The sequence below is a fragment of the Loxodonta africana genome, chromosome 18 (genome assembly GCF_030014295.1).
Source record: "Loxodonta africana isolate mLoxAfr1 chromosome 18, mLoxAfr1.hap2, whole genome shotgun sequence".
NCBI classification, from domain to species: domain Eukaryota; kingdom Metazoa; phylum Chordata; class Mammalia; order Proboscidea; family Elephantidae; genus Loxodonta; species Loxodonta africana.
In genome coordinates, this window is record NC_087359.1 from 39,158,498 (window position 1) to 39,280,393 (window position 121,896).

Genomic DNA, 121,896 nt, shown 5'->3' on the forward strand with positions numbered 1-121,896 from the left:
TAATAAGTTCTAAAATCAGGTAGTGTGAGGCCTCCCACTTTGTTCTTCTTCAATAATGCTTTACTTATCTGGTGCCTCTTTCCCTTCCATATGAATGCCTTTTCTGCATCCATTGTTAAGATCATGTGGTTCTTGTCTTTTGTTTTATTTATATGGTGGATTACACTGATTGTTTTTCCAATGTTAAACCATTCCTGCATACCTGGTATGAATCTCACTTGGTCATGGTGAATTATTTTCTTGATACATTGTTGAATTCTATTGGCGAGAATTTTGTTGAGGAATTTTACATCTAAGTTCATGACGGATATAAGTCTTTAATTTTTTTTGGTGCCTTTATCTGGTTTTGGGATCAGGGAAATGCTGGCTTCATAGAATGAGTATGGGAGTATTCCATCTTTTTCTATGCTCTGAAATACCTTTAGTAGTACTAGTGTTAACTCTTCTCTGAAAGTTTGGCAGAATGCTCCAATGAAGCCGTCAGAGCCAGGGATTTTCTTTTTTTGGAGTTTTTAAATTACCTTTCAATCTCTTCTTTTGTTCTGAGTTTATTTAGTTTTTCTACCTCCGTTTGTGTTAGTTTAGGTAGGTAGTGTGTTTCAAGAAATTTGTTCATTTCTTCTTGGTTTTCAAATTTGTTAGAGTACAATTTTTCATGGTAATTTGATATGATTCTTTTAATTTCAGTTGGTTCTCTTATGATATTGCCATCTCATTTCTTATTCAAGTCACTTGCTTCATCTCCTACCCTTCTTTTGTTGGTCTGGCCAATGGTTTATCAATTTTGTTAGTCTTTTCAAAGAGCCAGTTTTTGGTCTTGTTAACTCTTTCAATTGTTTTTGTTTTCTATTTCATTTAATTCTGCTCTAATTTTTATTATTTGCTTTCTTCTAGTGCCTGAGGGTTTCTTTTGTTGCTCTCTATTTATTCAAGTTGTAGGGATAATTCTTTGATTTTGGCCCTTTCTTCTTTTTGGACAGGTGCATTTATTGCTATAAATTGACCTCTGAGGACTGCTTTAGCTGTGTCCTAAAGATTCTGATAGGAAGTGTTTCTATTCTCATTTGATTCTATGAATTTCTTTATTCTGTCCTTAATTTCTTCTGCAACCCAGTTGTTTTTGAATAAGGTGTTGCTCAGTTTTCATATGTTTGATTTCTTTTCTCTGCTTTTTCTGTTATTGACATCTACTTTTATGACTTAATGGTCAGAGAAGACACTTTGTAATATTTCAATATTTTGGATTCTGTTAAGGCTTGATTTATGACCTCATATGTGGTTTATTCTAGAGAATGTTCCATGTGTGTTGGAAAAGAAAGCATACTTGTCTGCTGTTGGGTGGAGTGTTCTGTATATGTCTATGAGGTCAAGTTGATTGACTGTGGCATTTAGATCTTCTGTGTCTTTATTGAGCTTCTTTCGGGATGTTCTGTCCTTCACGAAAAGTGGTGTGTTGAAGCCTCCTACTATTATTGTGGAGCTATATATCTCACTTTTCAACGCTGCTGGAGTTTGTTTTATGTATCTTGAAGCCCTGTGATTGGGTGCATAAATATTTAATATGGTAATTTCCTCCTGGTATACTGTCCCTTTAATTATTATATCATGTCCTTCCTTATCCTTTGTGGTGGATTTGATTTTAGAGTCTATATTGTCAGAAATTAGTATTGCACTTCTGCTCTTTTTTGATTGTTGTTTGCTTGATATATTTTTTTCCATCCTTTGTGTTTTAGTTTGTGTCTTTAGTCTAAGGTGTGTCTCTTGTAGGCAGCATATAGACAGATTGTGTTTTTTAATCCATTTTGCTACTCTCTGTCTCTTTATTGGTGCATTTAGTCCATTTACATTCAGCATAATTATGGATAGGTATGAGTTTAATGCTGTCATTTTGATGTCTTTTTTTGTGTTTTGTTGACAATTTCTTTTTTCCACTTAATTTTTTGTGCTGAGTAGTTTTCCTTTATAAATTGTCTTTTCCTCTTTTTCATTGTTATTGACTTTGTTTTTGCTGAGTTTTTATGATTACATTCTTTAAGTTGTGCAACCATTCTCAATATCCTTTTCCAAATTATTCCACCACCATTCACATAAACTCAATGCTCCCTAAGGAAAGACTTCTCCTTTTCCCCTCTTTCCCACCCCTGGTAGCCACTAGTAATCTTTGATTTCTAGGTATTTGCTGATATATATCATATAAGTGAAATCATACAGTACTGTCCTTTTATGACTGGTTTATTTCATTCAGCATAATGTTTTCAAGGTTCATCCATGTTGTGGCATGTGTCAGGACTTCATTTCTCTTTACAGTTGAGTAATATTCCATTGTGTGTGTATATATATATATATATATATATATATATATCACATTTCGTTTATCCATTCATCTGTTGATGGACATTTTGGTAGTTCCCACCTTTTGGCTATTGTGAAAAATGGTGCAATGAACATTGGTGTACAAGTTTCTATTTGTTATCCTGCTTTCACTTCTGAGTATACACCTAGGATTGGGATTGCTAGGTCTTATTGTTGAAGTCATTTATCTGGATAAAGGTGTCACTAAGAGACAGTGTAAGAAATTTTACAACCTACACCTGCGTGCTGCCTTGATTTCTCTTTCCAGAGACAAGGGACTCCAGCTTTTTCATTGGTCCTTTCCAAACAATTCCTTCCTACAAGTTCCTCTTTTTTTCCTAAATTTCACTTATTTTTGGATATTGTTGAGAATATACATAGCAAAGCATACACCAATTCAACAGTTTCCACATGTACAATTTAGTGACATTGATTATACTCTTTGAGTTGTGTAACCATTACTCACTCTTCTTTTCTGAGTTGTTCCTCCCCCATTAACATAAATTCACTGCCCCGTAAAGTTCCTATCTAATCTTTTGAGTTGCTGTCGTCAATTCAATCACATACAGAAAGTTGTTAAAAGAGCATAATTTATACTAGTTAACCTAAACTGTAGTTCAGTTCTAAGATGATTTCTGGGCATATGCTCCATATGATTTTGAAGGCAGTGACCTTTCGGAAGGAGATCACTAGGCCTGTCTTCTGAGCCACCTCTGGGTAGGTTTGAACCACAACCTTTCAGCTAGTAGTCGAGCACTTAATAATTTGAGCCACACAGGGACCCTCATACACATATAAAAAAAAAAAAAAATTTTTTTTTTTTTTTTATAGTCAGTCTAAAATCAGCCCACTTGTTCCCCATTCTTATCCTCTTACCCAGCCATGGGCACTCACCTGTCCCAAGCACCCCTTTGTGCCCAGCTTGGGTTGCACACTCCTGCTGTGCCTTCACATGCCTGAGCAGCTTGGGAAAAGTGCCTGATTGCCCGACCCTCCTCACGGGCACGGAGACCCTCAGGCAAACAGAGGGACACACAAATGTGTGTCCCCAGACTTTGGGAGCTCCCCTCGGTTGTAAGCACCTCTGTGCTGGCCCTTTGGGGCCTGGCCCACCACGTCCCTCCTCCACACATCCAGTCCCAGATGTTCTCACGCCCTGACGCTCCCAGACACAGCCCAGACAGCTGCACAGCTGGTGGGCCGGCCTGGGGGACAGCAGGCCTGCCAATAGCTCTGGGAAGGAGGGCAAAGAGGGGACACCTCAGACAAGCAGAGACAACTCCCCAAGCCAAAGCATATACAAGTCAGACACTGGCTGGGGGTGGGCTTAACCCCTTCTCTCCCAGCTCATCCCAAGGAGCCGCCTGTGAATTCATCACTGCCATTCCCCGCCTCCAGCCAGATGTCCTCACACCTCAACCATCCCAGCAGACCCACAGGCTGGAAAAGGAGAGGTCTTCCTTGCTCTTTAGGAAATAGGTTCATTCATTCATTCATTTGTTTCTTCCAGAGACAAGTAAGACACTAGTCCCATAGACGCCAGGCTCTGGAAGCTCTTTGCTGTCTCATCTTGCTCCTGCTCTCTGACTTGGTCACTGCTGTCACTACCAGGTTGCTGGCCCTCTGATCTCCAGTTCCCATCAGTCTCCAGGCAGAGAAGCAGGAAGAGGGTTCAGGAATATCAGGAGCAGGAGAAATGGCCAAGGCAGAGTCTGAAAGAAGCTCCAGTGCCTCCAAGTCCCAAGGGCATTGCCTCTGTTCTGGAGGTAGCATAGTACAGTGGGGGAAGCCTGGGCTCCTGTCATGGGTCCCCTACCCACGAAACATGTGGCCCTGAACAAGTTACTGAGGTCTCTGCTTCCTGTCTGTAAAATGGTCATGAGCATAGGAGCTACCTCCTGGGGTCGCTGTTGCTGTTAGGTGCTGTCGACTCATAGAGACCCCACGTGACAGAGTAGAACTGCCCCATAGGGTTTCTTAGGCTATAATCTTTACAGGAGCAGATCTCCAGGTCTTTCTCTCACACAGCTGCTGGGTAGCTTCAAACTCCCAACATTTCAGTTAATAGCCAAGCGTTTGACCATTGTGCACCAGGGCTCCTACCTCCTGGGATACTCAGGATCAAAGAAGATAATACATGCAAAGCCCCTAGAACACAGTAAGGCTCAGTGAGTGCTGCTAGCTATTATTATGACAACAGTATGAAGCAATGGTCTCCGTGTGGCACAAATGGTTTGTGCTCAGCTCATAAACAAAAGGTTGGCAGTTTGAACCCACTCTGTGGCACAGTGGAAGAAAGACCTAGTGATCTGCTTCCATAAAGATTATGGCCAAAAAAGCCCCACGGAGCAGTTCTACTCTGTAACACGTGGAGTCGCCAGGAGGCAGACCCAATGCGACAGCCCAAAACAACAAGGATAGTATATGCTGAGCACGTTCTGCATGGTAGAGGCTGAATCAGGGCCTTCTTTCTTTCTTTCTTTAATCCAAGCCTTCTTGAATTTACATGAGGCAGACACTGGGGGCAGGCAGACATCAGACACATAAACCAGCAAACAGTACCATCCCAGATTATGACAAGCGATAGGCAGGAAATCAAAAGAGGGGTGAGCAGGGGCCTTGGCAGATGAGAAGGAGACGGCCACGGGGAAAGGAGGACTGGGGAAGCGCTGGGTGTGTTTGGGGAGCAGCCGTTTGCTGTGTCTCTGGGTAAGTATCCTGGTATGTGCTGGGAGGTGGGGATTAGAAGGTGAGTGGGCCCCAGGCCCTGCCCCAAGACCTCAATGTCCTGACACAGGCTGAAGAAGGCCCGGGATCACAGAGCACGGAGGAGGGGTCCTTCATCCCCTGGCAGGCCAACAGAGAAGGGAGGCTTCTGGCTGCTGGAGGGATAGGTTGAGGCTGGGATTAGGTGGGGAGTCCTGAGGGGCCAGGTGTGAAATGTTCTGAATGCCAGGCAAGGAGCTGGGATTTTCTCCTGGGGCAGTGGGAGCCGTGGAAGGGTTGAGGCCTGCATAGACACAGGTTTTGGAAGGACCACTCCGGTGCTGTGACAAGAAGAGATGAGAAGGGCTGGCCTGTGGGAGGCAGGCAGCCCGGGCCTATGTTAGGAAATGTCTTAGTTATCTGGTGCTGCTGTAACAGACATACCACAAGTGGGTGGCTTTAATGAACAGAAATGTATTTTCTCACAGTTTAGGGGGCTGGAAGTCTGAATTCAGGGTGCCAGCTCTAGGGGAAGGCTTTCCCACTCTGTCCCTCTGCGGGAAGATCCTTGCCTCTTTTCAGCTTCTATTCCTAGAGTCCCTGGTGATCATGTGGTATGCATCTTACCCTCCGTTTGTGCTTGCTTGCTTAATCTGCTCTTTCATATCTCAGCAGTTGATTTAAGACCCCCCTTACACTAATACTGACTCATTAATGTAACAGAGAAGGCCCATTCGTTCCCAAACAGGACTATAACCACAGGTACAGAAGTTAGGACTTACAGCACATATTTGGGGAGCTACAATTCAATCCACGACAGGAGGAAAATCAGTAAGTGCTGGTGACTGACGACGTGTAGCAGGGAGAAGATTGGACTCTCGCTGAGCAGGACACGATGGCCCTGTCCTCACTGTTCGACCCTGTACATTTCCCATGAGCAGATACCTGCTATGGCCAGGCTTTGTGCCAGGTTCGAGAGACAGACAAGAACAAGAGGCCCCAGCCTGGTGGGGAAAACAGGCAGTACACAAATCACAGCTGGAGTGGTGGGCTGTCTCCCCCCATCACACTGGAGATGCCTAAGGTCAGAACAATGTCTTCTCCATGAGGCTGGAGGCTCCCTGAGAAAGGTCTGGCTCTTGCTGGTGCTGGAGCTGGGGTACAGCACCAGGCACCTGCCTGCTCCTCATGCCTCCTGCACACCCCAAGGGTCAGGAACAGAGGGGAGCAGGTCCCGTCATCCCGAGACACTCACCAGCCGCCGCCATTTCCTGAACCGAGCCTGCTGCCTCCGCTTTATCTCAGACGAGCCTCTGGGGGTGTGGACAGGCAAGGGGGGCTACCTCCCACAGAGGGTCCCCACTAGGGCTCGGCCTCTGCTGCTCCTTCTCTGGTGTCCCCCAGCCCCAGCCTTAGCTGTCTACTCTCCCTGCAGCCTTAAGCTCACTCAGGGTGACTGCCAAGTGGGGCTGGAGGAGCAATGGCAGAGGCCAGAGGTCCATACTCACCCCCAGGAAGGGTCTGAGGGCAGGAACAGGATTGGAAGAGGACCCAGGAGGGGTTGCTGCACAAAGGGTTTAGAAACAAGCAAAGGCTGGAGACAGGATCCCCCAATCTCTTCCCTCAAGGGCCTTTGATAAGCTCCTTCCGTACTATTAGCCTTAGTTTACCCATGAGGCCTGGGGTGGTCATTGCAGTCCCTTCTTGCCCTCAGTTTTTTTTTTTTTTTTTAATTCCTGGCAGAGACAATTGTTGTTGTCAGTTTCCACTGAGTCGACTCTGACTCATGGTGACCTTACATATTACAGAACAAAATATCGCCCAGTTCTGCACCATCCTCACAATTGTTGGTGTGTTTGAGCCCATTGTTGCAGCCATTGTGCCAATGCACCTCATGGGGGGTTCCCTCATTTTTGCTGACTGTCTACTGTACCAAACATAATGTCTTTTACTGGTGATTGGTTTTTCCTGAAGATGTGTCTAAAGGAAGCAGTACAAAGTCTCGCTACCCTCGCTTCTAAGTATCAATGTATCTTGGAAAATGGAAAGGTCAGAAGTTACCTCATCTGAGAGCCCCATGAAGCCAAATGAGAGGAAATGCCACAGTGTGAGAGACCTGAGGCTGACACCCAGAGGGACTTCCTGGAGGAAGGAGTATGAGTCTATGCGCAAGCCCTTCGTCCTGCTTTCCAAGGCTCCGTCCAGCTTTGAGAGCCCCTGGCTGGTCAGCAGGTGGCTCTGGGACCATGGCAGCAACAGGGGTACCCCCTGCCCTTGCAGCCAGCATGGCAGGGTTTTGTCCTGGGCCACTCTGGCCCTCCAGCCAGGCCTCTGGATGCTCAGGCTGGGTTTTCTTTAGTGGCGTGTGTGGGATTTGACATTTGACTTCATCATGGGCAGAACTGTTTATGTGTCCTCTCACTCCAAGTCATTAGGATCGTGCTGGATTCTAAGGGGGGTTCCTGGCCTGCTTGGTGGGGTACACAAGCCCCTGCTTTCAGGAAGTGCTTGTCTGAGGGTGGAGACAGTCACAGCCCTGAGACAGCGATAATCTGATGGGGGTATGCAGCTCCTGCCTTCAGGGGCCCGTCTGAGGGAGGAGTCCCAGCCACTACCTCTGGACAGAGATCTGTCAGAGACATGGAGATATGACCCAGGAGCCAGGCAAATACCAAACCCCCAATTCCAGAGATAGCTGGGCTCCAAGTGCATGTGGACCTGAATCTGGATCAGGGGCTATGGGGGGCAGAGATGGCAGCAACGCCCAGTGGTAAGTGCAGTGGGTTGGGCAAGTGGGGGCAGCTCGTGGGGATAAGGAACTGCACCCCACTGGCCACTCCCCACCCCAGCCTGTAGACCGGTTCATCAGTGTACGAGGCAAGGCTGTGTGCACATCTGTGGGCAGATGTTCAGGGGCCTGTGCTCAGGCTATGGGCTCTGCCCAGGTGCGTGCCTGGATGCCGGTGAGCACGCAGGTGCTATGTGGAGGGTCTCCCAGGGCGTGAGGCGTGGCGCGCATACTGCGCGTGCGGCGCGTGTGGACCACATGCACGAGTCAGGATGCGTGCTCCTGGGCAGAGGGACAAGTGCTAGCTGGGATGGGGCCTGGGCACAGTGCCCCCTGATGAAGCCGTGCTGGCTGAGCTACACACCCTCCCTGGGCCTCTAGTCCCTTCCTACGGGGGCGGGGGGGGGGTCAAGGGCCGTGTGAGACTTTTCCAGCTCCTTGGTCTACGAGTGCCAGGGAAAGGTCCAGGGGCCTGAGCACAGCCCACCTCCAGGCCTCCGTCTGCCCTTGATCCCTCCTCTCCCAGGGGCCCTCCCAGCCGTCCAACAACTGGGCCTTCCCGGGGCATACAGGACAGACCAGCTGTCACTGTGACATCCATTCTCCTCAGTGGGGTCTGGACACTCCCACCCAGCTCCCCACTCCTCCCACCTTCCCCACTCACTGCTGCCACAGTTGGGAACCAGACCTGGTGGCAGCTGGAAGGCTTTCGTGGGGTTTTGGACCTTAATCTAGGAGCTAGGAGGGGCCAAGGGGACAAAGTACCTCCAGAGCCCCACTTTCCACCACCCCTGCCCCCAAGGCTCTGAGAGGAGTCCAGGGGCCCCAGGCCAGGCCAGGAAGGAGAGGCCTGCTCATTTGCACATCACTTACATCTGATTTGCATGTGTCTCCTTGTTGGCCATTTCTAAGCAACCCTGGGATTCTGATCTTACACTACCCTGAGCCTTTCTCACATCTTTTCTAGGGGCTTCTCTCCATCCCCCTTGACCCAGGTGCCTCCTAAGGGACGGTCACACACTCATATACACATATAGTCCTGTCCCTGCATACACCTGCATTTACAGGCCTGCCCTTGTGCCTATGCACGAGAGAAGACCGATCTCCACACACCTGCAAAAATGCACAGTGTTGGGTACCTGCACCTGTGCACACACACCCAAACTCCCATGAGGATACACACTGATGCACACCTTTGCACACTCACACATGCAGATGCCCAGGTGCCCAAGGTTATGTGTCTCCACACACACACTCAAAATTCACACACATTTGCTAAATGTTTTCGAGGTTCCTCCATGTTGTAGCATGTCTCAGAACTTCGTCTCTCTTTGCTAACTAATATTCTGTTGTATGTATATACCACATTTTGTTTATCCATTCACCTGTTGAAGGACGTTTGAATTTTTGCTGCCTTTTGGCTCTTGTGAATAAAGGGGAAATGAACATTGGTGTACAAGTATCTGTTTGAGTCCCTGCTTTCAAGTCTTTGCGGTGTGTACCTAGGAGTGGAATTATTGATTCATATGGTCTATGATTCAGTTCTTACAAGATCCTTGTGAGGGAGATATTGTTATTCCACTTTACAGGAGAGGAAATTGAGGCTCAGAGTGTTTAGGGACTCCCTTGCCAAGGTCATACAGTGAACAAGTATCAGAGCCTGGATTTGAACCTGGATCGGTCAGAGTCTTAACCACTATACCCTCCGATGTCCTGTCCTGTCCTGTCCTAAGTCAGGATATGACTGAAACTGAAACCAAAACCCATTGCCATCCAGTCATTCCAACTCATGGCGACCCTAAAGGACAGAGTGGAACTGCCCCACAGGGTTTCCAAAGAGCAGCTGGTAGATTCAAACTGCCAACCTTTTGGTTAGCAACTGTAGCTCTTAACCACTGTGTCATCAGGGCTGGCTAACCTGATTAAACGTCTGGCCCAGGACTGCCTGATCCAGCATATTTGGACGTGCTTGCTCCCAAATTTCCATTGTTCACTGTGTTCCTACAGTGCATAGACCTGTGCCCCACCCAGCCCCGGCGACTGATGACAACCTGGGCACCCTGAGAAGGAGCTGCCCATTGGCCCATCCCCACAGCTGACAGAGGTTCACTGGTACCTCTGAGAACAGGATTCCACATGCAGAGAGAATGACTAGGTGAGGGTCTGGAGTAGGGGGGTCGGGGGTGAGGCTGCTGGTCATTTAGCACTGCCCACATGCACACCAGCTCCTCAGCAAGAGCACACGCTGGAGAGACAGCCTCCGCTCCGCACATCATCCAGTGAGGACCAGCACTCCTCCCGGGAAGTCTGCCCTGGAATGTGTTTCCTGCAGCCCCCACTGGCCAGACATCACTCACACCGCCCACCCACCACAGACCATGGGCCACCAGCCTAGTAGGGGGCCTTCTGTCCTTCTGGGGAGAGCCCTGCAGGCAGCGGCCGGTCAGGGAGGCAGAGGCAGTAAGCCAGAGAGTGATTCTCCCACATCCTGCAGCAAGCCTGGGCCCGCTCAGCTTCTGAAGTCAGTGTTAGCCCCCTTTCCCTGCCCTGCTGGGCCTTTGGCCAACAGACAGCCAGAATCCCCGGATGTTCTCCCAGGGGTCTGGCCCCACCTGTGTGCCCAGTCAGCTGTAGGGAGGGTGGCCCGGATGGCAAGAGTCCCAGGAGGGACAAACTGGGTGTCTGAGAGGCGGCAGAGCTTCCTCTGATCCTGGGACAAAACACACCCCCAAGAGCCTGTCAGGCCTGGGATGGCAGAACCAATGAGGCATGAAATGGGGAAGGAGGAACTTTCTTGGGATGAGATGAAGGGAGACATGGGGAGGAGAGGCCTGCAGATCAGGCTAATGCTGCTCACAGATGGCCCCAGCTGGGGCCCAGCCAGCCCTGGGTTTGGGGGAGGGGCGAGGAGGGAGAGGCAGGCAGAGATTTGGGGCTGGGTGCTATGAAGGAGGCTGTAGTTCCATAGGGGAGGGGCAGCTATTCGGGGATATTCTAACCCTTGGGTCTACTGCCCAAGGGCAGAGGGAGGAGAGCTGGGACAGCCACCAGGAGGCTGGCAACTCTCTGTCTCTGTCTCTGTCTCTGTCTCTCCGCCCCCTTCCAATTTCCAGATTTCTGCTGCTCTCACCTGACCCCCAGGACCTGGGGCTCCTACCCCAGCTGTTCTCCACTCCAGGGAGGAAGGGGGAGTAGCACTGGCCAGTAGAGGAAAGCGAGCTTTTTTTGGAAGACATTTGCCTTGGGCGGGGGCCCCAGTGGGACAGCCAGGGTGACGGCTGACGGCTCTCCGGCTTCTTCAACATCAGCTTTCCCCATCTCTCAAAACGGCACGTTGCTTTACTGCAATGAGAGAGATTCAAATTAAACACTAGGAACTAACACCAGGCCTGAAGACCCCGTGCTGGGAGAAGAGCAGCCTCCCTGCCCAGAGACAGGGGCCTGGAAGGAATGACTTCTTGAGCCCCTTCAGGCTCCAGATTCAGACTGACCTCTTCATCCCAGGATCAGAGAACCGGACACTAGAGTCCTGTGGACACTCTGTGTGACCAAGTCTGTGGCGAGAGCGAGCCCATAGGCCGGGAGGCAGTGGGACGCCTGGGGCACACGCAGGCCCTTAACTGCAGCGAAGGCTCAAGAACGCGCTCAGCCGGGTCAAGTGCAGCGCCGCAGCGCCCTCTGTTGGCCAGAAACGGAGGAGTCCTGTTTAGAGCTTCTCTGTGTCTGGGGTTTGGGGGCTAGGGTGAGCCTCCTGCGGGTCTCTGGCCCAACCCGAGTTCCCAGGGGTCCAGGAATCAGGGCCCATCGAGGCAGTCATTCGAGCTGGGAGAACCTTGTAAAGTTCTGTGTCAACCCCTCTTTTATTGATGAAAAGATCAAGCTCAAACAGGCGATGACCAGCCCAAGTCTCATAGAGTCCTCTGAGGCCCCACCCAGACCCTTTCTACAGCAAATGCCACAGAGGCCAGGGAAGGGGGCTGTGCAGGGACTGGACAGTGTTGTTGTTGTGTCCCATTGAGTCGACTCATTGCAACCCTACAGAACAGAGTAGAACTGCCCCACAGGGTTTCCTAGGCTATAATGGAGCCCTGGTTGCCTAATGGTTAAGTGCTATAGCTGTTAACCAAAAAAGCTGGCAGTTCGAATCCACCAGTCGCTCCTTGGAGACCCTTTGGAGCAGTTCTACTCTGTCCTATAGGGTTGCTACAGTCGGAATCAACTCAACAGCAATGGGTTTAATGGGAATCTCTACAGAAGAGGGTTGCCAGGTCTTTTTCTTCTGCGGAGCTGCTGGTAGATTCAAACTGTCGACCATTTGGTTAGCAGCCAAGCACTCAGCCAGGGCTTCTTGACTGCACTATGGGGCCATTCAAGTCCTAGTGGTGGTGCCAAGGGGTAGCCCAGGGCTTCCTAGCCACCCCCACCATCCATGCTCCCCACCAGCTGCTCCAAATAACCCACATGGATCAGACTGCACAAATACAGCTTCCAGCAGGTCTCTCGCCCCCATCTCCACCCCCCACTCCTTCTACCCAGACTGTGGGCCCACTACCCCACCCATAAACCTCCCAGTCTCCCCATCAGCCCCTCCCTCTCCCACCATACCCTCCAGTCCTCCTCACCCACCCCAATCCTTCCTTGAGCCTCAGGAGAAAACCTGTGCCTCCCCCCCTCCACCCCCAAACACACCAAGCAATTTCCCACATGAAGTGTTCTGCTTCTTTCTTATTTTTTTTCCCCAGGAAATGAAAGCTTTAATTTATTTCTTCTCAGTTTTTGGAAACGTTATTGAATTTTCTTTTTAATTACAAACCATAGGACTACATGTTCTTTGAAACAGGTTAAACAAACCAGACGTATCTAAAGAAAAAGGTGATAATCTTCTCTCTCCCACGCTCGGAAGTCACTAATGTGGTTGAAGGAGTGTTGCCCTTCCTTACGTTTCTCTAAGAGTGTTCACTCAACAAGCAAGGAGTATTGAGACCCTCTACTCATCGGGCTCTGTGCTAAGCCTAGGCTATAAGGGCAAACAAGTCAATGGTCATGGTATCAACTGCCCTCATAGGGCTTGTATTCTAGTGGCGGGGGGGGGCAAAAATGGAAATCAAACCAGTTGCCGTCAAGTCCATTCTGACTCATGGTGACCCCATGTGTTCAGAGTAGAACTGAGCTCCACAGGGTTTTCAATGGCTGGTTTATCGGAAGTAGATCGCCAGGGTGCCTCCTGTTAGGCTCAAACCTCCAACCTTTCAGTTAGCAGCTGAGCTCATTAACCATTTGCACGCCCAGGGACTCACGGGAAGTGGGCAATAGAAAGTAAATAAGAACAGCTCCAATAGTGATGAATTTTCTGGGGGATAAAAGGGTGGGGTGATGGGTGGGCAATGACCGTGGCCTAGGGGTGGTGACAGGGCTGTTTTAGATGTGATTTCGAGAGAAGGGCTCTCTGAAAAACCAGAACCAAACCTGTTTCACTTTGGAGAAGTTCTACGCTGTCTTATAGGGTCACTATGAGTCAGAATCAACTCGGCAGCAATGGGTTTAGGTTTTTTTGTTTGTTTGTTTTAATCTTTACGGAAGCAGACAGGGCTCTCTGAGGGCAGGACATTGGATTTGAGCCCTGGCTTAGTTATCTAGTGCTGCTATAACAGAAATACTACAAGTGGATGGCTTTAACAAACAAATTTATTCTCTCACAGTCTAGGGGGCTAGAAGTCCGAATTCAGGGTGCCAGCTCCAGGGGAAGCCTTTCTCTGTCTGTCAGCTCTGGGGTAAGGTCCTTGTCATCAATCTTCCCCCGGTCAAGGAGTGCAGGAACCCCAGGTCCAAAGGCCGTGCTTTGCTCCCGGTGCTTACTTCTTGGTGGTTTGAGGTCTCCATGTCTCTCTGCTTGCTTCTCTCTTTTACATCTCAAAGAGATTGATTTAAAACACAACCTGATCTTGTAGATTAAGTCCTGTCTCATTAACATAACTGCCTCTAATTCTACCTTATTAACATCATAGAGGTAGGATTTATAACACGGAGGAAAATCAATTCGGGTGACAAAATGGTAGACGATCACACAATACTGGGAATCACAGCCTAAGCCAAGTTGACACACATTTTTGGGGGACACAATTTAACCCATAACAAGCCCCAACAGAGAACACTGCAGGCCAAAATAAGTAGTTTTGAATGTTATTCTAAGAGCCCTGGGAAGCCTCTGAGGGCCTTGGACAGCGAAGGGACCTGATCCGATCTGTGTGGCACAAGGACCCCTCAGTGTCCACTGAGTGGAGAACAGATTGAGGGTGGGTCAGCACGGCGGCCAGGAGACGGTTGTAGAGATAGAGGCTCCTTCTTTTAAATAGAAATGGGCTGAGGCTTTGCTCTGCAGCTCGCTCTTTTCCTTCTGGGACTGACTTACGGATTCACCAGTCAGAACATGCAGCTCCACTCCGAAGGGGCAGCCTCTCACAGCCAGAGCAGCCAGAGCCCGGTGCTGCTGCAGCCCTGGTTGTGAATCAACCTTTTAATTTTTCCAATCTGAAGGGTAAAAAACATATCTCAACAATTTGAACAACAAAACAAAGTAGTATTGAATCATAACCCAAAGCTGTAAAATAACTATCCATAAGTCCACACTGCTATAGATAAATGATTTAATAAATGAGGGCAGAGACAAATCTCCCATGTAGATAAATTCCAGATAAATTATGTAGCTAAAGCTATTGCCATTGAGTTGATTCCAACTCATGGTGACCCTGTATGTTACGGAGTACAACTGTTTAAAAAGGTTTTCTTGATCGTAATCTTTGTGGAAGCAGATTGCCAGGCCTTTCTTCCATGATGCCGCTGGGAGGGTTCAAACCACCAACCTTGAGGCTAGTAGTCAAGCACAAACTGTTGGCACCACCTAAATCAAGGGGCGCATAACTCCCCACTCCTCAAGTGTGGGCTGCCCGTTATTTAGTGACTTCCTTCCAGAGAGTACATTATGAAAAAGGGGGAAGGGGAGTGCCTTTACAGCCCAGTGATCAAGGTAAACATCAACAGTCATAAGTCGTATTGATAGCATATGCCTTTGATATGTTATGTTGTTAGGTGCCGTCATTTCCAACTCATAGCAACCCTATGTACAACAGAACAAAACACTGCCTAGTCCTGCGCCATTCTCACAATTGTTGCTATGTTTGAGCCCACTGTTGCAGCCACTGTGTCAATCCGTCTCGCTGAGGATCTTCCTCTTTTTCACTGACCCTCTACTTTACCAAGCATGATGTCCTTCTCCAGGGACTGGTCCCTCCTGATAACATGTCCAAAGTACATAAGACAAAGTTTTGTCATTCTCCTTTCTAAGGAGCATTCTGGCTGCACTTTTTCCAAGACAGATTTGTTTGTTCTTCTGCCAGTCCATGGTATGTTCATTATTCTTCACCAACATCATAATTCAAAGGCATCAATTCTTCTTGGGTATTCCGTATTCATTGTCCAGCTTTCACATGCATATGAGGTGATTGAAAGTACCATGGTTTGGGTCAGTGACAACTTTGGTTTGGCCTTTGATATAAAAAAAAAAAAATCAAACCCATTGCCATCGAGTTGATTTGGACTCATAGCAACCCTATAGAACAGAGTAGAACTGCCCCATAGAGTTTCCAAGGAGTGCCTGGTGGATTCGAACTGCCTGACCACTATGCCACCAGCATTTCCTGGCCTTTGATATAATATGATGAAAATGGCACTTCCATGATTCCTATAGAGGGGCATCCTACGATATATTTGACCGGAGTACTCAAAGCTGTCAAGGTCATCAAAAACAAGGGAGGTCTGAGAAACTGTCACAGCCAAGAGATACTTAAGGAGATATAACGGTAAATGTGGGTCCTGACCTATAAGACATAAGATGAAATTCCTGAAGAGAGTGCTTCTTAGCTCAAGTAGATAAAAAAAAAAATGGGCAGCTCCTGTCTAGAGGTGACATGTGAAGGTAGAAAGTGATAGGAGCTGATTGGATGACGGGAAATCCGGGGGGGGCGGGGGGGGACGAGGAGGAGTGTTCTGTCACATTATAGGGAGAGCAACTGGGGTCACACAACAATGTGTGTATAAAATTTTGTATGAGAAACTAACCTGAGCTGTAAACTTTCACCTAAAGCACAGTAAAATAAATAAATACATAAATAACGTGGATCCTGAGCAATGATGGGGTTCTGAAACCGGCAGTGGGGATGGAAGAGATCATGTGACCGGACATGGGGCCGAGAGGTCAGAGGCAAAGCTGGCATCGATTCTAATGAGGTGGACTGCGGGGCTCTTCGTGGGGTGGGGAGTACAGGGCAGTCACAGGTTCGTGAGGCAGGATGTGATGAGTTTAACGTTGGACACTCTGAATTTGCGGAGCCCAGGGAACCCCACATCTGGCAGCGGCTGGCTTCAGGTCTGGCATTCAGGAATGAGTAGGTGGTGTACTTAGGCCAGGTCAGGCTGAGTATGGATGAAGTGGGTGTGGCAGCCACACTCCCATGGTGGCCCAAGTCTGAGGTGTCCTTCCTGCTGTCACTCTAAGTCTTCTGCTGGTCCTTGGCTGCAGCTGGCCCCTCCAGGAGCTGACCCAGGCTGGGGCCCCTCTCAGGTTGTGGCTACTCCCAGGCTTGTCTCATTTCACCATGTACCATCCTACGCTGCCCCATGAAATTTGGGGAGCCAGGGCACCAAAACGGAACAATGACGATGCCAAATGGGGCATGGTGTGGAGGGAGAAGACTAGGGAATTTTTCCCTTTGAACTCTCTGGTAGCTCCCCAGCTACCACTCCTAGCTGCCCCTTCCTCAATACCTCTCTTCCTCCCCTTCCCCGGAGTCTCCTACATCTCTGATTTGATTTGGAATGGGAAAATCCTAGATTCCATCTCCCCAGTAGAAACCAGGTCAAGCCTGCTTTGGTAAAACCGTTCTGCCTCCTGGATCCCCCTGACGGTGTCTGCCGCTCCCCCGACTATCGCCCCCACCTGCCACCCAGACCGAGAAAGGCTTCGCCATAGGGGCTTCTTGAAAGGAAATGCGCTGGAGAGTGGTGGTCGCGGTTGTCCTTCCCTCCGCCGCCAGGCGTCACCACCGGCCTGGAAATGGAAGGCGCGGCCAGCTCTGTACGCGGGGACAGTCGGGCTGACCTGGCCAGGGGCAGAAGCGTCTAGGCGGACCTGGGGGGCGGGGAGAGGTGAGGGGGACGCTCCGAGATGAAAGGCTCGGTTTCCTGAGGCGGCTGCCACTTGGCGCTCTGGCCCAAGGTGCATCAGGGATTCAGAGACACACACGAGAATTCGGGCGTGGCTTGGCGTGACTGGGACCCACGAAGCAAACCCGAGGGCCAGGGTGCTGGAGAGGGGGCAGAATTTGGTTGCCCTTCCTCTGCGCCCACCCTGCGCCTCTTCGGTGAAAAGAAGGAACTTCCCAGAACAGACATTATATGGACCCATTTCATAAAAAACCGAGGCAGGCACTTTAAAATCTGTTGTTGACTGACTAAATGAACGCGAAACCTCAGAATAGCCAGCATTTATTGAGCACTTACTAGGCGCCAGGCGCTGTTCTCAACAACCTTAGATGGGGGTTCTATTATTATCCTCACCAGGAAACTGAGGCACAGAGAGGTGCAGTAACTCGCTCAAGATACAGTGGCAAATACGGGATTGGGACTCGGGTGATCTGGCTCCAGAGCTCAAGCGCGTAGCAATGCCCCTGAGTAGCAAGCGCCATTAATTTTTTTTTTAAGGAGTCTTTATTTTTTATTATTATTATTATTTTTATTTTATTAATCGCCTGCATGCGTCGGACACTGCTGGGCGGAAAATTTCTGAGCACCAGTAGGTGGGTGGGGAGAGCCCGCTGCGGGCGAGGTTCAGCCTTTCCTTCCCTTCCCCGCGGGTGCAAAGTTCCCACAGGAGGCGCCCGAAGTGCCCACCAGGGGGCGCGCTGACCCCACGCGTCTCCAACGAGCCACGCCCGCGCGGTCTTTCTCGAGCCCCCCCTGCAGGACCTGGTGCTAACTGCAGCAGTCTGGGTCCAGTCGACAGGTGGCTGAGAGGGCAATCTTTCCCACTTGGTGCCACGTACTGGCTCCCTGCCAGGTGTCTTGCAGCCTAGGGGCCCACCTCGGGCTTCGTTTTCTCACCCTTGCTTTTCACCGCCAGAGATGTTGAAGTGCAGCAGGAAGGAGCATGGCTACATTCCTTTTATTAGTGCTTCCCTGTTTACAAAACACTTTCTGCTAGCTAAATTCAGACAGAAGATCAGGGTGTCCTGTGCACCCAGTGCACAGCCAAGTCCTCACCCTGAGGTGCGAAAGGTGGTCCCCTTTTGCAGACAGGTGAATTCAGGCCCAAATTAGATGAGAGGCTTGCTCAAGATCATCCAGGCAGTAGACCTCAGAGCCGGAGCCCAACCCTGCTCCACGGGACCCCACGTTCCAAGCCCTTTCCATTCTACCAGGCATATTTGGGAGCCCTCACAGCCAGGAGAAGGTCCCTTCTGGCTGGTGAGATTCTTTGAGAGGCAGGGGGATGGACAAAATGACTTCTCAAGGCCTGAGGCTGTGTGGTTCTGGGATGTTAGTGGGCAGCTGCCCTCAGGGCCAGGTGTTTCCCACCAGCTTCCTGGCTCCCTTGGCCCTCTCCGCGACATCCTCCCTCTTTCCTCGCTTATTCCTACATGGCTTGCCCTGAGTGCTCTGCTTTGCACCCTCCCTGGTGCTCTGCCCTTGGCAAGCTCCTCAGACTCACCTCTGATGACTCTCGAGGCTCCTCCCCTCCCAGTCCTGTCCCTCCAGCCTGACCTCCCCTCTGCACACAGCTGTTTACTGCTCCTGAGCACCCTCTGCCTGTGCAGAATAGGTATTGCAGCTTCTCCCGCAAACCTGCTCTTCATCCTGTGTTCCCCAGGCCAGGAAGCTGGGGGTCATCTTTAACTCCTCAACCCCCATGTCCTAGACTCTGGATCCTCTCCGTTCCACCCCTCAAACGTCTTGGGAGGCCATCCCCTCATCACCATCCCCACTGCCTCTGCTGTAACTCAGGCCACCATCACCTCCCAGGCTTCAGTCTCATCCACCCCACAAATCCACCCTCCACACTGCCGCCACAGTCGTTTCTCTAAAGTGCACATCTGACTCCTGCTTAAAACACAGTCAAAAAACCTAAAAAGAAAACAAAATTTAATCACAGGATAAAACCCAAAACACTTAGCCAGGCCCACAAAGCCCTGCTAGATCTAGCCCTTGCCTACCTCTTGTGTCATTCTCCCTATGCGTTCACTACACTCTGCTCCTTTGGCTCCTGCAATCCACTAAGCTCTTCCTGGTCTCAGGGTCTTCGCATGTGCTGTTCCCTTTGCCTGGAAGGCTGTTCCCTCAGCTCTAAGGCTGGTCAATCCCTCCCCGTGCTTCAGATCTCAGCTGAAATGTCACATCCTCATTCAGGTTGTCCCTGACCCCTGCCAGGTAATTAGGACCCCTTGGTCCCTCTCTCACTTCAGACTTGCTGTTCTTCTCCTTTACCCCACTTACCAACCTCTCAGAGCTCCTGTTGTCCTGAGCTTATTTATCTAATCTTTGTCTCTCCCACAGCTCAAATTCTCCATGAGAATAAGGACTGCAGTCTCTCCTGTTCGAAACTGTACCCCCACCCCCAGCCCAGGATCCGACATGAAAGTAGACACTTGATAACTATTTGTGGAACAAATGAGTCTTTCATCTCGTCCTCATCAGAACCCCATTCCTGGGCTTTCTTTCATCTCTGGCCTTTGCATGAGTTGCTTCCTCTGCCTGGAAGGTTCTTTTCTCCCCTCCCACCTGGGCTGATCCACACATCATTTAAGACTAAGCTTTTCTAAGATTTGTCCTTGACCCCATCATTTGAATTAGAGTTTTCCTCTGGGCTCCCCTAGTACCCCATACACCATACCACTTTAAAATTGCAAATTACCAGGTAAACAGGACAGATTATGAACAATACTGATCTATTTTCCCCTCTCCCCCAATCCTCTCAGCTCCAGCCAGCTCAAGGGCATCTACTCTGCCTTTCAAACCGCCAGGAACCCCAGTTCCCATTCATTCAATAAGCACTGATCGGGTGTCCACTGTGTTGTTCTCTTTCCTGCAGCCCTGGGGGAGTGGGTAGGGGGAGAAAGACAGGATTCTTCCAAGGCTGAGACGGAAGCAGATGAAAGCATCAGAGGTACGAAGCAAATGCCCTGCCACCCACGCCCATGGTGCACATGGGTACCGAGGAGGCTGGGGCTGAGGGGTGGGACAGGTCCATTAGGTTCTGCTCCCTTCACTGAGCACCTACTGGGTACAGGGCACTGTAGCGAGGACTGAGGGATGCAGACAGGCGAGCCTGAATGCCAGACAGATGTGCCCTGACAGTTACCTCCAGCACAGATGTACCAGGCTTGGTGCATGACCAGGTTTACTGTGTCTGTGGTCAGTTTTACCACCCTGGAGCAGTGGGAGGGACCAAGGCTGGGTAAAGTTGCCAGAGGCTTCTCAGCCAAATCCAGGGGTTGCTTTTCTGTCTACCTTGCCAGGCTTTTCTGATCCTTTGCCCTGGTGACCATTCCCTCCTTCCTGCCTCTCCCCAGGGTTTGTCAAGATGCCACCTCCATCAGAATCACCTAGGGTGGGGACAGAGGCTTAGCAGAAATACGTATGCCTGGGCTCCCATCTAGAAACTAAAGCTGTCTAGGTGGAAACCTAGAATCTGCATATTATACAATAACCCCCACCCTCCTTGGCACATTCAAGTTTGAGAATCCCACTGCTTCCAGAATCAGCCCCACCCATCCTTCTTGCCCCTGGCTGACAGTTCCTCCTCAGGATCCTTGGGGTCTGCTCTTCCTCTGCCCACCCCTTAAATGCCAGGGTGCCCAGAGCTCCTCCATCCACGCTCCTTGCTCCTCTTGCACCCTCCAAGCCTACAGAACCCTAGGCCAGACTTCCTTCTGCCCTTGGATGACCAACAGCACCCAGACCTGACATGGCCAAAGCAGCCCCCCCGCCCCCTCCCCATACCCCATTCTTCTTGCCCCCTCCCCCCGCCTGTGATGCCTGCTCAGCAATCATGCAGTCTGTTGACTGAGCCAGAAACCCGGGGGTCAGGTTTGACTCCCTTTTCTCTCTTCCTCCTTCACATCAGTCACAAATCCTGATCATTTTGCTTCCTAAAGATGTCTTCAGTCCCCCTCTCTTTCTCTCTCCCCAGACCACCATGTCTATCCCCGAACTGGTCCCCTCTCTCTCTTCTTTCTTCAAAAAACAAAAACAAAAAACTCATTGCATTGAGTTGACTCCGACTCATGGCGACCCCATGTGTTACAGAGTAGAACTGCTTCATAAGGTTTTCTTGGCTGTAATCTTTACAGAAGCACATCTCCAGGCCTTTCTTCCATAGCACCACTGGGTGGGTTCAAACTGCCAACCTTCAGGTTAGTAGCTGAGAGCAAGCCGTTTGTGCCACTTAGAAGCTTTTCCTCCCTCTTGTTGTTGTCATTGTTAGGTGCCATCAAGTCAGTTCCAACTCTTAGCGACCCTATAGTCTCTCTATAGCTAATGAATTCTCAAAAATCTTTTAAAAAATACAAATCTGACTCTAATTACCAACCCCTTAAAAGTCTTCAAAGGCTTTTCATGAACAAAGACCCCAACCCTTTGAACCTCCCTTTCCTGGTCCCAGCCTTGAGTTCCAGTCTCCCCTCTGTGCTTCCACTTGTAGCCTTCAGACCTTCAATCATTCAGTTCCCCTGCAAAGAGTAGCCTTTGACTGTCTCTTCCTCACAACCTGATCTCACTTCCTCCAGACCTCACCTCCTCCAGGAAGCCCTCCCTGAGCCCTCCGCACCCTGTCCCCCTTCCTTGGTGCATTGGTAATGCCTTGAACAAGCATCTGTTAGTCTGCTCACCACGCTGTTATAATTATCGATTTTTCTGTCTCTGCTCTGCACTGGCTGGTGAGGTCCTTGAGGGCAGGGATGGTGTCCCATTCATCTCTGTATCCCAGCCCCTGGCCTGGTGCCTGGCACTGGAGACACACTTGGCCAGTGGTTGATGGATGAATGCATAAGGGGTACTTGAAGGAAGTGAAGGCTAGGAATGACCAAGAGGGGAGTGAGGGCAAGCCTGGCAGGAGGAGCTGCCAGAGCAAGTGTGTGGGAAGTGGAAACGAGAGAGCTTCCGTTTACTGCACTCCTACGACTGTCCGCCAGCTATTGTGCCTGCACTTTGTTTGCACAGTTTGTCTCATTTCGTTCTTGCAACAACAGCTCAGGAAACTGGCATCGGAGAGCTGCAGCCACCTGCCCAAGGTCTAGGCCTGGAGTGGAAACCAGGGCTGTCTGCCTGAAAGTCTGTGCTCTTTCTGCTGGGCCACACTTCTCTCCAGGGGGCAGGACCTCCTGGAGATGGACAAGGAGTAGGCCCCACTCCGCCTCTGCCTCGCTGTGCACCGGAACCAGCTGCCCACACACAGGCCGACAGCTTCTCCCTCCCAGGCGAATAGGGGCTGCAAGGCCAGACAAGGATTTACCTGTTCCACCCTTCCCCTGGCTTTGAGGGTCCTTGACTAGGTATGCATGCCCCCCTCCCCAACCAGGTAAGGGCTGCTGAATCCTGGTACAGCCCAGGGTGCCTAGGGAACGCAGGGGGCTCTGTGATGCTCTCTGTCTTCTGCAGGATCTGTCTCCCTTACTGCACTTGGCCCAGGCTGATATTAAGATTCATCTGCATTCCCCTCGCACCCGCCTGGCAGATGGTGGGGGAGGAGGCTGGGTGCGTGCTGGGGGCTGCTGCCAGGGACCAAGCTAGGCCTTGGAGGGCCACAGCGAAGCAACCACCCACTGTACCCCACAGGCCCAGTCCAGGCTGGGGGCCACTCCAAATGATGGGGTACTTCTCATCCTCATAGTCTCCAAGGGGTGCTAGGGCCTGATCTTTGATTTTTCCAAAGACTAAAAGAACCCTGGGACTGTAGGGAGACCTGAGATAAGGAGTGCAGGTGATGGGGAACGGGCCTACCTTTGGTAATCTCAGATCAGGATCTTGTTCTTCCTCTTTGTCCTGGAGGTTTGCAAGGACCCCAACGGGGAAGGAGCCCCATCTCGCAGCCTGGCCAACTGCTGGGCCACAGGGAGGGGTAAGGTGTGAAGAATGGAGAGGCAGCCTCCAGGAAGGCCATGCCCACCCCTCTCCAGTTTCTCTGGAAGCTTACTCCAGGTCCCAGCCTCAAAATCCTGCCTGGCCCCTAGCAGCCTTTTCAACCAGGGCCCCAGAGAAGAGAGGAGAGGCTGAAGAAACCCAAAAGCTTCTTGTCACGAAGATTGGACTGAGAGGGCCAGGGGATTACCCCAGCCCCTCGAGTAAGGGAGAAAAGACGGGAACTGACATTATAGCAAAAGGAGTGCAGGTTAGACAGTTATAAGAACTTCCCTCAGCACTGAAGCAAGTCTTGCAGGGAGAAAGTGGCCTTTAGGCTGTGCAGATAAGCTACCTTGACAATAAGGAGGGCTCTTTTTTTTTTTTTTTTCCTGTTATTAGAATGGGTTTGGAAAAAATGACCTTTCCAAATTCCAGGCCTCCCGGGCGAGGGGGAAGGCAGCACATTCCCGATGCCCGCTCCAACGGAATACGCGCCCTGCAAGAGGGGTGGAAAAGATAGGGTCTCTATTCCCTGGCCATCATTCTCTCTCTTTGGCCCCAAGAGAGTTACTCCGACCCCGCAACTTGCCCCTTTGTGGCTGGTTAGAGAGAGTCCCAGGTCCCCAGGCTACGGGCCGGCAGGGGAGGAGTTAACTCCGGAGGTAACCGGCTGGGCTCACTGTACCTGCCGCCGCAGCCGCCGCCGCCGCCGCTGGTGGGAGGGACGACGAAGCTGGAGCCGCCCGGGCGCCAGGAGCGCTCCAGTCTGGCGGGGCGCTGCACCGGGAGCGGGCGGCCAGGGCTCAGCTCGGCTCGGTTAGGGGCGTCCGCCAGGGGGCGCGCCGCGACGGGGCGGGAGGGGCCGTCTGGCTTGGGGAATTAAACCGGGGACGGGTGCGCGCGCGGGTCCCCAGCACATCTGGGCGAGAGCGGCGCAGCTGGAACCGAGGGGGGCGCCAAGCCCATATCTGGAGCAGCGGAGCCACCGCGCAGCTGGGGCCCTTCGAGGCGCTCGGGGCGCACATCTGGGACCTCGGGGGCGGCGCCGCGCGCAGCTGGACTAGGGCAGGGGGGCGGTGGCTATACAGCTGGACCGAAGGGGGCGGGGTCGGTCCTGGGCGATTGGCAACGGGGAGGGCCGCCAGCCCCGGGGGCCCGGAGCATGGGACCGCGTGCCTGAAGGAGCAAGGGTGAAGAGGGGGCCTGGGACCCCGAAAGGAAAAGAGGCGAGAAAAGGCACGAGAGCAGAGAAGGAAGATGCAACTGACTCGCTGCTGCTTCGTGTTCCTAGTACAGGGCAGCCTCTATCTGGTGAGTGGGCTGCGGGGGCCTGGGCGCTGGGGCGCGGGCCCGGAGGGTAGGGGGAGAGCAAGGCAAGCTTCGGTGCCCAGAAACTTTCTCCCTCCCTACACCATCCTAGGGCTGGGGAGAGAGACTGGAGGCTGGGGGAGAGGGCGGGTACGAGGCCAGAGACTGGACTGGAAGGGTTAATAGGGGCGGGGAGAGGGTGCTCGGCTGGCCCACCCACTCCGTTGCTGGTGGCGAGAGGTGCGACCAGCACTAGGGAAAAGGCTGGGAGCGGGTCGCCAAGGGTTAGCCGACCCCTGCCCCGCGCCTGGGACGCGCGGAAGGGGGGTGGTTTGTGGAGCCCGTGAACAGCCAGGTCAGGGGGGCGTGGACCTTTCGACTGCCCTCGTGGACCCAGAGGACCCCGGCTCTGGGTCCCCCAACGCGCTGAGGGGGCGCCGCGTCCCTCGCTCCTGCCTTCCCTCCCGTTCCCTCCCTCCCCGCCTGTTGTTTTCCTCTCTTCTCCCGGCTGCGCGCAGCCAGAGCCCCACAGGACCCGGGCAGGCGTCTCCCGCCCCAGGCGCTCGCGGCCGCTGAGCGGAGCGCCCAGAGCCCGCTCCCCGAGCGCTGGCTCACCACTTCCCAGGGCCAGCACGCCGGGGCATCCCACCCCCGACCCCAGCCCAGGGCTTAACTCCCCTCTGGTCGAGCGCCCCCCCCACCACCACACACGCACAATCCTGTCATGGATAAGCTCCGGGCCCTGCATCTGAATCTGCACCTTCTCTCTGAACAATATTCTCCTTTGCCTTCACCCCAGCTCGCTGTGTTCACTAACCTTCCCTTCTCACATCCTCACCGACGGCCCTTTTTTATTCTCCAGCGAAGCTGCTGGGCCCCAGGAACAAGTGCACACAGTTCTGGAGCCCTGAGCCCAGCCCCATGAGCCTCCCCTTCTGGCTGTCCCTCTACTCCACCCTATCCCTGGGGCCTGGCAGGCAGGGCCAGTCTTGAGTGAGACGGGCATAGCCATGGCACGAGCCAGAACAGGGGGCATGAGGACCCAAAGCTCTTTTGGAACCCTCCAGACCCCAGACCATCAGACATTGTCCCACGCTCATCCCAGGGTGACCAGCAGATCCAGATGCTGCCCAGCTATGAGCTGGTGCCCCTGGTGCTGGTAATGCAGACACATAGAGTGATGACTTTCTTTCAAAATCAAGCAAACACATGGTGAATGCCTCAGGAAAACTTGTCAACTCCCTGAGGCCCTCCAAAGCCATGGGTGTTTCAGCTGGGTCAGGCCGGACTGAGGCCTTTCCTACAGTTCTTCCAGGAAGCTTCCAGAGGCCCTAGCTGACTCAGCAGAGGCAGGAGGAGCCTCACAAGGTGTTTTGCAGGAGATTCCGTGTGGGGATGGGGGTTGGTTAAAACCCCTTTAAAAGAACACATCTGGCTTGGAATGTGCAGTGTAACGGGAGGGCTGACTTGGTCCTTCTGTGACCTTAGCCTTGTAGTGATGTAACCTCAGAGAACTGGTGTCCTCACCTGCAAAATGGGAATAATAAGAACTCCTACCTGATAATGCAAGTGAAGTCTTGGCATGTCATCATCAATGTTCCCCAGAGAGCTATTTGGCTTCTCACACCCTCCGCCATCTTGGGTGTGGAACCACTCCAGGTCTCCCCCCAGTCCTCCTGCCAGAACCTAAACTGCATTTGTACTTGAGAAAGAATCTCACTGGGTTCACTTGGTCCATTATCTGTGGATTCTCTTTGCATCTGAGTATAAAAACTAACCTAGGGTAGGGTGGTATCTCCACCACCAAGCTAGGAAGTCCCTAAAGGTGGTAACTGTACCTCTCCTGTCAAACCCAGGGCCCTCACAGGATGGGCATGGAGCTTCCCTATCTGACTCAGGGCTTCTTGAAAGTAGAGACTCTGCCTCCCCGATCAGCCTGGGAATTTCACAGAGGCACGGACTCTACCCCTTTTACTAGATTGGGGCTCTCTCAGCTCAGGGATGATGCTTCTATCATCGGGTGAGGGTTCTCCCAAGATCAGAAGCTGGGCCTCCCTGGGGACTCCCTGGCGTTAGAAACCAGGTGCCTGTGGTGCAGCCATCCACTGGAGAGAATTCTCAACCATCCTTATGGACTTTGAACAGAGGCAGGACTGTGGGGAGAGGAATTGGAAATAACCTCATCAGAACATGAGATGGGACCATGAAACGAGCCAGAGTACATGCTTGATCCCCAACATAAGTGGGCAACGTGCAGGGGCTCCTCAGTGCCAAGTCAGAGTGGAAGGGTTAGGGACAGCAATGATGCTGGTGAAGAGGAGCATGGGGTGAATGCCTGGATCCTCTGGGGACAGAGCTCTCACTCTCCTCCCAACTCTTTCCATAGGTCATCTGTGGCCAGGATGATGGTCCGCCTGGCTCGGAGGACCCTGAGCACAATGACCATGAGAGCCAGCCTCGGCCCCGGGTTCCTCGAAAGCGGGGCCACATCTCACCTAAGTCTCGCCTTGTGGCCAATTCCACCCTCCTAGGCCTGCTGGCTCCACCTGGGGAGACATGGGGGGTCCTTGGGCAGCCCCCCAATCGCCCAGTCCATAGCCCCCAACCCTCCGCCAAGGTGAAGAAGATCTTTGGCTGGGGGGACTTCTACTCTAACATCAAGACAGTAGCCCTGAACCTGCTTGTCACAGGGAAGATCGTGGACCATGGCAACGGGACTTTCAGCGTCTACTTTCGACACAATGCTACGGGCCAGGGCAACATCTCCATCAGCCTCGTACCCCCCAGCAAGGCTGTGGAGTTCCACCAGGAGCAGCAGATCTTCATCGAAGCCAAAGCCTCCAAGATCTTCAATTGCCGAATGGAGTGGGAGAAGGTGGAACGGGGCCGCCGGACCTCGCTCTGCACCCACGACCCAGCCAAGACCTGCTCCCGAGACCACTCCCAAAGCTCAGCCACCTGGAGCTGCTCCCAGCCCTTCAAAGTCGTCTGCGTCTACATTGCCTTCTACAGCACGGACTACCGGCTGGTGCAGAAGGTGTGCCCAGATTACAACTACCATAGTGATACCCCCTACTATCCTTCTGGGTGACGCTGGGCAGGCCACAGAGGCCAGGCCAGGGCTGGAAGGCAGGCCTGCCCAGGCAGGGAGCCATCTGTGTCGACACTGGGCAGGGAGGGGGGTGGAGAAGAGGAGATGCCAAGTGGGGCCAGGGCCATATCTCAAGTGGAGGGGAAGGGGTCCCATATGCCGGTCCCAACCTGAGGTTCTGGAGCGCCTAGAGCACAGGAGCAGCCTTCTGGGGCTTTCCACGCTGACAGACAGGAAGATGCTAGTTCCAGGAGGCCTCTGGGACAAGACCATTGTAGCCCCCAGCTAGTCATGGAGAAGAGCCTAAGACCTTGGCTCCCTCCCTAACACTCTGAGAAAGGACAGTAACAAGAAGTGGGGGCACTTCTTCAGTGTGGAACCCAAGGGGACAACTAATAATGGCTGAGAACAGGATTCCTGAGAGTCAGGGATAGGGAGGGGGCAGGAAGAATTCTTCAGCCCAGTCCAGTGGGCAGTGCTAAGCCCCTTGTCTTGAACTAGCACAGCATGAGGCTGACATGGTGGCCCTTGGGGTCTTTGATGTCTCAACAAATAAATAGACCATCTGCCTCTGGCTATGCCACCCCTCTCCAAAATTCCCTCTTCTGCCAGTGCTCCCCACTCACATCCAGCCTCTTGCTGAAGGGACACCAGTCCTTGGGCTGAGATAGAGGGCAATCGTGGTCCTCCCAGCACCAGAGGCCACAAGTGGAAGCCCACGGGGGTGCCATGTGTCCCTTCCCAACCCCACCCCCTGCTGGCTCCTCTGGGAGTTTCCTTGTCCCAGTGAGTGGTCCCTCAACAGTCAACCTTGCCCATCAGACTGGGCTGCAGCCTCCTCACTCCCTGTGGGGCCTTTAGCAGCTTGGGTGAGCTGGACTGTGGGAAGGTACTGAATCTGCTTTGTAGTGTCTGTCTGTGGGTGGGGGGAGGGGAGGGGAAATCTTGTGACATTGCCTTGGTTGTTGACTTCTGTTTGCAGAATCTTGTTCCTGGATCAGGGAATAAAGCTTTCCCGGGATGTTAGAGTCTGAGTTGTCCAGGGGAAAGGGCCCACCTATGCATTCCTGGTGCAGGCAGCATTTCTCAGACACAGCAGGACAGCTCCTGAAGACCAGAGTCACAGGGCCCCAACAGCTGTCAGAGCTGTGCTCACTGAGGGTTTCAGGCTCCCTCTCCAGTCCCCTTCCCAGGCTGTCAGATCCAGCTCTGGAAAAGCCAAGTGAATACAGTTTGGTACTGGTAGGGGGTAGGGTGGCATCTGCAAGGACAGCTCTGGGAAGAAGAGCTGGCAGGAGGAATGGGTCAATTAAGGTGTTCCTTGTTGCCCTCCATGAATTGCCATCCCTGTAGGCCTTGCAGTGGGCAGTGGCTAGAGATGGGGGGCAGGCACTGTCCTAGATCTGTCATTATTTTGCTATGTGACCTGGGGCCAATCCATTCTCTCTGGGTCTCTCTTGGTTTCTTCCTCTATAAAATGAAGTGCCTACTCCTGAAAACCCATTGCCACAGAGCCAATTCCAACCCATAGTGACCCTATAGGACAGAGTAGAATAGCCCCCATAGAGTTTCTAAGGCTGTAACCTTTACTCTTTCTCCTACAGAGTGGCTGGTGATTTGAAGCGCCAACCTTTCGGTTAGCAGCTGAGTATTTAACCACTGTGCTACCAGGACTCCTCTTTGCCTAGTCCTGAAACCAACCCATTGTTGGCAAGTCGATTCCAACTCAGCTGCCCTGCAGTCCTAGTCCAGTGGCTCTCAACTGTGGGTGTACATCAGAATCACCTAGAGGCTGTGTTATAACAAGGGTTACGGGCCCCACCCAAGACTCTCTGATTCAGTAGGTCTGGGGATGGGCCTAAGAATTCGCTTTTCTAATGAGTATCAGAAAGATGCTGATGCTGCTGGCCCAGGGGCCACTCTCAGATGACCTCTCCATTCCATTCTGGCTCTGACTCACTAGGAGAGGAGACCCTGTCCATGCTCTCTCCCAGTTGTAATTTCCATCTGCTCTTCCCTGGGGCGCCTCCTGGGCAAGGAAGCTTTCTGAGAATCAGGGTATTAGGGTTTTCATCTGACAACATGCTAGTGAAAGAACAGGTCAGGTTAGGGTGGGGACACAAGGGGGCTTGGGAGCAGCCAGCTTCTCCCCCAACTGAGAGGAGAGGGGCCTCGGGATGGATGACTCCTGTCGGTGGCACCTGGCCCAGGCATTAGCTGGGCCCTTTGGGGCTCAGCAAGAGGGAAGGCTGAAGCCCCACCATCAAGATCAAAATCCGCTCGCTGAAGGTTGTTCTAGGTCTGCTCCCTTGGGAGGGCAGTGCCCAGGTCTCCTGGATCCCTGTTGGCTGGGTAGCCACGTCGAGGAATGTCCTAGCATTATGGTAAGGTGCTCTTGCCAGCCCCAGCCCATCAGCACTCAGTGCAGACCTGTTCCCCCTCACACACTATAGAGCAGAGATGGGCCTTAGGTGCCACCTTGCTGAAGCCCCACATTGTATGAAGCGCCCGGAGAAAGGCAGGCAGCTTGAGCTCACCTCCTATTCCAGCTGCTCTCCACTGCATGTTGCTTCCTGGAGCTGTCTCTCCTGAGCAGACATTTGGGACACGCATCACCCTCCATGCCACTCTCTCCCTGCCCATCCCGGGAATGACTCAGTGCTTCAAACTCAGAGAGGTCCGGAGTCTTAGACCCTGCCATGGCTATCAGGGCTTCTAGAATCTGCATCTTCTTCCTACCTGTGGATACCCACTGAAGCTCAGCACCTCCCACAGCCCTGTGGGCACTGGAGGGAGAGAAGGAGCAGTAAGTAGGACTAGTGGCCCTGGCCCCCTGCCCCGTGTGTCCTGGCTGAACTGTCAGGACGACCTGGGGGGACACTCTGACCCACCCGCGTCTGCTCTTGTCCTCCCATGGAGAGCCAGATGCTGCCAACAGCTGGAAGGCCAGGCCTGCCTGGCAGAGAGTTCTGTCTGCGCAGGGGGTGGGTCCATTTTAATAACTTCATTTCACCCACACACACACTCTGCAGCTCAGCCCTTCTTTTCTGCCTTCCTTAGTAACTCTTCTCGGCTAGGATCTGGCAAACGGATTTCTTCCCAAAGCTTGGTTCTTCAGGATAGTGCTCTAGTCCCTACTGTTCTTGCCACTACCACCTATTTCCTGTGCCTCTTGGTCCTTACAACTGCTTCTGGCTAGGAGGGCGCCAACCCCTGCTGCCCTTGTTAAATGATTTCTATGGCATTCCTTGGGGGTCCTCAGTCACCATACAATGCTTTTTGTCCTCTGACCTTTCACTCTTGTTATTCAGGCACTCACAGGGGAGATTTCTCTGGATGGAGCCTGTCTCCTCCCACAGAGAGAAGGCCTAGGTCCTCGCCTCACCCCAACCCTGCAGCCTTCCTGGCCACTGCCCTTTAGGGCAATCTGGAGTCTCCTCAGACTGTTTATTCACCAGGTTCTGGTCCCGTGGTCCTGCCCCTTTAGCCACTCAACTTAGCTGGGGAGCTGCCCATCAGGTCTGTGCCTCCCTCATCAGACTGGGGACCTCTTAAACTGGAATTCATGCCTCCCTTATTAGCCTGGGGAGCCCCTGAGGCCAGGGTCTGTGCCTCTGTCATTAGATTGGCATACCCCTGAGGGCAAGAGCTATAATATGGAGGAAGAGGAATGCTTGTTCTTTTCTAAGAGTCAGAACACCTGGAGGCTGCCTCTGCCCTTCAGCTTTGCACAAAGGCGCTGCCTTGGCCCCAGTGTTCCTTCTCTAATGCGGTGACTCTTCCTAGCAGTCTGTGCTGCTAATAAGAGGGAATAAATGGTAGGCCAACTGGCAGCAATGCTGAGTCTTCTTATTGAAGCTCAAGGCAAAAGTGAATGGTGTCTGGGTTTTCTCCCCGCCCCCTCCCATCTTCCCTTCCCAGGATGAGCAAGCGGGAACTGAGTCACCCCTTCCCCCTTCTTGGCAGGATGCTGGTGACCTTGCATGAGGCCCATTGCTCAGAGCTATATGAGGTAGGTGGGTGGGTGGGGAGGGAAGCCAGGGAAACGTGTTTATGGAGTTGGATGCAGCTGAAGGTCACCGGGTGCCCAGCGGCCTGGGTCATTGAGTGGGCATGTGTTGGGGTGTGTGGAGGATACTCAGAACCAGTTCCTCTGTGTTGGAAAGTAATCCAATGTCATGACTGGGAGTGGGAGAGAGAAATGTTACTTCCACAGATTTTGAGTCCTGTGGTACTGCCAAGAGAACCAGGGGCTGGGGTGACGGGCAGAAAGAGGCACCACCAGCCCCACCAGGAAGAGGCAAGTTGGGGTGGGGGTGGCACCTGCCAACTGTGCCAAAGCCCTGGAGTGACAGCTGCCACCACTGATAAGGCATAAATGCCAGAGGGGACCTGGTACTCACAGTTGGGTGGGTTCTGATTCCACAGGGGACCCGGTTGCCTATTGGGCTGCCAAGCTCCAAGGCTGGTCTGATAATAATATAAGCGAAGGACACCTAGTTTAAGGGCTTTCAGGTGGTCTCAAGAAACAAGCTGGCACCTCCTGAACCACAGAGGCTGCCAATGCAGGCAACGTGGGTGTGGCAGGAAGCTATACCTGGGCCCCAATCCTGGGTCTGTCACTTATTAGCTGGGTGGCCTTGAACAAATTACATAACCTCCCAGAGCCTCCATATATGCAAAACTAGGAATCTACATACCTGGGAGCATCACTGAGAAAATTAAATGAGTTGTTCAATAAGTGTTACTCTCTCTTCTCTTTGTTTTTGGAGATGAGTTTATGTTCATTTTGACCTTGCTCCTGGTGTGGATAGGTGAAAAGACCCCAGGCTGGGGATACAAATCCTGGGTTTCTGTCCTGGTTCTGCCTCATGATACCCAAAGATGTGGTGAAACCCATGTGAAATTGTGCACTACAGGTTAGTAAGTAAACACAAGTAAACCCGGGAATTCCTTGCTTCCTGGTTAATCCACCCCTGGATTGCTGGAGCTCTAGCTGCCGTCTTAGACCAGGCGGATAAGACCTACACCATAGAGGTGGCAGAGTGGTGAGCTGGAAAAGTCTTGGTTCCTGAAAATTTTATGGGATAGAAAGTCTACCTTCAGACTTTCATGTGAGAGAAAATCCAATTTATATCTTATTTAAGCCGCTATGCTTTAGGTCTCCATTTCTCACAGTTACATGTAATTCTGATTCAGTGAGTGTATTTGAGCGCTTCTCTTCTGTGGACCTTAGTTTCCTCATCTGTAGCACTAAGACAATGCTTGCCACACATCAGAGGGGTTTTACAGACTCACAGGCAAGAACAAACTGGGGAGAGCTCTGGACCTCCTCCCTTCTCCAGCATCGAGGCACACAGCCTCCATTTTTAGGTGGAACAAGTTGCTACTGCATTGCAGGGAGCCCTCGAGGGGCTCTAACCCATCTGAAAGGCCTCCAGTCCCCAAATTCAGCCCCCACATGTCTGAGTCCCTATCTACATTCTGATACTGGTGACACACAATCCTTGTTAAGGGCCTGACTGCTCCCAGACAGATGGGATCCTAATTTAATTAAAACGCTTTAATTACCTGCAACAACACAGCTTTGGAAGTCCAAGGCAGAAGGGGGCCTGTGATGGAAGGAGGGTGTTGACAGGGCAGAGTGGTGGACGCCCCTTCATCACTCAGCAAGCCCAGGGTTGTGAGAAGCTTCTCCCACCCTGGCGAGCACCAGGTGCATTGGATGGCCAGGGCAGCCCATGCTCCTAGCTTGGCCTACGGAGTACCACCTAGTGGCAGAGTGTGGTAAACCAGGCCCCTGAGCTCAGTACCAGGCTCTCTAGCTGAAGCTGTCAGTGTTGGTTTCCTGCTTACACCAAGACCAGCCTGTTCAAGGTCAGGTCTGAGCCCTCCTGAGATCTTGGCCCTACCCAGGACACTCACGGTAGGAGCAGGCATGGCTCTGATTTCTCCCTGGCTGGCCTGGCTTAAGAAATGGGGTTCCTCTGCATCTGCCCGAGGAAAGCTGTCCCCTGTGAGCAGGGTCGTTCCTCAAAGTGTCACCCACCTGGGAATGGGAGGCAAAAAAGGGTGACTTAGGTAGGCTGCAGAGGGCCATGTGGTTTCTTGGGGACTTGTAAGGAAGGACATCCACGGTGCTACCTCTCAACTCGCTCCGCCCTGTGAAGGCAGAAGGAAGGATCCCAGGCCAGGCCAGAGTCTGCCAAGCCCCTGCAAGGGCAGACTCAGCAACCAGACTCTGTAAGCTGGGCTATTTTTAAGCCTCATGGACATCGTGCACTAATACCCCTTCTGTTCTCCGTTAGTACTTATTCATTAAACAAATATTGTTTAACAAGGCCTCAGAAAGTTCCAGCTGGTCTCCACTCTGCAGAGAGATCCAGGGGAAGAGGTTTCGGTTTATGTCTGGGCCACAGGATTAAAAGAAAAGTTCCACTGGAGCCAGTGTGATGTCAGTGGCTGGAATTGAAACAAGAAACCCCAAGAGGAAGGAGAAACCCAAGGGAGGAGAGTTGGAGCCACGAGGCCCAACACAGAATTCCGAAGATTCTCCTTCCGAAGCTAAAGCCAAGGACACTGTGCCTTTTACTTGACTGAATAAATTTCCCCAATACTGGTCCTTTTTGCTCCCACCTTTCTCATTCCCCTCCTTCCTTTTCCAGAATTCTGCCCCAGCTCCCACATTCCATCTTGCTTCCTGTTACCCCTGAAAACCACAGCTCGCTGTAAAGGGCCTGCTCTTGTCTGACTTGGGCTAAGTCTGGCATGCTGTGTCCATGCCAACTTGGGGACTCTCAGAGCAGGAAATGTGGGGGTCTCCTTCTAGACTAACGAGATTGCAAACAGGTGTCTCTCCGCTCAGACTTAAGATTGCTTGAGGGCAGGGGTTATGTGCCTCCCCTCCCCCTGTCCGGTTAGCCTGGAGTCTTCCCAAAGGCAGGACTGTAGCTCCTCTGAGGCATAATGAAGGCTACCTGAACCCAGGTGTCCTGGCACATGAAACTCCCCAGGGGAGGTCAGCCCTGATTTTCCTCATTGGACAGTGCACTGAGGCATGATCACAACCTTTATTTTGCCAGCTTGGGAGAGGAAGTGACAACAGGAAGACAAGCTGCTACACCATTGCACTCCAACATTCCCAGGTACTCCTGGCTAGAAGAGAGTAGGGCAGGGAGGGTGAAGGCAGGAGATGATGATGGAAGCATGCCAGTGTCAGTTCACCCTTTTTCCCACCTGTCCCTGATATTGTATGTTGTCTTCTCTAGAAAGGTCCGGGGCCCAAGTTAATTCCTGGGGTACAGAGAGGTGCAGGACCTTGCCCTGAGTCACTTAGAGTTGTAGGAAAAGTCAAAGTTTCTCTTTGCCTTGTACCAGCTTCTCTTGCCTAAGGTCTCCTTCATGGCTTGGACAGTACCCCATCTGGGAAAGAAAAGCCTGCTCAGTCCTAGGGAGCCACGTCGGGGTCACAGCAAGGCCATGCCCCAGCTGTTAGAGAAGACTTGAATCTGAGTCTTTCTTGTCATGTGATCTTGGTCCAGTGACCTCACCTCTCTGAGCCTTGATGGTATTTCTTCCCCCACCTGCTCACATTGTTACTGTGAAGATCGAACTGGCTCTGTGCTGTAGGCACCATGCCACGTCAGTGTAGGGTTATTGCCGTCTAGATCCTGTTTGGCCCTCCCACTCCCCACTGGGGTGCATGGGCACTCCAGAGTTGTGGGCTCCAGGACCTCACTGGAAGAGGAAGGGGGCTGGTTTCTCTTTTCCTTTACCAGGCAGCCATGTGGTGCAGCAGTTGAGAGCATGAGCTCTGGAGACAGGTTGCCTGGATTCAAATCCTTGCTCTGTCACTTCCTAATTATATGACCTTGGGCAAGTTTCTCCATCTGTAAAATGGGGATGATCTTTACTTCCCAGAGGGTTGTTGTGAGGCTTAAGTTGGAGCATGTAAAGCACTTGGAACAATGTTTGGCACAGTCAGTGCTCAAGTTAGCTGCTATGAAGGAAGTTCCACAGTATCACCCTTCCTGATCCTGGTTAAGCCTGGGTGGGAGGTAGGGAGAAGAAGGGTCATTGGCTCCATCATTCTTTGCTACAGGGAGAATGTGCAGGAAAAACCCCTAGAGGGAAGTCACAAGTCTGTCCTGGTCCATAGATGAGGCACTTATAAAAAAGATGCTACTTTGGTCTTCCTTGATTCTGGTCGAGAAGCAAGGTCCCTGGATGGCACAAACAGTTTGTGCTCAACTACTAACCTATAGGTTGGTGGTTTGAACCCACCTAGTAGCTCTGTGGAAGAAAGGCCTGGCAATCTGCTTCCATAAATATCACAGCCAAGAAAATCCTATGGAGCTGTTCTACTCTAACACAAGGGGTCGCCATGAGTTGGCATCAGCTCGATGGCAAGGGTTTGGCTTTTGGTTTTGGTTAAGAAATGGGGCACCCGGTTGCATTCCCACTGCCCCTTGGGCCCACAGTCCCACTTCTATAGGCCCTCTAGAAGCTCCTTCCAGTGCACAGAGGGGTTTCATCTGTGCCTTTCCCTCTGGGACATCTATATGTAGGCATAAAGCAGGCTCGGAGAAAGCAGTGGCCAAAGGGTCTTTATTTTAGAAGCACACAGAGTTTAATATTCAGAGAGCAGTCAGCCACATGTGCTCCCCAGGCTGAGACAGGGGCGTCCTCCTGCCTCACCTAGCCCACAATCCTGCTGCCACTGCCCAACCCCCACCATGCATTGATCTCAAACCCAGCTCCCTGCTCTCCTCACCCGAATTCATCACCTCCACCCAATGATCACAGCTTCTCATTAGCTTGCATGGCCCCAGGACCCCTTGTGAACTCAATGAGACATGCCCGTCTTGGGTTGTAATCCTGAGTGTGAGGGCCATGTCTGTTTTGTCACATGGCAAGCACCCTGAGGACCGGGCCTTGAGTGACTATTTCTTCTACACTTTAAGAGGGGCCAAGAGCCTGGGGTGCACACAGGGCTGGTCAGGAAGTCCTGAATTAACTCTGAACTCAATTTCTATCGTGGGAGTCTTTCACAGAAATGGGAGAAAGGAAAGGAGAAGAGACACAGGTAAAGAGGCAGCTAAGCCCTTCCAGGCTGCGTTTGCGGTAGAAGAGAATGGTCCTGGTTTCGGTCAGGGTGGGTAAGGGTGTACAAGATTGTGGAGAGGTATAAATGCCCCATTTACCAGTCTTGGCAGCTCCCAGGCCTGGGGTGGGGGTGGGGGGGCCACTGCCGCTCAGTCAGGCTCTGCCATCTGCCACATCTCAGCGGAGATCAGAACTGGAGGGCTCGTTGTAGGCAGGTTTGTTTTTTTTTTAATGCAGCAGGATCAGGCTCAAGATGTCACTCTAGTGAGTGGGGCTGGAGATAGGGAAGGAAATCTCTAGGAAAACAGGGGAGAAATAAATGGAACTTCTATGCTCCAGAAGGAGGGAAGAAGAGAGGCGGAAAAGGAGAGGAAAAAAAGAAGCAAAAGATAGTGGAGCTACAGCTGCTAACCAAAAGGTTAGCAGTTCGAATCCACCAGCCGCTCCTTGGAAACCCTACGGGGCAGTTCTACTCTGCCCTATATGGTTGCTATGAGTCAGAATTGACTTGATGGCAATGGGTTTGGTTTGGTTTTTGGTATCCATCTTTCCCTGGCTCCTCGTTAGACAACAGCAGCCCAAAAAACAGGGCTCCTGGGCCCCAAACTACTTACTTCCCCTCCCCAAGCCCTATTCCCACATCTGCAAACTGAGGCACTTCTACCCTGCTCCTTACATTCCACTCTGGGATGCCTAATGTCACGTGCTCCTACCTTTTGGGGATTCTGATGACGACTACCCTGATGACTATAAATGGAGACTGAAAGCTATTTCCAGGTGACCAATTCCACGCAGGCTGGGTCTTTCCTGGGATCTCTGTGGGTTCTCGCTTTTCCATACATTACAACAGGTGAGAGCTCGTGGAAACTCAGACCCTCGCAGGATTCCAGGTAGCTGGTCCACTGAGATGCTTTTGCAAGATTTAATCCTGCTTCAGAAGATCCCCACACCCCCAAAGGTACTCATCTTAGTGTCTCGCTACAGGTGCATATTCCATTCCAACGAATCCTAAAAGGAAATGAACTCAAAGGCCACATATGGCTGAGGTTAGAAACAATAATTACATAGCAATAACATTAGCAGCAGTTCGCCCTTCTGGAAATTTTCACTAAATGCCAGGCACCATGTTAAGTACTGTACATGTATTTTCTCATAATCCTATGAGATACATCCATAGATGAGAAAACTGAGGCTTACACAGATGGGTACTTTGGCCAGGATCATGAGTGATGGAGGAAGATCAGAGCCAGGCTCTTTGAACACCAACCTGGCTGGACCCTCAGTGCCGCCTGCACACTTAGCAACTGCTCCCCAACTAGTTCGGATCACGCATCCAGGCCCCCGGCCTTTCCCTGGAGTTCTCAGCCATTGACTGGATTTCCTACTTAACACTGTAAAACATACAAGTCACCACATGTAAACTTTGCTCAATTTCCCACCTCCAGACAAACACACCCATTGTTTCTGCAGGACTTTCCTCATACCCAGATAGAGGAGCTGTCCCTCCTCTTCCTATCGAAGGCCCACTCTGCACCAGCTCCGGGTCTCCCCTCTGTCTTGCCTCTCCCTAGCAGTCTCAGAACCTCAGGGTATGATAGAGATCATCCCCTTTACTAGCTCTTGGATCTTTCATCTATTCCTTTCTACTGGATCTTTCCCATTAGCTTTAAATAGGCTCATGTCTTTTTCATCCTACGTTGCTGTCAGCTGCCTTCAAGCTAACCCATGCACAACGTAACAAAACACTTTCCAGTCCTGCACCATCCCCATGATCATTTGTGATCCATAGGATTTTCACTGGCTGGCTTTCAGAAGTAGATTGCCAGACCATTCTTCCTATTGCCAGACCATTCTTCCTAGTCCGTATTAGTCTAGAAGCTCCGCTGAAACCTGTTTAGCATCATAGCAACACATAAGCCTCCACTGGCAAACGGATGATGGTTGTGCTTGAGGTAGGTGTATTAGCCAGAAATCACTGGGTCTCCCGCATGAGGGGTGAGAATTCCACCACTGAACCACCACTGCCCACCCCCCACCACGGAGCACAGTTCTTCGGACACACATGGGGTCACCAAGAGTCTGAGCTGACTAGCCAGCAACTGGTTCTTTTATTCTATAGAAAAAAATAAAACACTTCCCCCTACTCAATTTCCTTCTCCCATTACTACCGCCTTAATGCCGTCCTCCTTACAGCCTCAAAATCTTGCCTGTACTTCCAGCCTCCATTTCCTCACCTCCCACCCACTCCTTACCTTACCCCAATGGGTCCCTCCCCTGAAATGGCCCTGGCTAAGGTCACTAATGGCTTCCATGGGAATTTATTCTTGTCTTATTCAACAACATTGGATGCTTTTAACTACAGACAGTCCTCAGGTTACATACAACTCGTAGTTACGAACCAACTCCGGTAAAGCCTGTTATATTAAAGATTTGAGGTACATACAATTGTTCAAAGTGGCGCTACTTTGCAACATTATTATTACTGTATGATTATGTTAAAGATGTTTTAGTGTATTTAGAAGTGTTTTTTATGGATAGAAAGGTACAGTATATACTATACACTAAGACAAACATTTGACTGTCATTAGATACAAACCATTCCTGTTTCAATTTACATACAAATTCAATTTGAAGGCAGATTTAGGAATGGAAACCACTTTCGTAATGTGGGGACTGTCTGTATTCCCTCCTCAAAACATTTTTACTTTGGTTCTCTTGACTTCATTTTTAATTCCTATATATCTCTGGCTACTGCTCCTTTGTGGCTTAGCTTCTTTTACTGGTCATTTATGAGTTCCTTGAGGTTTAATCCTGGGCCCCCTTCTCTCTTCACTCTATACTCTTCCTTGGTGATCTAGCACATTCCAGAACTTCAACTCCACCTATAAACCAGTATCTCCCAGAACAAGCTCTCCAGTCCAGACCTCTCCTTTAAGTGCTAGGCTCATAAATTCAACATCCCCCCGATAACTCAATTTGTAATTCTCAAGGCATCTCATAAGCAATAGGCCCAAAATGAATTTAATTTCCCTCAAACTTATCTTCACAATGATCTCTATTTTGGTGAATCCATCTTAGTTACACAAGTTAGAAACCCCCTCTTCCTTACTCTATCCAATCCATCATTAAATTCTGCCAAATTTGCCTCCCAAACCTCTCAAACGTATCTGCTCTTCTCCAGCTCTGCCACCTCCCTAGTTCAAGTTCCATCATCTCTTGCCTTCTTCCACTCCCAACCCCAATGTGTTAATCTGCTTTATACTCTAGCCAAAGATCTTATTAAAATGTAAATCTTGTCATCCCCTCCTACTTAAAACCCTCCATGGTTTTCCCATAGCTCTGAGTACCTAAATCCTAAATGTGAACTACAGGGCCCTGCCAGATTAGGCTTCAAACTTGCTCTCACACGTCTGCACTCACATCCTCTCACGTTCCAGACCTCCAGCCTTGTCTGGGCTCTAAGAACACACCAAGGGCTCCTGCCTCAGAGCTTTATGTATGCAACTCCCTCTGTGTAGAATGTGCTTCCTTGACTTTCCCAAGTTGACAACTTCCATCTTTCAGCTCTCACTTCAAAAGCTGTTTTCTTAGGAAAGCCTTTCTGGATCCCCCAGACAAGATCAAGACCCCACTTGCAAGCTGTCATGGCATCCTATGTATTTCTTTCACAGTACTTACCATGGTTTGACATTATGCATTTGTGGGATATTAAGGATGTTCTTGTCCCATTAGACTCTAAGCTCCATGAGGGCAAGGAGCAGTCAGTTTTATTCACCATGGAGTCCTCAGTAGCTAGCACAGTCCCCAGCATACTGCATATCGAATGTATAAACGCTTATTGGTAAAGAAAACAGGCAGGACTGTAAAAACTCTTTCTTAGAAGGCTAAACCAAGGCTGAGGTTCTTAAACTTTGGTGGGAGTAGAAAACGCTGGGGATTACCCACTGGCATGCTAACCACTCTCAAAATACCCTTCCTCTTTTTCTTTTTTTAAACTTTTGTTCAGAAGTGATGGGCCAGGGACGACGCACTATGGGTGCCATAATCCCCGGAATGGCTGCAGATAATGTCGGGTGATGTGCTTATTTTTTATTAGTGTTTCAATAAAGTGTGCGTTCAATAAAGTGTGCAGTACTGGTGAGAGATATAAATAAAAATGTGCTAATTCACCCACAGACACGAAACTGTCCAAGACTTACTGGTTCACGTTATCAATGTCATATAGAGATCTAAATACACAGTTTTTAATTGTGCCATTAAGCTACCTAAGTACATTTTAAAGTACTGTGGGGTAACAGGAAATAACGAGGCACACAGATGTTGGAAGACGAATTTGAAACCATACCCGGGGTGCACTAGCGCAGGCTCACGCTGCCTCTCTAGAGTTGAATGTTAAATTTTTAGGAATTTTCAGAGATGGTTGTTAAACACAGCCATTATTAAAAATTAAATTGTATAAACCTATAATTAAAAACAAAGGTAATAAATTCTCAAAATTTATCTCTTTCTACTTATTTTACTACATCTTACAATTATCTAAACTCTTGAGGTTACTTACCTCTATTGTATCTGTATGGTGGAAATACGATATAATGAGCTACTGCACATCTCTTCCTAATTCCATGCTCGGTGATGCCAACTTGGTAGCTCGAAATTAGCCACGGTGGGAGTATTTATACCATGGAAATTGGAAAATGCTACAAATCAGGGCTTACTTTTTTGGGAATGAAATGCTATACCTTTGGCAGCATACCACTGAACCAAATCACCAGCCCATGAAAACATTTTAAGGTCCTGTGGTACGTGTGAAGCAAACTTGTACTTAGAAGATAGACAGGTTGAAGACATATAGAAATATGCATCTGTCTCTAGAAAATCATTCTCAAAATTGTGTAAGGGTTGAAGGTGACCATTTTCTTTATCAACTTAAGGCCATGATTATTCTACAAACTCAACTGCAATGACAAATGTCAGTTACTAAACTGTGCGTAATTTTATGGCACAACTGTACACCATTACTTCTAGACAAAAACTAATGTGTCGACTCAATTGAGACGTTAAGTTCTTAAGAGTGGGAGAGGTTCCCTCTCTCTCTTCCTGCCAATTTCTGGAAAGAGTAATTAATACTCCACTTATATGTGCTTACCTACTCATCAGCCTGGCTTCTGCCTCCACCATTTCACCAAAATAGTGCTAAGGTAACTACTGAACTCCTGGTATTCAATAGCTTCTTTTCAGACCTCAGTTCCATGAGCTCTCTGCTTTGTTTCTGTGGGCCACTCCCCTGCCTCCTCCACTGAACTAACCTCCCCCACCCCCCGCAAAAAAAATAAACCCATTGCCATTGAGTTGATTCCAACCCATAGAGATTCTATAGGACAGGGTATAACTGCCTCATAGAGTTTCCAAGGAGCACCTGGTGGATTCGGACTGCCAACCTTTTGGTTAACAGCTGTAGCACTTAACCAATATGCCACCAGGGTTTCCAAACTGAACTAATAGAGCAGAAATATTACCCTCCACCCCAACCCCAGACTAGCACTATGTCTGGCACCTACTACTCAGTAATTGTTTGCTGAATCAGTGGCCTGAGTTTTCATCTCTGTGACCTTGAGCGTGTCATTTAACTTCCCTAGATGTCTGTTTCCTCAGACCTGAAAAGAAGGTGAACTATGTAGGGGGCCCTTCATTTGCCTTCAGTTTGTCAAGAGCTCATCTTTCATGGTCTTGAGAGGGCTAAAGCTCTTCCCATTTCAACTGAGCATTACAAGCTGATGTGTCCACTCTACTATCAGACCAACTCCTGGATTTTCACTTTTTCTTTCGTTTGTGGGCCTACGCTCCAAAGCTATTCCTTTGCCTTCTGCTGTTTCTCGGCTCGAGGCCAGGTGGAATGACCTTTAGGAAGTTACATCATCACCTTCCCAAACTACGATGGGGATGAATGGGAGCTAGTATTCAGAACTCTTCCAAGATCTGTAAACCGCAGGTACCGGCTGCTACATTCCTGTACTCCAGTTACGCATATTTTATCTTCGTAATGTTTTTCCCTAGAGTTGATCCCCTTCAACTCCTCAATCATTTCTGTTGCTTGTACTGAATTCCCTCAAGTCTAAAATTCTTCTTTCCTAGAGCTGCAGAAATCCAAACCAAACAGTATTCCAGATGCTACTTTCCACTCCAGCATTACAGGATTTACAGACGGGGAGCCATCATCTTGCTAATGGCTTAGCAGCCTCAAGATCCCATCAGTCAACAACACTCACGTTTCCGCTCTCATCTGGAGGTCAAAGCTTTTGGTTCTCCCAGTTCGTTATCCCAAATACTGATTATCCTACATTTGCTTTCTTGCTCACTGTCTACCTACTGGGTCAAAGGGCCCAACACAGTACAGTCACCTCTGAAATTAAAAGGAGAAAACCCATCTACCTTGCACATATGTGTACATAAAGAGCATTCCAACAGTACTCACCTGAATGTTAGATTAGTCAGCAAGCCGTTGGAAATGAATCTAAATGAGGTAGGGCAGAGTTCAGTGAAAAGTCACGAGATAAAGAAACACACATGCGGCCTGAGCTGATTAAAAAGATAATTAGTTGTGGAAAATAACGCTGGGCTCCAGCCAAGAATTTGTCTTTGACAGAGAAACCAAAGGATCCAATACTGTCATGTTGGGGGGATTGAGTTGCTGTTCTTTTATAGGAGTTGAAGAGCCAGAACAAAGCAACAGTCAGTTTCAAAATGCAGCTCAACTCCCCCTCTGTTTGTTGTTCTGCTCATAAACATACAGGCTGTTTCCTTTCATCTGCACAGGCTCACACAATATGGAGAACCCACGATGGGTTTAAACCAGATTTATAAATGAATGTGCAGCGCCGTGGTCAAGTCAGAGATCTTTTGGCGTAAGAAAGGATCTTGATTATGCTTGGCTGGAATTTAAAAAAAAAAAAAAAGAGGAAGCTTTTCAAGACCTAAAAAGCCAGCAGCCTAACCAGTGATGAGGAAAAAAGGGACATCTCTTACCCAAATTGTTAAATCTCTTAAATGGGTCTGAGATGCCTAATAATGCAGAGAGTCTGAATCGCCATATGGGGAATGGGAAAAAAAGTCCCTGGATGGCTAGGTACAGGGGGCTGACCCAGGGAAGGAAGGGTGGCAGGCAATGATGCCAGGTACACGATTTGGACCTGAAACTGCAACTCCAAAGGTTCTGTGAAACTATTTGCCTGAAATATTGTTTTGATAACTAAGCCATATCCTTGTGGAATTGAAATCTCCAACTGTTCCACTGGCACGGACATCTCTGCAGTGACAGCACATGCCCCAGACTGTGGAGTTAACTTGAATTAAATTTCAGATGTGGGGGAGCTACGGGAGGGGGTGGTGGCAGTGGGAGGTTTATGAACAGTATGTTGGGGCTCTGATGTTGTCATAACCAGATGGCTTCAACTGTATCATTTAAAACAAAACAAACACGTCCAGAAATAATGTAATAATGACAGGAGAAGCATCGAGCGGCTTCACCTGTACCTGAAATCCAAACAGCTTTGTACCCACAGTGAAACCTTTGTTGGAAATTCCATAAAACTGGACAATCCCAGAGGAGACCTTTACCCTGCCGGAAGCTAGAGGCCAGGACTACCGCCTTCCTGAGGGCACAGTCCCTGAACCCACTAGCTCCCAATCCACAGCTTTCTGCGAATGAAGAGGAGGCCAATTTCAAGTCTGGCTTGTCCTCCTGGAACCTCTGAAGAATAGGCCAGGAGAGGCACCTTTCCAGAGCTTTGTCTTTGCTATTCTCGCAGGAAGGAAGCTCTACCTCAGATTTATTACTTAAACATTTCAGCTATGGAATTTCCTTCATGAATTATATAATCTTCAGAACACATTAGAAGATCTGTTGCTCACTGTGTGATCTTAGCCCTGTCACTTGACTTCTCTGGGTTTCAACTTTTATCATCTATAAAACAGGAAGATGCTATCTATCACCTGTCCTACCAAACTTATCAAGTTGTTGGCAGGTCCAAACAAGATACCGTATATGCAGCTTTGCTGAAAACTCTCAACTGCTGAGCAAAAGCAGTTATCTGAAGGAAAATCTGGGTAGACTTTGTGTACCCCTAGTCCCTGGATCTGTGTGCTGCTCTGGAAAGCTAAGATTGAGGAGGCACACGACGGGAGCCAGAACACGGAGAACTGGGTACTTCTTCACAAAGGTGACACTTAGGAGGAAACTGGGCAGTACAATACAGTGGTTTCTAGTAAGCAAATCCTGTCTTTGATCTTCCTGATAATAGATCATATCTACTCCATTCTAGGAGTGGCAAGACAGACGAAAATTAGGAAATTTGCAAAGACTAAAGTCAGAATCGAATTCACGGCAGTGGGTTTTTTTAAAGTCCATTGAAGGGAAATGGAAGGTGACATAGTTTTGAGCTCCATCTAAGGTCAGATGACACACCACCTTGGCAGATGGCTAATGTACTTTCCAGCATATCCCACTGCCCTGTCCTGCCTAACACTGCTATGAGAGGCAGAGAAGCAGCCCCTGAGCATTCTTGTGAGCTCACGAGAACTCAGACATTAACTTCTCTGGGGACACATTGAGTTAGTAATGGAACCAGTCAGAAATAATAATTTCCCTTTATTTAATCTCCACATTCATGTCCCCTTATCTTTTTATATTTAATTAGGCAATGGGAGATTGGGGGTTGGCTCCTAAAGCACACAGTGCAGAAAAGCCCACTTCCATCACTGCCTTGGCGGAGTAGAGACCCGATGCCTAGTGAGAGAGACTCAAGGAGGAGGACAAGAGACCAGAGCTCACAAAGGAAACTGGAGGTTACGGCGACTAAATAGATCTCTATTGTTTTGCCATTTCAAACAAAATCTCTCTTAAGCTGAAGGATCAAACTACTCTTCAAAACCCCTTCAGCAAGGAACTCAGACCAAAGGGACAAGCCAGGTAAATGAAACAAAAGACCAGAGATACCACACAGTACAAAATAGTAATTATTTATATTTTCAAAAAGAAAAAAAAAAATTAACATTTGGAAGTTCTCCCCTGTAGGAAGAGGGGTTCATTAGAAGGAATAGGACTGGCTCCTATGCAGGCGGCAAGTCAGGTACAAACAGCTGAGCAATCTGGGCTGGGATTTTTTTCACATGGCATTAATAAACAATAAAATTTCCTTTTCTTTTGTCTTCTTTTTGTTGCTTATTTTGTTTTTGTTTTTTTTAGAAAAAAGGGTGGGGGGAAGGAGGAGAAATAAAAGCAGAGAAAAATGCCAAAAAACATTTTCCACAATATCTAAAAACAGAGAACCATAGTTCGTGTCAAGACAGTATGAATTCTGGATGAATTATTTTTTCCAGTTTTCAAGACCAATAAAGACTTTTGCAAAAGCCATCACATCAGAATACTCATCTTCCTGATCAAATAACCTCCTTCCCCCTTTGCCTTCACTTGTCATTTTTCATAAAAGGAAAAAAGGATGTGTTCTGCTCTTGCAAACAATAAGTGCTAACAACAAGAGAGCTCTTCTGAAGAGTTGTATGGTGGTGAGCAGTTTTCACAAATATCCAAGTTTTAGCACAGCTGGAAGGACTAAAATTTGTTTCTCTCAACATAAATACTACTGGAATCTTCCACAAACTGATTTTTGAGAAATTCTCCAAAAATCCTTTCTTCTTTCCTTTTCTGTTCCCTTCTCTTAAAACTAAATGTCCTTTTTTTTTTTTTTTTCCTTTTTGCTCCAGGCACCTGACGATTTGCTCTGCTCAGTCAGATGCAGACAGGTTTCTCCGAAGTACCACCGCTGGGATGTCCTCGGGGCCAGCGCCTACACTGAATCCTACAGGATCAAACTTGGCCAGGCCAAAGGGAACACAGTGACGCAGCAACAGGGTTTTTCATTAGGTTGAACAGCCCTGAGTCCCGGGCCCTTCCCACCCCCCACTTCCCCAAGTTATTTAGTGCTGTTTTAAAAGTCTGGTGCCACGATGCAGTCTTTTCCCCCCACAACAGAGTAAAAGCTCTACAGATTGCGCTGTCTACCTGGTGGTCAGTGGCAGCAACAGTGGCTGCTGCTTCTGGAAAATAAACGGAGTCTTACAACGGGCAGCATCTTAGGATTGCTTCAGGCGTTTGCGTGGGGGTCCCAGAAAAGGGCACTGTGCTGAAGCCAGAGAGCGGTATGCCTCGGCCACCAAGTGGGGATGTGACACCACCATTGACTTCCACCCGGAGGTCTCCAAGACATCCGAAGCATGACTAGGAGAAATGCAGAGAGAAGGGTACAAAAGAGAGTGAGCAAATGACGCATCGAACAGCTACCTAGACAGCCTAATGTCCCAGTGTTTGGTATAAAGGGTGTCAATACAAGGAACACTCAGACAGAACCCTTAATATGCGTGAGAACTGGCTTGTTAGACAGTGTACAGACTGGTGACCGGGCTGTGGCTGCTGTAACTCTGAAAACCAGGGCTTTGAGGTGCTATACTCTCAAGTACAAAAGGTGGAATGTTCCTCAGGCTCATCTCTACATTGTTAATGTTCTTTATATTCACTGGTGATGCCAATAAAAAGAGCGAGCAAGGGCTCCCTCAGTCAGACACCTCTGAGCTTCCATTTGGCATTGCCATTTCCGAGTCTGTAAGCACAGAGCAGATCATAGCCTGGGCCTATCTAATGAGTAAAAAAGAAGGGATAATCACTACGCTGCACTGAATGGCTAACATCTAGTAAGTGTCCGGCACATAGTAAGCACTCTAGAGCACTAACAATTCCTGGCCTCTTCCCTCCCTCTTCTGCTTCAATTGGTAACTCCTTACATAAACAGACTTAAGAGAGATTATTCCTTGTCTTCTGATTTTCTGTGTTGAATGTTGTTCAATCATCTACCTGGCAATATCTCAGATCTGTCTTCCTCCAGAACTGCTGTTCTGAGGACTTTACAAGGCCTGCTTCTCTCCCCGGGGTTTTTCCACCTTTCGAACAGTATGTTTCCCATCAGGTGAAGGTGTAGAACATGCCCCGCTGAGAAAATGGGTTGTTTTCACACTCCATGGCCCATTCAAGTTATTTCAGAAAGGAATGTGGCTAAGTTGTCACTTAGGATAAGGGAACAGGTCTATGGAATAAACATTTCTTTTTCAACATAGTATTTAATAACCTCGTCTACTGATTATCTCTTCTCTTTGCCCCATTCCATAATCTACTGTTAGATACATTTTACTAACTCACAAAAACAGGTTTCTGTTTCCCCAGAGACCTCTATGTCTTTTACTAAGCTAGTGAGTGTGAAGTAAAGATGCTATCATTTGGGGCACGCAGCTTTTTTAGGCCAGCAAGTTATCATTTTAATCAACTCAGATCACTACAAGGAAGTAAAATGCTTCACTCACCAACAGAACTGACCTATGAAGGCAAAAACATTTTCCATACTGTCCAGCTGAAGGAAAAGGTGAAAACTCTACACTTACTACCAAAAGGTTAATGAAGCTACTCGCCTGTTTTGCTCACTAACTCAAAGTCTTTCTCATTGCTCTAGCTATTGTAACTATCCTGAAAGAAAAACTTTGAAGATGCCAACTCACTAGTTGATGAAATCCACTGCCTGAGTTTTCAACTGATCTGCGCTATGGAGGTCAGCCAGGATGAGAATTTCTGCCGCATTCTCCACGGAGAGGTTACTGCAGAGGGCATCCTCACACATGACCTTTAAACGCTCCAGGGCATACTGTAAAACATAAGCACCGCCATTGTCAGAGCAGCAGTAGCTCTGGGTTTACCGCTGCTCCAGTTGTTTTCAGTGTATATATTTACCAGGATATAACCAATACCTGAGCAGAAATGCACAGGCCATGAAAAGGCTACTACTGCAACTGTAAAACATAACCACGTATCTGAAGTCTAGGTGTTTAAGTTTAGAATGAAGACAGCTAAAATAACTTGGGTACCTGCTCTTCAAGTTCTAAAGTCTACCTACTATATAGAAAAATGGCAATTATGGAGTAGATTCGTATCCTTAAGTTTATCCTATCCCCTGACTATGATTAAAGTGTTTATTAAAACCATCACCACCTACCCTTACAATGAGGCATTACTCTGCGTCCAGTCAACAGAAAGATTACACTTTAAACCTCTGCTATCCTTTCATTTAGGGCCAGACAAGGGTGATGCACAGTTCTTATTTCAACCCTTTCTACTTAAGCATTGTCACTAGCCCAGCAGGATAGTCTAACTGGTCCATCAGGCTGTGAAAAAGAGCCCTGTGGTGACTTTCACCAGCATCTCTGCCATTAGCTGCTCCTGAATGAGGTCGACCAAAGGCCTCCTTTTAAATAGAAGTGGATAAATGGAGTCCTATTTTCCTGGGGTTGAGGTTAAGATTCTCAGGGTACAAGGACAAAACAGCAGAGACCCCAATCCAGCTTCAGTTTAAAAACTTCCTTATTTTCTAAGCAAAGAGTCTAAGTGTTCTGGAAAGGAAAGGTCTGGGTTAATGCTGGGCACACTTGATCTAGTTGACTGGTTTCGATGCAACTGTACTACTTGCTCTCTAATGTGAGAAAATAAATTTCCTAAAGAATTTCAGGGACAAGAAGGAGGAAGGAGATGAAAGGAAGCACAAAATAAAATGTCATTAATCCATTCACAGGAGAATGGTTTGCTTTGAGGGTATCCACAGTCTTCTCCTAAGTTCCATCTTGAGGGTCTCAGAACTCAGTGACAAAATACCTCCTCCAGGCTAAACCATGGCAATCAAACCAGGACAATTTTATTTTTATGAATTCTGGGTGAGGAGGCCTATCTGTTGGCACCCTGATCTCCTGGAGCAAAAAAAGAGGTTTATTGGTTTTGGTGCAGCTTTGATTTTTTACATTTTACATTTGAGTAACTGGAAAACCGTTTCCACGGAAAACGGGAATGACACTAAGCAAGCAAGAAATTAGGTTGCTGTTTTTGTTTTAAAAGGCTGGAAAAAAACTGAGTAAATGTTCAGTCTTTACATAGTGTTGCACAGAATATTCCTCTTATCCTTTCTCAATACATCCTTTTAAAACAACTTTTACAGTGAATAGCTTTGATCCCTACTGCATAATTAGACAAAAGTAGCCATTCTTGTCCCTTGGGGGATGAAGTTTTTATCTTAATTATGCTTCTGAAAAACCTGCCTAATAGCAGGACTTACCCGAGAGATTGAAATTGTGTCTCCCAGGCCGGGCCAACGTGTTTTGTTTTGTTTTTGGTCTAATTACACATGTCCCCAGGAGACTGGAAAAGCTCAGAAGGGGCTGTTTCAAACTCTTGGGTAAATTCTAGATGTTCAGATCCTTCCATGAAAGATTTCTTATTCTGTTTTCCTAAAGCTCACGAGGAGGAGTAAAGGTATAAATGTTTTCAAATAGGCTTGGAGCAAAGATGGCCTGATGGGAAATTCTGAATGGAATCTGAAAACTTATCCTTCCGTTACTTTTCATTCATAAATTTAAAGCACTGCTATGATTCAACTGTTCTCTCTTTTATAAATGTAAGTTACACATTATACTGAAGATACTATCCTCGGAATGGCAATTCAGGCTGATCCCCATGTCCTGTATACTTCAGAGTAGTCTAGAGGCAATCTGCTTCCCTGGCTTAGGAGCAAGAATGAGAACCCAGGGACCCAGAAGTCTAACTGTGGCTCCATCAGAACCACCACATACAATTCTGAGCCTTAATATTTTTGTCTAAAAAGTGGGCCTTGCAATGCTACTCATCTTTATGGGATAATCTAGAAGATGAGGGGCATACACGTCTGTACATATAAGCACAAGTAACCACTTCATCGAATATTAGAGAGCAGATATGGCAGCATCATTATAAATTCACGTTAATAAAAAGTAGGCATTGGGTTATGTCTTCTACTTCCCCAAAGCTCCTTGTGAATATTTTCTGTTTCCACTGATTGTTTTTTTACTGAAAGCAAGTTTCCTCTAGACTAAACTGAGGTAGACTAAAAGGGTATGGAATGCTCATGTGACTTAACTGTACTCATAGAGTCTCGAAAGGTGATGAAAAGATGTAGCTATCACTCCAATCCTCTTCGTCAGTAGCATTAATTGGGTTTGTATGTCTCACCCTCTATGAACACTCCAAAAAGTTTATCAACAAACATAAAATCTCCACCTATAAACAAGAGGTCACAGGCACTTTCCTCATCTGCAGGGGTGCAAAGGGAGGTAAAGGGAGATCATGCCCAAGAGCAAATGGTGGGAACACTCTGGTGTCCTCAGGCAACAGCCAGCTTTTCCCTCACATGGGCGCTGCAGCACCAAGGCAGGAAGCAGCAGCACTTTCAGCAGAGAACTATCTTTCTCACAGGGTGTACTGCTGGGGAGGTTGGGGAAGTTGTTTAAGTCCTTCAACATCCTTGCCTCAAACCCTACTCCCAATGCAGGAAAACCTTCCACAAGGATAAATCCCACTCTGAAGGGCAATCTCCCCTGTCTTTTCCCTGAGCCCCACCCCCATTTTGTTTCCACAGACACATGGCCTTGGAAGGAGGGCAAGCCACTGACAAACTTAAGTTTCCCAAAGTGTGCTTGGGGAGTACTAACTCCCAGAGGTGATCCTTGAGAAAAAGGATTCCAGAGTTAATTAAATTTGCAAAATGCTCTCTATCATATTCCCACATAGAAAACTCACAGTGTGTATTGATAAAGATTCTTAGAAACCAAAACCCCTATTTGACTTGGTTTGGTTAAACTCAGTGTTCCACAAACCTTTCTCTGCAACCTAATACCTAATAATATTTCACCTTGTTTTAAGAATCATTGGCTTATTGTTTTATGTAAACACCTTATTTCCTTGATTCTAAAAGTCACATTTATATCTTTACACTTTAACATTTCTGCAATTGAAATCTCACAAAGTATACATTTACTGTAGTAGTATTTCTTTCTTCCCTCAAAGAACTATTAATCAATTATTTTATGATTTTGAAGAAATAAGCTGTATCTCAACAGCTACTTAGGTAAAAGTTGAAAATGCTAACCAGGATACTGAGTAAAATATTATTCTCTTATTTATAAAGTTTAAATAAGCTAATGACCTCAAAAACATTTTATAAATTATAAAGCATGATCCAAACGTTAGTATTATCTGAATCTTTAATTTCACTGTAGTTAAATTTGAGATGGGGAAGAGAAGAGAGGTAAACTTCCAATTTATCCTTCTTTTCCACAGTTAGGGCGACCATATCATCTACCATCCAAAGCAGCGGACTTCTGAGAACAAGAAGGGTTTACAAGTGTAAACCAAGATTGTCCTGGCCCAACTAGGATATATTCTCATCATGCCCACATACAACATAAAGCCAGGTGGTCATGTAACTCAAAGGATCACACTAGCCGCCAGTCCCATAAATACTGTTCAATTCTCCTCTCACCTTGTCAGCAGCTGCCAATAAATCATCAGCCATTTTGTCAAGGTTTGGTGCCTTCCCCGTATAAATGAAGCACATCATTTCCTTAAAGACTTCAGGTTCCACATCATTGATTTCAACGCGATTCTATGCCAGAAAAACTGAAAATGAGAAACATGCCAACAAAGCAAAATCCCTATTTTCATGATTTTTAAGCTCTGGTAAGGGCTTAGATCATTAAAACCTAACATGGATGGAAAATTTCTCTTTGCCCTATTTGATTGTAACAGCCTTTTCTCTCATCATACCATCACCTTTGTTTTCTCAAATGTAACAGCAAAACAACTGTATCTTTGATTATTTGCCTTTCTTTTCTTGAATTTTCTCAGTAGAAATACATGACTAATACCCTTACCCAAAACTGTTCAGATGACAGGCCTGGGGATTAAGTGAGCCCACTTAACCTAGAATTTGCCCAGACCACCTCTCTGCTCTCAGAAAGTATCTGTTCAGGGAACTGTGCTCCATTTTAATAACACACTGAGAAAAATATAATTAGGAAAATAAATCAGCTGCCAAACTGGCAAGTCATCTGAATCTACTCACCTGGCTAAAAAGACATGTCTCTGTTCTATTACATACCTTTTTGCTCTCCTCCATTTCGTGTTCAAACATAGCACTAAAAACTGGAGAACGAGCTACAAAATGAAAGGAGAACAGACACAGATATGGTTATCACACTGAAATCTCTTAGTTCTTCCAAGTTATGGTGTTATAATGAAGTGGCAGTAATTGTTTTTCCCTGCCCTCTTGCTACAGGAAGGGGTCTTGCCCTCAAATTACTACCAGAATTATAACATTTCTTTCGTCTTATATTACCAATAAGTGAACAATTATAATGCTCAAAGAACAAAAACTACTTTCAAAATAATTTTCGATTGGCTTTATTTCAACAATTCATATTTCAAGGAAATTACTCAAATTACCTATATGTTAAATGACAATTCTATGGCAGCGGGTTTTTTTTATATACTCTGGGTAGATTTGGAGGCTCGAATGTAAGGTCCTTCATAGTCTAAGTGGTGTGTCCTGATACCTGGGGTTTTTCCTGGAACATGGACACCATACTTCGTCCACCTTCAGGGACCCCAGAACAAGGAGGTCAAGAACTGGGCTCAGTGGTATCCATTATCCAGGTAAAATGCATGCTTATTTATGAAGACTGTTCTTCTAGACATGTGTTCTCAACAGGGGTAATATCATCCCCAAAGGGGAGGAAAAAAACCTTAGATATTACAATGGCTTGTGGCCTTCCAAAGCTCAACCCTACCTAACAAAATCTTACTCCTTCATATTTAATTTCTCTCATTAGGGAGGATTTAGTTTTTCTCTTTAGGCAGATGACAATAAAAAAGGTTGAGAAACACTGCTCTAAGCCATGTCCATTTTAGTCTAATGAACACTAGGAAAAAACAAGTAAGCTTAATTTTAACCACGAAATGAATAAAACGGTTACAAACTCAAAAATTGTCACGTTGTCCAATAAATCAAGGGTCTGACTGAAAGTTGAGACTACTGACCTCTACCTAAGAGTGGAGGAACAGATGAAATATGCAGTAAGTCTCTGAGCCAATTGGGATTTCTGGCCTATAGTTTATGTCAGTTTATTTTAGCTCTGCCATTTTCTAACCATGTACTCTGGGGTAAATCACTTAACCCTCTAAGCCTCGATATTTTAATCTATACCAAAAAGATATTCTCATTGTTCTTATCTTTGAAGAGTTATAGAATATAGGCACTAAATATAATACAGAAGTTGAAAACTAAAGGGCTAGTACTTTAAAAAAATTTTTTAAAATAATTTTTATTGTGCTTTAAATGAAAGTTTACAAATCAAGTCAGTCTCTCACACAAAAACTTATATATACCTTGCTACATACTCCCAATTACTCTCCCCCTAATGAGACAGCCCGCTCCCTCCCTCCACTCTCTTTTCGTGTCTATTTCGCCAGCTTCTAACCCCCTCTACCCTCTCATCTCCTCTTCAGGCAGGAGATGCCAACATAGTCTCAAGTGTCCACCTGATCCAAAATAGAGGGCTAGTACTTTTAATAAAGATGGAAGGGTCCAAAGCACAGATGTGTCTTAGGGGATCACTGGTGATAGACAGCAGTTGATGCTATGGGAATAGATAAAATCCCTCAGAGAGAATATGTAGAGTGAAAAGAACCTGAAGCAGAGCCTTAGGAAAACACTGATGTTTAAAGGTTTGGTGAAGAAAAGGGAGGCCAGACATCAGAAGCAGTCAGAGAACTTGGGAAAACCAAGAGAGAGAAGACAAGTAATGTATGAACTAAACAGTTCCTCAAATTCAGGAACTAGTAGGTCGTGCAACTTTGGAGAAGTACTTTAGTGGCATGAAGGTGAACTGAGGATAAGTGGGAAGAAGGAAGTAGAGATAGTGAATGTGCTAACCAAGAAGCTTAGCCCTTAAAGAAAAAAGAATAACTAGAAGAAGTTTGAGCCTGCTTACAGGCTGAGGGTAAAGACGCAATAAGAGAGATACTAGATAACAAGGGTATAACCGGTAGAGTAAGATTTCTGAGAAGGCAGGATGAGATACGAAATGTAAGTAGAAAAACCTACACTATATTTTGGACACAAGGAAAACACCTCTTCCCTTGAGAACACAGAGAAAATGCAGGTGAGAGGCAAGAGGGAGTTCCTATAGAAGGGTCTCTATTTTCTCTTGGAAGTAGTGGGCAAGGTCATCTTTTAGGAGTTGGAGATAGGGGTTTAAAGGAAAGTGGTAAAGGTTTGAAATGTCTGTTTTACAAAAAAAGAAAGGGAGCTGACTGACTATACTATCCATAAAAAAGTGTACTGAGAGTACTGAGGACCCAGCTAAGCCTACAGACACCAATCTAGAGAGTTAATGACATCCTTTAGCATTACATAGTAGTGCCTGGTTGAGAGAGGGACAGGAAGACGGTTAGAGTGCACCAGATTGGGGTTTTGCCAGATGTGTACTTTAGAATGACAGAGCTGAACGTCTTGGTAAGAAATCTGCTGCCTTGAGGCTCATGCAGCCTCCTCTTGTGTCTACGGTCTGAAGAAAATCTGTGGCTGACTGCTATCCTTTCATCTGAGGTAAAAGTCAACTCTCCCCTATCGCTTCCTTCCTCTGTGCCAGTTTTTCTGGTTTTAAAGACCGAGGATTACAGCAAAACCTCATGATCCTCCATGTCAGTGTCTACATTCTTATTCTTCTAGTGTGTATGCGTCAAAAAGGAGGCCAAATCATCCAAGGCTGGGGACTTAGCTTGGTGGGTTAGTCCTGAATGCAGACTCCTCTCAATTTACATCCTAAACCCCTGTCTGGGGTCTAGCATATGTGTTCTCATACCTGCTCCTGACCAGTGTTTTGACATCTACTCTATAGGTGCAAAGGCATTTGATACCACGTCATCACCCATTCCTTGAAAATGGTGGTCTAGTCCACTACAGAGAGGAAAAACAGAACTAACATTTTTATGGAGAGCAGCCTTTTTTGGTTAAGATAACTAATGTCAAAGCAATATATTTAGTTGCAGTTTTTTTTGTAGCTGAATTCAAAAAGGGTGAAGTTATTCAAAAGGTGATTGATTATACAGTCACTAGGTTATTCTTTGTTTCATCAAAACTAAACCTCCCCATAAATAAATACTAACCTGCTAAGATAGCTTTGTGAGCCTGGAATTCCTGGCCAGCAACACACAAACAACAGTCTGTGAACCGGGAATTCTCCCACAGTCCTCCTAGTTCATCTGCCAACCGGCATTCAGGGACTTTCACCATATTCATAGTATTCTGGCCAGAAATATTGACGGAGTCTTGCACCACACTCACCTGTGAGAGACAAGCAAACACAGACCAATGCTTTTGTTACGTGGGGTTTGCCTTCCTGCAGGAGGAGAGAGGAAAGGCTTTCTACTTGACTTTTACCATATTGCTGTAGTACATTCACATACTGATATGTTAGTCATATTCTCTTGAAACCACCTCCACAAAGCGAGGATCTATCCTCTGGATCAAATAATTTCCAATCTATCCCAATCATACTTATTCGACACTATCTCAGGACATGGGGAGAGAGTCTCCACAAAACTCCTCCTCCTCTAGCTTCTAATAAGCTCTACCTCCCCTGCCCCTCAAACCTAAGCAAAGAAGCCCAAAAAGGAGAAAAAAAAAACTGACAGAAACAAGTGTTAAGTCTTAAGTATTTACCTTATTCTGCCTTGAGCAAAAGGTTAAAGACAAAGAACTAAAGAAACTACCACTTAAACGAAACTCTCTTAGGCTCTAATAAGTTAAGCCTAAAAGCTTTTAACCTAATGTGATATAGGAGTTGAAGCCTGTCAATGGTTGTAGGCAGAGGACAGACCTACAGGGTCATGTCTTCAGTTAGGTAACTTACATTCATTTTATAATAGTATACGATTTATAAATCCTTGTATTTGGTATCCTAACCAATATATCTGAGTTACTGACCCATCTAAAAGTTACCTTGGTTTTATCTAGTTAGAGCAGTTAATTCAACTGGTTAAAACATGCTGCTGCTGAAGCCATAGTGGAAGGCTGGATTCTTCTACAAATCCATTGTCATTATTCTTAAATCAAAGGACAATTTACAAATCTCGAGAATCAGTTCCCTACACTTGCTCTTTCTAAGAGTTAGATGAGAATGACAGCTCAGGAACATCCTAAATGACCCAAATTTCTTTTAACCTTCAAGACGCAAGTCATCTCTTAAATGCAGTCATAAACCCAGAGTTCAAGTTAATGCTCCATCCAAGTGACCAGGAGTTTCCTCTGTGTAGGAGTGAGATATTTACCATCAGGTCAACACATTTATTCATTTGTTTAAAACTAGCCATTATGGTCCTGACCAATGAAATAGCCAAGTTAATCAATTGTGAATGTGCTCAACATTAAAAGCACATTTATCGGAGCCAGATTCTAACAGTGGTAGGCCCGGACCCACACAAACCACTACAGAGAAATTCCTTTTTGTCCTGTGTAAGACCTCTAATTTGGTCTCATATTAACACTCTCACTTCTTTGACATAACATTAACACCAAAGGTAGAAGTTGCCTGTTTCCAGTTATAGCTTCAAAATACTGATTAAAGAAAAAAAAAAAAAAAGACCAGTTAAATCCAACTTCCTCATAGGGAAAGGCCGGAATCTCCTGGGATGGCCAATGAAGGGTACAGAGAATGCTTTTGGCACTGGGTTCCTAGCTTGAATTAAACCAACTTGACAGGAGCCCAAAGACATTAATGCACTTGATGGCAATTTAGTAGACTGGGTAAAATGAATTGGCAAGAGCTAAGCTGGATTTTACATAATCAAACTATGGTTAACACTGGCCTCTCTGCTGGTTGGTAGTGACTAGGGCCCAAAGACTGTGCCTCCTTCCTCTCAGTGTAGTAATTTCTCTCCTTAGACACAGATAGGAACACACCAGGAAGGAGAATGTACCTTTACTGTCTGAGCCAGGCTTATTCTGTAGATATATAGATGCCTGAAGTCTCTGAAGGCCAGAGCTCTGAATGTCTGGCACCTCTTACCAACATTAAATACGCTTAATTAAAAATAAATTTTAAACGGTATTCACAAATGAGTCTTCAGAGCCCAAACTTTTAAGTTAGGAAGTGATTGTTTTCCTCTGTAAATGATGATGCTAAAATGAGACCATTCTGAGAAAAACTAAAGATATTTTTTTAATGCCTATAAAGATGACTATGGAGACTCAGTCAGAATTGCAGCTGTGAAGATGACGTGACTGTGACATTTATATAGTCTTATAAATGACTGCATGAAAATGTCTCAGGAAGACTGCATAACCCCCTGAATTTCAAGTTGTAAGAGGGCCTCACTTTTAAAGTCAATTCTTTTTCTTAAAAAAAAACAAAATTTCATTCAAGACTAAGGATGGTGCCAGTTCTCGTACATTTTTTCTAAACATAAAATCAAAGTTAAACCAATGGAAGTATATATTTTTTAACTTCTACATAATTAAGACAATCAAGAAATAAACATAAACTCTGCATATGGATTATGTACAGCAGCACTATTTCTAAGAGCAAAAGACTAGCAACAACCCAAATGCCCATTCACGGGGAATACATAAATAAATTATGTATATTTACACAACAGACTAATAGACAACACTAAAAATGAATGAACTACAGTTACATCCACAACATACATTTTTAGAATCATAATGTGAAAAAAGTAAGTCCCAGACAACTACATACATACTACTGCTATATGACACAATTTTTATAAGGCTCAAAAACAAGCAAACCTAAAAAACGTATTGTTTTTTTTTAGGCATACAAATAATAAACAAGGAGATGATAACACAATTCAAAACAGCTTATCATTTCCTGAGTAGGGAGACAACAACGCTAAGGGACAGGTGAGAAGCAGATATAGGTTAGTTCTAAGCTATTGGTGATGTGTTCTTTTCCCAGAGTTGGGTGGTAGGTTTTACTACATTATCATGCTTTTATGTAACTATAATGCTAGTTATTAACTTAGCATTTTTATAGGCCAATAACAACCAAATATTGGCATTTTCATACAGTTCAACCTAGTATATCCAAATAATCCAAATAAAAATACAAATTGAAAAAAAAAAAGGAAATGTGAATACCACCTGCTACCACAGAGTCGATTCCAATTCATAGCGACCCTACAGGACAGAGTAGAACTGTCCCACAGCGTTTCCAAGGAGCGGCTGGTAGGTTCGAACTGCACACCTTTTGGTTAGCAGCCTGAGCCCTTAACTACTGCACCACCAGGGCTCCACTCTATGAACAGACCCACTTATTTAAAATCTAGTAAAAATACATATCCCCAGGCTATGAAGGGGTATTCCGTTTGAGGAGGGAAGTGATGTTTTTAAAGAGTTGGGAAATAGGGTATTTCCCAGATTTCAACTTCAGTTATGACATCATAAAGAGGCACTGGAATCTTCCACCTGTCAAAGGCATACACAGTAAGAGTGGAATACATGCATCTCCATCACTAAGAATTGCTTGTTTTATATAAATAGATGGAGACAAGGGTCAATAGAAGCTGAAACATTTCTATTGAAATCTTCTATGGCTCAAATTATTAGAGAGAAAATTAGACGTGTACTTTAAACATGCTTGCTATCTCCCTCATCCACGACCAAAGTAAATGGTGTCTGTCAAGAAAACCTGGTACTGCCTGTGCTTCCTTAGGAGAATGGCAGTCAGCTCCACTTACGGTAACGCAGCAGAAGGAGACGGAAAATGGCGAGCCGACATGGCCCTGACACTCATTTGCTGCACAATGTTAGGAAGAATTACCTGACCTCCCCTGACACTGCTTCTCCCTCCTGTAACATGAAGGAACAGAATTAAACTAGCTCAAAGGATTGTGATAAGGGACAATTCACAGAATGCTTTGAAAATGTTTCCAAATAAGTTAATCAAGCAATATCAACTTGGCAGTACTGGCACATTTTCTAGTGGACAAAAAGATCGTCATTTTATTTTATTACTGAGAACTGGAAGCAAACCCAGGGTGGCACATTATGAACAAGACCACCCATTTGGCACTTTCAGAGTTTGCAACTTAATTTCATTTAAACATTCGTTAACAGTAATACCATTGATACAAAGCCCAAACATACAAATGTGTGATTCTCAGCCTTTCACCTTACCATTCCCTCGTGTGGCCTTTGGGAACAGCAAAAAACAAACAAAAAAAATACCCAAGAAACAACTGTACTTAATGGGATAGTGGGGTCTGATATTTATAACCTAAAGTGGTATGCAGACATCAACTTCACAAAAGCCTCTAAATAATAAGAAAATACTAATTAAACCAATAATAAATATAAGTACGAATTAAAATAAATTTGTTTATGAACAGCCCAGTGATAGAAGGGAAACAACAGGTCAAAGGGATAGAATTTGCAACAAGGGATGATCTAGCTATGAAAAGCACTAAGAACTTGGATGATCTGCAGACACTTTTAAAACCCACACATCCAATACACAACCGTCTTGCAACGCTGAACGCTACTAAGTCCACAGAGAGCCTTGGAACAGAAGTGAGTCTCACTAGGCACAAGCCCAAGTATGAGAAGCAACACTCAGCACCTGTGGCCAACACAGAAGTGTGAGAGGAACAGATGGCACACCTGGTTCGATGGTAAAAAAACGATGGCATCAGCAGAACCCAGCAGACGTTTCCCTGTTCAACATCTCCTCATATCCAAAGTGTCATCTCACTTCCCTTCTAAGTCAGTAAGGCAAATCTAAATTTAACCACAGGACTTTTCCTGAGAGAATTTCATATGGGGAAGCGGAGGCAGAGAGAGCTGGAACTAAGCCTTGGACTTAACCACAGGAGAAGAGATTGCCAAGTGAGGGGCAGGCCAATTGGTTTCCAAATCAAGAATGTCAATACAGAGGTTGGAGCAGCTGGAATGGATTTGGGAGTGAGCATACCAGAACGGAATTGACTTGATGGCGACGGGTACACGAGAAAAGGCTGGACCCACTGTGGGTGCAAAAATGTTGCAATGAAGGTTAACGCATTGCCTAAAACACCAAATGCAAAAAAGGGGGATAGGAGCAATATTTAGAGGTGAGTCCCTTCAGAGAACTGTTTGATGAAAGGCTTTCAGTTCCAATAGACATGAGCATTTTCCACAATTTTTAAGTCTTTCTCAAAAACAGGTCTCCATGATAGTTAAGAGTGAAACTGATGGTCTGGGCAAATTTATATTAATAGCTAACCTCACACTAAACCACCTACCTAGCTGCTCTCATTTCTTCACCTGGCAACTGAGTATGATCTGTGACCAGCTGAACTTAATATTGAATTCAAATTTCAGGCTCATCAGATATAAAACAACTGTAATATCTGGACAGAGATGACCTCACTCTAGTATTTACTTAGCAATTAAAAAGGAAGCTATTAAGCAAGCCATATTTTATGTATCCCATATGCTATTTTAATAAATCATGCCTCCAAAGTTTTCTAATCACCAGCTACTATTCTGTGGAAATACTCAAGGAGCTGTGACTCGGAGAAAAGGGAGCCATGGGTGGCCAGGCCCCTTGTGCAGAAGAGTAAGATTCCTATGCCACACCTTTCCCTGCTGCACTGGGGTGATATGCCTTTGACACTGTCATTAACTCACAGTGTGAGCCAACTATTTCACAGAGCACATTCTTCCCTGGTAGCTGAAAACTTGCCTTCACTCTCTCCCATGAAAGTACAGTGGTTAGTTCCACCAAATGGGGCTGCTCAGAAAGTGGTTCCCCAACTATGAGATGTACGGGGAACACTAATGCCCCAACTGGCTGCAGGTTTTATTCACTTATTACAATGTGAGTTTACGGGTATTTATAAATATATTAAAAAGAGCCTGAATAAATGACTGATTAGTGTATACTTATTAAAGAAACTACTTTCTAACTCACCATCAGTTTGGGAATTTTACTTCAGGGATTCTCCTGTAAACCTGGGAAGGGCTCTTAGGTCCTTGGTGAGAGGAGGACTCTCTGAGCTGACCACGGCCAACTCTCCTAGCTATGACTTATGACTGACTCTTAAAAAATGATTCTCACTTTCCTATTTCACAATTACCCCAGTAAGACAAACTGTAGGCACTCAATTCCTGAAAAGTGTCATCTAGTTAAAAAAGCCAAAGAGGAAAGTGGTCCACAGTCAAACACACATGAACCTCATACTAAAGGAGGATCCAGAATGTGTAAGGAACAAATACACTTATCTAGTTGCTGACCATTCTCTTCAGCTTGAGTTGACAGTCCTTATGAATGCTATCTGAAAACACCCACAGTGAAAAAGCCAGCATCCTGACCCAAGCAACCCAACACTCATATATACCAAGATAGCACACAATCTTTGTTTTTAAGAACAGTAACAAGTAGAAAGCTGAGATGCCCAACAACCTTGAAATCATGAGGCAGTTTTCAATCAGTCACATAAATAACATTTGTGCAGTACAACCCCACTTGGGGATTTTTCTCACTCTCCAACCCTGATACAATAAAATTAAATCTACCGATACCCATCAGGTCTGGGAATTGCCGGTCTCACAGCAGGGTAAAAGGACTCACCTCACAGAAGAGGGTAAGCTTGTCATCAGGGAGAAGCCCGTTGGCCTCATCCAAGAGAAAATCTCTACGGATGAATTTTTTAAATCCCCAGTCCTTGCCTTGCACAAATCTATATGCCCGTTGACTCTCTGGGGTGAAAAAAAAAAAAAGTCATATTTAGGGCTACTCAAAAACCAGATGAAATCCGTAACTCGTCTATGTAGGAAGTTGCTAGATGTGAAAGCAGAGAGCCAAACAGGAAGGAGAACATTTACCCATAGCTTTGGTTTCTTCTCCCTTGGCATTCAGGATGGAGAATTTGAATTTTGCCCGAACTTCACTCTTTGGACAGCTGACCAGTAACAGGTAAAGTGACAGGTAATCTTTGCTTTCTTCATCTAGCCCTTTTGGGTTTACTCGCAAACACCTGCCCAAAATAAATAAGGAAAAAAAAAAGTGTATTGAAAACACCCATGTTTTATAGGCTCATGAAATGACAGCATGGAACTGGAATATGAGAATCACTAGCGGGAGATGTTTTAAAAAAAAAAAAATTCCAGTCCCCATACCTGAAGATTCTGATTCAGCAGAATGACACTTGAGAACCACTTTTCGAGTCACCCTTTAAAAAGTAAACAACAAAAATAAAGGGGCATTCTAGAATTCCTTAAATCTCTTTCTTTTTCCCTCATAATTTCCCAAATTATCTCAGTTCCCCATAAAATATTTTAAAATTCCATCTAGTCTTGCTCTAGTCTAATCCTCAATCTTAGAGGGAAAAAAAATCTCATTGCCTCATAGAGACCTTACGGGACACAGTAGAACTGTCCCAAAGGGTTTCCAAGGAGCAGGTGGTGGGTTTGAACTGCTGACCTTTTGGTTCACAGCCAAGCTTTTAATCACTGCACCACCAGGGCTCCAATCTCAGAGAAAAAAAAAAAAACCAAACCCGTTGCCATCGAGTCGATTCCAACTCATAGCAACCCTATAAGACAGAGTAGAACTGCCCTATAGAGTTTCTAAGGAGTGCCTGGAGGATTCGAGCTGCTGACCTTTTGGTTAGCAGCTATAGCACTTAAATACTATACCACCAAGGTTTCCAATCTCAGAGAAGGCAGCCCTAATTCTGTTGGGACTGTGGAGAAAGCATGGAAAAAAAAAAATCTCATGTGATCCCCTTAACATCCCCTTGGGAGAGAAAAAGTATTCTAAGGTAGTATGTGAATGGTACACAATGTTTCACAACCTAGCCATCACATTTTAAGATTAAGGCGGCAGTACAGAGAAAGTACAAAGGTAACTCCCTTCACACAAGGCAGAGTTCTAAGCTAGGCTTCTAAATAGGGTTAGAGATGCCAATCTGTTACTGATGAATCAAAACAACATCTAGACAGAATTTATTAAGTTCAACTAAGTAAGTTATAAATGTCATTAATTGAACTGCATGTGGTTCAGACACTGCTTTCCACCACATACACACAGGCCATATGTATCCTCAGACCTTGCCAGACTTACGGCACCTCTCTCAAACAGGTGTCAATCCAATGCCTTTCTAGGGAGCGCATATGCTTCAAAGCTCACTACACACTGTGGGAAGGATGTGGATTTAAATACAATGCCTAGAGTAAGCACTTCTCTCAACACTTAATGTACATGGCCAACAAATACTAAATGAATAAAAACTCTTCAGTGGTCAAAAACTGTTGGTTCACAGGCTTTTTGGCCCTCTCCTTAACGGCTCCTCCTCCTCTAGAGGACACATGGTTTGGATGGGCTGGACTCTCATCCCCAGATCGCATTCTCCTTGTCACTGGGAGCCAGCCTAGGCCTAAACCAATCAGTGCATGTTTGACATATCTTTGGCCAAAGAATTAGTTCAGAGGAAGCTCACAGGCTTTTGTTGGATGGTACATGTGAATGGATGGTAGTATGTTTATGTCCATTGCCACTGCCATCCATCCTTCAATCACAAGGGAAACTAGGCTTAAAATGGCTAATAATGTAAAGAGACAGGCAGAGCAGAGAGATGTGGGGTCCTTAATCTAACCACTGGGCTGTTGGATCAACTTACCTTCAAAGCCCATGAGCAAACAAATCTCCTTCGTTGTGGTTTTTTAAGACTATTTAAAAATCAAAAGAGTTTACTTTAAAATGTAGGTTTCCTTTTGGAAACAGTGGTGATGGTTGCAAAACACGGTGAATGTGATTAGTGTTACAGAACTGATTAAAATGACAAGTGTTTTGTTATATATATTTTACCACGATGAAAAAGAAAAAAAAGGAAAAACAATAAGTTTCTTGCTTTCCTTGAAAAGTCAGAAAATTGGATAACGGTCAGCCCTTATTCATACATGGCTATAACCCACTGGAGCTGAGCGGCCAGTTTGCCAAGTAATCACCACTCACCATGTATACATATCATTTATAACACTGGCCCCCTTTACGCATTTATATTACCCTAGAGCCATTTGGGTTTGCTGATCTGATACACTCATTGAACTAATTCAACAAATATTTACTGAGCATATATACCTAATATGCGTCAGGCGCTGTTCTACGCACTGAGGAATACCGCAAGAACAAAACAAAGTGTCTGCCTTCATAGGGCTTACATTCTAGTCAATGTCGGTAATACCAAGAAAACAGGCAACTTTGAGAAAAATTTTTACAGCTAGAAGTATTCTTCCTCACCATTTCAGTTTATCATTGGCTCCTGATGAAAAGGTTGAACTTTTAATGACTTCACCCATTTCCTCCCGGCAAAAGCTAAAGTTATTGATGGTCCACATGTAGGAGAATTTCACTACCTTGATCTGTTGACAGAAAACCAGGAAGCAATTAAATAGGAAGTGGACAACCTGAAAAAACAGGCTGAAGATCAGATAATCACTTCCCCTCCCTCCCTCTGCATAATCCCCACAGGAAGAGAGCAGGAACCTCAGCTTTTTCTAGTCTCAGGTTCCTCCATCCACTGACCAACCGCTTTCATAACTTTATCGAGTTCCTGAAACACTGGATGGAAAGTGAGAAAAACATGGACAGAATTGGGAAAGCAGATGATAAAACCATACCTAAAATTAGCCTCTTTGCTCGATGCAGTGTTTGGCAATTGAGATGTTGATGCCACTGCCTAGGGCTGCAAATCTCCAGTTTGGTTTCCCATCGACTTACCCAATAAAGGAAACTTAGGATACATTTCCATCAAGGGGTGTAGGCTGATCTGGTTTCAAAGATTATTCTTTCAAGCTCCATTGAAAAACACTGGCCTAAAAGGACTTTATTTATTGCTATTTAGCAGCTACATGCCAAAGAATGCAGGACACCCAATGCAGAAAAGAAATACATATTTCTGTCCACCAAATCCTCCCAAGATCAAGATTTACAGAGAGAAAACATCAACTTACCTGTGTGTAGCACCAGCTCTCAGCTACAGGGCCACTCGACATTTCTGCCGGAGGTGGAGGACTTGGAACCCTTGACATCGCCAGTTTGAAGGTTAAACAAGATTGCCAAAGTCAGGGGGCAAAGATCTCTGTTTTCTCTTCACCCTGGTCAGATACAAGAAGAAAGAGGACTTGACCAGATTGATAGTACACTATCTTACTATTTATGTTTGGTCTTCCAAAGATTAGCAACTTTGTCTGCTCTACCCTGATTGTTCAAATGGCCCCTAATCATTCAAGTCCTAAATTTAAATGTTATCTCAGAGAAGTCTACCTAATCTAGCCTCCTAGTCACAATTATATCACTCTATTTTTATCCTCTGCACAATACTTAATATTATCTTAATTTACTCAAAAGGCATATAAATTACATCTTGAAAATGTTGCCTAAAAAGGAGACAGCAAAGTTAACACCAGACACACCCCTGACACTGGCTCCCTTCCCTTGGGGCACAAATACTCAAGGAAAATGACCTTGTCATTCCTCCAGCTACTATCTTCTCCTACTTCTCCTATAACCCAAAAAACCAAACCAAACCCATAGCCATCAAGTACATTCCAACTCATAGTGACTGACAGGACACAGTAGAACTGCCCCAGAGAGTTTCTAAGACTGCAAATCTTCACTGAAGCAGACTGCCACATCTTTCTCCCGAGGAGCGACTGGTAGATTCAAACCTCCAACCTTTTGCTTAGCAACTGGGCACTTAACCACTGTGCTACCAGGGCTCCTTTCTTCTCCTGTACTTCACTCTAAAACTTATTTAAGTAGTCTTATTGCCATCTGCTCTCTTGAAGGGAAAATTTACACTGTTCTTAGATATGTTCATTTCTCTGCAGCATTAGAGATACCTCCCCCTTACATTATGGCACCACCCATTTTTCCAGATTTTTCTCCTTGCTCTCTGTTTTCTGATCATTCCTCAACCTCTTTTACTGGATTATCTTTCTCCGCTGTTTTTTCCCATAGTTTAATCCTCAATCACTGTCTCAGTCTCTCTCATGGCAATTTTATCATCCCAATAGTGTCAATTTCTGTCGACAAATACAAATGTTTCCCAAATCAAACTCTGTTCCCTCTCATAAGTCTCAGACCATTTTTAAATAACTGCTATACATTTCAGTAGGGTGTCTCAACAGCAAATTAAATCCAATTCAATTCTTTTCTCCAATGAAGAAAACCAAAGACACAAGGGAAAGATCAGTCCAAAGGACTAATGAACCATAACTACCACAGCCTCTGCCAGACTGAGTCTAGCACAACTAGATGGTGCCCTGCTACCACCACCGACTGCTCTAACAGGGATCACAATAGAGGGTTCCAGACAGAGCTGGAGAAAAATGTAGAACAAAATTCTAACTCACACACACACAAAAAAAACCCAGACCAGACTTACTGGTCTGACAGAGACTGGAGAAACCCCAGAGAATATGGCTCCCGGACACACTTATAGTTCAGTAATGAAGTCATTCCCGAGGTTCACCCTTCAGCCAAATATTAGACAAGCCCACAAAACACCAGCCCAGGGGCAAGGACAAGGAAGAAAGGGACAGGAAAGCTGGTAATGGGAAACCTAAGGTTGAGAAGAGGAGAGTGCTGACATGTCACGGGGTTAGCAACCAATGTCATAAAACAATATCTGTATTAATTGTTTAATAAGAAATTAGTTTGCTCTGTATACCATCTAAATTAAAAAAAAAAAAAGGGAAAAATTATCTTCTCCAAGGCATTTCTAAACATAAAAGCCATTAAAAAAAATTGATGAATTTGGTTACAATTTAATTTTACACACCATAACAAAGCCAAAAGACCAACTGCAAGAAATGCTTGCAACACATGACAAAGGAATAATTTCATTAATATATAAACTGATAAACTGTTCCTGCAAAATCAGTAAGAAAAGGGCCAACAACCCTAAACAAATACTGTTCACAAAAAAGCTCTTAAGTATTTCATACTTACCAGACCAGCAAGAAAAAAAAAAAAATCAACTATACCATGTATGGGGAAATGGAAACTCTTCTACACTGATGGTGAGACTAAACTAGCGAGTACATTTTGGTTAAGAATTTGGTATATCTAGTAAAATTAAAAATACGCATATCCTAAGGCTTAGTCGTTTCACTTTTAGTTATCTGTACACTAGAACTCCTTGTTGTTGTGTTCCATCGAGTTGATTCCAACTCATAACGACCCTATAGGACAGAGTAAAACTGCCCCATACAGTTTCCTAGGCTGAAATCTTTATGGGAGCTGATGGGTTCGAAATACCGATCTTTTCAGTTAGCAGCCAAGCACTAAACCACTGCGCCACCAGGGCTTATTAAACAAACAAACAAACAAAAAAACCCAAACCTGTTGCTGTCAAGTCGATTCCAACTCACAGCAACTCTACAGGACAAAGCAGAACTGCCCCATTGGGTTTCCAAGGAGCTGCTGGTGGATTCGAACTGCCGACCTTTTGGTTAATAGCCAAGTTCTCAAGCACTGTGCTGCAAAGGCTCCGATAGGGAAACAGATAACTAAATTGAGTTATTTCCATATAATGGAAAACTCCATTATGAAATTTGAAATTAATGAACTAGATCTATAAAACTATGGCAATCAAAGACAATGCTAAAAAACTATGGCAATCAAAGACAATGCTAACACGTTTCAAAACATCATGTATCATAGATCATTTATGCAAATTTAAGATTCATGTATTATTTATAGATACATGCAAGCAGTAGAAGTAAAAAAACACTTTAGACAGGCTATACATGAGATTCATGATAGGAAAGGGAGGGAGAAGACTAAGACTAAGAAGAGAATGCAAGATCTTTCATTTTTATCTCTCATGTTTCTTTTACATTAAGGATAATCTGGGGCAAATATGACAATACAAATGTCTGTTTGGTATGATCCTATTTGAGCATATACTATTCTTTGTACTTCTCTGATTTATTATTTTTTAATATACTATATTAGTTGTAGGAAGAGTGTAAGGATGTGTTCCATTACATCACACACAGTCTGGTGTATAATACCCAAGAAAGAAATTTCTTTCCTGAACACCTGATTTGTTTTCAGCTTATGGACAATATGAATTCTATAACTGATAATGGTTCCCTCTTTGCTTGGCTACTAGGAAGCCCTGAGAGAAATTAGTGACACATCTTTCGAAACTACAAGCTTATATGCTTGTTTTATACACTACCTTCTATGTAATGATGACATGCTCATTAAATATTTTTTTTATTATTAACTTTATTATTCCCTTTGCTATAATTCACTCAACTGTTTATTTTACCCTTTTAAATGTTAAGTATTTTTGGATGCTGCCTCAAATCCTTTGTAGAAGGAGGTATTATGAATAATAACAACATAAAAATCACTTTAATTATTAATTCAACTCACAAACTTGCTTAGAACACTTATTTCACTAATAAGCATGGGGGATTAATAAGACACAGTTGCACCCTCAGAGAGTAATACTAATAATAAGTGGAATTAATGCTGTCCTCATTGATCATAAATATTATCCTACAGGCATTTATAATTAAAACATTTCATGCAATCACAGATAAGGCTAACAGTTGTTTCACTTAAGCTAGCAAACTAAGCACTGCGATGGCATTCTGTTGCTGGGAATTCACAGCTCCACGATAACATCAACTAAAGAGACTAACTGCTTTGGTGATCACCACCAAGGCAGGCTTGCATTTGATGGAGAACACATTACCACAGAACTGTTTATCTGTCCAGGAATAAGTAAATGTACTTTTGGCAGTTTTACAAATCCCAGCTACCATTACTGCCAGTAGGGGCCAGAGTGACATTTCAATATTCTTACCTAAAACTATCTTTTGAGTGGGTTGGCAATGAAGATGTGAATTCTACATATTAATAGCATAAGATTTGGCTCTGGAGGTGTGGGTTGCAGGCTTAGCTCTACAGTGAATTATTATAAAAAAATTAATTTGGGCTTGTTTTGGGGGGGAAAAAAAAACCTTCAGGTTTACCTAACAATTGACAATTTAAGAATTCTCTAAGCCTAAGAAAAGGCCAAACATCACAAACCAGTTCATTTTATTGCCTAATTGTCACTACCAAACCATGGTCCATTATTATAACCAGAAGGAAAAAAAAAAGCTCCATGGTCTTGGCCATTTTTTTCCAACTTTTTTGCTTCTGACTTATTTTGTAGACAAGTCTTTTTCTTTTTTAAAAATAACATTTCTTCCAATTTTTAAAAAAATGTCCAACCCAGAGCTAGCAGAATTGGAGAACCAGCCTCAGACTCTGAGGAGCTCTGACCACACAACCTGCTGAGAGGGAAACTGACTAGGACAGCACAAGTCTAATTAATCTCACTCACAGCAGGCACCATGGGCAAAGTGTTCATCAGTGAAGTAGCCTGGTGCTACCTGAACTCTCTAGCACTTCATGCCAACTGATGAAGATGCCCAGCAGAAAAACGATTTTAGAACAGAGGAGGTCTATTTGGTGGTCATAGTTGAGAACCTTTGCAGGAGACAACTAGAGCCAAAATATATTGTTCCTGGCTTCAAACAAGTTCAGACAAGACCATCCAAGTTCTCTAGTGAGGAATTAATTTCCCAAAGCTTACCCAACTTCCTAGTATTCTGACAACTCTGAGATTGAACACATCTCAGTTATATACCATCATTTATTTCCCTGCTCACTCTACTAAATCTTGACCTTTGCGTATATACCTCTTCTGAGTCACATAAGAAATACACTTTAAAATATACAGAAAACTTCAACCACTCAACAACAAAAAACAAACAATCCCATTAAAAAATGGGCAAAGGACATGAACAGACACTTCACCAAAGAGGACATTTAGGCAGCCAGTAAATACAGGAAAAGATGCTCTTGATCACTAGTCATTAACCCAAAACCCACTGCTGTTGAGTCGATTCCAACTCATAGCGACCCTATAGTAGAGAGATGCAAATCAAAACTACAGTGAGATACCATCTCACTCCTACGAAAATGGCAATGATTAAAAAAACAGAAAACAACAAATGCTGGCCAAGGTTGTAGGGGAATTGGAACTCTTCTACATTACTGGTGGGAGTGTAAAATGGTATAACCACTGTGGAAAACATTATGGAGCTTCCTTAAAAAGCTAGAAATAGAAATATCTTATGATCCAGCAATCCCACTCGTAGGTATATATCTTAGAAATACAAGAGCAGTGACACAAATAGACATATGCACAACTATGTTCCCTGCAGTATTATACACAACAGCAAAAGGATGGAAACAGCCTAAGCGCCCATCGACAGATGAATGGGTAAACAAACTGCAGTGCATACATACACTGGAATACTACACAACTATAAACAATAATGAGGACTCTGTGAAACATAACATGGATGAACCTGGAGAACATTAAGCTGAGTGAAATAAGCCAATCACAAAACGACAAATATCATATGATCTCACTTTTATAAAAAGTCAAGAATAGGTATACACACAGAAAGCAACGTTCTTTGATGGTAACCTGGGATGAGAGGGGGAAACACTTTCTAGATAGTAAGCACTTGTTATTTTTGGTGATGGGAAAGGCAATACCCAAAAATGCTTTCAATTGAACCTCATAGTGCACTTATTTTCCGCCTTCTTTTACACTTATGAACACTTCTGTTGCCTCCAGTAGACTTTAAACTCCTTAAAAGAGACTTGGAATTACTCTAAATAATACCTTACCACCTAGCACAGCCTGCCTGGAACTGAAGGCATTCAGTAAAAATACTTTGATAACTGAAACACTTATCCAGTTGCATTCAAGTTTATTAACTTTTCTGCTTGCTTCTTTCACAAAAGCAGCCCTTGAACAATGCTGAGTATACTAGATATGCAATGCAATGAGAATCATTAATTTGATCTTTCAACATCAGTTACTCCTAGCCTGGTACCTCAAGTCTTAGCCCAGGTAAAAGTGAGTTTTCATCCAGGACCAAGTATATCTTCGTTCTACAAAGGAAGGGTTGGTTATAATTTCTTTCACTTTGAAATCATAGATCAGTAACTAATTTGAACTAAACTCTTACACTATCAGAATTTTTTCAAGAATAGAAGACAAATTCCCTGAATAAGAGAAAAAGATGTCCCAACAGTTTGGCCAGCATATGCAGATCAAGGCTAGAGCATTCTCTGTAAAGCGTTACACAGACAGCTCACAGTCATTTTTTAACTTTCATTTATCTCCCGTGAGCATCCTTCCACCTTCAATCCAATCCACTCACCAGAGGATTAAAAAAAAACACCACCAACAACTAACACAGATAGGCATATTCCATACATGATATCTATTTATGAGTTAGCCTTATACCCATCAGTCTTAAAATTACAGGAAAAAGATTATGAAAATGTTAGGCTGAACCGTGAAACTATTGTTTTGTAGGTCAAAAATAGTCAATATCAGCAATTTCACATGGTTCAATGTAATACAGAAACATGCACAAGCTGGATGGCTGGGAACACAGATTCTTGCCAGGGAATGGTTAGGGACTTTTTCAAAAACCTATCACTTTTTCTTTCCTTTTGTACAGTTTCCAAGTAGGGAAAAATCTCAGTGTCGTAACTATTTTAAACCTGAGAGACGTTTGCATTTTCCAAAGCAGAAGATGCCAAAAAAAATTGTTGACAATTAAAAAAACCTATGGAAAGACTTGGGTATACTCACGTTTGAGGAACTGATGTGACCTAAAAGGAGTTTTTTTGGTTCTTCTGTTACAGTGTACTCAATAATACACATCCCAGGAGGTAATAACTACATTCTCACTACTCCAAGGACAAATTATTACAGGTCACGTTGACTCCCTCTAATGTAAGGTTTCAATGATTTCTAAATACTTGTTATGGCTAAACTTTCTGCAGTTCAATCTAGTTGAACAAAATATTAAATGTATTTTTTTTTAATCTTAGAGATAATTATTAAAATGAAACTAAGGGCAATCAAGAGAGATCTCAATCAACAAAGGGAAGATAAGATGGGTTTTTTTTAATGTCTTTTATCATGTTCATGTTTCTAAAAATTTACTTTCAAAATTAAAGGTAACTGCCTTTTTTTTTTTTTTTTAACACTGCACCTTTAATGGAGTTTAGCAATACTAAGTTAGCTTGGAGATCAAGAAGAAAAAAGTCAGCAGCCTTACAGAAAAACAGGTAAAAAACAATCAATGGTTTACAGGAATGGAAATACCAATGGTTCTTAAATATATGAAAAGATGCTCAACCCTCATGCATAATAAGATAAACAGAAACTAAATTACACAGTGATTCACCCAATAAATTGGCAAAGATCAAAATGTTTGGTAACACTTACCCAGTAAGAACATTTCTGGTTGGAGAATAAATAGTTACAATTTTTACGAAGGACAATTTAGCAATATCTATCAAGGTAAGAAATGCACATACCCTTAGATCTAGCAATTCCACTTCTAGAAACTCATTCCTATTGATACATTTAAAAAGACAAATATAAAAGGCTATTCACTGTTCGCACTATTTATAATCACAAAAGAATGGAAATAACCTAAAAGTTCATCAACCAAAGGTTGATTAAATAAATTATGATGCAGATAGCTAATGTAATAATAACCATCTATTTAAAAAAAAAAAAAGAATGAGGAAGCTCTTTCTATTAAAGAAGAGCAAAAATATTTATTTGTTTTAATATGTATATAGAATATCTCTGGGAAACTACACCAGACTCTAGGACACTGGTTACTTCTAGGGATGGAAACTGGATACCTGGGTAGGAAGAATTTACTGCATCCCCTTTTATATTTTTTGGATTTTGAGCCATGTGACTACCTATTAAAATAAAATTTAAAAAAATGCACTAGCAGCCTTTATAATTAATTTTTTCAGGTTAAGAGATGGCTTATAAACCAGACCCATATGAGACAAGATGAGAATTCTTCAGTGGCTTCCAATTGCTATCCAAATAAAACCCACACTTTTCATTATGGCTGCCGTGGCCTCTGCTTACCTCCCTGGCTTCATCTAACACTCCATTAATAATCGGAACCTGGAATGCACAAAGTATGAATCTAGAAAAATTGGAAATCATCAAAAATGAAATGGAATGCATAAACATCGATATCCTAGGCATTAGTGAGCTGAAATAGACTGGTATTGGCCATTTTGAATCAGACAATCATATAGTCTATTATGCTGGGAATGACAACTTGAAGAACAGTGATACGTTCATTGTCAAAAAGAACATTTCAAGATCTATCCTGAACTACAACGCTGTCAGTGATAGGATAACAGCCATACACCTACAAGGAAGACCAGTTAATACAACTATTATTCTAATTTATGCACCAATCACTAAGGCCAAAGATGAAGAAATTGAAGATTTCTGTCAGCTTCTGTAATCTGAAATTGATCGAACATGCAATCAGGATTCATTGATAATTACTAGTGATTAGAATGCAAAAGTTGGAAACAAAGAAGAAAGATCAGTAGTTGAAAAATATGGCCTTGGTGAGAAACAAGGCCAGAGATCAAATGATAGAATTTTGCAAGACCAACGACTTCTTCATTGCAAATACCTTCTTTCACCAACACAAAAGGTGACTACACACATGGAACTCGACAGATGGAACACACAGGAATCAAATCGACTACATCTGTGGAAAGAGACGATGGACAAGCTCAATATCATCAGTCAGAACAAAACCAGGGCTGACTGTGGAACAGACCATCAATTGCTCATATGTAAGTTCAAGCTGAAACTGAAGAAAATCAGAGCAAGTCCACGAGAGCCAAAATACAACCTTGAGTATATCCCACCTGAATTTAGAGACCATCTCAACAACAGATTTGATGCGTTGAACACTAATGACTGAAGACCAGACGAGTTGCGGAAGGACATCATACATGAAGAAAGCAAGAAGTCATTGAAAAGACAGGAAAAGAAAGAAAAGGCCAAGATGGATGTCAGAGGAGACTCTGAAACTTGCTCTCCAACATCGAGCAGCTAAAGCAAAACGAAGAAATGATGAAGAACTGAACAGAAGATTTCAAAGGGCAGCTCATGAAGACAAAGTAAAGTATTACAATGACATGCGCAAAAAGAGCTGGAGATGGAAAACCAAAAAGGAAGAACATGCTCGGTGTTTCTCAAACTGAAAGAACTGAAGAAAAAATTCAAGCCTCGAGTTGCAATAGTGAAGGATTCTATGGGAAAAATATTAAACGATGCAGGAAGCATCAGAAGAAGATGGAAGGAATACACAGAGGCATTATACCAAAAAGAATTAGTCGATGTTCAACCATTTCAAGAGGTAGCATATGATCAGGAACCGATGGTACTGAAGAAGTCCAAGCTGTACTGAAGGCACTGGTGAAAAACAAGGGTCCAGGAATTGACGGAAATTACCAATTGAGATGTTTCAACAAACGGACGCAGGGCTGGAAAGTGCTAACTCATCTAAGCCAAGAAATATGGAAGACAGCTTCCTGGCTAACTGACTGGAAGAGATCCATATTTACGCCTATTTGCAAGAAAGGTGATCCAATCGAATGTGGAAATTATAGAACAATATCATTAATATCACACGCAAGCAAAATTCTGCTGAAGATCATTCAAAAGCCCCTGCAGCAGTATATCAACAGGGAACTGCCAGAAATTCAGGCCAGATTCAGAAGAGGACGTGAACCAGGGATATCACTGCTGATGTCAGATGGATCCTGGCTGAAAGCAGAGAATACCAGGAGGATGTTTACCTGTGTTTTATTGACTTTACAAAGGCATTCCACTGTGTGGATCATAATACATTCTGGATAACATTGCAAAGCATAGGAATTCCAGAACACTTAATTGTGCTCATGAGGAACCTGTACATAGATCAAGAGGCAGTTGTTCAGACAGAACAAGGGGATACTTAAAGTCAGGAAAGGTGTGCATCAGGGTTGTATACTTTCACCATACCTATTTAATCTGTATGCTGAGCAAATAATACGAGAAGCTGGACTATATGAAGAAGAACGGGAAATCAGGATTGGAGGAAGACTCACTAACAACCTGCATTATGCAGATGACACACCCTTGCTTGCTCAAAGTGAAGAGGACTTGAAGCACTTACTAATGAAGATCAAAGACCACAGCCTTCAGTATGGATTACACCTCAACATAAAGAAAACAAAAATCCTCACAACTGGACCAATAAGAAACTTGGATCCACAATCAACAACCATGCAAGCAGCAGTCAAGAAACCAAAAGACACATTGCTTTGGACAAATCTGCTGCAAAGGACCTCTTTAAAGTGTTGAAAAGCAAAGATGTCACCTTGAAGACTAAGGTGCACCTGACCCAAGCCATGGTATTTTCAATCGCATCATATGCATGTGAAAGCTGGACAATGAATGAGGAAGACCGAAGAAAAACTGACACCTTTGAACTGTGGTGTGGACAAAGAATATTGAATATACCATGGACTGTCAAAAGAACAAACAAATCTGTCTTGGAAGAGGTACAGCCAGAATGCTCCTCAGAAGCAAGGATGGTGAGTCTGGGTCTTACACACTTTGGACATGTTGTCGGGAGACATCAGTCCCTGGAGAAGGACATCATGCTTGGAAGACCCTCAACAAGGTGGACTGACACAGTGGCTACAACAATGGGCTCAAGCATAACGATTTTAAGGATGGTGTAGTGTTTCATTCTGTTCTGCACAGAGTCGCTCATGAATCAGAACTGACTCGATGGGACCTAACAACAACAACATTGTCTTTCCCACTAGCAGTTAACCTCAATAAAAGAACAGTACCCTTCTGTGCCTAAAATGGTATTATAAAAGGTACTCAATATATACCTGCTCAATGAAACTATTGTTTAACAACTAGACTTTCTCCTTGGGAATCATGTTTTTCCTTAATGAATCCAAACTTACTTTTAAAACAGTTAAAAAAAAAAAAAAACAAAAAAACAACTATCAGTTCATTTCACTCTAATTTTGAAGAATTCATTAGCTGTTAGGGACTCTAGAAGTGGAATTACAAGATCAAAGGGTATGTGCTTTTCATATTTTTATTTACACCCTTTTCCATAAAAAAAAAAAAAAATCAACCAGAACTTGGGAAAAAAGGGAAACCTGAAGGGTTAGTGGGGGAATTCTTGAACCCACAAACCAAAACCCACTGCCATTGAGTCGGTTCTGATGTTTCCATGGCTATAAATCTCTATGGAAGACAACTGCCACATCTTTTTCCCATGGAGCCAGTGGTTTCGAACTACTGGCCTTGGGTTAGCAGTCCAGTGCTTTAACTAGTGTGCCACCAGGGCTCCACCAAACCCACAAGACAACAGTAATATAAGCATATTTCCCAGAGTAAGTATATGTCAGCTCTGGTTACAGAAAGTACCATTACAGCAGCTGGTAGGACTCAAAATGCCCAGCACACAGGTTAGACCTCTAAGTTACTTTAAGTTAAATTCTATACAATAAAATTTCAATATACTGATGAAACTGAGATACAGCCTTATCATTTACTTAGATTTGACTTATAATTTTCATATCTGACGCTGGGTGTGAATCTCTTAAAACTGACATGTGGAGAAAAGATAATTAACATTAAATACATATACCTGTAAATGTGTGCCTATGCAGACACATCTTATAAACATGTCTAGACACATAACTAAGTTTTTTCTATACCAAGCTTAGACGCAGCCTGAAGTAGAACTTATTTCTAATATAGCCACATATTTATCTACTTAAGAGTTGAACTGCTCTTGTATATGAGGGAAATTCGGAAACATGTAGAGCATTATGTGTGCATGTCAGTACTTTTACAGTTTTTCCAGTTTACAGATATTTCTGAGGCAGGCACAGAATCTGAAAGATGGAGAGGATTAGATACGCTTTTGCATATTTCTCCTTTTTCATCTCATTCTAAGTGGTGTAAGATAGAGTTTTATAGAAATAGCCTGGCTAGTTAAGGTTCATCTAGACAAAGTCAAGCTGAAGATGAACAAGAAGGTACATGAAAGAATCTCAAGCCACTGAAAGCAGTGGAATAACCAACAGAAGGCTCCCACTGACTCCAAATCCTCGGTGTGTGCTGGCTGTCTACAGCCCTACTGTCCCTCTTTACAGGTTATAAATAACTGCAAAGTGTCTTTGTCCCCAAGGAGACCTGAACAGCCAGCTCAAAGGTTAAAATATGGAAAAATTCTCAGAATGGATGCAACTTTTCTATTAACAAAAACAATCAAAGAGCAGAAAAATTTATTGCCAATTTAAGGGCTGGGGATTCATTCTTTCTTCCTAAAAATTATCATTATGCAAACATCGTTGACATAGACATATTAGCACAATCCCCTACCCCCAAGATATGCCCAGGGATAATGCTTGCTCTGCTCCAAACGCAGAGGTCTGTCCTGGAAAGGTGTAGACACCCCCGAACTGCCTTGCAGAAGTGCAACTCCTTGGAACTTAAAAGACTTCTTGAATTTTTGTTTTGCTTTTTAATTGAGTCACAAATCACTATTGAGCTAAACATACCTATGTAAGAGCATCAGAGGAAAAAACTCCTCTGTTCTCACTCAAATGAAGGATCTAGCAGAATGAACCATGGCTGCAACAAGCACAGGTTTCACAAGGGCTTGGTTACTGCCTGTCAGGTGACTTGCCACCGAGGTTAATGACACAGCCCCTGCTAGGAAGAAAAACTCCTCCTGCTGTTAAAAAAAAAAAAAGCAGATAGGGTTCATCAAATTCAGCTTCCCCATCACTTTCAAAATCCATCACTTGGGAGATACCTGAAATGCAACCAATGCATCCAAATCAGGAAACAAGGCTGATTACAAAGGGGTTGTTTTACCGCCAAGTGCATTTCAGCTCCAGAGGAAAACACCTTCAGAAATAAAGTTAGAAAGGCAATATCAAACAATCAGCAACTTCTCCATTCTCACAAATTATGTGCTGATTCCATCGAACGGGTTGAGCAAAAATCTCTAGGACCATAAGCAACAAACTTAGGAAGAATGAAGTTTTTTTTTTTTTTTAATTGTACTTTAAGTAAAAGTTTACAATTCAAGTCAGTTTCTCGTATAAAAACTTATACATTGTTATGTGACCTTAGCTGCTCTCCCTATAATGTGACAGCACACTCCTCCTCTCCACCCTGTATTTCACATGTCCGTTCAACCTGCTCCTGTCCCCCTCTACCTTCTCATCCTGCCTAGGGACAGGAGCTGCCCACTTAGTCTCATGTGTCTACTTGAGCTAAGAAGCACACTCCTCACCAGTATCATTTTATGTCTTATAGTCCAGTCTAATCTTTGTCTGAAAAGTTAGTTTTAGTTTTGCACTAACAGAGAGTACCGTGGCCATGCCCTCTGGGGTTCCTCCAGTCTCAGCGAGACCATTAAGTCTGGTCTTTTTACTAGAATTTGAGATCTGCACCCCACTTTTCTCTTGCTCCATCAGGGACTCTCTGTTGTGTTCCCTGTCAGGGCAGTTATTGTTGGTAGCAGGACACCATCTAGTTCTTCCAGTCTCAGGCTGATGGAGTCTCTGGTTCATGTGGCCCTTTCTGTCTCTTAGGCTCATATTTCCCTTGTGTCTTTGGTGTTCTTCATTCTCCTTTGCTCCAGGTGGGCTGGGAAAATGAAGATTTTTTAACACATCCCACATGTTATCAAAGATTTCTCCTCTGGGTTGAGAAAACTTACTTATTCTAAAATAAGAGCTGAACCGACTTGATGGCACCTAACAACAACTACAAAAATAAGAGCTGGAAAAGAATCAAAAGAAAAAAAAAGAGAAGGGGAAAAAACCCTTTGGTTAAGAATAAGATTCTTGTGGGGAGCATCTATGTCAACTGGCACAACATAGTTCATAAAGACAAAGTTTTGCACCCTACTTTGGTGAGTAGCTTCAGGGATCTTAAAAGCTTGCAAGTGGCTTTCTAAGTTACAACTATTGGTCTCTTCCTGTCTGCAGTGAAGGAGAGTGAAGAAAATCAAGGATTCAGGGGAGCAAGTAGTTCAAAGGACTTATGGACAACATGAACCACAGCCTACAGGACCCTGAGACCAGAAGAACTAGATGGTGCCCAGCTACCACTACAACCACTCTGACTGGGATCACAACAGAGAATCCCCGACAGAGCGGGATAAAAATCATAGAACAAAAAAGACCAGGCTTACTAGTTTGACAGAGACTAGAGGAACTCCTAAGACTATGGCCCTAAGACACCCTTCTGAACTAGAATGGAAACTACTCCCAGAGACAACCTTTCAGCGAAACCATAGACAGGCCCATAAAACAAACAATAACACCCAAGAGGAATATACTCCTTAGAACAATCAATTATACAAGATCAAAAGGGCAACGTTCGCACTAAAGCGAAGATGAGAAGGCAGGAAGACGTGAAACATCAGGACAAAAGGGAACAGGGAACCTAGGACAGAAACGCGGAGGGTGCTGACATATCGTGGGGAATGAAACCAGTGTCATGGAACACTTCACGTACAAACTATCAGATTTGCTCTGTAAACTTTCATCTAATGCACAATAAAAACTTAAAAAAAAAAAAAGGGAAAAAAATGTGGAACAAAACCGCAAATTCGCAAAGAATCCAGACTTACCGGGACCAGTGAAACTGGAGAAATCCCCAAGACTATTGCCCTGAGATACTCTTTAAACCTTGAACTGAAACTATCCCCTGAAGTCACTTTTTAACTAAAGAGCAGGTTAGCTCAAAAATAATGTCACCCTTGAGTACTGTGCTCTTTTAAAAAATTATCTTTATGAGACCAAACGGACAACAGTTACTCTAAAACATAGATAAGAAGGTTGGGGGGCAGTAAAACTAAGTTAATGGGAATGCAACAACTAGAATGGAAATGAGAATACTGACACAATGTAGAGAATGTACCCAATGTCTCTGAAAATTATGTGTAGAAATTGTTGGATGGGAACCTGTTATGTCTATTTTCACCAAAAATACAGTATTAAACACACACACACACAGAGAATAAGATTCTATTTATTATATATTTCTATTCCCAAAGCTGTTTTGAGATTTGAGAGGCTATATACTCTTTTACCTTTTTCCCTCAACTACGACTATGGAAAATCCAAGTAGCAAAGAGAGGAAAGGTTTGGCCCTAATACCATTTAAGCATGTCCAATCTACAAGGAATTAAAAAACAGAAGGGTCATTTCAATGAAAAAAGCAGAGGTTGCATAACCCTAGAGGGTCCTCTGGCCTTTAAAAGAAGCCAAATTCAACACACCGTTCTCTTCGGCCATCTATACTTTAGTCAAGCCATTTAAAGCTATTTCTTGCTTACCACGATTTGGCTATGGAAAAGGCCAAAGGAATTCATTTCAAAGGAGAAAGTCTGAATTTGTTCTAGGGTATACAATTTGGAATAAATTCATTAATGTATAAGCTTAAAGAGCCTACTGGTTCCAGAGGATTTGGTATACTACAAAGGCAACCAGTTACGCTCAGCATTAACTACTAATATCGAGCAGTACAGATTCAGTATTCCCTGAAGAGATTTTCCTTTACGAGAGACACCTCCCTCCAACTATGAAAGAGAGATTCAGGTACGTGTACACTTTTAATCTTCTCCTTTAACTGTGTTCTTAACTGAAGAAACATGACTATTTACATGGACTCATGCTCCATACCTAGAAGCCATTTGCAGAAAATAAATTGCCTCTTCTTCTAAAGTTACTTTATAAAGCCAACTTCCACTTTAACATTAAGGTTGTAACTAAACTAAATGGAACAAAGGACAGGCAGAAAGTTCTTAGTTTTAAAGTGTTCATTCCAAAATTCATGATGCAAGGAAAAAGTAAAACCACACAGGCAGACAAAACAGGGGAAAGTTAGACAGAATGTCTGTCTTAGCTGAATTTCTTGGCTTCTGATGATTTGTGTTAAAATTTAAAAGACTTTAAGATGCCAGCCACAATGGCAGACAATTTTTTTTTTTTGCACTACCCATAGAGAGATAAGCTCTAAGGTACATACGCAAAGGCAAATGGCTCAGAATCAGACTTCTTGTATAGAGTAAAATAGAGCCCATGACTTCCTTAAGGTATCTCTATTTGTAAACTGTTATTACAATTTCCTCTTAAGATCTTTTAGACAGAGAAAAATAGTCTTATTCTAAGGTTTTCATATTTATTACCAACTGTTGATTAAAAATTTAAATCCAAACATCTTTTCTCCCCTACACCATTAGTGTAAAGCCTTATCCTATATAGAGCAGTCACCAGAGAAGATCTGAATAAAAACTCCAGTTTACTTTAGGCAAGAATATTTGGAGTAAAACTTTTGAAGCCGCTTACGAAAAGTGTTTTCTTTCGCAGTTTGTAAAGCTCATTATTAAAAAAATAAAATCTCACACACTTACCTAATACGACTTCAACTTTGCATACGATTTGCAGGGAAATGAAATACGTAGTAGGTTGTACTTAAATGTGCATTTTTTTTAAGTCATAATAAATACTTCTTTACATTTCATTCTGCTTTTTTCCCTCACTCCTTTAAACTATGTTTAAAATAAAACTTTGTAAACACTCACCAAGTTAAGTCAGTAGGAAGACTCTAATTTGTCTTGTCTAACAGGAAATCTCTGTTGGAAATAGAGATGATGAATCAGACTTAACTAAATTCTGAGTCTCATACAAGTCTTTACTTGGGCTTGTCTTAAAAGGGAAACTCACAAATGCGGGTGAGACCTACGCAGAGCAATGACTGGTGAAAAGGATTCACTAGTCAAAATTACCATTCTTGTATCTCATCACTAGCTCTGACTTCTCTATTTTATTCCCCTGCTAAGATTATACTTAGAAATGGAAGTCAGACAAATCCAGGATAGTTCCTCTAACAAGCTGGCCTGTATGAGTGCAGCGAAAATGAAATACGTGACTTGCCCCATGTTGACATTTACAAGAGGGGGGCGATCACTTTTGTCAGCTACCTCACAGAATGTTGAAAGAATTTCTATGAATTTATCTTTTTAATAAAGTGTTCTGTGGGTAAATCACACCAAAGCAAGACACAGCTAAGCAAAGCCATATATCCTCTAATTTTAATAAATAAATGCCATCACTAAGGTTTTTGGTTTTGTCACTAGTAAAGAGAGACTGGATTAATTCTGATTATACAAGAAAAAGAGAGAGTTTCCTGTTGAACACTGATGAGATAGCTTGGTTAAGCAACATCACTACTCTAATTATCTATCATTTCCTGTAAAGTGACTCAAAACACAAACAGGGATAAGAGGGGTGGTTGCAAGGCTTCTAAGAGTCTAGCCTAGGCAGAAAATTCTGGCACTATCTTCTCTTCTATGGAGAAATGAAGTACTGCGTACACCATGGGCAACTGATTCTTTAAAAACAGAAGGTTTTCCTGAAAATGTGGATACTAACTTTAACTGGTATACTGGTAAAAGCAAGTTTTGCTTATGCTATAATAGATTTTGGTAAACCAAGTCTGGTTACTATGAGTTGCGGGGTGTGCCCTCACCAAAAAACGTGCAAAATTACTAAGGCTAACACAAGACAGTCTTGATCAGATACCGTAAAACAAAGCCTACAAAAATCCCACGTAGTTCAGTTAAGAATAGCAGGAGTCAGGTTGAATTCATTCAACAAATCTTTACTGCGCATCAACTGTACAAGCACTCTTTGAGTCGCAGTTGTGAAAAGACAAAGTTCTTGACCCTCTAAGGTTAGAGAGATAAACACATCTTAATACTTTATAAGTAACTACTCCCAGGCAGAAGATATCAACCAGCTCTAACAAATAAAAGTGCTCTGAGTTTCTGTGATTCTTAAAACAGTAACCATAAGAAACCAGTAACTTTTGTCCTTTGCTCTTTTTGTTTAAGGGTTAAGATTTTGGTTTCTCAGTTAATTTGCTGGACCTAACATTTTTAGGCCCAATGAATTGGCAAAATTTAAAGAGTCTGACGAGACTGGTAAGGATACTCTCACACTGCTAGTAAGAGGATAAACTGGTACGACCATTATATTATGTAATAAACTGAAGATACGTGTGTATGTATATATACCTCAATTCCACTTTCAAATATATAGACTCAAGAAACTTGCACGTGTGCATAAAAAAATATATAAATAAGAATATTCAAAGCAGCATTGATCATAATAGCCAAAAACAAGAAATAACCCAAGTATCCATCGACAGTAAAATGGATACATAAAATAGTGGTATATTCATATAATGGAAAACCCACTGCCATCGAGTTGATTCTGATATATAACAACCCTATAGGGCAGGGTAAAACTCCCCAGTAGGGTTTCCAAGGCTGTAGTCCTTACAGAAGCAGACTGCCGCATCTTTCTCCCATGGAATAAGCTAATGGGTTTGAACCACCAACCCTTCAGTTAGCAGCCGAGCACTTAACCACTGCACCACCAGTGCTTCTTGTATAATAGAAAGCTATATGGAAATGAAACTGAACTGCAGTTCTACATTACAACACCAATGACAGTTACAAACATAGTGTTTGGTTTTGAAAGAAGACACAAAAGAACACATAATACCATTCCATTTATATAAAGTTCAAAACAAACAAAACTAAACTATATTGGTTTGGAATGAATCCACAGGTAGTAAAATGATAAAACAAAATTGATCATCACAAGTGTCAGAACAGTGGTTACATATGAGCAACAGTGTGGGTTACAATCTAGAAGGGACACACAGCAGGCTTCTTCTGAGTGCTGGGAATGACATACTTCTAGATCTAATTGCTGGTTACAAAGGTATTTGCTTTCTATAATTATTCATTAAACTATACATTTGTGTTTTGTGTACTTTTCTCTGTGTTATATTTCACAAAAAATATGTTTAACAGCCCCTCCACCACCTATATGTCATTTGTCGTACTGTGGTAGCTTACATGTTGCTATGACGCTGGAAGCTATGCCACTGGTATTTTTACCCATGGTGGACACGTTTCAGTGGGGATTCCAAACTAGGACAGTATGGAAGAAAGGCCTGGTAGTCTACTTGTAAAAATCAGCCAATGAAACCCTGTGGATCACGACGCACTATTTACCTCTAAGCGCTGGAAGATGAGCCCCTAGGTTTGAAGGCACTCAAAATACACAATGGCTGCAACGATGGACTCGAGCATACCAATGATCACAGCGATGGCACAGGATCGGACAGTGTTTCGTTCTGTTGTACACAGGATGGCCAGGAGTTGGAGCCAACTCGACTGCAACTAACAACAATACCCCTAGAGTAGCTTTACATATCTCATTGCTGTGAAGTCAATTCCAACTCCTAGCAACCCTACAGGACAGAATGGAACTGTCCCATAGGGTTTCCAAGGATGTAATCTTTATGGGAGCAGACCGTCACATCCTTCTCCAGCTTTATGTAGATACCTTAGCCTCCAATGTCTAAGGATGAATTCAGTGTCTTGCACAGAATATCACCTTTTAAAAATTTATTTTATTGTTTTAAGTGAAAGTTTACAAATCAAGTCAGCCTCTCATATAAAAATTTATATGCACCTTGCTACATACTCCTAGTTGCTCTCCCCATAACGAGACAGCACACTCCTTCTCTCCACTCTCCTTTTTCGTGTCCATCCCGCCAGCTTATGACCCCCTCTGCCCTCTCATCTCCCCTCCAGACAGGAGCCACCCACGTAGTCTCATGTGTCTACTTGATCCAAGAAGCTCACTCTTCACCACTATCATTTTCTAACCTATAGTCTAGTCCAATACCTGTCTGAAGAGTTAGCTTTGGGAATGTCTGGGGACCATGACCCCCAGGGCCCTTCTAGTCTCAGCCAGACCATGAAGACTGGTCTTTTTAATGAGAATTTGAGGTCTGCACCTCACTGCTCTCCTGGCTCCCTCAGGGATTCTCTGTTGTGTTCCCTGTCAGGGCAGTCATCGGTTGTAGCCGGGCACCATCGAGTTCTTCTGGGCCTCAGGCTGATGTAGACTCTGGTTTATGTGGCCCTTTCTGTCTCTTGGGCTCATAATTACCTTGTGTCTTTGGTGTTCTGCATTCTCCTTTGGTCACGTGGGTTGAGACCAATTGATGCATCTTAGATGGCTTCGTGCTAGCGTTTAAGACCCCAGAAGCCACTCCCCAAAGTGGGATTCAGAATGTTTTCTTAATAGATTTTATTACGCCAATTGACTTAGATGTCCCCTGAAACCATGATCCCCAAACCCTCGTCCCGGCTACGCTGGCCTTTGAAGCATTCAGTTTATTCAGGAAACTTCTTTGCTTTTGGTTTAGTCCAGTTGTGCTGACCTCTCCTGTACTGTGTGTTGTCTTTCCCTTCACCTAAAATAGTTCTTATCTACTATTTAATTAACGAAAACCCCTCTCCCTCCCTCCCTCTCCAACTCTCGTAACCATCAAAGAATATTTTCTTCTCTGTTTCAACTATTTTTCAAGTTTTTACAATAATGGTCTCATACAATATTTGTCCTTTTGCAACTAATTTCACTCAGAATAATGCCTTCGAGATTCCTCCATGTTATGAAATGTTTCACGGATTTATCATTGTTCTTTATCGATGCAGAGTATTCCACTGTGTGAATATACTATTATTTATCCATTCATCCGTTGATGGGCACCTTGGTTGCTTCCATCTTTTTCCCATTGTAAATAGTGCTGCAATGAACATGGGTGTGCATATATCTGTTCGTGTAAAGGCTCTTACTTCTCTGGGATATATTCCAAGGAGTGTGATTGCTGGATCGTATGGTAATTCTATTTCTAGTTTTTTAAGGAAGCGCCAAATCGATTTCCAGAGTGGTTATACCATTTTACATTCCTACCAGCAGTGTATAAGTGTTACAGTCTCTCTACAACCTCCCCAACATTTATTATTTTGTGTTTTTGGGATTAATGCCAGCCTTGTTGGAGTGAGATGGAATCTCATTGTAGTTTTGATTTGCATTTCTCTAATGACTAATGATCGTGAGCATTTCCTCATGTATCTGTTAGCTACCTGAATGTCTTCTTTAGTGAAGTGCCTGTTCATATCCTTTGCCCATTTTTTAACTGGGTTGCCTTTTTGTAGTTGAGTTTTTGCAGTATCATGTAGATTTCAGAGATCAGATGCTGATCGTAAATCTCACAGCTAAAAACTTTTTCCCAGTCTGTAGGCAATCTTTTTACTCTTTTGGTGAAGTCTGTGGATGAGTATAGGTGTTTGATTTTTAGGAGCTCCCAGTTATCTAGTTTCTCTTCTGCATTGTTAGTAATGTTTTGTATACTGTTTATGCCATGTACTAGGGCTCCTAGCCTTGTTCCTATTTTTAATTCCATGATCTTTAACATTTTAGATTTTATATTTAGGTCTTTGATCCATCTTTAGTTTTCATGCATGGTGTGAGGTATGGGTCTTGTTTCATTTTTTTGCACATGGATATCCAGTTATGCCAGCACCATTTTTTAAAGAGACCATCTTTTCCCCATTTAACTGACTTTGGGCCTTTGTCAAATATCAGCTGCTCATATGTAGATGGATTTATGTCTGGATTCTCAATTCTGTTCCATTGGTCTATGTATCTCTTCTTGTACCAGTACCAGGCTGTTTTGACTACTGTGGCAGTATAATAGGTTCTAAAATCAGGTAGAGTGAGGCCTCCCACTTTGTTCTTCTTTTTCAGTAACGCTTTACTTATTCGGGGCCTCTTTCCCTTCCATATGAAGTTAGTGATTTGTTTCTCCATCTTATTAAAAAATGTTGTTGGAATTTGGATCAGAATTGCATTGTATCTATAGATCCCTTTAGGTAGAACAGACATTTTTACAATGTTGAGTCTTCCTATCCATGAGCGAGGTATGTTTTTCCACTTATGTAGGTCTCTTTTTGTTTCTTGCAGTAGTGTCTTGTAGTTTTCTTTGTATAGGTCTTTTACATCTCTGGTAAGATTTATTCCTAAGTATTTTATCTTCTTGGGGGCTATTATAAACGGTATTGATTGGGTGATTTCCTCTTCAGTCTTCTTTTTGTTGGTGTAGAGGAATCCAACTGATTTTTGTATATTCATCCTGTATACTGATACTCTGCTGAACTCTTCTGTTAGTTTCAGTAGTTTTCTTGAGGATTCTTTAGGGTTTTCTGTGTACAAGATCATGTCATCTGCAAATAGAGATAATTTTACTTCTTCCTTACCAGTCTGGATGCCCTTTATTTATCTAGCCTAATTGCTCTGGCTAGAACCTCCAGCACAATGTTGAATAAGAGTGGTGATAAAAGGCATTCTTGCCTGGTTCCCAGTCTCAAGGGGAATGCTTTCAGACTCTCTCCATTTAGGATGGTGTTGGCTGTTGGCTTTGTACAAATACCCTTTATTATGTTGAGGAATTTTCCTTCTATTCCTATTTTGCTGAGAGTTTTTATCATGAATGGGTGTTGAACTTTGTCAAATGCCTTTTCTGCATCAATTGATAAAATCATGTGGTTCTTGTCTTTTGTTTTATTTATGTGGTGGATTACATTAATTGTTTTTCTAATGTTGAACCATCCCTGCATATCTGGTATGAATCCTGCTTGGTCATGGTGAATTATTTTTTTGATATGTTGTTGAATTCTATTGGCTAGAATTTTGTTGAGGCTGTTTGGATCCAAGTTCTGTAATTCTGGATTACTGTTTGGAGATAGGTCTGTAATTTTCTTTTTTTGTGGTGTCTTTACCTGGTTTTGGTATCAGGGATATTCTGGCTTTATAAAACGAGTTTGGGAGTATGCTGTCCTTTTCTATGCTCTGAAATACCTTTAGTGGTAGTGGTGTTAACTCTTCTCTGAAAGTTTGGTAGAACTCTGCAGTGAAGCCATCCCTGGGCCAGGGCTTTTTTTTGTTGGGAGTGTTTTGATTAACGTTTCAATCTCTTCTTTTGTTATAGGTTTATTTAGCTGTTCTACCTTTGTGTTTACGTAGGTAGTGTGTTTCTAGAAATTCATCCATTTCTTCTAGGTTTTCAAATTTGTTAGAGTGCAATTTTTGTAGTAATCTGATAGGATTCTTTTAATTTCAATTCACCCTTGATTTTTTTAAAAGGGACAATTCAGGATGAGAATTCAGTAATTAAGTAAGGCTACCCAGAAACAACTACCAATGGACAAATTCCCTATTATACTTCTTTTCTTTGACTTTAAATATAACATGGAAACTCAGGAAAATTTTCAGTACTGATACAAATGTTTAAATCTATGTACGACTACTCAACCAGGAGCCATTAGTTAATACCCAAATTGTTTTAAGAAGAAACTTTTGAAAGCTTTTACCCTTTTAGTTTAATCAAGGCCTCTGACTGAACTTTCAGTGACTTCCCATCTCACTCGTAGCAAAAACCAAAATCCTTGCCGTGGCTGAAAAGGCCCTGATAATCTAGACCCCCCATTACCTCTCTGAACTCACCTCTATGTTCTCCCACACTTGCTGTTTTCAGCAACAACACTGCCCTTCTTTGCTGTTTTTCCTCAGACAGAATGGCTCATTCTTGTCTCCAGACTTTGTACACACTATTTCCCCTGCCTGGATAACTCTTCCCCTAGATATTCTTGTTGCCATTGTTGGGTCTTTCCATAACTGTCACCATTTCTGTGAGGCCTTCCTTCACCACCTTTCCCCAACAGCCACAATCCTATTCCCCTTTCCTTACTTTATTTTCTCTATAGCATGTTGTTGTTGTTAGGTGCCATCAAGTCAGTTTCAACCCATAGTGACCCTATGCACAACAGAATGAAACACTGCCTTACAATCATTGTTATGCTTGAGCCCATTGTTGCAGCCACTGTGTCAATCCACCTCACTGAGGGTCTTCCTCTTTTCTGCTGACCCTATACTTTACCAAGCAGGATGCCCCCTTCAGGAACTGATCCCTCCTGACAACATGTCTGAAGTATGTAAGATGCCATCTTGCCGTCCCTGCTTCTAAGGAGCATTCTGGTTGTACTTCTCCCAAGACAAAGTTATTTGCTTCTTTTGGCAGTCCATGGTATATTCAATATTCTTCGCCAACACAATTCAAAGGTGTTAATTCTTCTTCAGTCTTCCTTATTCACTGTCCAGCTTTCACATGCATATGATGCAACTGAAAATACCATGGCTTGGGTCTGGCGCACCTTAGTCTTCAAGGTGACATCTTTGCTTTTCTCTCTATAGCATATAATGTCATTTATCCTGCTATATCTTTTAACTGGAATGAATGTAAGCTCTATGAAGACAGAGATTTGTGACTGTTCTGTTGCACCATGTCTGGCACATGGTAGGCCAGAAATAAATACTTAACAAATGACTGAATCAGTCTCCTTTTCTTTAGGATTTCCATCCTTGAAAATTAATAACTCCATAAATTAAAAAAAAAACAATGTTTTCCCTCTTTATGTGTGAAACTAATTACCAAAGTTTATTTTACTAACAAGTTTCAGGTTTATGCTCTTCTCAATATTACTGAGTCATAGTTAAGGGTTAAACAGTTGATACAAATTTAAACCCTTCAGCCAAAGATTAGACAGGCTCATAAAACAAAAGACTAAATGGGCACACCAGCCCAGGGGAAAGGATGAAAAGGCAGGAGGGGACAGGAAAGCTGATAATGGGGAACCTAAGGTCGAGAAGGCAAGAGTGTTGACAGGTCATGGCAACCAATGTCACAAAACAATATATGCACTGTTTAATAAGAAACTAATTTGCTCTGTAAACCATCTAAAGCACAATAAAAAAAAAATCTGTAAATTAAAATTTTTGTTTCTTTGTTTGTTTTACCTTTTTGAAGTGTTCTAAGCTTTTTATGGTCTTTAAAAATGTTTTTCCTCCAGGGCTTGGAAACAAGTTCCCAGAAAGTTATACATAAGAATCACCTGGGGATCTCGTTAAAACCTAGATTCTGATTAGGTAGATCTGGGGTGGAAATGCAAATTCTCAGCAGGAAACTTATTAAAAATGCAAAATATCGGCAGGGGTTCCAACCAGAGGAAACCCAGTTCCAAGTCCTGTTTTCTTCCCTCTTCCTTTACGTTCTTCCATCCCCAACCTGTTTTTTCCTTCCGTTCTCTCACTAATCAATAGTTACTTTCAACTGGTAGCACATCTCTGGAATGTTTATACTTTTCACTTCTTAAAGGAAAAGATACTCCCAAATTAAAAAAAAAAAATCCCACTCCACAGCCCAAAGATCAAATAAAGGGGCAAAGACTTGACGTAAAACATGTTGTCGTTAGCTGCCGTCCAGTTGTACACCCGCCCCTCCGACTCACAGTGACCCAGGCACAACAGAACAAAATGCTACCCGGTCCTTAACTATCTCCGTGATAGGCCGCGGATCATCAGACTGTTGTGGTCCACAGGGTTTCACTGGCTGATTTTCAGAAGCAGATCAGAAGGTCTGTCTTCCCAGTCCAGTCTTAGTCTGGAAACTCCACTGAAGCCTGTTCAGCATCACAGTAACATGCAAGTCTCCACTGACAGACGGGCGGTAGCTGCGCGTGAGGTACACTGTCTGAGAATCAAACCTAGGTCTCCTAAATGCAAGTGGATAATTCTACCACTGAACCACCAATGCCTCATTGAAGTAAAAGATACTGTTTTTGCTGCCTTTCATTTTGGCAATATGGCTAGGAACAAAGCTTTAATTACCAAATAAGAGCACAAAACCAAACTTATTTTACCACTTCTACATTGTATCATCTTTATGGCATTTAAATTTATCAGGGGTCCTCTGTGTCACAAGTCGCTTTGGAAAAAATCCAAAGGCCACTTAGAAAAAGATCTGTATACTTGAGTGCTACAATCTCCTCGAAACCCTAGCTTCGAGATTACCCGTATAAACACAACCATGCACTTCCACCCTATCCTCCTGGTCTCCTCCTTTAGAAAGACTTTTGAAGTTCTTTTGTGTTAAGTACTTTAGGCTATATAATCACTCCCTCACAATCAGTATTCAATGCTTCCAGGTTTTCAGAGTACTCTGACATCCATGATCTTATTTGGAATTTCTTAACAGCTCTGGGAGGCACGCAGGGCAAGTATTTTACAAATAAGGCAATTGAAGCTCAGAGCTTATGATCTGTCATGGTCACATGGCTATTAGGTGGCTTGCGTTAAGAACACAAGTCATACAGCTCCTAATTGAATATTTCATAATTCCTGCAGCTAGGTGATTCTTGGAGCCCTGGTGGTGCAGTGGTTAAGTGGTTAAGGTTGGTTGTTCAAACCCACCAGCCACTCCATGGGAGAAAGATGTAGCAGTCTGCTTCCGTAAAGATCTACAGCCCTGGAAACCCTATGGGGCAGTTCTACCCTTCCCTATAGGGTCACTATGAGTCAGAATCGACTGAACGACAATGAATTTGTTTTTTTAAGGTGATTTTTAGATCAGATATGGCCTTTTCCTCAATATGTAAAAAAAAAAAAAGGAAAAATACAGAGATACATTTATATACTTTAGCTTTCATTTCAAATTTCATTTTCAGGTGGCAACTCTTGAAAAGTAAGCATTTGTGTTCTAATGATTTCTGAGCACCATCATTAGTGGAGACGTTCGCAAGTTATTGATAGACTCATGCCTAATTCCAAGACTGGACCTTGGGAACAAATTCTATGTCCTGATTCTTTTAGGATTACTTTCCATGGTTTAGCACGTAGTCATCATTACATAATTAAAAAAAAAAATAAAACGTCTACTGTTATAACCTATCAGAATAGTTTTCCAGTCTGAGTTCCCAAGAAACCAGTGTCTTCCCACCAGAGATCGCTCTCTCCTCAGCCACAAGTTTACAGTATTAAAAGGCACATGCTCTACCATTTAATTATACTCACTTGAGGTGTCTAATATGACTAAAACATGGAAAACCTGTCAGCTGTCCTGCTTCCCAACATATTCCACATTTATCCACTTTTGCTCAAGCCACCATTTTCTCTCACCTCAACAGTGATAACTGGTTCCTAATTGATCTCCCAGCTTCCCCTGTAGCCTTACCTATTCTCTACACAGCAGCCACAATGAGCTTGTAAAATATAAGCCAGATCATGTCACTCCCACTTAACCATGCTTAAAATAAAGTTCAGTTTCTTTCCCTGACCCTACAGGCTTCTAGAAGAGTTGGCTTCTCACACCAAATTAATCTCCTACCCTTCTCCCACATCATTAACTTCACTCCAAGTGCAGTGTCCTTCTTTCCATGAACAACCCAAGCTTGTTTCCACATCAGTGCCTTTGCACTCTCCTCCCTCAGCCTGGAAGACCCTTCTCCTAGATCTTCACATTGCTGGCTTCTTGTTATATAGGTCTTAACTCAAAAGTCACCTCTTTTTAAAAAAGCCCTACTTGGGAAGGACAACACACAATACAGGGAGAGTCAGCACAACTGGACTAAAACAAAAGCTAAATAGTTTCTTGAACAAACCAAATACTTCCAGGGACAGAGTAGCAGGGGCAGGGGTCTGGGGACCATGGTTTCAGGGGACATCTAGGTCAATTGGCATAACAAAGTTTATTAAGAATACGTTCTGCATCCCACTTTGGTGAATGGTGTCTAGGGTGTTAAAAGCTATAAAGTGGCCATCTAAGATGCATCAGTTGGTCCCAACCCACCTGGAGCAAAGGAGAATGAAGAACACCAAAGACACAAGGAAAATATTAACCCAGGAGACAAAAAGGGACACATTTACCAGAGACTCCATCAGCCTGAGATCAGAAGAACTAGATGGTGCCCAGCTACCACCAACGACCGCCCTGACAGGGAACACAACAGAGTCCCTGACAGAGCCAGAGAAAAGTGGGGTACAGAACCCAAATTCTAGTAAAAAGACCAGGCTTAATGATCCGACTGAGACTGGAGGAACCCCAGAAGACATGGCCCCCAGACTCTCTGTTAACCCAGAACTAAAGCCATTCTCAAAGCCAACTCTTCAGACAAAGTTTACACTGGACTATAAGACATAAAATGATACTTGTGAAGAGTGTGTTTCTTAGTTCAAGTGGATATATGAGACTAAATTGGCAGCTCCTGTTCAGAGGCAAGATGAGAAGGCAGAAACGGACAGGAGCTGGTTGAATGGACATAAGAAATTTGGGGTAGAAAGGAGGAGTGGGAAACTAGGGCCACATAACAATGTGTGTATACATTTTTGTATGAGAAACTAAGTTGAGCTGTAAACTTTAACCAAAAGCACAATTTAAAAAAAAAAAGGCATTCTCTAACCACTGTCAAAAGTAGCAGCCCTAATCACACCCTACACCCCTTCTATAAATTTGTTTCATGTGTATCTATTCTCTACACTGTCTACAGTTTACACCCTGATCATCTTCTGGGTGCATTTACAATTAATGACATTCTGGTCCTGCAAAGCTAAGAATGAGAACCTGAACTGTGGAGACTCTGCCGAGATAATGCCCATTTCAAAGTCACAAGCAGCCACCTGATCTTCTTCTTTTTAAGGCCTAACAGAATCTTACACCTTTTCCTTGGATGTAAACTTTCAAATCAACCCAACCTTCACCTTAGAAAATTTCCCTATTATGCTGTTTGGTCCTCTCTCTTTTAAAATTATAATATCAAGCCTCTATACTCTCTCTTTATATTTTACTTGCCTTAAAGAAATCAAGGCAGTGGTGGTGGTACAATTCTCGTTTTTCATGCTGGAGGTCCCAGTTGGATTCTAGCCAATGCACCTTATGTGCAACTACACCCATCTGTCAGTCATTCATCTATCAGACACCTGTCTATCAGCCACTGTCAGTGAAGCTTGCATATGTTGTTATGACGCTGAACAGGTTTCAGTGGAGCTGAAGGCGTGGCAATCTACTTCTGAAAGTCAAAACCCTATGGATCACAACAGTACGATCCCCAACTGATCACGGAGATGGCGCGGGATCAGGAAGTGTTTCATTCCATTGTGCATGGGGCTGCCATGAGTCGGGGCCGACTGGAGGGCAGCTAACAATGCAAAAAAGAAATCACCAGTTTTTCTGACTCAGCCTTACTCTATAGCACATGGTTCATTTTCTACCAATTAAAAAAAAAACGATCATAATAGGACTGGGGAGTTGAGATCTGTTTTCTCGGAAGTGAGTGGGTTTAAAAGAAAAATAAAAGGAAAAAATAAGTACTCTGTGGAGGAGAGATGTAAACACCAACAATTTTAATAGTGTTAGTGATTAGCTAGCGATTAGTGTTAGTGATGGTGAAAAATCAAGAAAACTTGCTAATAATACCTAATTCCTCAAAAGTAAAAGATCTGAATAAAGTGAAGGGAATTCTTCCTTTTTAGCCTGAATATTTTGAAGGCAAGGGACTTGCAGTTAGAGCACCATGTACTGCGCCTGGCACACAGAAAGTACTTCATTAATGTTTGATGAATAATTCTATAGCTGTAACAGGATCTAATGAAATCCAGTCAAATGATTTAGTTTTATAGATGAGGAAACTCAACCCCAAAGAAGCTTAGCGTCTTGCCCAATGTGCTATATTACATACAAGAGGCCAGCAGCAAGCTGAGAACAGAACCCAGTCTATCATACTATCTTCTCTGCAGTTATGTTTGAAAAAGGGAATGTTGGGCTGAAGAATTTCAAAGTGAGAAAAACAGTCAAAGTGTAATTAGGGACCAAGAAAAAAACACACAAACCCTTCGAGTGGATTCTGACTCAGTGACCCTGTAGGACAGTGCAGAACTGTCCCATAGGGTTTCCAAGGACCAGCTAGTAGATTCAAACTGCTGACCTTATGGCTGACAACCAAGCTCTTCACCACTGTGCCACCAGGGCTCCAAAAATAAAGACGATGGGTTCAATAATGATCTAGAATACAGAAAAGACCTCAGTCAGTGTCTTAGTTATCTAGTGCTGCTATAACAAAAATACCACAGAAATTAATTTTCTCACAGTTTAGGAGGCTACAAGTCTGAATTCAGGGCACTGGTTCTAGGGGAACGCTTTTTCTCTCTGTCCACTCTAGATAAAATCCTCACCTCTTCTGCTCCTGGGCGATCTTCCTGTGGTTTGACATCTCTCTTCCCCCATCTCTGCTACCTAGCTTGCATTTAATCTCTTTTATATATCAAAAGCGATTGACTGAAGATACCAAAGCCCAAAAAGCAAATCCACGGGTGTTGAGTCGATTCCTACTCATAGCAACCCTACAAGACAGAGTAGAACTGACTCACAGGGTTTCCAAGCCTGTAAATCTTTATGGAAGCAGACTGCTACATCCTTCTCCCATGGAGTGGCTGGTGAGCTCGAACCACCAACCTTTTGGTTAGCAGCTGAGCACTTTAACCACTACACCACCAGGACTCCACTGAAGGTATACCCTATACTAATCCTGTCTCATTAATATAACAGAGACAACCCATTCCCAAATGGGATTATGACCACAGGTATAGAGGTTAGGATTTACAACACACATTTTTTGGGAGACACAGTTCAAACCACAACATTATGCAGAGTCCAAATTCTCTCCATGACCAGTAAGGATTCTGGAAACAATCCAGAAAACACATGCAATGTTGACACCCCCCAGCCTAGCTTTCCAGTCTTACCTCCTGCAACTGTTCAAATTAAGTCAACTGTCAAACTATCTAACCTCATTGCTCAGTCTACATTTACAACAGAATTAAAGTGACTATACAAACTGGATTCCCTCCAAAGGATGTAGGGTTACAAAGATAAGTTTGCAACTGTATTTGTTCTTGGACCTCTATAACCTTTTCTCCCTCTCAATTTAACCAAAACTTTACTGATTAAACAGCACAGACATGTTTTGACTCTGATCCTCAAGATGCTAAAAGGCTTTCTTTATTTCCTGGAAATCCTTTCCTGTGAAAGATTCATCGCATCAGCCTAATCAAATTATTATCAAATATCCAGAATGTCCATCTTGAAACATGGTGACATCATGAGTTGGAATCGACTCAATAGCAGTGAGTTTGGTTTTGGTCTACTCTGAGGGGGGCCAATGGAGTATTTAATTTTTAGAAGAGTAAATTTTCCCATCTATACTAGTAGTGGAGTCACCAGCAAAGACAGATTTTATCCTAAGGCCAACAACTAATCTTAACATTAATCAATGTGTTTCTATTGTTTGAGCCCTTAAAATCAATCGACTATGAAAAGTATTTACCGAATGCAGTCTGGATGTCCAGTCCCATGTTGAACTGCGAACCTCACCACTATCGATTTCTTTCCTTGCTTTGAATAAGGAGAAAATGCTCTGGCCTTGAAGAGTCAGGAAAAGACTCAACTTACAGTTCAGAGAGGAACTGCTCATAGTTTCAAGAACTGAGAGCTTCCCGTCAATATGTAATATTTTCCTCCTTTAAACAATTAATTTCTCTACCATCTTTTACAGAAGATTTTGCCTTTAAATAGCAAGCCATTAAAAAGATTTCCTGTCTCCCACAAAATCATTTTGATTATGCACCACTAAGAGATATTTTTCGATACACAAAGGCTATTTCTCCATCTACAAAAGTCTAGAATAGTCAGCTAGGTATTCTGGTCAAAAGGGAAGCTTTGAGCTCAAGATACAAATTCACTTCAAAGGATTAAATACTTAAAGAACTCATAAGTTACAAAATACAGGGAAGAGTTAACACTACCGCTTTATCTCTACTAGTAGAGGTAGTTACTTTAAGAACTAGCTGTTTTACAGAGATTGACATTTTATTGGTTCTTCCAATATCATTTCTTCACAATGAGGAAAAATAAACATTAGTTAAATGAACTGTTAGAATCTGAATAGAAATAGAACAAGTCAATACACTCATAAGCTATTGCCGTTCCCAGAACCTAGTCCAGGCTTTTCAGGTTCTTTCCTAAGTGTGAGCTTTCTCATACTTACATGAGGATAATTGCCCAAGAATCACAAACATACCTTCCAGCACTAAAGTTCTATGCCCTTTTGGAAATACTGTTAAAATTATATCTCCCTCTATTCATACATGCCTTTCAAAAAATAAAAGCAATACATACACAACGTAAATAATTCACAAGTTATAGAAAGTTATAATTGAAAAGTAAGTTTCTCTCAGACCCCAAATTCCTCTCTTTAAAGCCTAAAGATAACCACTGTTGCTTTTGTATCTTCAAAAAAAAAAAAGAGTATTCTGTGTATCTGAACATCTGTGCAAGCATATCCATGTGTAAATCTCCAATAAAGTGGTAGTCCAAGAGCAAGCCCAATTATGCTGAGTGAAATAAGTCAATCACAGGACAAATATTGTATGAGACCACTACTGTAAATACTCAAGAAAAGGTTTACATACAAAAAGAAACAATCTTTAAAGGTTACGAGGGAGGGGAGGGGTGGGAATGGAAAATCGCTTAATAGACAACAGATACGTGAAAGCTTTGGTGAAGGGTAAGACTATACACAATACTTGGGAAGCCAGCACAACCTGTACAAGGCAAGGTCACAGACATATCCAAACCCCCCGAGGGACCAAACTGCTGGGCTGAAGGCTGTGGGGACCATGATCTCCAGAATATCTAGCTCAACTGGCATAACATAGTGTATAAAGAATACATTCTACATTCTACTTGGTAAGTATCATCTGGGGTCTTAAAAGCCTGTGAGTGGCCATCTAGGATACTGCACTGGTCTCACCCCTTCAGGAGCAACGAAGAATGAAGAAAACTAAAGATACAAGGGAAACATTAGTCCAAAGGACTAATGGACCACATCTACCACGGCCTCTAACAGACTGAGTCCAGTACAACGAGATGGTACCTGGCTACCACTACTGACTGCTCTGACAGGGATCACAATAGAGGGTCCCAGATAGAGCTGGAAAAAAAAAAACATAGAACAAAATTCTAACTCAAAAAGAAAGACCAGACTTGCTGGCCTGACAGAGACTGGAGAAACCCTGAGAGTATGGCCCCTGGATGCCCTTTCAGCTCAGTAACGAGTTCACTTCTGAGGTTCAACCTTCACCCAAAGACTGAACAGACCCATGGAACAAAATAGGACTAAAGGGGCACACCAGCCCTGGGGTAGGGACTGGAAGACAGGAGGGAAAAGGAAAGCTGGTGATAGGGAACCCAGCGCTGAGAAGGGAGAGGGCTGACATGTCGGGGTGGGGGGGGAAGTTGTTAACCAATGTCACAGAACAATGTGTGCACTATTTGATGAGAAATTAGTTTGTTCTGTAAACCTTCACCTAAAGTACAAAAAACAAGAGCCAGTCCAAGAGCCTGTGCACTGTTTAGTGATAGACATTGCCAAATTGCCCTGCAAAATGCAGCACCAATATATATGCCGAACATGATTCCCTACACTATTCATCTAGGATGGCCAGAAAATTAAATAAGGCAGAGAAAGAGTCATAGAGGAGTGGATACAAACAACCTTTGAGAAGAAAAGCCATAAGAAGGCCAGAAATGTCTTTTATTAATTAAGTGAACAAACTAAAATGTAGCAGACATGTTATATGGTACTGGCTTGCTATTTTTTTTTTTTAATAATTTTTATTGTGCTTTAAGTGAAAGTTTACAAGTCAAGTCAGTCTGTCACATGTAAGCTTATATATACCTTACTCCATACTCCCACTTACTCTCCCCCTAATGAGTCAGCCTGCTCCCTCCTTCCAGTCTCTCCTTTCGTGATGGTTTTGCCAGTTTCTAACCCTCTCTACCCTTCCATCTCCCCTCCAGACAGGAGACGCCAACACAGTCTCAAGTGTCCACCTGATACAAGTAGCTCACTCTTCGTCAGCATCTCTCTCCAACCCATTGTCCAGTCCCTTCCACGTCTGATGAGTTGTCTTCGGGAATGGTTCCTGTCCTGGGCCAACAGAAGGTTTGGGGACCATGACCGCCGGGATTCTTCTAGTCTCAGTCAGACCATTAAGTCTGGTCTTTTTATGAGAATTTGGGGTCTGCATCCCACTGTTCCTGGCTTGCTATTTGTTCACAAGAATTTAAGTGTTGATGTTTCCTTGAGGTACTTGTAAAAGAAGATATTAAAAGAAATAAATTTCTTTTCAAGGGGAATAAGTGAGCAACCTGTATCGCAGATTCTATGAATCCCAAGAGTTCCAGTTCCGAGGTCAGGACTTAATAACATGTATGGCCAGATTCCTCCACATATAATCCGGTCACTTTCACCCAGACATGGTTATCAGCACAGTGAAATGTGAATTTAGTTCTTCATCCTCAGCACTGGCAAAGAATCCTTATTAATTCAGCTGTTTATCCCCAAATTAAACAGGATAGTGCACGATTCCAGAGGTAATATGAAGTGTTAATAAACAAAGCAGCAGCTCTTGGAAGTATTTTTTTTTTTTCTTAATTAAATAACTGATATAATGTCTAGCAAGTAGTCAGTAAATTAGTGCTTATTAAATTCAGGGCATCTACTTTGAGAATTACCATCTTACTTTAATGGGAAGTATTGGCAAGGCGCCATGTAAACACCAGGCAACTCTGTGATATGTGTGTATGGGGAGGGCACATGAGTTTCTAAACACAAAACAAATATACATAAAAAGTTCTTATTTTACTTTCCTATTATTTGGAGCCCTGGTGGCACAGTGGTTAAGAGCTACGTCTGCTAACCAAAAGGATGGCAGTTCAAAGCCACTAGCCACTCCTTGGAAACCCTACTGGGCAGTACTACTCTGTCCTATAGGGTTGCTATGAGTTGGAATCAATTTGAAGGCAATGGGTTTTTTGGTTTTATTACTTGGTATTATCAAACCAAACCCATTGCTGCTGAGTTGGTACCGCTGGTGGATTCGAACTGCTGACCTTTTGGTTAGCAGCCCCGCTCTTAACCACTGCGCCACCAGGCTCCACTTGGTATTATAAATACTTATTATATCCTCAGTTGTAGCATGATATCACATTGGGAGAGGGAACAATATTTTGGTTTGACATTGAAATGTGGAAAAAAAATTTCACATTTGGGAAGCCAGAAACAGTACACCTAATGCCATGTATTTGTTTTCAGCAGAAGCTCCTTCTCATTTTATGAGAGAAGTGAGAAAATAAACCCAGGAACAATCAATATGAGACTATTCCCAACACCATTCTTTCCTCTCCTCACCCAAGTAGACCAACCACACTCCACACAAAATCTCTTAAGAAAACTGCCCCCCCCCCATTTCTTGTTATCAAAGAATCACACACACACACAAAAAAAAATTAGAGTGGTCTTCTAGCTTTGTTCTCACCACACCAAAAATTATCTATAGGACCCAACTCCAGACACTGACTCAGAACAGATCGTTCCAGGTGTCCAACAGGGTGATCAACTGGAAAAGGGAGGAGGAGTTGAACTAAACAAAAAAATTATATAAGAGGCCCCCGAATTCTTCCACTAATAAAGAAACCCTTACCTGGCAGGCATACGGTCTGGGCAGGCCCTTTAAGGCTGGTGTAGCTGAAAGAAAACTTCAAGTCTTCTAGGTGGTGGCAATTCTACTTAATGAAGTTCAACCCCCCACTTACCAAACTGAATTAAACAGATTAGTAGATAAAAATTTTACACTGAGAGTTTTCAAATAAAAAATTTAAACCAAAGAAAAACAAATATTCCAATCACAATTAAAAGAGGCATGCCTCACACTTAGATGAGATAATGACATCCTTCTACACAATCTACTGTTTTCAAGACACACAAGAATCTGTATCTTTGACCTGAGATTGGTAGTAAGTGGCAATCAATCAAGGAGAAAAAAACTAATGACTACCCAGAACCAAAAATCAAATCCAAAGATATTCAATTTAACACCGTGATTGCTCATTCTGTCAAGAACAAACTAAAGCAATGTTTGGCTTGGTTGCTATGTTAAACAGCAAACTACTATGACATAAAAGAAAGTAACGGCTCCCAATTGGCTGTGGACAGTCTGGTAACCAAAGTTCACAATCGCTGGTTACTGCCCATACCTGTCAGAAAAGTTTATGCAATCAGATCATGTAATTCAAATATCTTCCAAAAGTAGTTTTTTAAACCGATGTCCAATGTTCTTGAGAATTCCATACAATTTATAATTAACCTAATCACTTCTACAGATATCTCATGTCTATAAATTTTGAAACTTTCACAGTTGACATTAATTTAGTTAATTCAATACATCTTTATATAATATTTGGCAATAAAGAAGATACTGTTATCTTCATCCTTTATCCTGTGATAAAATCACAACCTTTAATTCCCACCATACTTGGAGGAAATGAAAAAAACTTATTCAAAAAGTTTGTAATGCCTAACAAATAGTACTGATGCCTTTGAATTATGGTGTTGGTAAAGAATACTGAATATACCATGGACTGCCAGAGGGACGAACAAATCTGCCTCAAAGAAATACTGCCAGAATGCTCCCTCGAAGTGAGGATGGAGAGACTTCATCTTATGTACTTTGGACATGTTATCAGGAGGGACCAGTCCCTGGAGAAGGATATCATGCTCAGTAGAGGGTCAATGAAAAAGAGAAAACCCTCAAAGAAATGGACTGACACAGTGGCTGCAACAAAGAGCTCAAACATAGCAACAATTGTGAGGATGGTACAGAACCAGGCAGTGTTTTGTTCTGTGGTACGTGGGGTCGCTATGAGTCAGAACTGACTCAACAGCGCATTAACAACAACAACAATAAAGGTTTGAAAAGGGAATGAGTGAATATATCATCATCCAGATGAAATGACCTCAAGCATTTTTACTTCTCTTTGTGAAGATTCCATATTTACCAAGTGATCATTTGATTGGCATATCATAGTAGTTACTAGCTGTATGATCTCAGGTAAGTGAACTAAAACAACAAAAAAAAATCTCTCTGTGCCTGTTTCCTCATCTGTAAAATACAGTCAAGAAAACCACACTGAAGGGTAAAAAAGTGGTATAAATAATTCAAAACAGTAAATATATATCTATATCCATAACATTATTTTGGAATCCATTATGTAATTTTGCCTATAAATTTATATCTTAGCTGAACTAATAAGAAAATAGTATTTACATAGCCTGGACTTACATTAAAGCCATCATGGGAGTGAATTCAAATAAAAGAAGAAATCCAACGTGAGATAAACTTCTATGGATACCTTACATGAGGATAATTTAAAACTATTATCTATGTGGAAACCCTGGTGGTGCAGTGGTTAAGCACTATGGCTGCTGACCAAAGGGTCAGCAGTTTGAATCCACCAGGTGCTCCTTGGAAACTCTGTGGGGCTGTTCTACCCTTTCCTATAGGGTCTCTGTGAATCAGAATGAACTCAATGGCAACTGGTTTGGTTTGGTTTTTTTTTAATTACCTGAGTCGGAATCAACTTGATGACAACGTTTTTCTTTTTACTGTGCTTTAAGTGAAAGGTTACAATTCAGGTCAGTTTCTCATACAAAAACTTATACACACATTGTTATGTGATCCTAGTTGCTCTCCCTGTGATGTGACAGCACACTCCCCTCCATCCTGTATTCCCTGTGTTCATTCAACCAGCTCCTGTCCCCCTCTCATCTCACCTCTGGACAGGAGCTGCCCACATAGTCTCATGTGTCTACTTGAGCCAAGAAGCACACTCCTCACCAGTATTATTTTATGTCTTATAGTCCAGTCTAATCTTTGTCTGAAGAGTTGGCTTCAGGAATGGTTTTAGTTTTGGGCCAACAGAGTCTGGGGGCCATGTCCCCTGGGGTCCCTCCAGTCTCAGTCAGACCATAAAGTCTGGTCTTTTTACTAGAATTTGAGTTCTACATCCCACATTTCTCCTGCTCCATCAAGAATTTTGTGTTGTGTTCCCTGTCATTGGTGGTAGCTGGGCACCATCTAGTTCTTCCAGTCTCAGGCTGATGCTCTGGTTTATATGGCCCTTTCTGTCTCTTGGGCTCATATCTTCCTTGTGTCTTTGGTGTTCTTCATTCTCCTTTGCTCCAGGTGGGCTGAGACCCATTGCTGCATCTCAAATGGCCACTTGGCTAGCTTTTAAGACCCCAGAGACCACTCACTTTTTTTTTTTTTTAATATAATAATTCCTCTCAACAGCATCCTCTTGAGGCCCAAGCTTAGCCATGAAGTTCTTTTAAAGGAAAATCTCTAAATGCCATTTGGAAATAAAAGATGAGAACAAACGAGATGCCAAAGGTAAATTCATCTAGACCTGGAACACCACGAGAGAATCATCCAAGTGAGGATTTTTCCTCCCACAGATATGAGGATCCATTATTGTATCCTAATGGACTAGAAGTGATATCAGCCTGACTGCCAGTTCAACTTACTTCATAAAATCAAGGTATTCTTGAAAGGTTATATAACAATTTCAGTACCAGAAAATATCTGAATCACGACTGTGTCTAAACCCTTTGATTTTGTAAAAGAAACTGAGATCCACAAAAGTTGCCACATGTCTGTCAAACTATATAATAAAATAAATATTTAAGTATTAGGATGTTCACTATTTAAATAATCCAGTTTTATAAATATGTAAGGAGCCCTGGTGGTACAGTGATTAAAGCATTTGGCTGCTAACTAAAAGGTTGGCGGTTTGAATCTACCAGCCACTCTGAGGAAGAACAATATAGCAGTCTGCTTCCGTAAAGATTTACAGCCTTGGAAACCCTATGGGGCAGGTCCATTGTGTCCTATAGGGTCTCTATAAGTTGAAATCGACTCAACGGCAGTGGGTTTGATATTTGGGTCCTCCTATACTTCTTGTAAAAAGAGATTTTAATGTATTCATTTTGCTTAAATTGGGCCACATCTATGTGTCTGCTATATCTTAGAGTTCAATACTGTATAACTTCAGATAGACTAAAAATAAAATCACAGTCCTCTGGGATATAACTTAACTCCCATACCAGCCACTCCATGGCACCATACACGAACTCACATCTCCAGTTGCTCTAGCAGCTATGCTCTAGCCTATTCGTCAGCTCATACATAAAACCATGTGCCTTCCTCAAAGCTGTTCACACTATTCTGAAAGCCAGAGATGGCCTCCTATCTCCTATCTGAATCCTTTCCGTCATTCCTGATCCAAGTCAAGCCCTACCCTGCCTTGAAAGAATTTCCTAATCCCCCCAGTTCACTGTGAATTCCTATCATACTTATTGTCACTTTCTTGGCAATTAACAAATGTTATTTCAGGGCCTCTTACCTGGCAACTAACATCCGATGCCCAGAAGTAGAATTCTTCTGTGTATGTCTTTCCCAACTGAAGATTTGCATTCAATAGGTCTAGTGAGACCTAGGAAAGGTATTTTTTTTTTTTTTTTAAACTTATGAGCTAGGTAGCCTCTGATCAAATGAAGAAGAAAACAGCTGGTAGTAAGAATAAGATTTTTCTTCTTCATTAAAATGTCTTTTAATGCTGTTTAAGTTTCTTTTCAATCATAAAATTACTTAAAGACTAGAAAGGAAAAAAATGTTATGTTGCATACCCTTTAACACGGCAATTCCATTTTGGGAATCAATCCTAAGGAATCAATGTGATCAGTACATAAAGATTTATGTACAAGGATGCTCATCACAGCATAATTTATAGTGCAAAAATTTGGGAAAAAATAAGTTATTAGTAAGGAGTTAGCCAAATAAAATATGATGTATTCAAATAAAGATTAGTTTTTATTCACACAAAATCTATACCATACTAATGAATTAAAAAAAATTTTTTAAAAGCAATATTTTAAAATGATCCAATTTTTGAAAAGATATAAACATCTATGTGCATATACACATTTAGAGAAATGTCCAGTAAGATATTTGGCAAAATGTTAACTGTAGTTAACAGCATGGTGATATTTTGGGCAATTTTTACTTTTCTGTTTTTTTTCATGAGTTATTCTATAATCAGAAAAAACAAATATTTTCATTCTGAAAACATAGTTTGGATTTTGAAATTACACACAATTGTTGTTAATGATTTGTGTGTATAGTGCTCTTATTTACTATCATCACCATTTTAAGGAGTGACACGCTAGCTCCTGAAGGGTAGTAGTCCCTAACAACACATCAAAGTTGACATGCCCCAGTGGCACAAACTGTTAAGCACTCACCAACTAAATAAGAGGTTTGCAGTTCAAATCCACTCAGAGGTGCCTCGTAAGAGAAGCGTAACTATCTGCTCCTGAAAGGTCACTACCTTGAAAATGGAGCGCAGTTCTACCCTGCCACGTGGGGTTGCTGTGAGTAGGAACTGAGTTGATGACAACTGGAAAACAGGTCATGATAAAGACCACACATTTTGTTATTTTCATAAACTTTGCTACTTCCAAGGTAAGTCAATTTTATGTAATGAAACCCAGATCTGTTTCAAACTTCACCAGCTTTTCCAAGACCCAATGCAATAGATCCAACTGCCTGCCTGCTTAGGCAGCCTTTCCTAAATGTCAATACATCCAAAGCCAAACACTATCTTTTTTCCCAAACCAGCTCCTCATGACTGCTTTATATCTGTTAATGGACCAATCGATCATTCATCTGGGCTTAATATCAAAAAGTTATCTTTCATTCCTTGCCTACTGTCTACCCTACTCAAAGTGGCTCTACACATCCTCAAATGTCTCCATGCCTACTCTTTTCTAGTCCTACTGCCATCATCCCAGTTCACAATAGCATCAATTCTTATTCAGACAATTAGAAAAGGCTAACTCCTCCATACCTCCAGCTCTTTTCTTACCAAATTTATACTATATGATACCATTTAGCTACTTTTACAACTATCAATATGCAGATGATGTAAAAATTGATTACTTCAAGCCCTGACTTCACTTCGAGCTCCACTAGTATATCTGCCTACTGAACATACTTAGCTTCATTCGCATCTCAAATTGAACATATCTAAAATTAACTCCTGATTTCTGATCTTCCTTCCAAATTCCATGCCTACTCCTCTCATTCCTCTCCACACCCCTACACCCCAGTTCAGTAAGTGGCACCTCTACCCATCCAGTTGTTTGAGCCAGAAACCTGGAAGTCATTCTTGACACCTTCCTCTCCTTCAACCTCCACATTCAATCTATAATTAAATGGAGTCTTTCCTTAACATATTTCTCAAATCCATCTACTTTTTTCCATCTCCTCTATCAGCAAGTTCCACCTTATTTAAGATTCTTATCTAAGTGGTCTAAGGTGCAGCCCAGGCATGAGGTGATTCTAATATGCAGTTAAGGTGAGAACCTGTGCTGTACAGGATCTGGACTCCCACCACCCTCTCTGGCCTCATTTCTACTTTATTTGCTCACTTAACCCATAACTACACTGGCCTTCTTGTTGGTTCCTTGAACATGTCAGGTACATGAATGCCTCATGGCTTTTGCTCTTGCTCTCCCGTCTGGAGTGCTCCTTCCATTAGAAATCTGTATGGTTCAGTCATATTACCCTTTCCCCCAGTTATTAAAATTTTGTAGTAAAATATATATAACAAAGAAATTGTTATTTCAACCATTTTTAAGTGTACAGTTCAGTGACATTACATTCACTATGTTGTGCAATCACCTCCATTTCCAAGTTTTTCATCACCACAAACAGAAACTCAGTACCCCTTAAGCAATAATTCCCCATTCTCCCTGCAGCTCCTAATAACCACTAATAAACTTTTGCCCCTAGGCATTTGCCTATTCTAGTTATTGCATGTGAGATCATATGACATTTGTCCTTTTGTGTTTTATTTCACTTAGCACAATGTTTTCAAGGTTCATCCACATCACAGCATGTACCAGAATTCCACTTCACTTTATGGCTAAATAATATTCCATTGTGTGTATATATCACATTTGGTTTACCCATCTGTTGGTCAACATTTGGGTTGACTGCCACTTTTTACCTCTGTGAATAATGCTGCAATGAACACTGGTGTACAAGTATGTGTTTGTATCCCTACTTTCAAGTCTTTTGGATATATATGTAGGAGTTGAACTGCTGAGTCATATGGTAATTCTTTAATAACTTTTTGAGGAAATGCCAAGCTGTCTTCTACAGTGGCTACACCATTGTATATTCCCACCAGCAAGCAAGAGGGTTCCAATTTTTCCACATCCTAACCAACACTTGTTATTTTTGTGATATCATTTCCCATTTCTCTGATAATGGCCATCCTAGAGGGTATGAAGTGGTATCTCATCGTGGTTTTGATTTGCATTTCCATGATGACTAATAAGGAAACCCTGGTGGTGTAGTGGCTAAGAACTAAGGCTGCTAACCAAAAGGCTGGCAGTTTGAATCCACCAGGCAATCCTTGGAAACCCCATGAGGCAGTTCTGCTCTCTCCTGTAGGGTCGCTGTGAGTTGGAATCGACTCGATGGCAGCAGGTGTATGTGTGAATGACTAACAATGTTGTGTATCTTTTCATTTACTTACTGACCATTTGTATGTCTTCTTTGGAGAATTGTCTATTCAAGTCCTTTGCCCATTTTTTAATTGGGTTGTTTTTCTTCTTTTGTCGTTGAGTTACAGGACCTCTTCATATAATCTGAGTTAAATCCTTATCAGATATATGGTTCCCAAATATTTTTCCCCATTTCAAATACTACCTTTGTAGTGGTTTAGTGAGGCCTTCCCTAGCCATTCTATCTAAAATTGCATCCTCCTGCCCAATACTCCATTATCCCTTTTTTGGTCTTTATTTTCCTCTTTGGGACTCATCACCTTCTAACATACCATATTTTATTTATCTTGTTTATTGCCTGAATATATGCTCCATGAGAGCAGGGATTTTTATCTGTTTTATTCCTCAGCTGTATTCTCAGCATCTAGAACAGTGTCTGGCACACACCTGATGCTCAATTAATATTTGTTAACTCCTCGGCTTTTCTGACCTTCCCCAACTAAATTTAATCTCCCTGTTTTTCTCCCTAATAGTAATTTATTCCTTTCCTTCATAGCATTTACAACAACTTATATTTGTGTTGTTGTAAATTTGTGTTTACTTGTTGAAGGGTCTTCCCACTCCATGAGAGTAGGGTTTTTATTTGGTTTGCCATTGTACACCGTGCCTTGTGCTATACATGGCACAAAGTAGCTATTCCATAGAATATTCAACAGATGAATGAATGAATGAACGTGGTCAAATAAATTTTCTGAAAGCTCACTCTGATCATGTTATTTCTTTAATTAAAAACTTTGAATAATTCTATTATGAAAACATTCTGCATCCCACTTTGAAATGTGGCGTCTGGGGTCTTAAATGCTAACAAGCGGCCATCTAAGATGCAGCAATTGGTCTCAACCCACCTGGAGCAAAGGAGAATGAAGAACACCAAGGTCACACGATAACTATGAGCCCAAGAGACAGAAAGGGCCACATGAACCAGAGACTTACATCATCCCGAGACCAGAAGAACTAGATGGTGCCCGGCCACAACCGATGACTGCCCTGACAGGGAGCACAACAGAGAATCCCTGAGGGAGCAGGAGATCAGTGGGATGCAGACCCCAAATTCTCATAAAAAGACCAGACTTAATGGTCTGACTGAGACTAGAGGAATCCCGGCGGTCATGGTCCCCAAACCTTCTGTTGGCCCAGGACAGGAACCATTCCCGAAGACAACTCATCACACATGGAAGGGACTGGACAATGGGTGGGAGAGAGATGCTGATGAAGAGTGAGCTACTTGTATCAGGTGGACACTTGAGATTGTGTTGGCATCTCCTGTCTGGAGGGGAGATAGGAGGGTAGAGAGGGTTAGAAACTGGCAAAAATCGTCACAAAAGGAGAGACTGGAAGGAGGGAGCAGGCTGACTCATTAGGGAGAGAGTAAGTGGGAGTATAGAGTAAGGTGTTTATAAGCTTATATGTGACAGACTGATTTGATTTGTAAACTTTCACTTAAAGCACAATAAAAATTATTACAAAAAAAAAAAAAACTTTGAAAGTTCCCATCATTAAACCCAAACTGCCTGGCCTTGGTAGAAGACCTTCCATGTTCTGGGCCAATTTACTTTCCAGTCTGATTTCCCATTACTCTATGTATCCTTTGCTTCAGTCATACAACACTGTTTGTTATTTCCAGTACATACCCCATACTAACAAACACTGCATTTCCCCACCTCCACATATTTGCTCATGAAATTCCTTCTGCCTGAATTCCCTTCCCCATTTCTGCCAATTCTAGCCTTTATAATACCTGCCCTTCCAAGCCCAGCTCAAATGTAATCTTCGCAAAGGTTACCTCATCCCAACTTCCCCAAATGAACATCTGTTCCTCTTTTAAACACCAAAATATAAAATACTGGTTTAATCCCCACTCATTTCTGAACACACCCTTCTCCCACTTTTTCCAATCCCCTTTACTTACAGTCATTCTATAGATATTTGTTGAAATGTCAGTTATCACCACTACTCCTTTCTCCCAGTCACAATACATACTCAAATTGCTATGGGGTGGAGGGAGGGGGAAATGTTTCTCTTTAGCAAGACCTTTTAATAATCAAAAGATATAAAACCGGAACAGTAAATTCCCAGCCATAACCCTCCTTTTCTATGCTTCTTCTGGAAAGTCAAGGGCTTCCCAAATACAAATTTTGGAGCTCAGATTTTTTAATGTATTCAACTGCTTGAAAAAATGTTAAGCTGTATATGCTACTACGACAACACAAATTCCATACAATTTATTAAAATGGGTTATCCTTCTAAGATTATCACATACATGAAAGCATACCTGGCTGAAAACCAGAGTACCTTAAACTCTGATGCTTGAAGATAATTCCTAGAAAAGCATTTCTGTTCAATGAGAAATCTGAAACTTTTTGTGATCTTTAAAAATATCCCATTATTTCTATATCATGTTAAGTGATGTTAAGTGACCACTAACAATCCAGTAAAATCCTACTTGCATCTCAAGTAATAGACCTTTGTTTCCCCACCTACACCCTCTCTTCAAGTCGTAGTTCTCTAACTGTGGTCCATGCATCCCTGAAGGTCACTAAGACCCTTTCAAGGTGTACATAAAATCAAACTATTTTCATAAAAATACTATAAAATTATTTCCTTTTCATTGTGTTGACATTTGCACAGATGTGCAAAAGTAATAAGGGGTAAAAACTGCTATCTTAGCACAAAGTAATGACATCCAACTGTATTAGAATCATTGTCCTTCACCATCATGCGCTGGTGGGTTAAAAAAAAAAAGAAAAAAAGCCCATTTCACTTAAGAATGCCCTTGATGAAACAGTAAAAGAAAAATTAATTTTATTAAATCTGAATCCTGGAGTACATGTTTTTTAAATATTCTGTGTGATGAAATGGGAAATACGCACAAAGCCCTCCTGCAGGATACTCAGGTACCACGGCTGTCTGCAGGAAGAGCACCTGTGACTGTGTCTGAGTTGTGAGCTGAACTAGCTGCTTTTTTTAGGGAACGCTACTTTTACATGAAGGAACAATGGACCAACTGTCATTCAGACATGGGTATCTACCAGACAGTTTCTGTAAATGGAGTGTGTCACTTCAAGGAAAGCAACGGACAGTATTTGTTGCCAATGATAAAATCCAAGCTTTTAATCAAAAATATAGAATTTTGGAAAACTTGTATGTGCCATGGTAAGCTTGCGCAATACTTACAGCCTTTTCTGATGAGATAGGTGGTGATATTAATTCATGTGGTTTTTTTGATACTGCATTATGAAATGTGTCAATAATTGGAAGAGTTACATAACTCAGCGAACCAATACTTCCCAAATGACCAATATGTGGTTTTATAAAATCACGTATGGGTATAAGATCCAGTCCAAGTCCAAGACTGATCAATGGGTTTTAATGTAACAGTAACACCAATAATGCTTTTAGATTCCACACTGAAACCTAACTTATTAGAAACCACAACTTTTCAAGTTTTGGTGTAGTATCAGAGAAGATATGCACAATTATCTGAAAAGGCTATAAGATACTCCTCCTTTTTCCAACCACATAGCCTTGTGAGGCCATATTTTCCTCCTATACTTTAATTAAAAGAATCTATCACATCAGATTGAATGGAGAAGCAGATATGAGAATCTAGCTGTCTTCTACTAAGCCAAATATTTAAGAGATTTGCAAATATGTAAAAATATGCCACTTTCTCACTAATTTTTGAAAAAAATTACTTTTCATAAAAATGTATTATTTGTTAATATTAAATTGGTTTATTATTTGTTATTTTTATATTAATAAATATTTTAATTTTTTTTTTCAGCTTTAATTTCTAATTTGGTAAACAAAAGCTCTCTGGGGTCCTCAATAATTTTTAAGAGTATAAAGGAGTCCTGAGATCAGAACTTTTGAGAAGGACTGCTCTAAGGGAATCTGCCTCTGACTCCAGCCACCTCCAAAATTGCTCTGTTTGTACCAAATCTTCCCCACTCCCATCCTCAAGGTGAGTTGAACCTGGGCACTCATCTGGCCAGGAAAAATCAATCCTCAGACTGACAATCAGACCTCTCTCAGGAATCTGAATGAAGACTTATGAAGACACTAGAGTCCATTAACTCACCGCTGAGATCTGGTGGTTCCACTTTTCCTTGCATTCTACAACAGCTATTTCCTTTTGATAAATCTCCTTTTATATGAGCTATTTTAAATATGTTTCTTTTCTTTATGATCAAGATAGCCTTAACACCATAAAATCTCAATGCCTTCACCAAAAGTGTTTTTTATTCGGTGTCTTGGATACCAAGTTATAACAAAATTTCTCTCAATCAATGATTATATCCCTATAAAAGTGGAAAGCACTCCAACAAAACAAAACACTGAATGGCAATTATAGGCTCATTCAGAACAAGGGACATATTTAACGATCAGCTGCTAGATCGGGAGGTTTGATCTTTCTCCGTTTTCTTGGAGAAGGTCGTTATATATCATGTCAATATACTTTAGACAGCAAGCGCCTTCATTAAAATGGACCAACCTGACATCGTTTTTCAGGGATCCTGATGAATAGAAAAAGATAAGGTAGTGAGATTTGCCCTACCAGATATGAAAAATATTATAAAGCTATGATAATTAAGACAGGGCAGTACCAGCAAAAGACAGACATGCAGACCAATGGTACAGAACAGAGAAAGTAAATACAAACCCTTGTCTATATGGAAACATATACGTGGCCTTACGAAGTAGTAGGGGGCAGATGAACTACTCAATAAATGATGCTGGAGCCCCAGGTTATTCTTAAGGAAAAAAACTAGATCTCTACTTCACATTGAACATCAAAATAAATTCCAGGTGGATTAGAGACCTAAATGTGAAAAGAAAAACTTTTACAAGAAAATATAGAATGTAAGTTTATTACCTCAGTATGGGGGGAAATTGTTCATTAAGGCACAACAAATACAAACCATAAAGGAAAAACATAATAAATCTGACTATATAAAAGTTTAAGGTTCGATAAAAGATAAAATAAAGTTAAAAAGCAAATTAAAACAAAGAGATAGCACTTTATACACATTACATTGAAAAATATTAAAGTCTTATACACCAGCTGTTTGTCAGGATGTGGTATAATCAGAAGTCCACCACAATTTTTGATGGAATTGTACATTGGTATAACTTCTTTAGAAAACAAATTAGCAATAGTCAGTAAAGCCAAAGATGTTTATAACCTATGACCTTGGCAATCCCACTTCTACGTGTATACCTAGAGAAAGTCTGGCACACATTCACAAAGAGTTGGGCACAAGAAGGTTTATTGAAGGATTCTGTATAAGGACAAAAAACTGGAAATACCTCAAATGTCTATTAACAGCAAATAGATAAATAATAAAATACCATACAGCAGTTTAAATGAAATCAAGTTGCATGTCTATTAACAGGAAATGGATAAATAAACTATGGTACAGTATATTCATAAAATACTATACAGCAGCTTGTCGAGTCCTGGTGGCACAGTGGTTAAAGTACTCAGCTGCTAACTGAAAGGCTGGCAGTCGAACCCACCAGCCACTGTACGGGAGAAAGATGTGGCAGTCTGCTTCCGGAAAGATTTACAGACTTCAGAAACCCTATGCGGCAGTCCTACTCTGTTCTATAGGGTCACTTTTAGTCGGAATCGACTCATCAGCAGTGTAGTTTGGTTTGGGATACAGCAGTTTAAACGACTGCAGTCAAGTTGTATGCATCAATCTAAGTAAATCCAAAAATGATACTGAGTACAAATTCAAGGTACAAAATGGTACATCTTGGATTCTAGCATTTATCTCAAGTTTGAAAATGACAGACACCCATGGGGATAACAAACACCAAATTCAAGATAGCTGTTACCTCTTAGGACTGGAGAACAGGCGTACACTAAGACTTCACTGTTTCTGTAATACTGTATTTATTACTAAAACAAATCTGAGCACATATATAACAAAATGCTAAGATTTGATAAAGTTGGGTGATAGGCATATGAGCAATATTTTTATCTGTTTATTCTACATGTATGGGGTATTTTATGATTTAAAATTTAAGGCAGCACCAATGATTTTCCACCTTTAAAAACTGTCATTTTTATTTGCAGCAAATGTTTACACGGCTACTTGTTTCTAAATACCAAAGAAAGGAGTATATAAACCTCAATTTAAGAAGATGAATAATTACATACATTTTTTTCTCTTACTAAAAATAAATTAATTAAAAATAAGAGAAATCAGAGGCCTTAGAACTACTGCAAGCATGTAGCAGGTACCATGGCAGGAAGATCTAAGCCAACAGCTTCTTAAAAAGAAACAGCTAAGAATAAAGGTCTCCATGGTCAGATAAGGGTTACCGTCTGAACACTTCATTCCCACTCTGAGGTCTGCATCCAAACCTCCCAAAGCTGCATGACCAGCTTTGCCACAGAGGGCAGCTAGGCAACTCCTGCATGTTCTATTAAAATGTGACCATAGTTGTAAGAATGAGGACCCAAGCTTTTCCTAAAGAGGCTGGACTTTAAAATTTCTTTTCTTGTAATGTGAGCTTGTCAAAAACAAAAGTAAAAGAAGCTACTGGATCCTACTAGGAAATCTGTCAGCAGTGACTTTCAGAGTGGCTTGCCAGGCCTGAAAACAAACACAAGAAACAGGTGTTCATCCCTGAATACACAACCAGAATTTAATATGGGGCCAGTATTATTATGAAACCAGGTTGACAATAGCTTTATGAAGTCTGGAAGTAAATATGACAAGATGGTAAAAAGAAAAATGAATTTCTGATAAATATCAGAATACTGTTACTGTCTAGCTTTGCATAACTTGAGATCAGATAAGATTACTCAAAATACCACTACATGGTAAAAGTCTAATAAAACATTTTTTGCTAAGGTTACAATGCAGTTCCACCGTGTCTTTTGTTTCCGTTAACCTTCATTAGTGTGATGGATTTTCAGAAAGCATTGCGCATACACCGACATTTCTCCTGAGTCTATACAGTTCATATTATAAACTCACAGGATTCAGCACTGTTCTAAACCCAGGCTTAAGACAGCTAGGTATCAGAGTTCGTGGCCTATCTGAAATTTTTCCCTAATTAAAAGCAATTTCTCTCACTCTCTTTTCACGATAAAAATCTAGTGATAATGGGGAAAAAAATGCTACTACAGCATAATCTTATGTAACACTCTGTAAGGGAGGAGGAAAGACAAACACGTACTTGTGCATATACACACAAAGATGTTTGTATGTAGCTATCAAAATCTGACATCCCAACAAAGCTTATAAACACACAATTTAAGTCTCTAAATTTTATCCTGTGTACCTTTCATCTCAGAAAAACAGCAGAATCACTAATAAGAAACATGAAATTCCCTTCTACAGTTAGTTTCATATTAAAAGGAGGGGAAAGCAATGCTCTCTTTCGGAGATCCTACCTTCTTTCACAAGAAATCTTGTGGGTTGCAGGATCCAGAATCCAGCAATGCCACAGGCACAAAAGTGAGTCAAACACTAAGAGCCTTGTGTTAAAATAAAGGCATCTTTAGTTTTAGAATTTGGTTCCAGAAGGTCCATAAAGGAGGTGAAAAACAATTTATTGAAAGGGAAGAAAATGTGATGTTTATAAGGTACAGAGGCGAGGGTTTCACATCTAGGACAGGAAAAATACAAAGCGAGCCAGGAACTTTTTGCGCCGGAAAGCAAGCAGTGCTCATACACCAAGCTTGAAGGGGTTCCACAGGTCAAATATGGGACATTTTGAGCATCAGAAAGAATGTCTATAATTGTTGATGAAACGCAGAATGAAAACCCATGAGTTCATAATGATACTAAAACAGAGAGAGAGAAAGAGAAACTATTCATTTACTACCATTGGAGGTGACTATGATACCATCTCCTTACTCAGAAAATTGTTAAAGGGAAAGAATTAGGAATTTACCACAACTTTCTACATAGAAATTCTAATTTATTCCTAACTGATGAGGGAAATTTTTATAGACAAATGAACACTAATCTTTGTAAAAGGACTCACAAAATTAGAAAAATCACCATTTTGCACCAACCAATGGTTCAGGCAAGGATCATCAATAGAGCTAACATCTGAAAGGTTGCTAGAGAAGTTAAACAGTATGGTGCCAAAGTGTCACCACCCTACAGATGACGTGGTAGTTACACAGAAAAAATACTGTCTTCATATTGGAGAGATCTGGTATTTACCACCTTAACGAACGACCGAACAAGTTCAGCAGCACTGACAGTGGGGCATTATGACATATCGCTCTCCTGTTGTGATACAGTATGAGGCACACAGCAACGCCTCTGAAGTATTCTTACCAAAAGTCTTCAACCTAAATCTAATCAAGCCTTAACTGCCAGATTACGAAAAAAAAAAAAAAAATTACAGGGATAAAGGCACAAATTAAACAATACCACAAGGAAACAACAAGAAAACTCCAGAAGTAATATATTCTCAAGACAACTGTCCTGGTCTCTTAAAAAAGCCAGTATCATGAGGCTTCTAAATAAACTGTTTGCGATTTAAAAAGAGATTAAAGAAACATTACAAATATAAACATCCTGGTTTGGAGGAAAAAAAATACAAACAGCTAAAAAAGTCACCTTTGAGACAACCGGGGATACCTGAACATGAACTGGACATCAGACGGTAATAGAAAATTCCCGTTAATTCCCTTAACTGTGATAATGTATTATAAGAACAATTAAGTAAAACAGTGTCTTTATTTTAAGGAGATGCGTCTAAAGTGTTTAAGAGTAAAGCGTCATGACATCTGCAATATAAAGATATAAAAAGCCCACTGTCGTCAAGTTGATTCTGACTCATAGCGACCATACAGGACAGAGTAGAACTGCCCCATAGAGTTTCCAAGGAGCGCGTGGCAGATTCAAACTGCCGACCTTTTGGTTAGCAGCTGTAGCACTTAACCACTACGCCACCAGGGTTTCCTATAAAGATATACATACATTTTATATATAGACACTTATGTACACACACGTGAACGTATACGGATAACTAAATATGACAAAATGTGAACAATGAAATCTCGGTGATGGGTACCCTATGATGGGTATAAAGGTGGTAATTGTACAATTCTTTCAACTTTTTGTATGTTTAAACTTTTCCACTTAAACGGTTGTTAGAAAAAAAAATTGGTTCAAACTGCACCTCCAGGAAGGCCTCCCAAATGAAATGAAAGCTCCTCTAAATGCTGTTGTTCTTAGCTGCCATCCAGTCGGCCCCGACTCATGGTAACCCCGTGCACAAAGGAACAAAACAGAACCACTGTGATCCATAGAGTTTTCATTGGCAAGTTTTCAAAAACAGATTGCCAGGGCTTTCTCCTCAGTCCACCTTAGTCTGGAAGCTCCGCTGAAACCTGTTCAGCATCACAGCAACACGCAAGACTCTACAGAGAGACAGGTGGTGGCTGTGAATAAGGTACAGTAGCCAGAAATCAAACCCAGGTCTTCTGCATGGAAGGTGAGAATTCTACCACTGAGCCACCAAAGCCTCGCTCTAAGCCTTAATCAGTCCTTTATATGGCCTCCTGAGCCTAGAACACAATGTGTTACTGTTCCACACTGTTTTCTAATTGTCTCATATACTGAGTAGATGTGGTTTTCCAACAAGATTGCAAGCTCCTTCAGGTATTAAAAAAAAAAAACAAACTCATTGCTATCCAGTCCATTCCAGCTCAAGGCGACCCTACAGGACAGAGTAGAACTGTCCCATAGGCTTTCCAAGGCTGAAATCTTTATGCAAGTAGACTGCCACATCTTTCTCCCCCTTCAGGTACAGGTATCTTTTAATTCTTTTCCATTTCTTCACAGCTCAGAGTGAAGTGTTCTGCAGTCAGCAGACTTCTGAAAAGCGTTAGTACCAATACTCTGCACAAAGAAGGAACTCAGTAGAGTACCCTGAACAAGCTGGGATAGCTTTTCAATCTACACTCCTTGACAGAACAGCAGTTAACCTATATAAACAATTCTGAGTTGCAGTAATCAAAAGGAGATCATAAACCATCACGTATGGGCTTACAGAATTTCACACAGAGAAACTATCATCTAAGAGCTGGAGAAAAATTTGAATATAGCTTCTATATGTTTTCCAAGCACTATCATGGATTTGCTCTTATCCAGGCACATGATTTTATTCTCAAGATTTTATTCTTCAGTCGAACAATACTCCCCACCCCCACGTGCGAAACTGTGACAGTATTTATCCACAACTCCTCCGTGTAATGACACTTACCAAGCTACATAATGAACTTTAAATCTTAGATAAAAGACTGCACAAAGATCAAAATTTTTGATAACAATGTTGGTGAGAAAACAGGCACTCTACTGGCAGGAACATAAACTGGTACAACCTCAATGGAAGGCAATTTAGCAGTATCTACCAACGTTAAAAACACAGACACTTTGAGTCATACTTCCACTAGAAATTTATCCGACACTCAGGTACATAGTAAGTACGTACAAGGAATTAAGTACATACTGGAAACAACCTAAAAGTCCAAGAGTATGGTTAAATAATGATACATCTATACAATGGAATACCTGTCATCTTTCAAAAAGGAAGAAATACTGTATGTACTATATGTATGGAATGATCCCCAAGATATAGTAAGTGAAAAAAACAAAGTGCAGAACAATGGGTATAGTATCTTACCGTTTGTGTAAAACAAAGGAACCAGGAAGCCCACCAAAGAATAAAAGGTATATATGCCTGTATAAACACAGACCATCTCTGGAAGGGTCAACAAGATACAGGTAACGATGGTCACCTTTGGGGAAGGGAACTAGATGGATGAAAGGGGGATGGTAGAAGAGACTTTTCACTTCCTCTCGTTGAATTCTGAATTTCGTTTCACATATACGTACACGTGTTACCCATTCTAAAGAGGGATTTAAAAAAAATTAAAAGCTCTGCACCAATATAAATTATTTAATGATACTCATCTTAATCCCAAAAGCGTTTCTTTTAAATGAGTCTTGGACAAATTGAACCAGATGAAATGTTTCCAGATAAGAACAAAGCATCCCAGATGACAGAAGCCTACTGAGAAAATGAACATTTATTACCTCAGTTTCACCTCAAGATTTCACCAGAACCTGACAGAAGTCAGGACATAGGAAGCATTTAACATCTCCAAGTATCAAACTAGCCACTCTGAAGAGCTCTAAAAGGAGAAGTCACCAAAGTTCCAAATGGACACTAACCACTCCAACCCTAAGTATGATGCTGTCACAATAACTTATACTCCTCAGTCTTTGCACAAGGAAACAAAGATGAATCTCCAGCTCTTTCCCAGAATGCAGGATGATATACCAAACCAAAAACCAAACCCAATGCTGTCGAGTCGATTGCAACTTATAGCGACCCTATATAGCGACCCTATAGGACAGAGTAGAACTGCCCTATAGAGTTTCCAAGGAGCACCTGGTGGATTCAAACTGCCGACCCTTTGGTTAGCAGTCATAGCACTTAACCACTACGCCACCAGGGTTTCTCACAGGATGATATATGTACCCCAAATTCCTGTGCTTCTTCTGTGTCATCCCTTGGCTCCAACTGTAACCATGGCAACAGGAAACAACATAAAAGACAGCTGAACCAAGAAAAGGCTAGGGTTAAATTGGGAAGTGAAAATATGTATATATGTATATATATGTGTGTGTGTGTATATATATATATATATACTTTAAGGTCCAAGAACATAAGGTTCTAGAGTAAAGAACGACACCAAAAAAAAATTCTTAAGAGAAGAATACCAAGAAAAATAAAACACAAAGGAAAGAGAATAGAAAATAAGGCTCACTACTACATCCCATGGGAAACCCTGGTGGCGTAGTGGTTAAGAGGTTGGCTGCTAACCAAATCCACCAGGTGCTCCTTGGAAGCCCTACTGGGCAGTTTTACTCTGTCCTATAGAGTTACTGGAAACCCTGGTGGCGTAGTGGTTAAGTGCTACCTACGGCTGCTAACCAAAGGGTCGGCACTTCAAATCCGCCAGGCGCTCCTTGGAAACTCTGTGGGGCAGTTCTACTCTGTCCTATAGGGTCACTATGAGTCGGAATTGACTCGACGACACTGGGTTTGGTTTGGTTTGGTTTTACAGAGTAACTACGAGTTGGAATCAACTCAACGGTAAGGCGTTTGGTTTTTTGTTTTTGTTTTTTTTGGTTTAATATGTCCCATATTAGTTACCCAGGTGGGAGACAGTTGGCAGAGATAACTGAAAAACACAGAAAATGCCCTCCACCCCAAACAACTTAGCTATTTGTTTCAGTGCTATTCAGCACGCCTTTTGCTAGTAAGAGTTTATCTTTTCCCCACCCTGTTCAGATGGCAGAGGTAAACAGCAAAGTATCCACAAGAGTGGCAACACGGGAGCAAATTAAAGGACTACGTATAATCTGCCAGGTCAAAACCCAGCTCCCAGATCACTGAAATATTGTTGTACTTTAAAGTTCCTTGTTTCAATTTTTTTATCTGCCAATGCGAAAAAAAAAAAATTCCCGTTACTTAAAACCTCCACTGGATGAGTTATCGTCCACCAGTAGTCTCAGATTGCTTTTGTTTTCATGTGTTCACAGTGCATCAATAATGTACAGCTAAAACGACAGCGCTAAGGAAGATCTTTAACAAAAAAGCGGCAAATGGGTCACACAAATTAGGAGGACTGGCAGATGAGAAACCTGATGTCTTCATTTACAGTTACTACCCTAAGCCCCAAACTGTGTTCTTTATCTCTACCTTATCTAGTTCTGTGGAGACAGTTTAGGATTTTACTAAAAGGAAATCCCCTTGCTTACTTTCTTACGATCCTTAGTACTCCCTAGAAAGGTTACCGAAAGTCCCGGACAAAATTATTGAATGAGTTGAGGCACCTACTCCTAAATTTAGGAGAGATCTGTACTATGCATACAGGACGATGGGAGTAAGGGAAAGGAAAAGTAATCCTAGAACTAGAAGTTGCAGTGACAGTTTCAAAAGAAAGGTCAGCGTGGGACACGTTGGCTCTGGGAAGCGTTTGTAACCTGGGAGTCTCTGGGGCAACTCCAGATGCAAATAGTGCTTTGTCCATAAATCCCTCAAATAATTTAAATTTTCTCTTCTGGATAGAAGCAACAGAATCACTATCTGGCAAAAAGTCTAGCCCACTGCCTGGGAACAAGGGGGGAGCGTGTTAAATAAGCTCTTTATCCCGCAGGTCCCTGCAACACAGCGATGCGCATGCGCCCCCGCGGCACCGAACAAGCACCCCTAGCGCGTTCACACTCGCGCATGCGCAGTCACCCATCTCGCCGCAGGCGACAGCTCACTATTTGGCAAGGGGGATGGGGCTGGGAAAATGATGGCGGGGGGGCTGAAGGCAGGGGGCTCGTTTGTGTCTTCTGAATGCTTGGGATTGGGAGAAGGGACGGTTGATTAGGCTCTGGCATTCGCAGGCCACGTAACCCGGGATGTGGGAAATAAAGCAGATAAGAGTATATGTGTGTGGTGGGGGGGGAGTTGTGAGGGGGTCAGTCACCTCTTAAGGGAGGCGCCCACTCCATTCCGACAGGACAACCCCCTCCCTCGACTCTCCTCCCCCCACTCACCTGAGAGCGGCGGCGACAGCTGCTGGTCCCCGTCCCCCTGCGCTCGCTTCATACTGTCCGCAACATCCGGGACCTGCGGGACCGCCGATACACAAATACACACACACTCGGAGCGCGCACACTCACACACACACACTCCGAGACACACCGGCCGGAGCGTCATGGCGTCATCACGTCGACGCAGCGAGCGCGTACCCGCCGGGCCCCACCCCGCGCGGCCTCCTCCCCTTCTTCCCCTCTGCTCTCCTCTCTCCTCCCCTCCCTGCCTCCTGTCCCTCCTCCCTATTCCTCAAGCCTCTGCCTACCTCCCGTAGTGCGCATGCGTCCCGGGGCCTCGCCAGGGTCAGGGAAATGATGGGAAGGAGGAGCCTGAGAAGAAAAAGGCGGGAACTGGGAGGGGGTAGCGTGCAGGGCGCGGGA

The 121,896-nt window shown here is 43.4% G+C and overlaps 2 protein-coding genes across 6 annotated transcripts; one reads left to right on the plus strand and one right to left on the minus strand.

The window, feature by feature from the left end:
• Positions 1-24,159: 24,159 nt before the first annotated feature.
• On the plus strand, positions 24,160-29,223 carry NXPH3 (neurexophilin 3). The gene is made up of 2 exons (XM_064271193.1): positions 24,160-24,325; positions 26,709-29,223. The coding sequence occupies exons 1-2, from the start codon at positions 24,272-24,274 to the stop codon at positions 27,411-27,413; spliced, it is 759 nt and encodes a 252-aa protein (XP_064127263.1). The 5' UTR covers positions 24,160-24,271; the 3' UTR covers positions 27,414-29,223.
• A 16,294-nt stretch (positions 29,224-45,517) lies between these two features.
• SPOP (speckle type BTB/POZ protein) lies at positions 45,518-121,633 on the minus strand. 5 transcript variants are annotated; one of them, XM_023553603.2, is made up of 12 exons: positions 121,477-121,633; positions 95,267-95,343; positions 82,109-82,159; positions 65,486-65,629; positions 64,773-64,894; positions 62,357-62,508; positions 62,103-62,230; positions 55,639-55,816; positions 52,571-52,626; positions 51,953-52,075; positions 48,117-48,259; positions 45,518-46,791 (listed from the first exon to the last, which is right to left on the minus strand). In XM_023553603.2, the coding sequence occupies exons 4-12, from the start codon at positions 65,561-65,563 to the stop codon at positions 46,647-46,649; spliced, it is 1,125 nt and encodes a 374-aa protein (XP_023409371.1). In that variant the 5' UTR covers positions 65,564-65,629; positions 82,109-82,159; positions 95,267-95,343; positions 121,477-121,633; the 3' UTR covers positions 45,518-46,646. The 5 variants fall into 5 exon arrangements, with proteins under 5 accessions (XP_023409371.1, XP_010592649.1, XP_023409372.1 ...); XM_010594347.3 differs by lacking the exon at positions 95,267-95,343; XM_023553604.2 differs by lacking the exon at positions 82,109-82,159.
• Positions 121,634-121,896: the final 263 nt, after the last annotated feature.

Bases quoted from the DNA above. Each gene is read 5' to 3' on its own strand.
- SPOP (XM_003414652.4), bottom strand. From the start codon at position 65,563: ATGTCAAGGGTTCCAAGTCCTCCACCTCCGGCAGAAATGTCGAGTGGC. The intron at 62,509-64,772 runs GTGAGGAAGAAT...TATTTTGGGCAG, and splicing joins GCCAATGATAAACTGAAATG to GTGTTTGCGAGTAAACCCAA. The intron at 52,076-52,570 runs GTATGTAATAGA...TTTCTGGCATAG, and splicing joins AAATGGAGGAGAGCAAAAAG to AATCGCGTTGAAATCAATGA.
- NXPH3 (XM_064271193.1), top strand. From the start codon at position 24,272: ATGCAACTGACTCGCTGCTGCTTCGTGTTCCTAGTACAGGGCAGCCTC. The intron at 24,326-26,708 runs GTGAGTGGGCTG...CTCTTTCCATAG, and splicing joins TACAGGGCAGCCTCTATCTG to GTCATCTGTGGCCAGGATGA.